Genomic DNA, 109,534 nt, shown 5'->3' on the forward strand with positions numbered 1-109,534 from the left:
AATATATATTAAAATTTGAGCTGGGCGCAGGAGCTCACGCCTGTAATCCCAGCACTTTGGGAGGCTGAGACGGGCTGACCACCTGAGATCAGGTGTTCAAGACCAGCCTGGCCAACATGGTGAAAGCCCGTCTGGTCTCTACTAAAAATACAATAAATTAGCTGGATGTGGTGGTGCGCACCTGTAATCCTACCCACTCGGGAGGTTGAAGCCAGGGAACAGCTTGAACCCGGGAGAGGGGAGGTTGCGGTGAGCTGAGATCGTGCCACTGCACTCCAGCCTGGGAGACAGAGTGAGACTCCATCTCAAAACAACAACAACAACAACAAAACACACACAAAAATATATATATTAAAGTTTGAGTCAGCAAAACTTTTAAAAAGTTTAATTTTTAGCCACTTTAAATTTGGAAAGGAAGTCTTAATGTAATTGCACATAAATTTCAGTGGGGGTAGAAAACACCCACCTACCATTCCCAGGCTAAGCTGCCTCTGATCTCTTCGCATAATATTCTACAACATGGTAGCTAAGCTATGAGGCTTTCTGTCCTTGGTACACAGCAGGTACACTTAAGACTTTCAGAGAAGCTGAGAGAAGTAGATGTTGGGGCCCAGGACATACCACCTCAAATATCACTCTGGGGGACCAGAATATGCCCTCCTAAAATATTCTTCTTTGGTGGCATATTTTGAGCTGGTTATTCTAAGAAACTGCAGACACAGGAGTAGCTCTGAAAAGCTGTCCTTTTGTAAAATAAGTTTATGTCTATAAAGGAAATCTACATTAGTAACGTATCTATATCAGAGAGAGGGCTGCCTCAAGATAACTTTTATTACCTGAGAGACTTTTTATCTGCATGGCAGGACAATCTTTCTTTACCATGCATTTCCCCTCTTGCCCTCCTGTAGCTTATCATTACCTCTCCCAAGGCCCCAAGCCCCAGTTTTGTTTTTTTTTTTGAGATGGAGTCTTGCTCTGTCACCTAGGCTGGAGTACAGTGGTGTGATCTCAGTTTACTGCAACCTCTACCTCCCGGGTTGAAGATATTCTCCTGCCTCAGCTACCTGAGTAGCTGGGATTACAGGTACCCGCCACCATGCCTGGCTAATTTTTTCAATTTTTTTTTTTTTTTTGAGATTGAGTCTCGCTCTGTTGCCCAGGCTGGAGTGCAGTGGCACAATCTCGGCTCACTGCAATCTCCACCTCCCAGGTTCAAGTGATTCTCCTGCCTCAGCCTCCCGAGCAGCTGGGATCACAGGTATGTGCCACCATGCCCAGCTGATTTTTGTATTTTTAGTAGAGACGGGTTTTCACCATATTGGTCAGGCTGGTCTTGAACTCCTCAAATGATCCACCCACCTTGGCCTCCCAAAGTGCTGGGATTACAGGCGTGAGCCACTGTGCCCGCCCAATTTTTTGTGTTTTTAGTAGAGACAGGGTTTCACCAGGTTGGCCAGGCTGGTCTCGAACTCTTGACCTCTAGTGATCCACCCACCTTGGCCTCTCAAAGAGCTGGGATCACAGCCGTAAGCCATAAGTCACCGCGCCCGGCACCAAGCCCTATTCTTTTTTTTTTTTTTTGAGATGGACTCTCGCTCTGTAGCCCAGGCTGGAGTGCAGTGGTGCCATCTCAGCTGACTGCAAGCTCCGCCTTCCGGGTTCACGCCATTCTTCTGCCTCAGCCTCCCGAGTAGCTGGGACTACAGGCACCCGCCACCACGCCCAGGTAATTTTGTTTTTGCATTTTTAGTAGAGACTGGGTTTCACCGTGTTAGCCAGGATGATCTTGATGTCCTGACCTCGTGATCCACCCGCCTTGGCCTCCCAAAGTGCTGGGATTAGAGGCGTGAGCTACTGCACCCGGCCACCAAGCCGTATTCTTTTCTGTAGCTCAGGATGCTTCAATCATCAGACCCTTCTTGGAGTCTCTTATTTTGAGGAACTCCCATGCATATGTACTTAATCAAATATGATTTTCTCCTGTTAATCTGTCTTAGGTTAATTTAGTTCATAAACCAGCCAAGGAACCTAGCAGGGTGGAGGGAAGTCATTTTTTTGCTCTCCTGCAGAGAAAAGTAATTAACATTTACCAAGGGTCCCAAAGCCATTGTACTATATGCTTTACATTCTGTTTATTCAATACTTACAACTATCCTGTCACTTAGATTAAAAGCTACTAGGAGGTAATTTTTTTTTTTTGGTGGTTGTTGTTGTTGAGACTGAGTCTCGCTCTGTTGCCAGGCTGGAGTGCAGTGGCGCAATCTTGGCTCACTACAACCTCTGACTCCCTGGTTCAAGCCATTCTCCTGTCTCAGCCTCCCGAGTAGCTGAGATTCTGTAATCTCACGTGCCACGCGCCACCACGCCCAGCTAATTTTTGTATTTTTAACAGAGACGGGGTTTCACCATGTTGGCCAGGATGGTCTCGATCTCTTGACCTCGTAATCTGCCCGCCTTGGCCTCCCAAAGTGTTGGGATTACAGGAGTGAGCCACTGCGCCCGGCAGGAGGTAATTCTTTGTTGGGAAAGAAAATAGTTAATTAAAGGAAGTTTGGGAGTATACTTCCCAGGGGAGGACAGATTGTATTTTTGGCTGAGGACGAGTTCTGGACAGTTTTCTGAGGGTTTTTTGGGTGTGTGTGTGTGTGTGTGTGCCTTTACTAGTGACTCAGGTCACAGTTTTCTGAGATTTTTTTCTCCCCTCAAGACAGAATCTTGCTCTGTCGCCCAGGCTGGAGTGCAGTGGCCTCTCGGCCCACTGTAGCCTCTGCCTCCCGGGTTCAAGCAATTTTCCTGCCTCAGCCTCCCGAGTAGCTGGGATTACAGGCACGTGCCACTATGCCTGGCTAATTTTTGTATTTTTAGTAGAGACAGTGTTTCACCATGTTGGCCAGGCTGGTCTTGAATTCCTGACCTCGTGATCTGTCCGTTTTGGCCTCTCAAATTCCTGAGGTTACAGGCATGAGCCACCGAGCCTGGCCAGTTTTCTGAGTTTTTATTTGAAATCAAAATAAGCTTTTTTTTTTTTTTAATGGGCTTTAGAGTCCAGGGTAACAAACACTTTTTGGTGCCTATTACTGAACCATTCAGGGTATTCCTGGGGTGGTGACCGTGTTCATTTCAGAAACCAACATGTGAAGAAACTCCGGTAACTTTTGGTAAGTTCATCAACTAAGGCCCATGGCAGAATTTGAGGGCTAAGGGGTGTAATTAGTGTATGGGTAGAAATAAGTGCCTTCTTTCTATATTTTGGCGTTGTAGGAATTTAAAGTGATTCTGCAGTAAGTCTCAGGAGACAATTTTCTTAGTTCTTAGAAGTTGGAAGATAAACTTTGGACAATGTATTACACTATGCCCTTTGTAATTAAATAACTCAAGATAATGTGTTAAAGTTTAGCGGAGATTTAAATTCCTGAGCTGATTAAAGAGAGCTGTTAAGGCCATAGGTTTTTTAAAAATGAGTTAATATTACTCCCAGAAATTGTAGGCACTATATAGTGATGAATTGCATATTTTTATTGCTTATTATTTTCCAGTCTTGCGGAATGGCTCAGGGTTAGTAGCAACTAAAAGATAATACATTACAATTCAACCTGAAGGCCGGGACGAAGGTAGGAATTGGATTTTAGGCTGGCTCTGGGCTGTGTTCCTCCCATCCATGGGATGTGGAGCCATTGAAGGTTGTGGGGTCACGATGCAGGTGCTGTCTCAGAAAGATACATCCGACTGTGTGTGCAAATGGGCTGGGGCAGAGAAGAGAGAGAGAGGTAGAGTCCATTTGGAGACTACTGCAATAGCCAGGCTGACGAGTTAAGAGCGGGGCACAGTAAGAATGGGAAGAAATCTAAGAAGAAAATGGTAGTGCGCGGGGCCAACAATGGACGATGACCGAACCCAGGTGGGGATGGGTGAGTGACGAGAAGAACCGCTCCGTGCCGTCCAGGGAGCCCCTTGACGTCCCTTCTGTTCTTAGAGCGGACGTCCTCCTACCAGCCCCCAACCAGCGCCACCAGGGTGGCGCAAGCCTCAAGCTGGTCAGGTCAGCAAAAGCCGCACCGGAGGCAGGAGCCGACACGCTTGTACCCCGGCCCCCTCCCCGCCCCCGCACCCCCGGCAGTCCCTCCGGTTTGACCACTCCCTCCGGTCCCTTGCCTCCCCCGACCCCCAGCCTCCGTCGGCCGCCGGCACCATCCTCCGCCCCTCTCCGCCCCTCTCCGCCCCCTCCCCCGTGGGGCGCTGACTCGCCCGGCTGCCACGTCTCACTGATGACATCACTAGGGCAGCTCGGCCTTAGCCAATCCGCCAGGGGGAGTCCGAGCGAAGTCCTAGCCAGCGAGTCAGAGGGGAGGGGAGCAGGGAGGGGCCGAGGGTGGGGAGGTGAGGGAGTGGGGAATGGGGCGGGCGACAACCCTTCAGGTACGCATGCCCCAGAGGCGCGGCGCTTGGCGGGAAGCTGAGTCCTGGCCTTGCGTCGCACTGTCTGTCCTCAGCTCGCGTAGCCGCGCTCGCGACTCCCTTTCCCGGCATGCCAGGCGGTACGGCCGCCCTCTGGGCCGTGTAAAGGCCCCTCGGTCTAAGGCTTCCCTATTTCCTGGTTCGCCGGCGGCCATTTTGGGTGGAAGCGATAGCTGAGTGGCGGCGGCTGCTGATTGTGTTCTAGGGGACGGAGTAGGGGAAGACGTTTGCTCTCCCGGAACAGCCTATCTCATTCCTTTCTTTCGATTACCCGTGGCGCGGAGAGTCAGGGCGGCGGCTGCGGCAGCAAGGGCGGCGGTGGCGGCGGCGGCAGCTGCAGTGACATGTCCAGCATGAATCCCGAATAGTGAGTTCAGGAGAGCACCGGTCGGCTGGGTCCGTGGGCCAGCTTGGGGGATCTTAAAGGGGTCGAGGAGGGTTGGGGCAGAAGTCGGGGCATCGGCTGGGGTGAGGCGAGGGTGATGGGTCAGGAGAGGCTGGCGGCCGGGAGTCGGGCCCCATTGTCTGACGCGGAGGGGCGGCCGCGCGGGGGAGGGGTCGGGCCGGAGGGGTGAGCCGCCCGGGCCTGGACCGGGTCAGGTTAGAGGGCCTGACTGCGGGGCGGGTGCTGAGGAAGCCTGCCGAGGGGCCTGGGGCGGTGTGAAGGGGTATCTTCTCTCAGAGGCAGTGACTTTTGAAGGAGGACTTGTTTCTAAGGGGAGGGGATGGGGTGGGAGAGCCCTTCTAGAGGGCACTGTCAGACCCTGCGCCCGCACTCTGCGGAGCTGTCAGGATCCTCGGGGTAGAAACCAGCTTTACTTGTAAATCCTGAGCTTGTTGGCTCTCTCTCCTTCCATCCTCCCCGCCAGGTTTCAGGTAATATGGATGTTTTTCGGGACTGCGTGGGATTGAGGGGAATGAGTAGATGGTGAGAAGCAACTGAACATTTATTAGTTCTCTTTTTGAGTTGTGTCTTGGAGGAGTTCTTTAAGAGCTCGCCGGGTCCATTGCCCTCCTATAAAAACCTGGGCATTTGTGAGAATTTTGTTTTTGTTTTTTTTTAAAGAGGACACCTAAGTCATTTTGTCTTCTGTGGGTCAAGGGGAAAAAAAAAAAACTAAAGCCAAGAAATGTCTTTTTGATACTCGCAGATTAAAGGAAGCTTGCTGTCAAGTTGAAAGAGAAACGAACGGGACCTATGATAGATCTGTATGTAGGTTTTGGATTACCTGCTTGGATGCTTGCAGATAGGGAATGAGGTTCCATGACGTGTCATGAAAAGTTAATGCATTTCTTTTTCTTGCTTACTCAAGAAGTCACCACAGCAGATGTGACACACCTGGCACCTTTCCTGGGAACTGGTGTTCACTTCCCTTGGGTAGAGTTTGTTGGGTTCTCCTCAATGGCCCTTTAAAAATTTCCTCTACAGTTTACATGCATGTAAAGTAATGAATAATTGGAAGAGACCGAATTGGTATTCCTTTTCAGTGTCAAAGGCCTTTGAGGGATGGGGGAAAATCAGTATTTGTTGTAAAAGTTGAGTTTATTTGCTGGTTTGGTCAATTACTGCTAGATATTTTCCCCTAAAAGGTCCACCCACCAGTTTAGCTGACTGTCATATGTGTGTCACATGGCTCTTGCAAAATGCTTACAAGTTTTGTAATAGTGTGGCTTGAAGCTGAAATCTTTTGCACTAAACAGAAACCATAGTATTTTATTAGAATTTCATGCTTTAGAAGTTGAGGATAGTGTTCTTGTAGTGACATTTGCTGTGTTGACAGTTTAAAAAAAATTTTTTTTCAAGGGCTCCAAGGACAAAGTTGGTTTTGCACAGTTGAACGGAGGTGAACTTGAGGTTCTTAATTTAGTAGTTTTCTTGGTAACAATAAAGAACATGGATTTACTGCTTTATCGAGGTTTATAGACCTCTACTGTTAAGGAAATTTTCTGAATTTGCTATATATATGTTTATTAGTGTAAATAAATCTTCAAGATTAGTTGAGAACTTTGACAAGTTACTCAGCCTCTGAATTTTTTTTCCCTTTTGTAAAATAGGATAATTGGAGTCATTATTCCTGTCAGGGTAGTGGTGAAATTCAAATGTATATAAAAGAATTTGAAAAACTGTGTGAGCATTCTTCAGGTGGTATGCATCATTTTCATGAAAGGCATTCTATTAGTACCAGGATTTAGGAATATAATCCTTGCGTTTAAGAAGTTTAGATATAGGCCAGGCGCGGTGGCTCACCTCAGTAATCCCAGCACTTTGGGAGGCCGAGGCGGGCGGATCCCGAGGTCAGGAGATCGAGACCATCCTCGGTAACACGGTGAAACCCCGTCTCTACTAAAAATGCAAAAAAATTAGCCGGGCGTGGTGGTGGACACCTGTAGTCCCAGCTACTCGAGAGGCTGAGGCAGGAGAATGGCGTGATCCCGGGAGGTGGAGCTTGCAGTGAACCAAGATCGGGCCACTGCACTCCAGCCTGGGCGACAGAGCAAGACTCCGTCTCAAAAAAAAAAAAAAAAAAATTATTTATTGTTTTGAGACGGAGTTTCAATCTTGTTGCCCAGGCTGGAGTGCAATGGCGCAAATCTCGTCTCACCGCCACATCCGCCTCCTGGGTTCAAGTGATTCTCCTGCCTCAGGTTCCCGAGAAGTTGGGATTACAGGCATGTGCCACCACTCCCGGCTAATTTTGTATTTTTAGTAGAGACGGGGTTTCTCCATGTTGGTCAGGCTGGTCTCAAACTCCCGAAGTGATCTGCCCGCCTCAGCTTCCCAAAGTGTTGGGATTACAGGCATGAGCCACCGCGCCCGGCAGAAATAGATTTTATACATGTCAAATACCAGTCGATATAGCAAATTCCAGATGTGTGGCATGGATGAGAGCAACAAGATTTCAGGGGGATGGTGGGTTGTGATTGGCTATCTGGGTTTTGGAAGACTTTATAGAAGAGAGACCTGAAAGGGAATTATCAGCAATTAGATTTGGAGAAACAGAGGGAGTGACGAGGAATTTTCAAGGGGGAGAAGAAGGAGGAATGGCTCATAAATGACAAGGACAGTAATTAATAAGTAAATACGGTGTCAAATCATCCTTTCTTTTGAAGACTAATGACCTCAAAGGGATCAAACCCAGAAACAGTTTTTATATTTTTTCTGGGATCAAATACATGGGTATCTGGCCTACTATATTTGTATTCTAGACTGTTTAGTAAAATAATACAGAAATTTGAGAAAACCTTTGCAAAAGTGTTAGTGAAAATTACTTAGGGTGAGAGGAAGTGAGGGATATTTTATTAGGGGAGGTCACAAGGGCAGTGAGCAATCAGATTTTTAGCAGTCTGACTTAAGCAGTTTCTTTTTGTTTTAATGAAGCTTGTTATCTTTATAAAAGTAATTAGAGAAAATTTGGAAAATAAAGAAAGAAAAGTTCTTTAGTGTTTTATCACGCAAATACAAGCTCATTCGTTTTTAACATCTTGTTCCAAACTCCAAAGTCTTTTGCTTTCTCTTCAATTAAAACTTTAATGGGTGGATGCTTTTCCTGCTTCCAGTATGTTATCTTAATAACTAACAATGGTATATTAGCTAATGTTTACAAATGTACTCCAGATGTTCCTTAAGTTACTTTGGTTTATCATTACCAATTTATATTGTTTCTTTTAGAAATTTATAATCTGTGTTATGGGTTCTGCTAAATTTGGTAGTGAAAATGGGATCTTGACAAAAAAGATTCTGAAGCAACAGAATTTTTAGATTTATATTGGTTTACATAAGAGTTGGTAGCTGTATTACTTTTTTTGTTTGTTTTGTTTTTTTTTTGAGACAGAATCTTGCTCTGTCGCCCAGGCCTTGGCCTCCCAAAGTGTTGGGATTACAGGTGTGAGCCACTGCGCCTGGCTGTTTGTGTTTTTGTTTTTGTTTTTGTTTTCTTTTCTTTTTCTTTTTTTCGAGATGGAGTCTCACTCTGTCACCCAGGCTGGAGTGCAGTGGTGCGATCTTGGCTCACTGCAATCTCTGCCTCCTGGGTTCAAGCGATTTTCCTGCCTTGGTCTCCCGAGTAGCTGGGATTACAGGCATTTGCCACCATAACCAGCTAATTTTTGTATAGAGTACCCAGCCATCTCTAATGTTGATCAGGCTGAAGCAGGTGGATCACCTGAGGTCAGGAGTTCAAGACCAGCCTGGCCAATATGGCAAAACCCTATCTCTACTAATACAGAAAATTATCTGGGTGTGGTGGCTGGCGCCTGTAATCCCAGCTACTCGGGAGGCTGAGGCAGGACAATCTCTTGAACCTCGGAGGTGGAGGTTGCAGTGAGCCGAGATCACACCATTGCACTCCAGCCTGGGCAACAGAGCAAGACTCGTCTCAAAAAAAAAAAAAAAAAAAAAAAAAGGCAATTGAAAGTGTAATCTGACTGAACAGTTAAAAAAGTAGATAGAAAGGGTTAAAGCTTTTTTTTTGAGGATCTGAAGAAAAATGTGGATTTTTTTTGAGCTACGTTTTGAAGCAGGCAGTGATTATTTCAGCACATTAAGAAATGCTTAACATGGCCAGGCCCAGTGGCTCACGCCTGTAATCTCAGCACTTTGGGAGGCCGAGGTGGGCCGATCATTTGAGGTCATGACCAGCCTGGCCAACATGGTGAGACACTGCCTCTACTAAAAATACAAAAATTAGCCGGGTGTGGTGGTGCATGCCTGTAATTCCAGCTACTCAGGAACCTGAGGCAGAAGAATCACTTGAACCTGGGAGGCGGAGGCTGCAGTGAGTCCAGATCATGTCACTGCACTCCAGCCTGGGGGACAGAGTGAGACTCCTCAAAAAAAAAAAAAAAAAAAGAAAGAAAGAAATACTTAACATTATTCTCGTGATTATTCTCATAACATTTTTCATAATCCACTGGCTTCTAGTGGATTTTTTTAGTGTCAAGAAAATAATTTTGATTGGTTCATCTTTAAGGAATGTGTTAAGTATAAAGCATGTCTACCTGTCTTCAGTATACCAGCTAACTATAGTAGGAAGAAATATAGTAGTCTACTTAGATCAACTATAATTCTTTAATGCAGAAAAAGTTTAAAGTAATTACCTTATTTTTAGCCCCCATCCCCTTAAGTATATCATGGCTCCAGAATCTCTGAAAATGTTATCAGTCTTTCAGACTTTGCTCTTCTTTCATGTTATACTCAAGAAACATTTGACCTTTTTTTTTTTTTTTTTGCTTGCATTGTGTTTCAAATAATTTTTAACAAAACTTACGTGTTTGAAAGTGAAAGCAGGTTGTCTTTGTGACTTTTGGTGGTGGTTTGAAAAACTCAGAAAAGTTTAAAGAAGAAAGATAACTAGTATTCTCATTGTCCAGAATATGATTTTTTAAATGTCTGTAGAATATCACCATCTGTAATTCTTCCGGTAATTTAAGTATTCAGTAGTTGTATAAAACCTTTAAAAAATATATATTGAGAATTTTGTGTGAATGAGATGATGAGATGATCTTGTAGGATCATTTAAAGATAAGAACTGAGGCCTGGCACAGTGGCTCATGCCTATAATCACAGCACTTTGGGAGGCCCAGGCGGTAGATCACCTGAGGTCAGGAGTTTGAGACCAGCCTGGCCAACATGGCAAAACCCTGTCTCTACTAAGCATAGAAAAATTAATTGGGTGTGGTCGTGCCTGCATGTAGTCCCAGCTGCTTGGGAAGCTGAGGCGGGAGAATCTCTTGAACCCTGGTGGTGGGCATTGCAGTGAGCTGAGATTGCGCCACTGCACTCCAGCCTGGGCGACAGAGCAAGACTCTGTCTCAAAATAAAGTAAAATAAAATGAAGATAACAACTGAAATTTCACATTAAAAATTTTTTTGTAGCGACTGTGCCTCCTGTGTTGTGCAGGCTGGTCTCAAACTCCTGGCCTCAAGCGATCCTTCCAAAGCACTGGGTGGGCCACCATGTCCAGCCTGAAATTTTGCATTAAAAAATTTCCCGCTTTTGGCTGGGCGAGGTGTCTCATGCCTCTAATAGCACTTTGGGAGGCCAAGGCAGGCAGATCACTTGAGGTCAGTTCTAGACCAGCCTGGCCAATGTGGCGAAACCCTGCCTCTACTAAAAACACCAAATTAGGTAGGCGTGGTGGTGTGCGCTTGTAGTCCCAAGCTACTCAGGAGGCTGAGACAAGAGAATCGCTTGAATCTGGGAAAAAGAGGTTGCCGTGAGCCAAGATTGGCCACTGCACTCCAGCCTGGGTGACAGAGTGAGATTCTGTCTCAAAAAAATAAAAAATAAAAATTTCCCCCTTTAATCAAATTAAGTTAAAATGAGGGATGTTAGACCGTTTTTAACCATCAAATATTTTAGTTTAGTTTTTTTTTTTTTAACGTTGTCTTAAAGATGGAAGTGCTTCAAAATCAAATCTTCCCTTGCCAGTTCTCTACTTGGCTTCTTTTTTTTTCTTTTTGAGACAGAGTCTCGCTTTGTCACTGGAGTGCGTTGGCGCGATCTCGGCTCACTGCAACCTCCGCCTTCCAGGTTTAAGTGATTCTTCTGCCTCAGCCTCTCAAGTAGCTGGGAGTACAAGTGTGTGCCACCACACCCGGCTAATTTTTGTAGTTTTAGTAGAGACAGGGTTTCACTATGTTGGCCAGGCTGGTCTCAAACTCCTGACCTCGTGATCCACCCATCTCAGCCAAAGTGCTGGGATTACTGGCGTGAGCCACGCGCCTGGCTTCTACTTGGCTTTTAAAGGGAATTTTGCTTTCTGAGTAATTTTATTTCTCAGATATCTTGGTCTTTTTAATTCTGGAAGCAATCTTAATAATTTGTGTATGTGCCCTGTAATCCCAGCACTTTGGGGGGCCAAGGGGGCGAATCACGAGGTCAGGAGATCGAGACCATCCTGGCTAACACGGTGAAACCCCATCTCTACTAAAAATACAAAAAATTAGCTGGGCGTGGTGGCAGGCGCCTATAGTCCCAGCTACTTGGGAGGCTGAGGCAGGAGAATCACTTGAACCCGGGAGGCGGAGCTTGCAGTGAGCCGAGATCGCGCCACTGCACTCCAGCCTGGGCGACAGAGCGAGACTCCATCTCAAAAAAAAAAAAAAAAAAAATTTACATATGTGCTAACATCCTGCTATATTCACCTTCCATAGCAATCTGTTGGCTGTGTGTTGTGTATGTGTGTGTGTTTTCTCTCCTGGGTAGTTTTGACTATACCTATGTGATGGTTTCACTGTTTGTAGTTTCAATAGTTAAGTTTTATTTTGGATAGTAAAGAAGAGCTTTCTTTTTTTTTTTTTTTTTTTTTCTGAGACAGAGTCTTGTTCTGTTGCCCAGGCTGGAGTGCAGTGGTGCGATCTGGGCTCACTACAAGCTCTGCCTCCTGGGTTCACACCATTCTCCTGCGTCAGCCTCCCGATTAGCTGGGACTACAGGTGCCCGCCGCCAGGCCCAGCTAAATTTTTGTATTTTTTAGTAGAGATGGGGTTTCACTGTGTTAGCCAGGATGATCTCCTGACCTTGTGATCCACCTGCCTCGGCCTCTCAAAGTGTTGAGATTACAGGCGTGAGCCACCACGTCTGGCCAGAATAGCTTTCTTTTGTGGCAAGCTATATACTTTCCTAATATATGAACATGTTTAGGGTAAAATAAGATGCTTTTTAAGGTTTTGAGATTTAAAAAAAATTTGCTAATCAACTTTGAGTGTCTGTTTTTTGAGATATAGGGTCTTACTCTGTCACGCAGGCTACAGTGCAGTGATGCAATCATAACTTACTATAGCCTCCAACTCCTAGCTGTGTTTCAGTGATCCTCCCACCTCAGCCTCCTGAGTAGCTGAGAATACAAGCGCGTGCCACCACACCTGGCTAATTTTTTTTTTTTTTGTATTTTTTGTAGGGATGGGATTTCAATATGTTGCCCCAGGCTAGTCTCAAATTCCTGGTCTCAAGAGATCCACCTGCCTCAGCTTCCCAAAGTGCTGGGATTATAGGCATGAGCCCCACGCTTGGCTGAGTGTCTTAAGATGAAGAAAAACTGAAAATGGGTGTAGTGTGCCAGTGCATGAGGTATTTTAAATGTGCAGCTTACCAGCTTTTTTTTTTTTTTGAGATAGAGTCTTGCTCTGTCACCCAGGCTGGAGTGCAGTGGCACAATCTTGGCTTACTGCAACCTCTGTCTCCCGGGTTCCAGCATTTCTTCTGCCTCAGCCTCCTGAGTAACCGGGACTACAGGCATCCACCACCACGGCCAGCTAATTTTTATATTAGTAGAGATGAGGTTTCACCATGTTGGCCAGGCTGGTCTCCAACTCCTGACCTCAGGTGATCTGCCTGCCTTGGTCTCCCAAAGTGCTAGGATTACAGGCGCGAGCCACTATGTTTGGCTGCTTATCAGCTTTTTACCACTTTGTCGCCACTGCATTTTGGAATTTTCCTTTGAGAATTAGGCAAAATGCCCAGACTCCCCCCCGGCCCCCGCTTTAGAGGGAGAGGGGAGCAATTAGACTATTCCTTTGTTTCCCTATAGAAGGTGGGGCTGAGATTACTGCTTTGATGTCTGGAATGTAATTTAGGGAAGAAAATTTAGGTCTTGGCCTTTCTTTGGAACCACCCTGGGAGTGCTGCAGATTATTAATAGGGTAATGGTGGAATGATATTCAGGGGAAAAATGGTTCTGAGGAGCCAGAGAACTAAGTGTTAGTTTGTTGGCTGACTGAAACATGTGAGAAATAGGGTACAGAAGAAGTAGGAAATAAAGTCTTCCTTGGTATTTCTGTGACAGGTTGGCTCAGTTGGCTGGAACACCCTACACTGCTTTATTAAATCCAAGGTTGTGATAGGTTCCAGTTAAGTTTACTGTGTTCTATGCTTGTAGATTTCCTAATTAGGACAAGTAGTGTTAAATATGCATGGCTTTATTCACAAGAGGGACCATTCTTTTGGAAACATCACTTTTTAATAATACTAGGTGCTATTTAGCACTTACTCGGTGCCAGCCACGTGGCTATGGTTTTTTTTTCGAGACATGATCTAGCTCTGTCTCCCAGGCTGGAGTGGTGGTAGCACAGTCATGGCTCACTGCAGTCTCAACCTCCTGTACTCTAGTGATCCTCCTGTCTCAGCCTCCTGAGTAGCTGGCACCATGCCTGGCTAATTTTTTTTTAAGAGATGAGATGTCGCTATGTTGCCTATGCTGGTCTCGAACACCTGGGCTCAAGTGATCCTCCCACCTGAGCCTCTCAAAGTGTTGGGATTACAGGTGTGACCCACCTCACTTGGCCATCTATGGTCTTTACATAGGGCATTTTGTACAGTCTGCACCTCAAACTAGTGATCTTCAACAGTGAAACTCAGTGAATTATGTAATTCATGTTTTCCAAGAACAATGATGGATTTAATTTCTCTGAATGTATTTCCTTTGTATAATAATAGTACTTAAGTGGAATTACTCTTTGTCCTTTCTACTCTGCTTATAGATATTTTCTAGTATCTTGATTTGGGACTGTTACATTTAACCCATTTATGGTCGTGTAGCCATACTCACGTTACATTTGATGCATCTGCTCCCTTTGTGTCTATATACTCATAACATTTTGCATAAAGTTATAGGCAGTTCACACCAAGGCTGTTCATGAACCTCAGATTAAGAATACTTGATTTAGGAGATTGAAAACAGAAAAGAGAATGTTAACTATCATTATCAATATTAAAATGTGAAAATCTGAGAGTGACAAAGCTTAGCTTTAAATCTGGTATCCCAAACTCATTTGAGTTTTTTTTTTTGTTTTGTTTTGTTTTTTTTTTTTTTTTTTTTTTTTTTTTGAGAGAAGGTGTCGCTTTGTCCCCCAGGCTGGAGTGTAGTGGTGCGATCTTGGCTCACTGCAACCTCCACCTCCCAGGTTCAAGTGATTCTCCTGCCTCAGCCTCTGAAGTTGCTGGGATTACAGGCTGCGCCACCACGCCCAGCTAATTTTTGTATTTATAGTAAAGACGGAGTTTCACCTTATTGGCCAGGCTGGTCTCAAACTCCTGATCTTGTGATCCTCCCGCCTCGGCCTCGAAAAGTGGAGGGATTACAGGTGTGAGCCACTGTTCCCGGCCTAATTTGAGTTTTAAAATGTGGAGTTTAAGATGTTAGTCTTAAAGTGGGTTAGATGAAATTTATAAAAATAGTCAAATAGCTAAATTTATAAAAGGCCATTTGAAACAATTTTGTGAAATATATAATGTGGATAATTATGTAGTGCTTTATGTGTAGATTGGTGGTTAGCATCTGCCTGATGAAGAGCAGTTGGATTTATTACTTACTAAAGCTAGTGAAATCTGAACTCCAAATTAGGCATCTTCACCAGGCTTTTTTGAGCTGAGCTAACTTACTCTTTTTTATTTTTATTTTTTAATTAATTAATTAATTTTTTTTTTTTGTAGAGACAGGATCTCCCCATGTTACCCAGGCTTGTCTCTGGCTCCTTGGCTCAAGCAGTCCTCCTACCTTAGCCTCCCAAAGTGCTGGGATTACAGCTGTGAGCCACTGCGCCAGGCTGAGCTTATTCTCTACTAACACAAGTGTTCTAATTTAATTTAAGCAGTGAATCACACTTTTCTTTGTATTTGGTCAGGTTCTGGGTGCTAGTTTATGTATGATTTGATTCATTCTGATAGGGTTTTTGTTTGTTTGTTTGTTTGTTTTTTTTTTTTTTTGAGACAGAGTCTAGCTCTGTCGCCCAGGCTGGAGTGTGGTGGCTCGATTTCGGGTCATTGCAACCTCTGCCTCCCAGGTTCAAGCGATTGTCCTGCCTCAGCCTCCTGAGTAGCTGGGATTACAAGCACCCACCACCATGCCCGGCTAATTTTGTGTATTTTTAGTAGAGACTGGGTTTCACCATGTTGACCACGCTGGTCTCGAACTCCTGACCTCAGGTGATCTGCCTGCCTTGGCCTCCCAAAGTGCTGGGATTACAGGTGTGAGCCACCACACCAGGCCTCAAGAACTTTTTATTTTTGAGACAGGGTCTCACTCTGTCACCCAGGCTGGAGTACAGTGGTGAGATCATGGCTTACTGCAGCCTGGACTTCCCAGGCTCTGGTGATCCTCCCATCTCAGCCTCTGGAGTAATTAGGAATATAGACACACACCCATGCCTGGCAGTTTTTGTATTTTTTTCTTTTTTCTTTTTTTCTGTAGAGACTGGGTTTCACATGTTGATCAGGCTGGTTTTGAACTCCTGAGCTCAAGCGATCCTCACTCTTTGACCTCCCAACGTGCTGGGATTACAGGCATGAGCCACTGTACCTGGCCTTTTCTACATTAAAAACTTTTTATTAAAAAACCCAAATCTTCCTTGTGGTTGTATATACATATATACATAGGTACACACATGGAGAATTTTACCTTGGAGGAAGGCTTGGTAAAGAAAATAGCCCTTTCGGCCGGGTGCGGGTGCTGACGCCTGTAGTCCTAGCACTTTGGGAGGCTGAGGTGGGCGGATTGCCTGAGCTCAGGAGTTCAAGACCAGCCTGGGCAACACAGTGAAACCCTGTCTCTACTAAAATACAAAAAATCAGCTGGGTGTGGCAGCATGTGCCTGTAGTCCCAGCTACTTGGGAGGCTGAGGCAGGAGAACTGCTTGAACCCGGGAGGCAGAGGTTGCAGTGAGCCGAGATTGTGCTACTGCACTTCAGCCTGCGCGACAGAGCAAAACTCTGTCTCAAAAAAAAAAAAAAAACAAAAAAAAACAAAAAAGGAAAATAGCCCTTCTCTATCATCAGAGTATATTAAGAGTTGAGTTTTTTTTTCTGTTTTTTAAAATTTTTGTTGTTTATTTTAAATTACAAAACATGGATTCTGCTTACAAATTAAGAAAATGACTCATGTTCAAACAAGCATAATCAATATAACAGTTAATACAAGTTAAATATTGTAATATGTTTACGGAATAGCATGGCAAAATAGTGCAAAAGATTTGGGGAAGGGGCCTATAATTTCTGTTAACAGAAAGTTTTAGTTATGTTGATTCAACTGGAGAGGAACAGAGCTCCCAGAAGGACTCCAGAACACTTGATGCTTGTCTGAGTGGGGTCAGCAGCACTGAGTTCCCACCAGCCAGAAAGTTTGTGTGTGTACATTATTTCCCTTAACTGCCACAATAATCCCGTGAAGAAAATGCCCTAGTTTTACAAACAAGGAAACAGAGGCAGAGAGGAGTTAAATGACTTGCCCAAGGGCATTCAAAGTAAGCAACTGAATTGGAATTTTAACTCAAAGGCTTGGATGTCCCAGTACAACAAATAGGCTGTTTCTGCTTTACTACATGTGCTTACTTCTAAGAATTTAACATTTTAGGCTGGTTGTGGTGGCTCACTCCTGTAATCTCAGCACTTTCGGAGGCTGAGGTGGGTAAATCACTTGAGCTCAGGAGTTTGAGACCAACCTGGGCAACATGGTAAAACCTCATCTCTACCAAAAAAAAAAAAAAAAAAAAAAACTAGCTGGACGTGGTGGCACGCGCCTGTGGTCCCAGCTACTCAGGAGGCTGAAGTGGGAGGATCGTTTGAGCCTGGGAGGTGGAGGTTGCATTGAGCCCATATTGCATCACTGCACTCTAGCTTAGGTGACAGAGTGAGAGCCTACCTCACAAAAAAAAAAAAAAAAAAAAAAGAATTTAAAATTTTAGTCAAGTAATTAGGCACTAACATTTTGTGGTCAGTTACTTTAAGAATTCATGGTTGGAGGCCTGATGTGGTGGCTCATGCCTGTAATCCCAGCACTTTGGGAGGCTGAGGCAGGAGGATTGCTTAAGGCCAGGAATTCAAATCAGCCTGAGCAACCTAGTAAGGTCCCCTTTCTACAAAAAATTAAAAAATTAGCTGGGCATGGTAGTGTGCACCTGTAGTCCCAACCACTGAGGCTGAGGTGGGAGGATTGCCTGAGGCCAGGAGTTTGAGACCTGGACAGCATATGAAGACCCTGTCTCTAAAAAACTAAAAATAAAAAATAGCCAGGTGTGGTTGGTGTGCTTGTGGTCCCAGCTACTCGAGAGGCTGAGGCAAGAGGGTTGCTTGAGCCCAGAAGTTGGAGGCTGCCGTGAACTGTGAGTGCACCACTGCACTTCAGCCTGGGTGACATAGCAAGACCCTGTCTCTGTGGTGGTGGTGGGTGGGGGTGGGGGAAGGATTTAAGAAGGGTTTGTGAGGTATGTATTATTTATAAATGGGCTTTTAACTTTACCCTTCACATCTTGGGTTGAAATTAATTGTATCCATTCTCAGTTTTTCTGTCTTGTTATATATTTAAACTTGGAGCCTTAGAGGTCATGGATGTCTTTCTATGAAAAGCAAATGAAGCAGAGGGCTGCCTTCTCTTGCTGTAGAGGGCACACTTGCTGCAGAGCATGTTACTGTTTTATGCATTGCTAGGCTTTGGGAGTTGTGACTTGTATGATCATAGTACTTATAACTATTAGTTGGCAATTTTTAAACTTTAACTTTAGATTATATATGTAAACTCCTGTGTTCCTTTGTCACCGATAATCTGAACAGAAGCCTTGGATAAATAGTTTCAAAGTTTTTGTCTGAACCTCTGAAATTTGTATTGTTACCTCATGGTTTTGCTGGGAGGAAGGAGAAATAACAATGGCCACTTACTGTGCTTCTGTATGTGCCAGACAGTATGTGCTAGATGTTTCAGAAACGTGATTTATAATCCTGACAAGAAGCCTAATTGGGTGGTAGTGGGTGCTAATTGAACCTTATAGATGAGGAAATTGAGGCTCATGGTGGTAAGTGAATAACTTGCACCAAGATCCTATGGCTGGTATGCAGTAGAGCCTGAATTCAAGTACGGGTCTTCCAGGTCCAAACCCATGCAGGCTTTGAGAGGTAAGGAGGTAGAGAACATTGACACCCCCTTCTTGGTGTGTTTTTCAGCAAATACTTGTATGCAGATTAAAGACTGTCTACCCTTTTGTCATCTTGTGTCACTTGCTGCTTCCTTTGGTACTACCAAAATTTCTTTCAGCATTTCAGCTTTGAATTTTTATTTTTATTTTATTTTATTTATTTATTTTTTTGAGATGGAGTCTCACTCTGTTGCCCAGGCTGGAATGCAGTGGCGTGATATCAGCTCACTGCAACCTCTGCCTCACAGGTTCAAGCAATTCTTCCTGCCTCAGCCTCCTTAGTAGCTGGGACTGGAGGTGCCCACCACCACGCCCAACTAATTTTTGTATTTTTAGTAGAGATAGGGTTTTACCTTGTTGGCCAGGCTGGTTTTGAACTCTTGGCCTCAAGTGATCCACCCACCTTGGCCTCCCAAAATGCTGGGATTACAGGCATGAGCCACTGCACCTGGCCAGCTTTGAATTTTTAGAATACTGTTCTAAACAGAACTATATTGGAACCTGGAAAATTAATCTATTGTCTCTAAATACCAAAGAAAAACATGTAATTTTAGTGGTTGATTATGGGAACAATTTTTTTTAAGATGGTTCATCTGAATGGAAGCATTTTTTTTTAATTGCTTGACTATTTCTTTAAATTTGGAGAAAAGACCATTGCCCTCTCAGATTTCTGGTAATTGGTCATATTGATCATTTATATTGACTGACAGGCTGCTTTGTCCACAGCTGAAGGTTTGTTTAATTTTTTTTAAATTATAAGAGTAATATGTGCTCACTGTAAAATTCACAGTACAGAAGCATATGAACTAACTAAAAGTTCTTACCTCTTGTCTCCAGCAAGGAGTAAGTGTTTCAACCTGAAGGTTGGTTTTGAATTGTGTTCTGTGGAGCGTACTTAAAGTGACTGAAGAAGAAAAATTTATGTCAATCATGATCATTGCAGCTGAAGTTTTTATTGTTTCACCCCCTAAAGGTTATTAAAATAGTATGTAGTTTAGTAGTCTTGATAATTTTCCCTTAAGCTTTATTTGGCCAGTGTATCAGGATTTTGTTTTAAATTTGATATGTGAGCTTAGTTTTATGCTATTTTCAAATAAGACATTTAGAAGAAGGTAAAATAACATTCCTGTCTTAGTCTGTTTTCTGCTGCTATAACAGAATAGCACAGACTGGGTAATTTATAAACAGTAGAAGTTTATTTGGCCTGTGGTTCTGGAGGCTGGGAACTTCAAGAGCATGGTTCTGCCCTTTGTGCTGTGTTATCATATGGTGGAAGGTGGAAAGGCAAGTGGGTATGTCAAGACAGAGAGCAAGAAGGGGCTTGAACTCACTTTTATAATAGAGTGACTCCAGAGATAGCTAACCCACTTTTGAGAGAATGCATTAATCCATTCATGAGGGCAGAGCCCTTGTGACCTAATCACCTCTCATTAGGCTCTGCATCCTTAAACTGTTGTATTGGGGATTAAGTATCTAACACAGGAACTTTGGAGGATACATTTAAACCATAAGAATTCCTGTCATGCAAATGAATCCATTCTAGATGAAAGAGAATGAATTTAGTTTCCATTGAACTTTATAAATAGGCCTTTTCTAAGGTACTTACAGCTGATATTATAAAATTTATATTTGTTTTTATAAATTTGTATTTGTATTTCTGTTTGTACAAATACAATTATACACTATAGTTCTCTGCTGTTAGATTTTTGGAAACATGTTAGCATGTTTCCAAAGGGTGGAATGTTGAAAGTTGGGTTAATGTCAATCAGCTTTCTTTTGTAAAGTGTTCATTGACATGTGAACCTTGTCTGAGAATCTGAATTTTATTTCATGAAAGAAGAAAACAGTATATTCTCATTTAACCCAAAATTTAACTTCATATACTTGTGGCTGTATTGGGAGTATGCCATTGCTGTCTGTTTACAACCTGACCTACTCTACCTACTTAGAAGTAATTTGTGTTATGATAGGTGTGCTGTGCTGACATATGCTGAACATATTTGTAAGGGTGTTAAGTCATTGAATAAAACGCTTTTCTCCTCCTTTCAAATAACATTTTTTATTTCTGGTTATAAAAGTCATACAAGCTTACTGCAGGTTGTTTAAAAAGGTATAAAGAAGAAACCATCAATCCATTATAATCCTACAGTTTAGACTTCCTGCTCCAGCCTCTCAGAGTGCTGAGATGAGCTAGCCATGCCCAGCCCCTCAAAAGATTTTTTAAAAAACAAAAATGAGGTTATACTTAAAAAAAATTCTATATTCCTTTCACATAACAGTGTTATTTTGGAGGTTTTAGAATTTCCAGTAGCATTTTAGATTCAGAAACAAGCTGATTCATCGTCTACTTTGTACTTTAGGCAAGAAAAGAATTTTACCTAAATAGAATTTTGAACTGAAAATCTGTTTTTCTAACTTTTTATTTAAAGAATATTGCTCCATGCTTTCACAGTAGTGACTTTTAATTTTTATATTTTTTATTTTATTTATTTAGAGATGGGGGTCTCACTCTTGTTGCCTAGGCTAGAGTGAGTGCAATGGTTCTGTTCCTAGCTCACTGCAACCTTGAACTCCTGGGCTCAAGTTACCCTCCTGCCTCAGCCTTCTAAGTAGCTGGGACTACAGGTGTGCACCACTGCACCAGGCTTTTTTTAAAGGCATAGAAAATGGTAGTGCTTGCATACAAAAATGGTGTAGGTACATACATCAGCGGACATCAAGACTATGTTCAGATCATAAATGTACATATATGTACCGATGCCATTTTTGCACGCAAACAAATAATGGAAATTGAACTCTAAACTGAAATTTGAAACAAGGGTTCTGGGGTGGGCCCTCTTGCTGATTTGTAATTGAATGTATAGTTCAATTTTTCCCCATCTGTTAAGCAAAAGACAATTCTAATGTTAGCAAAAATCCACATATCCTGTCATTGATCATTTTTTCCTTAATTTTTTTTAAGAGATGGGGCTTCTCTCTATGTTGCCCAGGCTGGTCTGGAACTCTTGGGCTCAAATGATCCTCCAGCCTCAGCCTCCCAAAGTGCTGGAATTAATAGGCACAAGCTGCCGTGCCTGGCCCTGTCATCAGTCATTTAACTTCATGCAAACTGAGTAGAATAAAACTCGTCCTTACTGTACCTTATTGCTTTTGTTTTATTGTTGGAACCTCCAATATTGCGAAAGTAGTCCAAAAGTTGACTTATAGGAAAAACTGATAGCAAAAATAATTTTTCTCTTGTTGCTGTATTTCATGCCCACCATCCAGTTGTTAAAGCCTACTGTTAATTTCTCTCAGCCTACTCCTTTCTGTCCAGGCTTAATCTATGCCATTCTTACCTTAACTGTTTTTAGCTTTCTCATAGAGTGAACTTTTTAAATTAAAATAAAATATCTGCTCGTAGTATTATAAAATTCAAGCAGTTCACCAGAATTTTTCACTAATAGAAATACTTGTACCTCAAAAGCAGCTTTATTTTACAAACCCAGCCCAATTTGTGATTAGATTTAACTTGAGAAAACATGAAATGTCTCTCATATTGTTTAAAAATATCATAAGTGGCTGGGCGCGGTGGCTTATGCCTATAATCCCAACACTTTGGGAGGCTGAGGCAGGTGGATCATTTGAGGTCAGGAGTTTGAGACCAGCCAGGCCAACATGGTGAAACCCCATCTCTACTAAAATACAAAAATTAGCTGGGCATGGTGGCACACACCTGTAATCCCAGCTACTCGGGAGGCTGAGGCAGGTGAATCACTTGAACCCGGGGGAGGTGGAGGTTGCAGTGAGCTGAGATAATGCCATTGCACTCCAGCCTAGGCAACAGAGCAAGACTCTGTCTCAAAAAAAAAAAAAAAAAAAAAAATCATGAGCTAGCATTTTTGAAGTGATTGTTTGTCATTTTTCGTTTTGTTTTGTTTTGTTTTTTGAGATGGAGTCTCGTTCTGTTGCCCAGGCTAAAGTGCAGTGGTGCGATATCAGCTTACTGCAACCTCTACCTCCCAGGTTCAAGCTATTCTCCTGCCTCAGCCTCCTGAGTAGCTGAGACTACAGGTGCGTGCCACCACGCCCGGCTAATTTTGTATTTTTAGTAGAGGCAGGGTTTCACCATGTTGGCCAGGCTGGTCTCAAACTCCTGACCTCAGGTGATCCACCTGCCTGGGCCTCCCAAAGTGCTGGGATTATAGGCTTGAGCCTCGCCCGGCCTCCTCATAATTTTTTAACCTTTGTAAAAACCTTTTCTAAAACCCTTTTTATTTTGAACTAAATTTAGATTTACTGAAATTGTGAAATCAATGTGGAGTTCTTGTATACCCTTCTTTCCGCTTTTCCTAATAGTAACATCTTACATACATGGTACATTTGTCCAAATTAAGAAATAAACATTGGTACAGTGTTAACTATAGACTTAATCTGGTTTCTCTAATTTTTTCACTAATGTTCTTTTTCTGTTCTAGGATCTAATTCAGTATACCATATTGTATTTAGTTGTAGGCCATGTTAGCCACCTTCAATCTGTGACAGTTTCTCAGTCTTTCCTTCTTTTTCATTATCTTGACAAGTTTGAAGAGTGCTGATAGGTATTTTATAGAATGTCCGTCAGTTGTCTGTCAGTTTGTATTTGTCTGATGTATTTTTTTTTTTTTGAGATGGTGTCTCGCTCTGTCGCCTAGGCTGGAGTGCAATGGCGTGATCTTGGCTCAGTGCAGCCTCCACCTCCCGGGTTCAAGTGACTGTCCTGCCTCAGTCTCCCAAGTAACTGAAACTACAGGCATGTGCCACCACGCCTGGCTAATTTTTTGTATTTTAGTAGAGAAGCAGTTTCACCATGTTGCCCAGGCTGGTCTCGTGCTCCTGAGCTCAGGCAATCCACCCGCGTTGGCCTCCCAAAGCGCTAGGATTACAGGTGTGAGCCACCATGCCTGGCCAATATTTTGAGGGATATACTTTGGTGAGGTCATGCAGATATCCTGTTTCTCCTTAGTTTTATCCATTAATTTAGCATTTATCCAGTAAATCTTCCTTGCAGCAATTATTTTTTCTTTTTCTTTTTTCCTTAAATTTTTTTTTAAGAGACAGGATCTCACTCTGTTGCCCAAGTTGGAATGCAGTAGTGAGTTCATAGCTCACTGCAGCCTCAAACTCCTGGGCTCAAGTGATCCTTCTGCCTCAGCCTCTCAAGTAGCTGGGACTACAGGCATAGACCACCACACCAGCTAATTAAAAAAAATATTTTTAGAGATGGGGGTTTTGCTATGTTGCTCAGGCTGGTCTTGAACTTCTGGCCTCATGTGATCCTTCTACCTCAGCCTTACAAGTAGGTGGGAATTACAGGTGTGAGCCACCACACCCAGCATTGCAGCAATTATTAATGTAGTGCTACTGGTCATTTTCTGTTTTTCTCATTTCTTCAGCATGTGTTATTGACTTATCTCTTCCCTCCCATTTATAATCATTTATACTGCTATGAATTCATGAGTATTTATTTTGTCAGTTATAATCTAATATGTACTTAATTTATTTTGTGCCTCAAATTGTTCTGGCTTGGCCATTTTTTTTTTTTTTTTTTTTTTTTTTTTTTGAGAAGGCGTCTCGCTTTGTCGCCCAGGCTGGAGTGGAGTGGCAGGATCTCAGCTCACTGCAAGCTCCGCCTCCCGGGTTCAGGCTATTCTCCTGCCTCAGCCTCCCGAGTAGCTGGGACTACAGGCGCCTGCAACCACGCCCCGCTAATTTTTTTGTATTTTTAGTAGAGACGGGGTTTCACCGTGTTAGCCAAGATGGTCTCGATCTCCTGACCTCGTGATCCTCCCGCCTTGGCCTCCCAAAGTGCTGGGATTACAGGCGTGAGCCACCGCGCCCGGCCTTTTTTTTTTTTTTTTTGAGACAGTCTCGCTCTGCTGCCGGGGCTGGAGTGCAGTAGCGCCATCTCTTCTCACTGCAACCTCCACCTCCCAGGTTCAAGCGATTCTCCTGCCTCAGCCTCCCGCGTAGCTGGGACTACAGGTGCGTGCCACCACACCCGTCTAATTTTTTGTATTTTTAGTAGAGACAGGGTTTCACCATGTTAGCCAGGATGGTCTCGATCTCCTGACCTCGTGATCTGCCCGCCTCAGCCTCCAAAAGTGCTGGGATTACAGGCGTGAGCCACCAAGCCCGGCCGGCTCCTGTATCCTTTTAACATGACGTGCTGTCATCATTTTTTCCCCCTAATATTTTGGCCAAAAATGTTAATCAAGGATGGCACAAATTTTCTGTAGCTGTATCTCACAATGAAAGAGGCCTGATTAAAAATGTAAGACTAAAATGTTCTCTGATCTCTTAGCACATGCTTTGTAAAAGGAACAGTGCTAGATCCTTGTATACGTAGATGAGTAAGTCAGCTTACCTTCCACACCCACAGATAGCTATGTCAAACGTAAGGGTGGAGAAACACAGACCCCAAACTTCTCGAGGGTAGAAAATATGAGGTTATAGTAGATTAGAACTACAAAAAGCTAGAGGAAGTTCTGAATTGGAAACAGTGGATAGGATTTACTAGAATAATTTACGAGGGTGACAATTGTAAATCTTCATAGGTTTCTTTTTTTTCCTTTTTCTTTTTTTTTTTTGAGATGGAGTCTTGCTCTGTTGCCCAGGCTGGAGTGCAATGGCGCAATCTCTCCTCACTGCAACCTCCGCCTCCTGGGTCCAAGTGATTCTCCTGCCTTAGCCACCCAAGTAGCTGGGATTACAGGCATCTGCCACCATGCTGAGCTAATTTTTGTATTTTTTTTTAGTAGAGACGGGGTTTCACCATGTTGGTCAGGCTGGTCTTGAACTCCTGACCTCAGGTAATCCACCCACCTTGGCCTCCCAAAGTGCTGGGATTAAAGGTGTGAGCCACCACGCCCAGCCAAATTTTTATAGGTTTCTAAACTAGCATAATTTAGTTTTTTTCACTTAAGTCAAAATTATATTATTGTAGGATAAAAACTTAGTGATCCAAATTCATGAGGAATGAAGAATAAATACATTTAAAGTCTTGCCATTTGCTAAATTAGTCTTGACTCTTTGTACCAAAATTCTGTCCTTGTGCTCTGTAATTTTATATTTGTATATTTTCTATCAACATTTTTACTGTGTGGTGTTTTGTAAATTATAGAAACGTTTTAAAGCAAACTCAGAACAATGAATTCTCACGAATATTCAGTATATTTACAGTTGAGAAATAAACTACTTCTGTAGTAGGTAATTTAAAATGTCCCAATGCAAGTTAACGTGTCACTGATCACGCTATTCAGGTGTGTGTCTTTGATAAGGGGAGGTGGGGAAGTTTGTGGGTTTGATTTTATTTGCCTTTCTCATGTGACTGTTGTCATGTTAGTAAACAAATGGTTTGCGAGAGAACCAGTAGTCTTTTGCGAAGATTGTCTTATACAGAGCACTCAACTCTTCATACTATTTATAATGGCTTTAATTTAAGCCTTAAATTATTAGAAACTCATAAATAATTTTTTTTTATTTGTTTTTTTGAGATGGAGTTTCGCCCTTATTGTCCAGGCTGGAGTACAATGATGTGATCTTGACTCACTGCAACCTCCGCCTCTCGGGTTCAAGCGATTCTCCTGCCTCTGCCTCCCGAGTAGCTGGGATTACAGGCATGCACTACCATGCCTGGCTAATTTTGTATTTTTAGTAAAGACAGGATTGCACCATGTTGGCCAGGCTGGTCTCGAACTCCCAACCTCAGGTGATCCACCTGCTTTGGCCTCCCAAAGTGCTGGGATTACAGGCTCACTGAGCCACTGTGCCCAGCCATAATGTGTTAAAATAAGAGTGTTATATTTGTAAAACTTAAAAAAATGTAGTGGTTGAAAAAGGTAATTAAAAAAAAGTTGACTATTAATTTCTTGAAACCATAATGTAACTTGTAATGCAATTAGGAAGCCTTCATGTTTCTTTCTTCCTTTTTTTTTTTTTTTTTTTTTTTTGAGATGGAGTTTTGCTCTTGTTGCCTAGGCTGGAGTGTATGATCTCAGCGCACTGCAACCTCTGCCTCCTGGGTTCAAGCAATTCTCTGCCTCAGCCTCCCGAGTAGCTGGGATTACAGGTGCCTGCCACCACACCCAGCTAATTTTTGTATTTTTAGTAGAGGCGGGGTTTCATCATGTTGGCCTGGCTGGTCTCAAACTCCTGACCTCAGGTGATCCACTGCACCTGGCCCGGTTCATGTTTTTTAAAGCTTTATGGTTGCTCTGAAATAGAGTTGTTGATTTTTTTTTTTTTTTTTTTTGAGACTCCTCTTTTGCCCGTGCTGGAGTGCAGTGGTGTGATCTGAGCTCACTGCAACCTCCACCTCCTGAGTTCAAGCAATTCTCATGGGTCAGCCTCTCAAGTAGCTGAGATTAAAGCTGCCCACCAGCATGCCTAGCTAATTTAATATTTTTAGTAGAGATGGGGTTTCACCATATTGGCCAGGGTGGTCTGGAACTTCTGACCTCAGGCATGAGCCACTACGCCTAGCCTGGGTTGTTGATCTTTAAGGTGATACTTCAGGCAACATCTGAGGCCCAGTACAGTCCTTTACTTCAACTGGGTCCAGTACAGCAAATTCAGGGAATGTTTTTGAGTGTTTACTGGATGCCTGGCGTGGAGTTCAGGGAGATTGGTACATTGAGTCCAGTTGTTGTGTTGAAACTTCTGTTTAAAAACCTCCCTACTAAGTCCCAGCTACTCAGGAGGCTGAGGCCTGAGAATCACTTGAACCCTGGAGGCAGAGGTTGCAGTGAGTCGAGATCGAGCCACTGCACTCCAGCGTGGGCGACAGAGTGAGATTCTCTAACAACAACAACACCACCCCCCAAAAACCAACCTACTATGGTAGTATCAATGCTGTGATAGTCTTGCTTTCTTCATACAGGTAAATTCTTAACATATACTCATTGTTAATGTTCAGTGTTCAGTATTCTTAAGAGTATTTGGGGCCAGGCACGGTGGCTCATGCCTGTACTCTCAGCACTTTGGGAGGCTGAGGTGGGCAGATTACCTGAGGTCAGGAGCTTGAGAACAGCCTGGCCAACATGGTGAAACTCCCGTCTTTACTAGAAATACAAAAATTAGCTGGGTGTGTTGGCACATGTCTGTAATCCCAGCTACTTCAGAGGCTGAGGCAGGAGAATTGCTTGAACCTGGGAGGTGGAGGCTGCAGTGACCTGAGATTGCTTCACTGCACTCCAGCCTGGGCAACAGAGCGAGACTCTTGTCTCAAAACAAACAAACAAAAAAAGAATATTTCGGGCCAGGCATGGTGGCTCACACCTGTAGTCCCAGCACTTTGGGAGGCCAAGGCGGGTGGATCACTTGAGATCAGGAGTTGGAGACCAGCCTGACCAACATGGCTAAACCCCGTCTCTACTAAAAGTACAAAAATTAGCTTGAGCAACAGAGCAAGACTCTGTCTCAAAAAAAGAAAGAAGAATATTTGGTTTAATTAAGAAGGAACCTTATCAATAGTAGTAAAGTCAGCCAGCTGAACTGCCAAATACAAATTGTTGGTATTAGGTATCAATCATTTATTAAGGATAATATTCTATAATAGCGATCTTTTAAAAAATTTTAAAATCTCAAGCTGGAAAGGATGTCTATCTAGTTCATGCTATGCTTCAGTCCCCTCTTCTGATTTACTTGTTTAAAAGATTTTTGTTTCCTTCTCTGACTTCTATTTTGCTGCTGACTGGCACTTGGGATTTTTAAAAAATTATTTTCCTCATATATAATTAAAGACAATAAATATAACAATAAGTATAATATGGTAATTTGCTAAAACCCAAACAATGTTTTAAGTAATGCATATCATTATGTAAACCTACGTAATAGTTGAATATTCACAAAGATAATCGCTTATAGAAGTTTTATATCCTCTCTTCTTTGGCAGTGCAATTAAAACGAAAAAAATAAGTTTTATGTCTTGTTTACATGTAAATAATTTTAATCTAAATTGTGACGTGGTTTTCACTTTAGCATATTTTTGAAAGTAAATCAAAAAGGACAAAATACAAAATCACGTATATCTTCTACAAAAACGATATATAAATTCTAAGGTTTTTGTCCTTTTGAAATTGCGTAAAAGAATGCATAGAACTGGTGTCTGAGTTGGGAAGGATCTATGAGGGATTTCCTTGGAGACCGTGGGTGAATAATAATGTTGTCTTAGTTCCATGAAGGAATCTCTGGGAATAGTTTTTGAGTTAGGCCTGGCAATGTTAGAGATACATAAAGAGAGCCTCGTTTTATCACTGGGTGCAGTGGCTCACACCTGTAATTCCAGCACTTTGGGAGGCTGAGGCGGGCAGATCATGAGGTCAGGAGATCGAGACCATCCTGGCCAACACGGTGAAACCCCGTGTCTACTAAAAATACAAAAATTAGCTGGGCGTGGTGGTGCATGCCTATAATCCCAGCTACTCGGGAGGCTGAGGCAGGAGAATCACTTGAACCAGGGAGTTGGAGGTTGCAGTGAGCCGAGATCGTGCCACTGCGCTCCAGCCTGGTGACAGAGCAAGACTCCGTCTCAAAAAAAAAAGCTTGGTTTTCAATGGTTCTGAAAAATGCTTTAATACAAGTGTAGAGTGTTAGTCAAGTTTTGCACTTGGATAAACAGCCTGTGATTTTACCACATTTCTAGTTTATAATATGGGCTTTCAGAAGTTATATGAACATTGTTTTGACGGGAGAATTCAAGCTGGATGCTAGAGAAGGATCGTGAAAACCCCCTCATTGGAAGAGTGCTATGAAATTATTTGATCTTGGAATTTTTTTTTTTTTTCTTTTTTTGAGACAGAGTTTCGTTCTTATTGCCCAGGCTGGAGCTGGAGTGCAGTGGCACGATCTTGGCTCACTGCAACCTCTGCCTCCTGGGTTCAAGCAATTCTTCTGCCTCAGCCTACCAGGTAGCTGGGATTACAGGCATGTGCAACCATGCCCAGATAATTTTTGTATTTTTAATGGAGACGGGGTTTCACCATGTTGGTCAGGCTGGTCTTGAACTCCTGACCTCAAGTGAACTGCCTGCCTCAGCCTCCCAAAGTGTTGGGATTACAGGTGTGAGCCACTGCGCCTGGCCTGATCTTAGAATTTGAAGGAGAGACTAATATTTCATGGGCAAAAACAATGAAAAGTTACCTTTCTGTATTCTAATACTATAGAGGAGTGGGATTTATTTAGAATGTTTTAAGTATCTTGGGCAGTCCAAGAGTGCATATCACTTATTTTTCTTTTCCTTCTTTCTTTTTAAGTGGAAGTTCACTGATGTTGGAGATCATAGGTGGCATTGCCTACTTTTTACATAATTTAATCATGTTTAGTGATCTGTCAGAAGGGCTGTGGCTGTTTGCAGTTTTGGCTTAAGCCATGCATGGGCTTTATAGGAGATGTAGTCTTCACAGTGAGTTGTTATTTGTAGCTGTGTTTTTGTTTTTGTATAGCTTATAGCAATGCAGTGTGCTTTTTATTAACATCATTTTCTTTTTCTTTTTGCAGTGATTATTTATTCAAGTTACTTCTGATTGGCGACTCAGGGGTTGGAAAGTCTTGCCTTCTTCTTAGGTTTGCAGTAAGTTGAAATTGAAATGTCTTTACAATTAATGGTACAATTAATGCTATGTATGTTTTCTAGGTAGATAAACAGTTTTATTCAGAATAAGTTAATTCTTCCAGAATTTATATATTTAAAGACTCCAAATATACATCCCCAGTGGTATCTTGGACTGTTAAATAGAAAAATATTGTTGCTCTTAAAAGAAATTCAGTGAAGTATGGTTATAAAGTCAGAATGTCTAATACTTTTGGTCAGAGTCAAACAGCAGTTCCAATATAGGCAGCAAGTTAAAGGGGTAGTTGGTGGCCTGTGTTGAAAGCGACTTGATGAAAATAAATCTTTAAGTTAAACTTTAGTAGAGTAAAAAGAAAAAGCAGAGCCAGGTGACGCAGTGGATCATGCCTGCAGTCTCAGCTACTCAGGGTGCTGAGGGTGGAAGGATCACTTGAGTCTAGGAGTTTTGAGACCAACCTGGGCAACATAGCACGACTCTGTCTCTGAAAAAAAAAAAAAAAAAAAAAGTTAATAAAAGAAAAAGTAGGGTCTTGGACAAACTTCGTTGGCCAATGGCATAGTTCTAAATGCTGAAGCTGACAGATAAAGGACTTTTGACTTAACAGAATCCACAGTGTCCTTCATAGTCTTTATCAACTACCTTTAAATTTAGCATGTTTCCTGGCCAGGTGCGGTGGCTCACGCCTGTAATCCCAGCACTTTGGGAGGCCGAGATGGGCGGATCACAAGGTCAAGAGATCGAGACCATCCTGGCTAACATGGTGAAACCCCGTCTCTATTAAAAATACAAAAAATTAGCTGGGTGTGGTGCCACACGCCTGTAGTCCCAGCTACTCGGGAGGCTGAGGCAGGAGAATTGCTTGAACCCAGGAGGCGGAGGTTGCAGTGAGCTAAGATGGCGCCACTGCACTCCAGCCTGGCAACAGAGCAAGACTGTCTCAAAAAAAAAAAAAAAGAAAAAAAATAAAAAGATAAATTAGCATGTTTCCCTTCTAGAGATCATTGTTTCTCAGAGCATGGACCAAAGACTCCTGGGGGTTACCAAGACCCTCTCAGGTAGCCCATGAGGTCAAAATATCCTAATAATACTAAGATGTTAGTATTTGTAAGGAAATATTTACTTGGTAATAATACTAATATAAAAGATGTTTGCGTTTTTCAGTGATGACATTGGCTCTGGTACAAAAGCATGTGGGTAAAATTGCTGCTGGCTTGGTACACATCAAGGCAGCGCTAAGCTCCAAGTTGTACTCAGGGTGATGGCATTCTTTACCTCTGTGCACTCACAGGAACAAAAACAAGCCCTGCCATTTTTATTGAAGATTGTCCTTGACAAAACAGTTAAAATGATTAATTTTTGAAAAATGTTGATCCATGAGTATTCCTTTAAAAATATTTGTGAAGAAATGGGAAGTTCACATAAAACAATGTTTTTTTTTTTTTTTTTGAGACAGATTCTGGCTCTGTTGCCACGGCTAGAGTGCAGTGGCGTCTGGATCCCAGGCTCAAGCTGTTCTCCCACTTCAGCCTCCCAAGTGGCTGGGACCTCCTAAGTGGATGCGCCATCATGCCTGGCTAATTTTTGTATTTTTTTGTAGTGACAAGGTCTCACTGTGTTGCACAGGCTGGTCTCGAACTCCTGAGCTCAAGCGATGCATGTGCCTCAGCCTCCCAAAGTGCTGGAGAAAGCACTTTTTACTGCATACTGGCTAGTGTGTTGGTTATTTTGGAGAAAAGAAAAGCATTTGTAGTTTTTTGAGTTGTAAGCTGAGCTAACTGCTTTATTTTTTTCTGTGGAACACCATTTCTTTTTTTTTTTTTTTGAGATGGAATATTGCTTTGTTGCCCAGGCTGGAGTGCAGTGGCACAGTCTCGGCTCACTGCAACCTCTGCTTCTCGGGTTCAAGCAATTCTTCTGCCTTAGCCTCCCAAGTAGCTGGGATTATAGGCACCTGCCACCAAGCCCAGCTAGTTTTTGTATTTTTAGTAGAGATGGGGTTTCACCATGTTGGCCAGGCTGGTCTCGAACTCCTGACTTCGTGATCCGCTTGTCTCAGCCTCCCAAAGTGCTGGGATTACAGGCATGAACTACTGCACCTGGACTTTTTTTTTTTTTTTTTTAACTTGAAAGAACAGCTAACAGACAGATTAGAACAGAATTGGCTATTTGACAGATTTTCTCAGATGAACTGTGATAGTCATTTCAAGGGAAGTAGCTGCAAGCATTTGTTGGCTGAAATAAAATTTAAGTTTACCATGGAAAATTAGAATTTGAAAAAACTTACAATTTACCACTTGACAGTATCCTAAATACATATGACTTTTCTGATGAGTGCTGATATTAATGAAGGTTATTTTAAAAATATTAAATAATGTATAATTCTTTTTATATAACAGTTAAAAATAAAACCATGAAGTACTAGAATAAAATATAGGTGGCTCTTTAATCTTGGTGTGTGAAGGTATTTTTTAAAATAAGAAAAAAGCAAGAAATCACTGCTAAATTTGACTATTAAAATTAATTTATCACAGGCACAAAAATGTTAGAAAACTAATGGCACTAGCAAATATATATATATATATGAGGATTGGTATTCTCAACATATAAAGCACATTTGCACATCAACAAGAAAAGAATATTTCTCCTAATGGAAATAGTGGCAAATGAGCAGTCAGTTGAAAAAAGAAGTAATACAAATTGCTGGCTGGGTGCGGTGGGTCACGCCTGTAATCCCAGCATTTAGAGGCTGAGGCTGGCGGATCATCTGAGGTCAGGAGACCAGCCTGACCAACATGGAGAAACCCTGTCTCTACTAAAAATACAAAATTAGCCGGATGTGGTGGCGCATGCCTGTAATCCCAGCTACTTGGGAGGCTGAGGCAGGAGAATTGCTTGAACCCAGGAAGCGGAGGTTGTGGTGAGCTGAGATCGCACCATTGCACTCCAGCCTGGGCAACAAGAGCGAAACTCCATCTCAAAAAAAAAAAAAAAAAAAAAAAGGAAGTAATACAAATTGCCAATAAATATGGAAAAAAAAAGGCTCAACTTTATTTGTAATTAAAGGCCTTTAAGTTAAACTTAGGTGTCATTTAATTTTTATTAAATTGGCAAATATTAAAATTAAGCATAATTCTTAAGCAACTCTCGGTAGGTGGGAAGAATCTAGCTGTAGCCTCAGGTGTTTGTGCCTCAAGGAAAACCCTCTCTGGGATGTCCATTGCTTGAAGTCAAAGGTTTTCCAATAATACCTGGAAAGTATTTTTAAAATGCTGATCCCCATACCCTCAAAATATTAATAGAGACAATCGTGAGGACTGTAATAAAGAAATGTGCAATAAGCTCTGGGGGCACAGAGGGAAGAATCTATTGGCTGAGGAGTTGAAGAAATTGTTTGGACACTCAGTATTGCCTGAGCTCAAAACTGAAGGATGAATAAATGCCACATGACCTTGAGGCTGGGGGGTAAGTAGGGTTATGCAGAGAGAGATAACTGAGGCTTTTGGGCAGAAGGAATAGTAACGGCTCAGGCATGGGAGTAAAGGTCATTTAGAGATTTACAAGAATTCAGCATTTCTTTCTTTTTCTTTTTTTTTTTTGAGATGGAGTCTAGCTCTGTCATCCAGGCTGGAGTACAGTGGCATGATCTCAGCTCACTGTAACTCCCACCTCCCGGGTTCAAGTGATTCTCATGCCTCAGCCTCCCAAGTAGCTGGTATTACAGGCATGTACTACTGTGCCTGGCTAATTTTTGTATTTTTAGTAGAGATGGGGTTTCACCATGTTGGTCAGGCTGGTCTCTAACTCCTGAGCTCAAGTGATATGTGCACCTCTGCTCCCCAAAGTGCTGGGATTACAGGCGTGAGCCATTGTACCCGGCCAAGAATTCAGTATTTCTATCCAAGTACCTGGGGGATAGATGTGCTACATGAATATTTATTGCATTCATTTTGTTCTCTGCATTTTTTTTTTTTGGTTTGAGATGGAGTCTCGATCTGTCGCCCAGGCTGGAGTGCAGTCGTGCAATCTCGGCTCACTGCATCCTCCACCTCATGGGTTCAAGCGATTCTCCATTTTGGTCTCCTGACTAGCTAGGTTTACAGGCGTGTGCCATCACACCCACTAATTTTTTGTATTTTTAGTAGAGACAGGGTTTCACCATGTTGGCCAGGCTGGTCTTGAACTCCTGATCTAAAGTGAGCCTCCCACCTTGGCCTCCCAAAGTGCTGGGATTACACATGTGAGCCACTGCGCCTGGCCTCTATATACTCCTATAGTACCTGATACTTATTAGGCACTCAATTACAACGTAACTTTTTTTTTTTTTTTTTTTTGAGACAGAGACATGCCTTGTCACCTGGGCTGGAGTGCAGTGGCACAATCTCGGCTCACTGCAACCTCCACCTCCCGGATTCAAGTGATTCTCCTTCCTCAGCCTCCCGGGTAGCTGGGATTACAGGCGCCCGCCACCACGTCCAGCTAATTTTTTGTATTTTTAATAGAGATGAGGTTTCACCATCTTGGCCAGGCTGATCTCGAACTCCTGACTTTGTGATCCACTCACCTTGCCCTCCCAAAGTGCTGGTATTACAGGCGTGAGCCATCATGCCCGGCCCATATTTCTAAAAACATTTTCTTATAAAATGACATTGCCATTATCAACCTGCAAAATACATCTTCCATTTGGTTGTTTTCTTGCTTAGTCTTTTAATCTAGAGTTTTATACCTTATCTTTTTTATTTATATATTTTTTATGTCATTGACTTTTTGCAGAAACTGGAGCACTTGTCCTGTAGATTGTCCAATATTCTAGATTTGTCATTTTGCTTCCTTGTGATGTCCTTATGCTTATTTGTTTGTCCCTCTTTCTGTAATTAGAAGACCTAGAACTGCACTATCCTTAGAGTAGCTACTAGCTCTATGTAGCTATTTAAATTTAAATTAATTAAAATTGAAAAAGTTTGGTGGCTCACACCTGTAATCCCAGCACTTTGGGAGGCCAAGGTGGGAGGATTGCTTGAGTGCAGGAGTTCAAGGCTTCAGTAAGCTACGATTGTACTCTAGCTTGGGAGACATCAAGACCCTGTCCCTTTAAGGGGGAAAAATAATTGAAAAAATCAAAAACTTAGTTTCTTGTTTCACAAGCTGCATAGGGCTAATGGCTACCATATTGGCTAGCACAGCTTATAGAACCTTTCCATTGTCACAGAAAGTGCTGTTTGGCAGTGCCGTTCTCATTAGACCTGATTCGATTAAGGTCCATCTTTGTTGACAGAGTACTTCTTAGGTGGTGCTTTGTGGTTCATATGATGATAGCCTGGTCTGTTCATTCATATGTCTTTTCACAGGAAATATTTTTATTCCATTCTGAATAAAATTTCATGGCAGGTACTTGCAAGAAGCAGTTATAATTTTAAAAGTTTAACATTAGGTTAAAAAATTGACAGGAAACATATTCACAGGAAAACTTGTACACAAATGTTCATGGCAGCATTATTCATAATAGTCAAAAAGTGGAAACAACCCAAATCAATTTATGAATGGATAAAATGTTGTATATTTGTACATGTAATATTATTCAGCCAATAAAATGGGCCAGGCATGGTGGCTCACACCTGTAATCCCAGCACTTTGAGAGGCTCAGGCAGGGGGATCACTAGAGGTCAGGAGTTTGAGACCAGCCTGACCATCATCACGAAACCCTGTCTCTACTAAACATACAAAAATTAGGCAGGCGTGGTGATGCACGCCTGTAGTCCCAACTACTCAGGTGGCTGAGTCATGAGGATTGCTTGGACCCCGGGAGACAGAGGTTGCAGTGAGCTGAGATCATGACACTGCACTCCAGCATGGGCAACAGAGCAACACCCTGCCTCAAAAAAAAAAAAAAAAAAAAAATGAAGTACTGTTACATGGTACAACATGGATGAACCTTGAAAACATTCTGCTAAATGAAGGAAGGCAGACACAGAGGGCCACATATTTTATGATTCCATTTATACGAAATGTCCAAAATTGGCAAATCTAAAGAGAAAGTAGATTAGTGGTTGCCAGGGAGTGAAGATGGGTTCTTTCTGGAGTGAAGAAAATGTCCTGGAATTCGTGGTTGTAGTTTGCAACCTTGTGAATGTATAAGGACCACTGAATTGCCCACTTCAAAAGGGTGACTTTTATGTTATGTGCATTATATCTAAAAAAAAAAAATCATAATTAGGAAGCAAGATTGACTTCTAAGAAAAAGCGGAGTGAAATTATTGTTGTTTTGTGGTGAATAAATTGGGTGGGTGGGTCGCAAGAGTTTTGCTGATTAGTGATTAGAAAAATTATTCATAATCATTGAAAATATAAAATATTTTTCTATATGATGTATGTAAAGAATTTGGCAAGAGATGATGTTTGGAAAAAATAAAGAATGGCTATTGTAGAGATCTTAAGGAAAGAAACTACAGTTAAGTAGTGCTTTGTAATCAGAATATGAAATAAGTACTGAAAGTGGATGGAGTGGCTGTTGTCAGCATGTTATACTTTATACATTTCATTCATAAATTTGGACTGTAGATAAAAGTAAACATTTTGTTTATTTACTCTTGAACAACAGTTTTTTTTTTCCCACTTAGACTTGCATCTGCTCCACTGAACAAAACATTTAATTGTTAATTATTTGCCCCTTCAGGATGATACATATACAGAAAGCTACATCAGCACAATTGGTGTGGATTTCAAAATAAGAACTATAGAGTTAGACGGGAAAACAATCAAGCTTCAAATAGTAAGTGACTTGGCTAGTAATTTTTTTGAAATTTATTTTGGTAAATTTGTAATGTATTGTTATTTTGTATATATTTACTATGCTAACAAAATTGAATGTAAAATGTCTTAAGATTCATGTACTTAAGATAGAATGGTAGAATAAGAATTACTTAGATTAAAAATAATGTTTTCAAGATTACTTAAGCCTCATTGAATTTTCTGTTCATGAAGCAGAGAAACTCATGTTTTAAGTCAAACTTGGTCCTCATCTTTTTCTTTTATCAGTGGAAATCTAAGTTCAAGTTTACCTTGTCCTACAGTGCAAATGTTATAGACCATTTTTGTTTGTCTTTTACTGTGCTAAGTGCATGGAACATTAAAGGAACCCTAGGAAGAGATTCTTCATATGTGGCTCAGTTGAAGAGAAGTACTTATGTAGTTCTAAGTATTTTTATTAGATAGTGTGCACCAACTCTGTAGAAACACAGAATTTTGTTGGAAAAAGGAACTTAGTTTTTGTAACATGTTCATTTTACTGCTCAAAAAAACGAATGCTGAAAGATTTAATGACTTGCCTACAGTTACTGGTAGAACCAGGTGACCGAAGCTCTGTCTTCAATATTTTGTGTCTCTGTGCCATCCTATCCCCCTTATCCATCTTTACACCCCCAGCCCCCAATTAAATATAGGCAATTATAATAGTTCAGTTGTGCCTCTTCAGTATGGGTCTGAGCCCTGTCAGTGTGGGCATATCTGTGGTCTTTTAAAAAATAAATCTCTCAGTATTTTTCAGAGTAAGCTATTAGCAAGAAGTAGGCTATAAACACAGGAAACCAGTGACTGCCCCTTTTCATGGAACTGATGACACATGGAATTGGAAGGAGTCCTGCATTAGGAGTCAGAAGACTTAGATTTGTTGTCTTGGTTCTAGTATTTACCTGTTAGAGAATCATGGGTTTGTGTCTCTGGGGAAAAGGCCGAAGTAACCCTGAGACCCAGTTTCCTTTCTAAAATGTGTGTGATGACACCTGATTTACTAATTTATAAGGTAGTTGTGAGAACCAACTGTAATAGCTTTGTGTATGTGACAATACGTGTGAAAGCCCTTTGTAAACTTTTGGGCAGCATATAGATACTACTTATGATATGACATGCCCAGATAAATGGGTGTTTGATAGGTTAAGTTGCTCCCTTTTCTTACATGATTCTGATGAGGAAAAGAAGGTATGTTAACAAAAGATAGGTGGCTGTGGATATTGATATAAGTAAACACACTTGATGTGTCAAATTAGGACTTGCAAGGATTTAGTTTTTAGAAATAGCTTGAAATACTTTCAATCAGTGAACAAATTACCCTCCATATTTTTTCCCACGATATAAGTACAGTCTCAACCTTTTATTTGGCACCATAAAGAGTACATAAAGATCTACCCAAAACTGTACTTTAAAGCACTGGTATGGAATAATTGTATTATGTGTGATCATTGGTGTTCATAAGATTTGGGTGTGTATTTGTGTGTGAAACATTCATATTTTGTTACTTTCCTGTGGCTGGAAGGGATCTTACAGGACACTGTCTTTCATCTTTGTCTGTCTTTCATCTTTAATAGGAATTTCTTTTCCATGCCTGAAGGCCTCATTTTGAACATTTTGTTTGTTTGTTTTTTTATTTTTTGAGATACAGTATTGCTCTGTCTCCCAGGCTGGAGTGCAGTGGCGTGATTTGAGCTCACTGCAACCTCCGCCTCCTGGGTTCAAGTGATTCTCCTGCCTCAGCCTCCCTAATAGCTGGGATTACATGTGTGTACCCCCATGCCCAGACAATTTTTTTTTTTTTTGAGTTGGAGCCTTGCTTTGTCGCCCAGGCTGGAGTGCAGTGGTGCAATCTCGGTTCGCTGCAACCTCCGCCTCCCAGGTTCAAGCAGTTCTCTTGCCTCAGCCTCCTGAGTAGCTGGGATTACAGGCATGCGCCACCACACCCTGCTAATTTTTTGTATTTTTAGTAGAGACAGAGTTTCACCATGTTGGTTAGGCTGGTCTCGAACTCCTGACCTCGTGATCTGCCCGACTCGGCTTCCCAAAGTGCTGGGATTACAGGCATGAGCCACTGCGCCCAGCCTTCCGATAATTTTTATATTTTTCGTAGAGATGGGATTTCGCCATGTTGGCCAGGCTGGTCTCAAACTCCTTACCTCAAGTGATCCACCCGTCTTGGCCTCCCAAAGTGCTGGGATTACAGGCGTGAGCCACCACGCCTGGGTTTTTGAACATTTTTAAGAAGCTTACCATTTTTTCGAAATAGCTAGTTCCATTTTACATATAACTTCGGCTAGGCATGTTGCCTCATGCACTTTGGGAGGTCGAGGTCAGAGAGTCACTTGAGGCCAGGAGTCAACATAGCTCCTGTGACCAGCCTGGTCAACATAGAGACTCCATTTCTACCAAAAAAAAAAAAAGTAACCAGGTGTGGTGGTCCATGCCTGTAGTCCTAGCTCCCCAGGAGACTGAGGTGGGAGGAATGTTTGAGCCCAGGACTTCAAGGCTGCAGTGAGGCAAGATTGCACCATTGCACCCCAGCTTTGGGGACAGAGTGAGAGACCCTGTCTCAAAAACAAAATAAGGCTGGGCGCAGTGGCTGTCCGGGCGTCATGGTTCACGCTTATAGTCCTAGCACTTTGGGAGGCCAAGGTGGGCAGATTGCCTGAGTTCAGGAGGTCTAAGACCAGCCTGAGCAACATGGCGAAACCTCATCTTTGCAAAACATACAGAAACAAAACAAAACAAAACAAAACAAAAAAAACCACAAAACCTCTAGTTGCCAGTTATTTTTTTTATTTATTCCTAGTGATTCTTTTTTTTTTCTTTTTTCTGAGACAAAAATTTCACTGTCTCCCACGCTAGAGTGCAGCGGTCAGCTCACTGCATGATTCTTTTAGAGACACGTTAATTCTTTATATTGAGCTGAAGCCTGTTTCCCTTTACTTCTGTCTCTTCTTATTCCTCCGCCTTGTAGAGCTGCCTGAATCAGATTAATTCCTCTTTTATTGGCAAGCCTGCCCTTCAGATTGATCTTATCACAACCTTTCTTCTACCTCTGAAGTCCTTATTCTTTCCTGTAATGATATTTTCAGAACCTTGTGCAATTTGGGTTATTCTTACATATTTTAAATGCCTTTTATTAAATTTGATTTCTTAAATCAAGTATGAGATATAATACATGATGTAAATCCTGTCTTGATTTGGAGCCTGAATGAATTTCTCTCTTGAACTTCAAGGGCTCATGGCCCTTTCTTATTATTAATCAAAGACAACCATTTGTTGTTTCAGTAGCCATATTATTTCTAGTTTGGGTCTTAAGGTTTTTGATTTGCTTGTTTTTTCTTTTTTCTTTTTTTTTTTTGAGACGGAGTTTCGCTCTTGTTGCCCAGACTGGAGTGCAATGGCGTGATCTCGGCTCACTGCAACCTCCGCCTCCCAGGTTCAAGCGATTCTTCTGCCTCAGCCTCCCTAGTAGCAGGGGATTACAGGCATGTGCCACCACGCCCGGCTAATTTTGTATTTTTAGTAGAGATGGGGTTTCTCCATGTTGGTCAGGCTGGTCTCGAACTCCCGACCTCAGGTGATCCACCTGCCTTGGCCTCCCAAAGTGCTGGGATTACAGTCGTGAGCCACCGCGCCTGGCCGATTTGCTTGTTTTTAATTAAAATAGGGGCCTTGGCCAGGTGCAGTTGTTCACCCCTGTAATCCCAGTACTTTGGGAGGCTGAGGCAGGCAGATCTCTTGAGTTCAGGAGTTCAAGACCAGTATGGGCAACATGGCGAAACCCTGTCTCTACCAAAAACACAAAATTCAGCCAGGCATGGTGGTGTGTCCCTGTAGTTCAAGGTACTCAGGAGGCTGAGGTGGGAGGATTGCTTGAGCCCGGAGATGGAGGTTGCAGTGAGCCAAGATTGTGCCATTTGCACTCTAGCCTGGGCAACAGAGTGAGACCTTGTTTCAAAAAAAAAAAAAGAAGAGGGTCTCACTTTACACTTCTGTGACTGGTGTTTTAAAAATCTAAACACAGGCCGGGCACGGTGGCTCACGCCTGTAATCCCAGCACTTTGGAAGGCAGAGGCACGCAGATCACAAGGTCAGGAGTTCGTGACCAGCCTGGCCAGCATGGTGAAGCCCATCTCTACTAAAAATACAAAAAAATTAGCTGGGCGTGGTGGTTCGTGCCTGTAATCCCAGCTACTTGGGAGGCTGAGGCAGGGGAATCACTTGAACCCGGGAGGCGGAGATTGCAGTGAGCCAAGATTGCGCCATTGCACTCCAGCCTGGTGACAGAGCGAGACTCCGTCTGAAAAAAAAAAAAAAATCTAAACACAAGATTTTACTTTTAATCCTATCATTTCCTCTTGCTTGGCTTCAGTAATCCTTCAAGTTTTCTAGGTCTTTTCAAAATCTTGATTCTGTTGATTTATATTTTAATTATCTTTTCCTTTCATCTTTTCCTGTTCAGGTGTGACATCTGGGTCTTTATCTGAGTTTTGTTAGATTATAAAACATTCAGCAAGATAGGGCAGGTACTGAGTCCAGTTGTACACCATGGAAGGCCTCTTTCTGTGATTGTTCATTCATGAGGCTTTATGAAAATGTCTACATTACACCAGGCACTTGGAGGTTACAGAGATGAATAAAACATAGCCCATTAGGAGGCAGACAATGGGAGAGACAAACATGGGAAAAAGTTACTCTGATTATGAGGAGTAATGAGAATTACATATGAAGGAAAGTATTGTTAGTACTGTTAGGATTTAGTGTCAGGAAAGTTTTCAGAGTAGCAAGGAAACATCAGAAATTTTACTCTTTCTGCCAGGCATGGTGCATGTATTATTCTGTTCTCACACTGCCACAAGGAACTGACCAAAACTGGGTGATTTATTAAAAAAAAGGTTTAATTGACTCATAGTTCTGCATGGCTGAGGAGGCCTCAGGAAACTTACTGTGGCAGAAAGGGAAGCAGGCACGTCTTACATGGCAGGAGGCGAGAGAGTGTGAAGGAAGTGAAGGGGGAAGAGCCCCTTATGAGACCATCAGATCTTGTGAGAATTCATTCACTATCACTCGAATGGGGGAAACCGTCGTCATAATCCAATCACTTCTCCATAATCCAATCACTTCCCCCAGTGATTACAACTTGAGATGAGATTTGGGTGGGGACACAGAGCCAAACCATATCAGTGCCTGTAGTCCCAGTTACTTGGAGGCTGAGGCAGGAGGAACACTTGAGCCCAGGAGTTCAAGATCTGCCTGGGCAACTTAGCAATACCTCCATTTTGGAAAAAAAGGAAATTTTACTTTTTGGGTGCCATTGCTTACTTTAATCAGCTGTAACTTCTTGTTGACTTTTAGTCAAAAAACAATTTTTCCTTCTATCTTTGTGAAAGAGGTTGGTGAGCAAGGAAGAAAAGGAAACTTACTTTATTGAGCAGCTTCTATAGTCAGGCACATTTTACAAACATTAGTTCATTTAAACCCCTTTAGCTGTTGTACAAGGTGAATGCTATCTAGCATTTACAGATGAAGAAACTGTTAGATGACTCTCCCTAATGTTAAATAACCAGGAACCTGGATTTGATGTTTTGAAGTCAGGGTAGCTTGATTCTTGAGTTCATGCTTCCTCCAAGGATACACTGAAAGACTTTGAGCCTCTTTTTTTTTTTTCTCTCTCTTTTTTTGAGACAGGATCTGGCTCTCTTGCCCAGAGTGCAGTGGTGTGATCTCAGCTAACTGCAACCTCTGCCTCCTGGGCTCAAGCGATTCTCCTGCCTCAGCCTCTCGAGTAGCTGGGACCACAGGCGCACGCCAGCATACTTGGCTAATTTTTGGATTTTTAGTAGAGATGGGGTTTCACCATGTTGGTCAGGCTGGTCTCGAACTCCTGAGCTCGTAATCCGCCCGTCTTGGCCCCACAAAGTGCTGGGATTACAGGCGTGAGCCACCGTGCCCAGTCCCAACAGTTTTTTAAAACCCAGAACTATAATGCAATAATGTTAGCATTTGTTTTTGGAGTTTGAGCCTAAATGGTTGAAGTGCAGTAAATTGTTCTTAAAATACGTTTTATGAAAGTATTTGGAGTCATCTTCCTTACATTTTTTTCTCTAGGATGAAGACAACACCTAGCCAGGCATGGTGGCTCATGCCAGTAATGCTAGCACTTTGGGAGAATGAGTTAGGATAATTGCTTGAGTCCAGGAATTTGAGACCAGCCTGGGCAATATAGCGAGACTCCGTCTCTACAAAAAAGAAAAAATTAGCCGAGTGTGGTGGCATGTGCCTGTAGTCCCGGCTACTCAGGAGGCTCAGGTGGAAGGATTGCTTGAGGTGGGAGGTTGAGGCTGCAGTGAGCCATGATCATGCCACTATACTCAGCCTGGATGACAGAATGAGATGCTGCTTGAGGGGGGGAAAAAAAGACACCTGCTTGGGATGATTAAAGTTCTGTCTTGACTGGTAGTTATTTGAATTAGGTCCCTCCAGTGCTTTTAATCATGGTAGAATGTGCAATGTGCTAGCAAGTGAGTTTGTCTTACATGGAAGAGTTCTGTGTTCAAGGGCTTTCGGCCAGTGGCATTCCTAAACACGGTGTTAAAGGCGGTAGGGAATGTGAAAAGTATGACATAGTTCCTGCTCTCAACAGCTTGTAATTTTAGTATTATTATCGTAAGCTCAATTGTAGGTACTACTTCTTTTCTGGACTTTCAGGTGCTTATTACCGTGCAATTTAGTGGTATGAGTTGAGGACTAATGTTTCTATATCACATCCTGATAATCTCCACAGTTATGAAAACTAAACTATTTCCCCTCCCTCCTACACTTTTCCCCAACTTTATTTTAATGGAATTGTTTGGATTTCTTGATTGTTTTGTAATAGTGGGACACAGCAGGCCAGGAAAGATTTCGAACAATCACCTCCAGTTATTACAGAGGAGCCCATGGCATCATAGTTGTGTATGATGTGACAGATCAGGTAAGTTCCAAGAGGAGATTGTGTTACAGTGACCAAGTAGGAAGCCATTATTTGATTAATGTCAGATTCATTTACTACTTCATATATAAGCCATCAGTATTAATTTTATGGCAGAAAACTTTGTCCACTCTCAAATGTAAATGTGAATCACTTAAAAGACATTTGTTTTCCTGTAATAAATAGAACATTAGTAATTAGTTTTACATTTGCTTTCAAGGGATTCTGGTTGTATTTATTGTCAACTAAATAACTTTGATCAAATAGCCAAGACTCTAACATATAGGCAAGAGTTTGTAGGGAATCGTGAGTTGCTTGGCTTATACTGTGTTCTTGGTGTTAAGTATTAACAGGAATATGGCCTGGTAATTAGAACTTGTCCATCAGAATTGCCAAAAGTGGGATTCGGGGGTCTCTGCCTATGGAGGATGAGGTTCAGAAATAAAGGATTTGAATAGGATAAGCTGTAGGAGGATCTTAGTATGAGAATGAGTATCTGAAGATTAGCTGTGAGAGAGGGCAGAGCGATGGAGGGAACAATGTGGGACAGTGTGAAGCATGTGATCCAGGGGCCATAACTTTTTTTGTTACTATTTTTTTAAATCAGAAACTTAGATTTCAGTGTCCTTTCTATCAAAGAAAAGGACAAAAGATAAACGTTCAAAATTGGAATTTATTTTTCTTTTGGCAAATGTTAAATCTCACCTCTAATGAGAAATCATAGCTAATTAGGAGATAACTTACATGTAAGCATTTAGATTCAGTGCTATTAGAAGTGCTGGGTGGGTGATATCTGCAGGAGAAAAAAATGATGCTAGTTTAAAAAATCTCTAGTATTACCGTGAAATATTTTTAAATGAAAACTTAACGTCCTCTAAATATGACTGTGGAAAAGAAAATGAGTATATTTAATAACATCTTTTGACATCTCTAGTAGTAACAGTAGGTCATCTTATTCATAAACCAAAATTTTACCAAATTACAGGCCAGGCGCAGTGGCTCACGCCTGTAATCCCAGAACTTTGGGAGGCCGAGGCGGGCAGATCACCTGAGGTCAGGAGTTAGAGACTAGCCTCGCCAACATGGCAAAACCCCATCTCTACTAAAAATACAAAAATTAGCCAGGCGTGGGGGCCCGTGCCTGTAATCCTAGCCATTTGGGAGGCTGAGACAGGAGAATCGCTTGAACCCAGCGGGCAGAGGTTGCAGTGAGCCGAGATCGCGCCATTGCACTCCAGCCTGGGTGACAGAACAAGACTTTGTCTCAAAAAAAAAAAAAAAAAAAAATTTAATCAAATTTCAAAACCAGGTTTTGTAGTACATTTAAATTGCATATTCCAAAGCAGTTGGGTTTGCCTGCATTGCAGTTTAATATTAAGCTATAATTCCCTTTCAAATAAGGTATTTTCATCGTTAAGCCTGTAAATTCTAGTTTGTCATTGTTTAGATATTTATAGTCATTTTAATATATCTGTTTACGGCCAGCTGCAGTGGCTAACACCTGTAAACTCAGCACTTTCTGAGGCCAAGGTGGGCCGATTGAGCTCAGGAGTTCGAGACCAGCCTGGGCAACATAGTGAAACTCCATCTATACAAAAAATCCAAAAAAAAAAAGACAGGTGTGGTGGCATGTGCCTGTAGTCCCAGCTATCCCGGAGGCGGAGGCGGGAGGATGGCTTGAGCTTGGGAGGTCGAGGGTGCAGTGAGCTGTGATTGTGCCACTGCACTCCGGCCTAGGTGACAGAGCAAGACCCTGTCTCAAAAAAAAAAATCTCTTCACTCCTTAGCAGTGGTTATTTTGTAGCTAGAGTTGTCTCACTAGCTCTTTGTTATTTGTCTGTTAGGTCAGGAACGATGTTTCTGTTTATTCCAGAACTATATTATCGAACTATATTATCAGTCTTTCAAATGTCTTTTTAGGAGTCCTTCAATAATGTTAAACAGTGGCTGCAGGAAATAGATCGTTATGCCAGTGAAAATGTCAACAAATTGTTGGTAGGGAACAAATGTGATCTGACCACAAAGAAAGTAGTAGACTACACAACAGCGAAGGTATGTTTAAAGTTTAATTTTCATACTGAATTTGAAGGTGTTGAATTATGTATGGGTTTTGCAGTAACAGTAAGGCCACAGCCTTTTAAAAATATGTGCACTAGAATACTGTGACAGTGACAATTTGTGTAGCATCTGTTTGGATCCAATGAACTTAGTTCCTCGCGCTCCATTATGGATGGTAGAAATGCACTAAGAATTAGTGAAAAAGATTTTTCAGTGTTAATTGTGCCTCATTATTCTCTTAGGAATTTGCTGATTCCCTTGGAATTCCGTTTTTGGAAACCAGTGCTAAGAATGCAACGAATGTAGAACAGTCTTTCATGACGATGGCAGCTGAGATTAAAAAGCGAATGGGTCCCGGAGCAACAGCTGGTGGTGCTGAGAAGTCCAATGTTAAAATTCAGAGCACTCCAGTCAAGCAGTCAGGTGGAGGTTGCTGCTAAAATTTGCCTCCATCCTTTTCTCACAGCAATGAATTTGCAATCTGAACCCAAGTGAAAAAACAAAATTGCCTGAATTGTACTGTATGTAGCTGCACTACAACAGATTCTTACCGTCTCCACAAAGGTCAGAGATTGTAAATGGTCAATACTGACTTTTTTTTTATTCCCTTGACTCAAGACAGCTAACTTCATTTTCAGAACTGTTTTAAACCTTTGTGTGCTGGTTTATAAAATAATGTGTGTAATCCTTGTTGCTTTCCTGATACCAGACTGTTTCCCGTGGTTGGTTAGAATATATTTTGTTTTGATGTTTATATTGGCATGTTTAGATGTCAGGTTTAGTCTTCTGAAGATGAAGTTCAGCCATTTTGTATCAAACAGCACAAGCAGTGTCTGTCACTTTCCATGCATAAAGTTTAGTGAGATGTTATATGTAAGATCTGATTTGCTAGTTCTTCCTTGTAGAGTTATAAATGGAAAGATTACACTATCTGATTAATAGTTTCTTCATACTCTGCATATAATTTGTGGCTGCAGAATATTGTAATTTGTTGCACACTATGTAACAAAACAACTGAAGATATGTTTAATAAATATTGTACTTATTGGAAGTAATATCAAACTGTATGGTGATAAGTATTGTTTTGATTCTTATGGTTAAAGGGAAATAGAGCCTTGCATTATATTCAACACAGCCATTTGTGTGTGCACAATGCAAACTAAGGTATTCTAGACCTATCTTAGAGCAGCATCCAGTATTTGCTTTCTAGATAATATGCCCAATAACATGACCTAGAGGGGCTTCTGTGCTGTGTAGGGATTTAACCAACTTCAGTGGTTCAGGGAGCTCAAACTATATGTAAAACAAGTTTAGAATGTATGCTATCTAGCCCGTTATCTCTGATCCTTCTCTAAAACCATTTGAAATAGCTTCATTGATCAACATTTCATAAATGCATCTGTGGTAGAGGTAGAAAGCAGCACCTTTCCTAATTGGCAAATGATCAGACTAATGTGTGCTAATGTTTTTCTTCCATGCTCTCAGTCAGATTCAACTATTTTATCCTCCACAGTTGCTTAACTTGGTGTTGGAGGAGGGTTTAAGCATTAAGATAGGAAGCAGGAAATTTGATTGCTCTAATTTTAGAAATTATATCCCTAAAAATTAAAACATGAATACTGGGTGGTAATGATAATTGAGGCAAATGTATTTATTTTGGTGACATTTTGCGTATATGAAGATTTTCTGAAATAGGACCTTCAAGATCCTAGGGGGTTTTGTTTGTTTTTTAATTGTGAGGAATAAAAAATCTTCTGCCCACACTGGCATTTTAAGGTGACTGAGGTCAAACGTTGTTTCCTTAGGTTGAAATAGCAGCCAAAACATTCTTCACGCAGGGGCTTGGGATATGGCTGCTGGCAACACATTTTGTTGTGGGCTCCTTAATTTAATGATAAAATTTAAGCTAAACACAAGCCAAAAATGAATAGTTTTAATTTTTATTTTTCACTAAACAGGCAATTGAAATACATGGTACAAAAATAAGTGGTAAGATAATTGTAAAATGAAATGGACAGAATATTCAATTTTCCATCTATGAAAATTTCACAATAAAAATCATAGTTTACTTTGTATTATAGGCGTGCTTGGTGGATCTATTCATCCTCACATAAGGCAACTGACAAATTCCTGAAGTTACCAATAGTTATTTTGGTGAAGATCTTTAATGCTTCAAAAGTTTTGTTTTTGCCTTAATACAGTATAAAGGGGGAAAGAGTTCAGAAACTATTTTCTAAAGTAGCTAAATGACACAAAACAAATGTCAAGATACTGTGATGCCATGCCATGCACTTCATTTTTACACAGTAAAAGTTGTTTAAATTGTCAGCTTATTCTTGGTGAGTTAGTGGAAACATTACATGAACTTAAGATGAGCATATTTACAGACTTAAGTTTGGAAAATTCCAGCGTTCTTTTCCCCATGGCAGTAAAGATTGGGATTTACAACAAATTTCAGCATGCCTTAAGATTTGCTTCTATGTATATGCCAATAAATGTGGTTCTGGAAAAAATATATACCCCTTTATACCCCCATTTTCAAGTACAAACGGTTCAAAGCTACTACGGGTTTTAATAATCTGTTCACTTAGTAAAGGGAATTACCACTTGTTCTAAATATAAGGTGCTGCCATAAATTAGTTTACATAGTGAAGAAGAGTGTTCTTAAATCTAAGCAGCTGCACACTCTGTAAAATCCTTTCAGAATGATAGTCATTGTGGTCTGAGCAGTAATTTCCTATTCTTCGACCTTGGATTGAATTTCCCTTAGCCTATATCTTGCCTTTCCAGCATATCTTACCTCAAACCTTGTGTTCCATTCCTACCTAAGCTTCAAAATAGCCCTGTGTTGACATTGTCTTCCATTCGCTGAGCTTACCTATGGATCTCCAAGAACCCAGATCTTGAAACTGCTGATCCAGCTTTGAGTATCATCACTTCCCTGTGGATTTAACTTCCATTAATTTTAAGGGACTACTAAGTTATTCCAGTGTGGCATCACAGTGTAGTTAGCAAGCTCAGCTACTTGACTCTAATTTGGCCATGTTTGCTCATAGAAATGCTGCTGGCAGCATCTTACTAGGCTGAAACAATTTCAGCTTGATTTTTTTTTTTTTTGAGACAAGAGTCTCACTCTGTTGCCCAGGCTGGAGTGCAGTGGTGCCATCTCAGCTCACTGCAAGCTCCGCCTCCCGGGTTCATGCCATTCGCATGCCTCAGCCTCCCAAGTAGCTGGGACTACAGGCGCCCATCACCACGCCTGGCTAATTTCTTTTTGTATTTTTAGTAGAGATGGGGTTTCACCGTGTTAGCCAGGATGGTCTCAATCTCCTGACCTTGTGATCCACCCGCCTCGGCCTCCCAAAGTGCTGGGATTACAGGCATGAGCCACCGTGCCCAGCCTTCAGCTTGAGTTTTAAGGTAAGTCTTAAACTTAAAGCACGGCGGTATAATTAACAGTTGTGTTGATACTCTTCAGTAGCATTCACAGCCAGGTCCAGGGAGTTAGCACCCTTTAGTCTCACCTTATTCAGAGGATGAACAAAAATATCTTGGATCATCTCTAGGTAAGGTAGTACTTTCTTGGGAAACAGGGTATTGTGTAACATTCTGTGCAAATTCCTGTCAGTTGAAGCTGATTATTAGTTGAATGGGAATAGAATGCCACATTCTGCATTCAATTAGTATAATATTGGCCAGTTTGTTTCTATAGGGTTTTCATCTTCAACTTTTATGCTAATTAATACACTTCTATGCCTGTCAAATATTAGTAAATAAATGGGTTTAATTTCCTAAGGGCTATTCAGTAACATACTCAGTGGAAGGACATGTTTCTACTTATAAATATACATCTAAGAGAAGGTGAAATATATCAATTTAAGAAGAGGCCGTCAGACATCTCTACCTTTTTAACCAACTCTAGGTTTTCAAGAATGTTTTACATACAGGTTTATAATTGACAATTATTTGCTAGAGTGGTTTTTCCCTTTTAAAGTCTCAGTGTGTATGGAACTAAGATGATTAATATGGCAAACTCATAAGCCATTTTAATTTTGATCATGCCCTTAAGCATTATGATAAAGCATACCATAGCAGCATCAGGCACTTGAAATACTGCATTTTATGTGTAGCTACTGTTGAAGAGCTAATCTTTAAAGAATTTAATGGCTATTTTCCAGTGACTATAAAGTCTCAGAAATTCTGAAGCAGAAAAGTCACATTAATAATAGGACTTTAGTTTCCATTGTTACTGTGCTTTCCTCCTTCCAGGTTCATTCATGGCCCAACAGAACTTTAAAAGTGCTTTTCTGTAGAATCTGCAGTTACCAGCAATAACTGATCATCTTGCTGCAAAAAGCTATAGAATTGATGCTTTGAATGGTTGATCCATAGTTTTTTTTTTTTTTTAATCAAAGTACTTATGTGTCAATGCCAAAGCAACAAAGAATTCCCCTTTTTCCTTCACTATTGACAGCTTCAGTTTCTGTACTTACTGTGTCATCCTATCCATTCCCTTCCCTGAGCCTGGACTGCTCTTCCAAGGGAGACTAGGAGTGAAGGGAGGAGTCCTCCCAAAGTTACCCTTTAAGCTTGATAATTAGCTCCATAGCCATGCTAAAGCATGACTGTAGATCCCCAAGTCCCTGACACATTTTCTTCTAAGAAACTGGTTAGCCAAGAAAGTAAAGACGTAAGCCCTGAAGATGGCAAAAGGTGTCATAATCTCCCAAAGTCATCTGTATAGGTGCTTCATTTAACCCTTTTTCTTTTGCAGACAAAGGGTTAAAAATCTCTTGTTTCTACCTATATCTTCAAAGAGGGATTGACAAGCCCAAATTTCCTTTTATGAAAAGACCCAAGGTTTCTGGCCAACAATTCACTTTTTTCAGTCTCTTAGGTCCTCTTGCATGCCTGAGAATATTGAGTATTTGGAATCTCCTACCAGCCCTTGGTAAATGACCCTACCAGGTGGAATAGTTTGAGCTTTATCTGCTCTTTTTTAATGGGATAGAGGGGAAGGCAACACGTCTTATTTTATCAAAAATTGCAAAGCTACACGCTCTTTGTGGAGAAGCACCAAAAGGAAAACCTTAGTTTGGAAGGATTCATTGTAAATAAAAATAATAACTCAGCCCTCCATTCAGGGAGGAGAAAGGCATTTTAAAGCTAGTATATTGAAGGTTTCCCCCTTGACTTCAGTGTTGAATGGCTCTTGCAAGGACTTCTTGAAGGTTTTTTTTCTCACTAGCCAGTGTTTGGCCGACAGGTTGCATCTCTGCCTGAGAAGATGCCTGAAAGAGAAAAGGCAGCATTTGTTACAGGCATAATGTTGTAGAGGAAGAAACGACAACAGCAGTCCCCTGCATTCATTTTAGAACCAAGATGACGTCTCACAGTTGCTCTGATAAAAACACAGGGACTCCCTGCTCTTAGCATACCTATAGTGCTCACCTAGAAAATCTACGAGTTAAGCACTACAAACATTTTGTTGTAGGAGCGACGTACGACAGTCCAATTGCGGAATTATGAAAAGCATTGGCAGTAGCAACTCTGTGGTGGACACACCCACCCTTGCTCTCCTAGCTCCTTTTCTGTCATTCTGTTTGACTTTCTCAAGGGAGCAAAAGAAAGTTGTACTACCTGTTAAGTCTCCAAGGTGTCTTTAACCCTTCCATCCCCCTAGCCTTTTTGGAAGGGAGTGGTGTGGGAGATATGTGGAGACCCTTTGTGCAGGGCAGGGGTGGTGGTGCAAAGTTATCAGTAACTCTGGGTTTCTCTAAGCACTTGGTGCTGTCAGAGATGCTTGGAGATGGAGTACCAAATGAGCTGGGGAGAAGATCCTGCAGAACAGGGGTGGCCAGGTCATGGCCCCATACTGGAAAAGTGTACCTGTGCAGAAACAGGTGTACAGATAAGTTGTGCTGCTCTTGTCTTGGGATGGCAGGGTTGGTGGTGAAGAAAGTGCCATAGAAATGGCAGCACAGAGGCACCCTCATCCTCAGCAGGCAGCAGGGGTGAACAGTAATGGAAAGCACCACAGTGAGCCTTCATCATCATAGGAAGACCAGCAACTCCTTTTTTAGTACCATTGGCTGTCTTCTTCCAGTATCTCATTTGTTTAAATAATAGTTCTTGCTCAACAAGCTTCTAAGTAGTGGCCAACTGTTACAGCAGGGTTGGTGGGCAAATTTTATTTTTGAGTTCCTCTACTTACCAGGTTAAACCCCTTCACATGGGTGCTCCATTGCCGCCATGGGCTTTTTGTCAGGGATAAGGGTGCAGCCAGCCAGCATGTCCAGAGAGGCCAAGATAGAGTCATACAGGCGATCTGCGTGGCTCTCCAGCTCACCAGACTGCTTCGCGATCCTCCCAAGGACATCCTCTAAAACTAACAATGAGGTTCAAAGAAATTAAACCAGAAATAAAACCCATGCAAGTGTTGTCCAGTAAGCATTTTCAAAATAACATACAAGGGTATAGTATTTTACACAAAGTAGGACCTGGCAGTAGCTTCTGAATGTCTGCCCTTTTTTAACAGTGATTCTCCAGGGACTTCTGTTGCACTGGAGAACCTATGTTGTTAACTTCTGATTAAAGCTAAGAAAAGAATTCACTGACTCCACTTTGAAATTACGTAATTCACAGAAGGGCACAGAGATATTATGGTTTTCTGATGGCTGGTATTACCTGACTTTAGAGGTAAGACAGGTATCTCTGTAAGGGCACATCCAGATCCTCTTGGGCATAAGGCTTAAATAAAACGACATGCCAAGGTTCAGATGCTTACCCCTGCTACCAGGTCTATCAGTTTCTATTGGCTGGGAAGAATGTTATTTCACATGGGTGGTCTGTAATAGATTTGGGAGTGCTTGAGACCCTTTGTTTTGTGGGCCTCGGTGAACAGACTGAAAAAGAAAATGACCTGGCCAGGCGCAGTGGCTCACGCCTGTAATCCCAGCACTTTGGGAGGCCAAGGCGGATGGATTGCCTGAGGTCAGGAGTTGGAGACCAGCTTGACCAACATGGAGAAACCCCGTCTCTACTAAAAATATAAAAAAATTAGCCAGGTGTGGTGGCGCATGCCTGTAATCCCAGCTACACGGGAGGCTGAGGCAGAATGGCTTGAACCCGGGAGGCAGAGGTTGTGGTGAGCCAAGATTGTGCCATTGCACTCCAGCCTGGGCAGCAAGAGTGCAACTCTGTCTCAAAAACAAAACAAAACAAAACAATGACCCGAAAGCAGTCTAAGGGAAGATTCACTCCTGCAGTGTCAGAATTGTTGTTCATGTGAGGAAGGGATGGGCTACAGTCAGAGTGCATCTCACACAGCAGGCTTTTTTCTCTTTTCAAAAATTTATTTTTGTTAAGCACAAAGGCTGTCTTAGTTTCCTGCACCTTTATCAGCTGTGCTTATACTCTCCCTAGTTTCCTGCCACAGCTGTAACATCTGTCAGTAGAGGAAGGGAAAGGGGAAGCTGCTTATCTGCAGACAATGCTGACTGGATGAGTGGAAGGAGAAGGAACACAGGCTGGCTGTATTGAGATCTCCTAGGGAAGCCACATCAGTGTGGTGTCATCAGGGCAAAGTGCTGTCCACAAAGAGAGTTGGCAAAGTGTGGCAGAGGATTGCAGTCAGGCGCACGGTAAAGCTTGGCTGTAAGGGTGGCTGGGCTGGGTTTTACCCTCCAGTTTCTTTTTTTTTTTTTTTGAGATGGAGTCTCACTCTGTCACCCAGGCTGGAGTGCAGCGGCACAAATCTCGGCTCACTACAACCTCCGCCTCCCAGGTTCAAGTGATTCTCCTGCCTTATCCTCCCCAGTAGCTGGAATTGCCGGCGCCCACCACCACGCCCGGCTAATATTTGTATTTTTAGTAGAGACAGGGTTTCGTCATATTGGCCAGGCTGGTCTCGAACTCCTGACCTCAGGTGATCCACCCGCCTTGGCCTCCCAAAGTGCTGGGATTACAGGCATGAGCCACCACAGCTGGCTAACCCCTCTGGTTTAATTAGACCTTTGCCCAGTCTTTTTGTGTGATGTCACAGAAACATTGGTTCAGGGACCTTTATGTTTTTTAACTTTTATTTATTTATTTATTTTGAGACGGAGTCTTACTCTTGTTGCCCAGGCTGGAGTACAGTGGCGTGATCTCGGCTCACTGCAACCTCTGCCTCCCGGGTTCAAGCGACTCTCCTGCCCCAGCCTCCTGAGTAGATGGGATTACAGGCGCCCACCACCATGCCCAGCTAATTTTTGTACTTTTAGTAGAGATGGGGTTTCGCCATGTTGGCCAGGCTGGTCTTGAACTCCTGCCCTCAGGTGATCTGCCCGCTTGGCCTCCCAAAGTGTTGAGATTACAGGCGTGAGCCACCGCGCACGGACGCGTTTGAACTTTTATTTAGACTGTCAGAATGTTTGGTTGGGGCCAAATAAAAGAAGTTGGGAAGGACTGGAACAAACATGTTTGTAGGCTGGCTCTATGGACTTTTGACAGCGTGCTCCTGGCGGAAGAAAAGTTAGTTAAGTTTTGCACCCGCTGGAGAGAGACACTGACGTCTCAAGGGATAAACAGCCACATTCCTGATTATTTCAAGCAGATGGATGGGGAAGGGCTGTGTGTCAATCTGAAAGAGCCTGGATACATATCTGAAAACCAAAGAAAACCCCAAAGCCAGTAAAAAAACCTCTTGATAGAGCAAAGTGGGACTAAGCACAGAAAAGTATTATTAAATTGATTTTAAAATGAAGGTCAAAAAACCTGAAGCTTTTAAGAGGCCTTTTTTTTTTTTTTTTTTTTTTTTGAGAAGGAATTTCGCTCTTGTTGCCCAGGTTGGAGTGCAATGGCGCAATCTCAGCTCACTGCAACCTCCACCTCCTGGGTTCAAGCGATTCACCTGCCTCAGCCTCCAGAGTGGCTGGGATTACAGGTGCTCCCCACCACGCCCGGCTAATTTTGTATTTTTAGCAGAGACGGGGTTTCTCCATGTTGGTCAGGCTGGTCTCGAACTCCCGATCTCAGGTGATCTGCCCGCCTTGGCCTCCCAAAGTGCTGGGATTACAGGCATGAACCACTGTGTCAGGACTAGAGGCCTACTTTTACACGTGGCCTCTGTGAAGAGAGGAGCTGCTCAGGCCTCTGCACCTCCAGACACTGGGAAGCTGCGGAAAGCCAGTGCCCAGGCGCTCTGCCAGGCTGCCACTTCTCCTGTGGCCTGTGGCAAATCCACAACTATCCATCTCACAGGGCTGTGATTAAATGGAGAACACTGATGTGCCAACTGCTTCAGTAAAATGCTGGTGTAAATTACATGCAGCAAAGGAGCTTGGCACATGGAATTTCTGCCCCAATAAAAAATCTAAGAACCCTAGTGAAAATGCCAGAAGAGCCAAAACAAAGGCCTTAAAAGGGCAGGGGATTGCAAAGAGCTCATATAATTCACACTAGAGAATCACTTACCTGCTGAAAACCATTCAGTGGTCCCTGTCCACTGATGCCTCTCAACCCTAGAGATTTTTCTTCCCAGGGTACACTTAGCAATGTGTAGAAACATTTTGGGTTGTCACAACTGTGGGGGAAGCAGGGATTTACTGGGGCCAGGGGTGCTGCTAAACATCCTGCAATGCATAGGACAATTCCCCACAAAATCATGCCGCCAATATGGCAAAAGCACCAAGGCTGAGAAATCCTGCTGTACACCCTTCATGGTATGCACCTGCCCACCATGCTGGTCAGGAAAGTGCCTCCTCACTGCCTCTCAAGCCCGTGGGACCTGCCCAGCTTTGCTTCGGCGGTTGTATTCCAGTATAAATCCCATCTCACTCAAAAATGTAAAATGAGGCATAATATAGGCAGGCTCTGTCAGCACTTGATTTACAGTCTTGCAGGAAATTAGGGGCTGCCATCAGTTCAAGGCTTTACCCTACCATTCTCTTAGCTCATCCTCCCTATCATATCCTCATCCCCCATGCCCTCGTCCTGTAAAGACAATGAAAACTGTAAATCCTTGGCACCCAGCATGCTTAAATACATGCCTGAGGTCTGTGATTTTCACTTTCCTAAATGGGGAACCCATCCTACAAAATGGGCTCAAGTGGCCGGGTGCAGTGGCTCATGCCTGTAATCCCAGCACTCTGGGAGGCTAAGGCAGGCGAATCACCTGAGATCAGGAGTTCAAGACAGGCCTGACCAACATGGAGAAACCCATCTCTACTAAAAACACACAAAAAATAGCCGGGCATGGTGGCGCATGCCTGTAATCCCAGCTACTCAGGAGGCTGAGGCAGAAGAATCACTTGAACCCGGGAGGCAGGTGAACTTGCGGTGAGCCAAGATGGCACCACTGCACTCCAGCCTTGGCAACAAGAGCGAAACTCCATCTCAAAAGCAAAACAAAACAAAAAGGGGCTTGAGCTTGGTTTGCACACTACTGCCACCCTGTCCCCTCTCATCAGTTCTTTATTCAGTCTGTTCCCTGAGGACAGACTGACTGTCCTCAGATACTTTTGAGCAATACAATCCTTTTCTGAAACAAATATTTCCCCAAAGCAGGACACAAGGCAGATAATCAGAGAGGAATTCAACCTGGGCTAGGTAAGGTGGGGAACCAAAGGGATACCCACTAAATACCCTAGCCACAAACTAAGGATGGTAGATTAATACTAGGATTCCTACCCAGACTACCACCAGAAAAATACAAAAGCAGAAGCAAAAGACAGCGTCATTCTTGCAGGCTCAAAGCCTAATTTGTAATGGGCTTGGTTTTATAACCATGACTGCCTCTAAGCAGGTGTGTAGGGGCAGTGATGGGCAGCGACGCGTGGAGCTGGCAGACGGGGCATGGGGCATCTCGGGCAGTGGGTGTGGGCAGGGGCTCTTGTGGTACCAGCTCCTTACCAGGGATAGTGCGGTCCCTGGGCCTGCTGCTGACAGGGATTAAGCTCTGGCTAAATCCAAAACCTTAAGCATCTCACCTGGGGTGTTCTCCAACAGGCACTGAAGAAGAATCTTCCCCTTCTGTAAGACACTCTCCGTCAGAGACTGATGTTCATCTATATCTTTCTTAAATTGCTTAAGGCGTATCAGAAAAAGAAAAGGAAGAAGCTTCGTTACTATTGTTTTGTAAACGTTATTTGAAAAGCACAGCATGCAGGGTAGCCTTATTCCCCTCTAATGTGTAAGATTCACCCCATCAGGTCTGCAGAATTCCCCAAGTAAACAGTGCAACAGTTTAACTTCAGCTTCTTTGAACCCAAGGTAAATAGAGTCAGTAGTTTTTCCTGTTTAGTTTGACATCAGGAGCATCTTCCCTGACAGAGGCTGGCTCACAAACAGCTTGGAGTTAGGGTCTCCTTCTAGCGCCCTGACCTCATGGGGTTCTCTTTTAATTCAGGGCTATGGGAGTCTCAGAATTTATTCCATTCTAATGGACCACAGGAGATCTGCCATTAAACTGACCGCAGGGAGCCACTGTCTCTACCTCTGCTCCTCCCTCCATGCCTTTGCTCTGTGCAGACTACAAGGGTAACTACCTCAACATCTGGGAAGCTGTGAGTTTCCCAAGCAACTCATTTGCTTTCCCCTCTTGGCTACCGAGCTGGTGTTCTTGATGTTCGTTTAGCAGTTAAGAAGTGTAAAGTCAGCCAGGCGCAGTGGCTCACACCTGTAATCCCAGCACTCTGGGAGGCCAAGGCGGGCGGATCACCTGAGGTCAGGAGTTTGAGACCAGCCTGACCAACATGGAGAAACCCCGTCTCTACTAAAAATACAAAAAAATTAGCCGGGTGTGGTGGCGCATGCCTGTAATCCCAGCTACTCGGGAGGGTGAGGCAGGAGAATCGCTTGAACCTGGGAGGCAGGGGTTGCAGTGAGCAGAGATCACACCATTGCACTCCAGCCTGGGCAGTAAGAGAGAGACTCCATCTCAAAAAAAAAAAAAAAAAAAAGGTAAAGTCAAATCCATGACCACCTTTTAGTACAGGGTGTAGAACTTGGTGACTGATTTTTATAAATTTTTAAATTTTTAACAGAAATAGAGACAGGGTCTCACTATTTTGCCCAGGCTGGTCTCAAACCCCTGAACTCAAGCGATCCACCTGCCTCAGCCTCCCAAAGTACTGGGATTACAGGTATGAGCCACGGTGCCCAGCCAGAACTTGGTGTTTTACCATTTTGAAGTGATAGTTTTACCCTTGGATTTACTGTTTTCCTGTCTTCAGTTTTCCTTTACCCTGATATCTATACTTATTATTTTATTCTCTAGTACTGTAGTGTGGTTTATGTGCTGCTGCAACCCCCCTGTGTTAAGACAAAATACAAGTATATAAGAAAATGAGTCACAGTTAAAATATGTGAACACACACACGCTCGCTTATACTAGGTCTTAATCCAAGCAGGAGTCAAGATAGCACACACATACGCATGAGCCATGCACAGTTCTGTGCGGGCAAGGGGCTAGCAGTACAGTCCCACTTTGTGACAGCTGTATGGGTGACACAAGAGGCCTATGCCTCACTGACCTGCACGAGTGACTCCCAGCTCAAATCTCAGCTCTACCTACAAAGCAAGCTGGTTGTTTCTGTCTAGCCTGGAAGCTGAGGTACAGAAGGCTGGCAGGAGGGATAAGACGGAGGGATGGAATTATTCTGTTTGCACCTGCTCTGACAAGCCAGGAAAGGCCACTAAGCTAGGTCTACCAGGGCAGCTTCCTCTCTCTGTAGTGGTACTGGTCCTGAGCCCTGCACAGCTGCGTGCATGCACGTGGAGTCTGCATACAGGACCCTTGGAGTCAGCCTTTCTCTCCTTCCTCAAGCTCACTCCACCCTAGTGGGAATGCTGTTTCCTGCAGTGTGGAGAGGAACTCATTGTGGAGTTCCTCAAAGTGAGGAACTCAAAGCAACCTCTCTCCACACTGCAGGAAACAGCATTCCCAGTAGGGTGGAGCAGCTGGCCCAGCCTGCCCAGGTCAAGCAAGGCTCCTCCCTACACTTTAGTTGGCCTCAAGTTGGAAAACAAAGCCCCTCCCTTCCTCTAGCTGGAGTACGGTCCCAGGAAGGCCCTCAGTCAGCTCAGCCCTGGCCCAAGCACATGTAAATTGTCTCCTCTGCTGCTGAAGATATGGTCAGGTTATAAGGTTGTAGGAATTCAAAGAATTGTTTTAGAAAACTCCTTCCAGACTAGTCTCAGGCTCAGACCATGGATATCCCTCTGCTTCTTCATGAAGAGATTAGAAAGGTGCAGCCAACCAGATATGCTAGAAGGCAGGAGTTCAGCCAAGGTTAACGTTAGACTTAGGGATGACAACTATATAATTTATCCTCCAATTCAGGACACTTCTGAGGCTGAAAGGGGACCTATTATCATGCCAGAACAACAGGCACAAACTGGGACGCAGTCATCCTAAATCTAGGACCAAGTTAACAAAAATCCACATTAGTATTTTCAAAATAACAACATCTTAATGAAAAAGAAACAAGAAAACTAAAACCAAACCCAAATACATACGCACACAAACTGACGTCAGAGTTTTTGTTTGTTTTTTGAGACGGTCTCGGTCTGTGGCCCAGGCTGGAGTGCAGTGGTGTGATTTTGGCTCACTGTAGCCTCTGCCTGCCGGGTTCCAGTGATCCTCCTGCTAGTGCATGCCACCACACTCAGCTAATTTTTTATGTTTTTTTTTTTTTTTTTTTTTTTCTGTAGAGATGAGGTCTCACTATATTGCCCAGGCTGGTCTGGAACTCCCGGGCTCAAGCGATCCTCCAGCCTCAGCATCCCAAAGTGCTGGGATTAATAGTGTGAGCCAAGGTGCCTGGCCTAGATTTCTATTTAAATACCATCAAAATGCCCTATTGTAGATTCTGGAGTCAGTACAATTTCAGCTCAGATCTTTAAATAGTGGTGCAGTCCAATAGGACTTTATGTGGTGATGGAAGTGTTCTACATCTGCACTGTTCTACGTGGTAGCCACTGGACAAATGTGATGGTTGAACACACAGAATGTGGCTAGTGCAAATAAAAAAATCTGAGTCTTTAATTTTACTTCAATAGCCATACATAACTAGAGGCGTCATAATAGTGCAAGTCTGTCTTTATAATCCCTGAGACATTTGGAAAATTATATTGCAAATCACCCTAAAGTATTTTTTGTTTTTAATTAAGAAAAAACTTTTTTTTGAGAGGGGGGTCTTGCTATGTTGCTCAGGCTGTACTCGAACTCCTGGGCTCAAGCAATCTTCCTGCCTCAGCTTCCAGAGTAGCTGGGATAAAAGACTTGTCCCACTGCACCTGCCAGCCCAAAACCTAAAGTATTTTTGATTTGAGATAAATATATTGTTTCTTCAAGCTCTATTTGGCCTGGGAAATAATTCATGCATTTTACAAAGTGTTCCGCTTTAAGAATGTGAAGCTCTAATTAGATTTCAGGTATAATAGTCAACTGAGCTATAACATACCAGACATTGGTTATTTGAGATTTTACTTTGTAATCGAGTAATTTAGCCACACTCTTGTGAGGGAACAAGCCAGAGCCAGGACCGCATATTACCCGGTAAAGCTGCAGAGAAGACTTGAGACTTGTAAGATTGGACCTGGCTGCAGTCCCATGGTCAGTAACATCTGCAACATTATACAGCCAGCAGATCAGCTCTTCCAGCTGACAGCAAAATGTCTGCAGAGACAAATAAAAGGACACATGGTGTTACTGATCGAACAGCTATTTATGTTATCAAAAGGATAAAAATATCAGGAGGACTTGGAGACAGACTGTGCACCTTCAGTCTCCTCTCTCCTCCTTGCTCACCTGTCCCGACTCCACGACTCTATACCTCCCTCTGCCAAAGCAATGAAAACCACAGCCTGGTGTGACATCAAAAATGATAGGCTGAGAAAACCCAGCCTTGCAGGTAGGAATGGAGCACCCCAGAAGAGGCGTGCCTGCCATGGAAACCAATTCTTGGATCAGCACCATTACTAACTAGAAACAGCATCTTGGAGCCAGATACGTCCATGTTTCTCTGGAAAAGTGAATGTAAAATAAATGACTAAAATCATGACTAACCTGAAGCTATAGCCAAGAACAACTTTACCTCATGGCATCTCAATCTTTTATCAGTAAAGAAGGGTCCATGATAACGTGTCCTACCTACCTCACAAGACAAAATAACCACGTCACCTCCTGGGAAGGTGAAAGCCCCCCGCAAGCGCTAGGACACGTTCCTGGACAGGCACATTCCTGAACCTTCAACATGTCTAGGAATGCACCGAAGCCCTCAACATGAATTATTTAATGCACACAACATCCTAAGAAGGCAGGGCTCCACATTTTACAAATGAGCAAACTCAAGAGGCTGAGCCAACATTCCAAAGACAGCAGTGCCATGTTTCAAATTCAGATGCCTGACACCGATAACCCTATTCCACGCAGTGTTCTTTATACCTCCAGATATTAAGTCATTTGGTTCACAAGATGGTCCGGTGGCCACAAAGTCTAGGAAACAGTACATCCAATGCCCCTAACTTTGCACTTAAACCACTGTGGCAAATGAAGCTCTGAGAAGTCCTGCAGTCAAGAAAGCCACTTACCTTCGTTTAGCCCAGTGTTTCCTAAAGGCATCTGTGCACAAAACCTTTTTTGTTCAGAATACCTCTGAGTTAGGAAGCAGCCAAGGGTAGTGGCTAAGAGCTCAGCCTCTGCAAATAGTCTACCTGGGTCTGATTCTTGGCTCAAGCCCTTGCTAATTGTAAGTGGGCACGTTACCTAACCTCTCTCTGCTCTTTCCTCCAAAAAGTAAAATGAGAACAGTGCTTACCTGGTAAAAGTTGTGAGGACTGAATAAGGTAAGGTACAGCACAATGCCTGGCACATAAAAAGTGCCTGGTGAATATGAACATGTTTTATTATGATGTCAGTGGATTGGGGGAAGAGACAAGACACCTGTACACAAAGCTTCCTAACGTTGAGTGTCATTACCTTCACACATTGCACCAGTGATTCTTTTCCCTGTTCTCCTTTCCTGGGAAGCTGCCCTTCAGCATCGGGGTCTGAGAATGGCCACCGGTCCAACCTAGCTGGCAAGGAGGGGCGTGTTTTCAGCAGTCCAGAGGAGACCCCGAGGGCCTGGCTGCTCCCCAGACTGCCTTCCCCTGCGGAGTCATGGGCACGGACGAAGGAGCGCAGGAAACAGGGATTCTGGCCCTCAGGATCCCCAGATCCTTGGAGGGCAGCTCCAGGGGGAAGCTGGCTTTGGCTGGAGCTTGAAGGGAGGGAAGCTGGCCCATCACTGTCTGACACTTCCAAGGGGCTCTGCCCTTTGATATCCCCAGTGGGCAGGGTAACCAAGGTAGAAATGGATCCTAGATACGAAACCAGGCTAGAAACCTGTGTCAGCCGAGCAGGGAGGGCAAGATACTCGTCATCACTTTCCACTTCCTCTTCTGATTTCCACCTAGACTCTGTGCAGGTAGGGCGCCGGGCGCTCTGGCTGGTCCTCTTCTCCCTCTCTGGCCTGGGCGAGGGCCACCCTCTGTCCCGTGTCCTTAGCTGGGGAGAGCCCATATCAAGGTGCTTGCCTATAGTCAGCCGGTCCTTCGCACCCCTCAGGGCTGGCTCTCTGCGCTCCCAACGAGCATCCCTACTGCCTGGGGCTCTGGGGGTAGATTCAAGTTGGCTCGAAGATGCCAAGCCCATGCCACCCTGTTTCTGGGGTACTCCGGAGGGCCACTGCTTAAGGCTTGGCTCTCTGGGCCCAGAAAATGGCAGGGCAGTGGCCTCTGCTGGTGGGCAGTTGGGGGAGACATTAGTAGGTGATTTGAGGGTGCTTGCTGGAGAGACAGAGAAGCTATCCAGGTCTACCCCGGAGTCCTGCAGGACAGGGTCAGCTGGCACACGGCTATCAAGGTGCTTTGGGAGCTGAGGCCTGGGCCTCAGTGGGTAAGTATAGTCAAGCAGATCTTCATACTCTTTATTTGGGTTCCAGAGAGGGGAGTGGCGGTCGGGTGATGGAGGCAGGGAATCTGGCAGCACACAGGCCCAGTACTCAGCCTGGAAGGAGAGGCGTCTCCTGCCTAGCCCAGAAGCATCACCCCCAGAGAACACAGGCTGTGGTGACCACTGGGGCCGAGGTCCTAGCCCCACCACAGAGGAGGGTTCCTGGGGGACGACCGGCTCCAGGGAGGAGGAGACCTTGGCCAGAGAACCACCATGAGGCTCCGCCCTCTCCTGGTGACTCTGGAGACTGCTGCCTGTGGAGGAAGCAGAGATGCTGCAGCTGGAAGGCTGAGCTGCGGAACCTGGGCTCAGCACGGACTTCCACTGTGACAGGCAAGAGAGACCTGAGCTGTGAGGCTGCTGGCTGAGGTCCAGTGCCTGGGGCAAATCCGCTAGGGATGGATCATCTTCGGTATCAGCATCATGTCCTGAGCAAATAGTTGTTGTTCTGGGAAGGCTCAGAGTCTGAGGGAGCTCCTCGGAGGAAGAAAGCTTGGTCTTCTCCACCTGCAATGATCAAAGGGACAAAAAGCACTTGGGTAAAAATCAAACCCAATTTCTTTCTTAGATGACAACCCAGGAGTTTCCTTGTGGGTCTAGACAGTATTTAGGAAAGACCTTAAAATGCAAAGTCTGCTGCCTGAGGCAAGAACCAGGCAATATGCACTGCCAGCAGCCTGTCTGGGAAGCAAGATGACTCCCATCTCCAGTCCTCTCCAAGGTTCTTCCTTCCTCCACAGGTATCCAGGGTGTGAGCAAGCAGAACTCAGACAGCTCTGTCATGCTGAAGCTGGAATACAGTCCCTTACCTCTGAGAAGCGTCTCCTGGCAGACGAAACCCTCAATCACTCTGTCGCTAACAGGACACGTCCAAACCCAGGAGGTCACCCCAGACCCCATCCTGCTCAGTTCACACGCCAGTGGTAACTGAACACTAGCAGAATGACTGGTTCATCTCAGCTTCTTCACTGAACTTTTTATCTGCTTGATGAAGAACTCACCCCCGAGGGAAGCAGGACAGCACAGTGTTGAAGGACATGGGTTTTGGAGCCAGACAAACCTGAGGCCAGCCCCTGACTTTGCCACCTTCCAGATGTATGACTTTGAGCCTCACTTTCCTCCCCTCATAGCACCAGCTCCTCAGAAGGTAAGGATTAAATACACCCATGTGTGCAAAGCACATGGTAAGAGCTTAACGAACAACAGGAATTCTAATAAGCACCGGACTCATCCCCGTGAAAGGCCATTTCTGTGTCTGTTTATGATTCGCTTCCTGCCTCACCGAATCTCTGACTCACAGGTGCCAGAGCCTCCCACTGCCCCTTGCTCCCAGGCAGGTGGGGCCCAGCCTCTGTTCTCTCCCAGTCCCGCTCAGAGCCTCCTCACAGGATGCAGCCCCACAAGGGGACCCTGCAGCAGCCAAGGCTACAATGACACCGAGAAGATCAAAGCCATTCCCAGGAAAGTCCTTGGCAAGCAGAACAGAAAAGAATGTAAGAGCTGGGCAGAACAGATCATTCCGGTCACCTCCCAATGATACTGAGGGCCTGAAAGATCTGGTGATTTGCCTGCAGTCACAGAACCTGGTAGGATTCCCTGCCCCATGTGACTCCCACTAGGAGAAGCTGCCTGGCAGTCAGAGAAGCCCAAGGAATTCTCCTTAACCAGGGACAGTGCTGCCTACTACAGGGCTCCAAGGTTTTCACATGTCCCTTGGGTCTGAAGAGGATTTAGGTTCAGAGCCCCCAGGAGCCCAAAGCCCTGGCCACTCCTTTCCCAAGTCTCTTCAGGGTACCCCTAAAGCCTTTAATCACCAAGTCAGAAACACGACAGGGCTCTCCTTGCCAGAATTTCCCTGGCCTAGACCTCTGGGCAGCAGCCTCTTGGCCTATAATCCCTGGTCCTTAAAAAGTCACCAGTCACTCTTGAGGAACAGGAGATAACCGTGGACAGTCCCCCTGGCCGGTCCTGAGGCCCAGCTCTCTAGCTGAACCCGCAAAACAGAAATCATCATACTCAGGCCCCTCCAATTCCTCACCCTGCACAGTAGCGAGGAAAGGATGCAAGATGGTGAGGAAATCCCAAACAAACTCCCAAAGGACAGCAATGGGTCCATCTACAGTCTTGCCTTAGTACCTACCTGGCTTTCCCCGGAGAGCAGAAGGTCTCCAGACCCCATGGTGGCAGGAGGCAGGCCACTGAGTGCAGGCTCAGACCTCTCAGCTACGGGCTCTCTGTTGGCATCACTGGCCTGTGGCTGGTAGGCTCTAGAGGGGCCGCCAGGGTCAGTCCCAATCCAGCAAGTAGGGGCAGGTATCCCTTCTGCCCCCCATACAGGGGAGATGAGCCCTCCCTCAGCTTCCAGGCGTGGGGGCTGCTCCCCACTCATGGGCCCTGGGGTGTCCAGCTCCCGCTCCCTGCAGCTCCCTCTCCCATAGGACTGGGCCTTTGTGTCTTCAGATGCTTCCGCTTCTGCCTTTTCTTCACCCAGGGCCATTGAGACTCCCTACCTAGGTCAGGGTTCTGCTGAAGACTTCAGCTTCCTACAAAACAGGGGAAGGGAGAGAAAAATATAAATCTTCTACATCTGTGTTCAGGAAGTCTTGCTCTTCAACAATTAAGGCAAACATATTTTTGGCCAAAGAAAAAAGGAAACAAATGGTGACTACTTCCTCAGAGGAGCACCGAGTTCCGGCTTTTCCCTGGCCCCAGACCTTTCCAAAGGGGACGCAGAAGCACACCATTTCCCCTCCGCTTTCATGGTGGATGGTGCCATCCCCACCAGCAGAAACCCAGGAGGGTCAACACAGGTCCAAAGTCCAATCAAGGCTGGGGTCCTGCCTAAGTCACCTTTTTGCCCTTTTAGCCCAACCCCACTGGGTAAGAGGCCTGGTGGGACCCTTCCTGTGCACAGGCCCATAGTGGTTCTGTTGTCGTAACGGTCCCCTCAGCAAGCAACTCAGGCCTGGCTCTGACTGTTCTATCCTAGAGAACAGCAAGTCAGGGCATGCCCAGGCCTCAGCTGGGCACTGGAAGAATGCCCTCCAAGATGCTTGGCTCTGCCTGGCAGAGGAGGCAGGACCCTCTCTTTTCTTTTTTTCTTTTTTCTGAGACAGGGTCTTACTCTGTCACCCAGGCTGGAGTGCAGTGGCATGATCTCAGCTCACTGCAGCCTCGACCTCCCTGGGCTCAGGTGATCCTCCCACCTCAGCCTCCTGAGTAGCTGGGACTACAGGCACATGCCACCACGCCTGGCTAATTTTTCTATTTTTAGTAGAGACAGGGTTTCACCATGTTGCCCAGGCTGGGACCCTCTCAAAGCACAGAAACCACATCCAGGCTGTGGAACAGGTGAGAGCTACTTGTTCCAAGGATGGCCAGTGACCAAAGAGAAAGAGATCAGCAACTCTCCTCAGGCTGGCCTGGGTTATGCTGCACCTGGTGATGGAGGGAAGCTGTGGAAAGCTGGTGGGTAACAGTGGTAGGGTAAGTGTAACCCAGCATGTGTGCACATGAGAGCGAGAGCCAGTCAGCAGGCAGGCAGGCGAGGGAGCACAGGCCGAACACTCAGGGAAGGATGATGATTTGGGAGCTGAATCTGCAAACAGGACCATTCCAACACAAAGAGGTTGAGGAACAACAGAGGGACATCACCCTCAGCCTAAGCATGCCAGCAAAAGTTGATGCTGAGAGCCCTGGTGGGATGGGGCAGGGGGCCAAAAAGCCAACAGGAGGAAGACCAATGCTGGGAGGACATGGAAGGGGAGGTAACGGAACCGTGAATGCCCAGGATGTCGGCAGCCACCCGGAGTGCACTGGGCCAACCTCAAAGCTTAAACGTGGGCAGAAATGGCCTTGTTTCCTTAGTCAGGAGGCAAAGAGATGGTAAGAGGAGATGCTGGTGGAGAGCCTGCAAAGGGGGAATGGCTGCGGGCTCATCTTACTCAGCTCACACGCTGGGAAATACCACCTAGATGGGCACTGCACACACTGAGGACGCCTTGCACTGGAATCCAAGAGGGCCCTTCCCTACCCTGCCTGATGGGGCATGCCAGCCTCCAGCCTGATTCAGAAGTGACCCTGGAGAAGAGCATGCCCTTCGCATGGACGCTCGTCTAGTTCCCACAACCACCAGGTGGGGCAGGAACTAATCAGAAAATTATTTTGTAAAATGCACAACAGATGTTAAGTCTCTCTCCGCCCTTGTCCCCCATTCCTTTGCTAAAATGAGCCAGGGCAGGCAGAACATCTATGACAGTGCCTGGCATGGTATGGACACTAAGTGTTGGCTGTTGTCATTAGTGTCATGGGGAGGCGTGGACAGAATCAGTGTTAACAGGTCACCTTACAAGGAAGGACAAAGGAGCCAAATGGGAGAAAAAGCAGCCCATTTTAAAATACAAATCAAACAAAATATTTACTACTAGATACTCCCACAAAATCAGGGAACCAGCCTTACTAGTTTTGTGTATGACCCTTGTTTCCTGATGCAAATATCTATTTTCATCCTTCCCCCCCTTTTTTCCCCCAGAAACTGAGTCTTGCTCCGTCACCCAGGCTAGATAGAGTTCAGCGGTGTGATCTCAGCTCACCGCAACCTCCACCTCCCGGGTTCAAGCGATTCTCCTACCTCAGCCTCCCGGGTAGCTGGGACTACAGGCGTGCGCCACCATGCCTGGCTAATTTTTTTATATTTTTAGTAGAGATGGGGTTTCACCATGTTAGCCAGGCTGGTCTTGAACTCCTGACCTCAGGCAATCCACCCACCTCCCAAAGTGCTGGGATTATAGGCATAAGCCACCGTACCAGGCTTATCCTTCCCTCCCTTTTTTTTTTTTTACATAAAAGTAGCAAACTGTATAGGTCATACTATTCAGAACCTTGGTTTTCTTTTCTCTACAAAAAATATCTAGGGGCTCATTCCTAAGCAATACAGCAGGTCCTTCAGTAACATCACTTGGTACGATATCTTTTTTTTTTTTGAGACAGAGTCTCACTCTGTTGCCCAGGCTGGAGTGCACTGGTGCGATCTCAGTTCACTGCAACCTCCGCCTCCCTGGTTCAAGCAATTCTCCTGCCTCAGCCTCCCAAGCAGCTGGGATTACAGGCATGTGCCACCATGCCCAGCTAATTTTTGTGTGTGTGTGTGTGTGTGTGTATATATATATATATATATATATATATATATTTTTTTTTTTTTTTTTTTTTTTTTTTTTTTTTTTTGAGACAGAGTCTCACTCTGTCTTCCAGGCAGAGTGATGTGCAGTGGTGTGCAGTGGTGTGATCTCGGCTCACTGCAACCTCTGCCTCCTGGGTTCAAGCAATTCTCTGCCTCAGCCTCCCGAGTAGCTGGGATTACAGGCACCCGCCACCACACCTGGCTAATTTTTCTATTTTTAGTAGAGATGGGGTTTCACCATCCTGGCCAGGCTGGTCTTGAAATTCTGACCTTATGATCCACCCGCCTCAGCCTCCCAAAGTGCTGGGATTACAGGCGTGAGCCACCGTGCCTGGCCAATTTTTGTATTTTTAATAGAGACGGAGTTTTGCCATCTTGGCCAGGCTGGTCTTGAACTTCTGACCTCGTGATCCACCCACCTCAGCCTCCCAAAGTGCTAGGATTACAGGTGTGAGCCACACCGCCCAGCCGGTCCAATGTCTTTTCATTATATCATTGATAAGAAACCCTGATTCCTGACTGAGGTCACTGTCTGTATGGAGTGTGCACATTCTCCCCATGTCTGCCTGGATGATATCCAGTTCATCTGGATACTCGGGTTTCCTCCCACATCCTGAAAACATATACTTAGGTGAATGGGGCTGACTACATGGTCCTGGTCTGAGTGTGGGTATATGAGTGAGCGTGCCCTGCCATGGGATGACGTCCTGCCCATGATTGGTTCCCTCCTTACACCCTCAGCTGCTGGGACAGGCTCCAGCTACCTGCGACCTTGAACCCATTTGAGTAAGCAGGTAAATCATAATCTTGTGTTTTTTTTTTTTTAAGATGAAGTCTTGGTTTGTCACCTAGGCTGGAGTGCAGTGGCGTGATCTTGGCTCACTGCAACCTCCGGCCCCTGGCTTCAAGCAATTCTCCTGCCTCAGCCTTCTGAGTAGCTGGGACTACAGACACTCACCACCACGCCTGACTAATTTTTGTATTTTTAGTAGAGACGGGGTTTCACCATGTTGGCCAGGCTGATCTGGAACTCCTGACCTCAAATGATCCGCCCTAGTTGGCCTCCCAAAGTGCTGGGATTACAGGCATGAGCCACCACGCCTGGCTCATCTTACTTGTTTTTATTCATCTTTCATAAATGTATGTACAGCTCACATTTATTTCAATATTTAATTTAGAAGTGTTTTCGTCTTTATTTAGAAGTTTGGTGATGCTTTCATGACCAGAAATATGCCATAGGAGCTTAACTCTTATTTATATCAATTAGACTATGGTAAAATTGGTTCCGTTATATGTCCTTTCAAGTGGCAGAGTCACGGTTTCCAAGAACTTACTGACGACATCAAGTGAGGACGTACCGTACAAAGACAGCTTCCTCTTTCTTTTTCATTACTGTCCAGTACTGTATTCTGGTGTAAGGACGCACCAGTTTATTTCACCAGTCCCTTATTAGTGGACATTTGGGTTATTTCTAGTCTTTTTTGCTAGTCCAAACAATGCTATGATGAGTCACTATGCACACACATTTGTGCTGGCACATCCTCAGCATAAATTGCAGAAGTAGAGCTGCTGAGGCGAAGGGTGCTTTTGGCACACACTGCCAAGTGGCCCTCTGCTGAGTGGTATCACTCTACACTCCACCAGCACATGTGAGGGCCAGTTCCCACAGGAGCCAGGGTCTTTAATCCTCACGTCACAGATGGGGAAACGAAGGCTCTGAGTGAGACAAGTCCAGGACTGCCCAACTCCAGAGCCCAAGCTGTTTATGAGCCAACTGGGGAATAAGTGATCAAACAGTTAAGCCACAAAGCAGAAGAGAGAGAAGACTGGTGGAGGGACAAAGAGAAGAGTGACAAGTCTTGCTGAGACAGAGATCTTGCGGAGCCACATCCTCACCTTGTGGCTCATTAAGAAACTGCACATGAAGACGTTTACAGGCAAGTTTTGTTTTCATAAGTAGGGGAACACGCTGCGCCCGTGAGCTAGAAAAACCAGGGTGAAGGCTGGGTATAGCCCATAATTCCCAATTGCTACTTCTTGCTCCATTTCTTTTCTTTTTTTTTTTTTTTGAGACGGAGTCTCGCTTTTTCGCCAAGGCTGGACTGCAGTGGCGCTATCTCAGCTCACTGCAAGCTCCACCTCCCGGGTTCACGCCATTCTCCTGCCTCAGCCTCCCGAGTAGCTGGGACTACAGGCGCCCACCACCGCACCCAGCTAATTTTTTGTATTTTTAGTAGAGACGGGGTTTCACCACGTTAGCCAGGATGGTCTCCATCTCCTGACATCGTGATCTGCCTGCCTCGGCCTCCCAAAGTGCTGGGATTACAGGTGTGAGCCACCACGCCTGGCCTCTTGCTCAATTTCTAAAAACTCTCTCAATGGCTAGAGATCCCCCACACCCCTCACTAAAGGGTGCGATCTTGAGACAAGGTGCTGGAATAAGATGATGATGGGGCAAGGGAGGGGTGCAAACAAATTATCCCTTTGTTTTGATCATGTATTTTTTATTTATCTTGTCTGGACCTCATTATTCAAAAAAGAAGGTATCTATTTAGCCTGGAGAGATAGGGAGTGGTGAGCTATTACAAACTATTCAGTTGACATCCCTAAGTAACTTACAAGGATACACAGAAACCTAAACTAGGTTAGTACTGTGGCCAAAGTCCCTTCAGCAACCAGGTAAGAAGATCTGAAATTCAATGATTTTCAAGGAAACTGTACATCTGTAAAGACGGAATGAAGGTAGTTACTTTCTTAGACTGGATAAACAGTCCCTTCATAATCTTATTAATCTGCCTGACAAATCATGCTTTTCCCCCCATTATACAAGTTTATTATGAGAACCAAGACAGACACATGTGAAAGAAAATAAAAACCAATCTATAATGCATTCAAAACTGTCTATGAAATGTTACCAAAATGCAACGAAAGGGAGAAATCAGTTGGGATAAAAATAATAGGGGAAAACTTCCTGGAGTAATGACTGAAGACAAACCTCTTTTAAAACAGCAATCATGCCGAAGAAAACATTGGCCCAGGCTATGATAAACGTACAAGTTTTGGATTCCTAGGACTCAACCCTGTCTGCATCTGTCAGGTGGCCATCTGTAACACTGCATGAAGGTCTGGTCTTCATTTCCATAGATCCGAGATTTTACATATCATTCCTCCTAACCCTCTGGGGTAGGGGTGGGGGCGACAGATTCAGGTTGCACCTTCTAAGAGACAGCTTATCCTTCTCAGACTGGTGAATAGCATTTGTTGCCTTGGACCCACACAGTCTCCCAGGTCATCAGCTCTAAACAATTTCCTAATGTGGGGCCTCCCGTTCTCGGATCACACATTTTACAGTGTTCCTGGAGGCTAGCAGCTCCATGATGGGGCACAGGCCCCCGTCTCCTCCCAAATGAAGGAAGTGCCAGGAGGTTGGACTGAATGACAGGAGACATCAGAACACAGACAGTGAACTCAACCTTACCCTCTGAGAAAGGTCTGTACACACCAGAACTGCCTTGTCCTTTGTCAAACCAAGAGACAAGCCACATAAGCTTCAGGATATTCTAGGGACCATCTGGACTTTGCTATTAAAATTCTGTTAGTTTCCAGAACCTGAAGAGGCTGTATGATCCACCAGATATAATTAGGAGTGATGTAGGCTTGGCTTACTCTTGCCCTACGGTAAAAATACGCCCACAAATCATGCATGTGGTAACACATACTCTAAGCCTGGACATCTGACCCTTCTTCGTATATGCTGCATCACCCTAGGACACTCCTGTCACAGCTGCTGGGCTTCCTCCCACTCACTTCTGTCCAAGATGGAGAGAGGAGGACTGGGAGCTGTGGGAGGGGTGAGGCTCTGCTCTTGCTCTTGACTAAACCCCTCAAACAGATGAATGATCAACTAGAGAGCAATCCTCCTTTCAACAAAAAAGGACCTCCCGTAGGACTATTTTTTTTTTGAGATAGAGTCTCGCTCTGTCGCCCAGGCTGGAGTGCAGTGGCACGATCTTGGCTCACTACAACCTCTGCCTCCCGGGTTCAAGGGATTCTTGTGCCTCAGCCTCCCAAATGGCTGGGATTACAGGCGTGCACCACCATGCGTGGCTCATTTTTTGTATTTTTAGTAGGGACAGGGTTTCGATATGTTGCCAGGGCTGGTCTCGAACTCCTGAGCTTAGGCAATCCACCCGCCTAGGCCTCCCAGAGTGCTGGGTTTACAGATATAAGCCACCACGCCCCGCCTCTTTTTTTTTTTTTTTTTTTTTTTTGAGATGGAGTCTCACTCTGTTGCCCAGGTTGGAGTACAGCAGCGAGATCTTGGCTCATTGCAACCTCTGCCTCCCGGGTTCAAGCAATTCTCCTGGCTTAGCCTCCAAAGCAGCTGGAACTCCAGATGCGTGCCACCATCCCCGCTAATTTTTCTATTTGTAGTAGATACGGGGTTTAACCATGTTGGCCAGGCTGCTATCGAACTCCTGGCCTCAAGTGATCTGCCTGCCTCGGCCTCCCAAAGTGTTGGGCTTACAGGCGGGAGTCACCGCGCCTGGCCAGGACTCTTTAAGTCGTGAGCTCCCTTTGAAACAATCTCATTTATACCAACTTTGCCCAGGGAGCTCTGTTCTGGCAAGGGCTCGTCTCTTACCTGAGTGCACAGTCACCTGTGCCAGCCAGAGGCCAGGTGTTGCTAGACTGAGCAAGCCCTATGAGTTCAGGGCCAAAACCTCCAAACTTGTTTTCACAGGAGGCCACAGGAATAAGTGATAATTGCCATGAACACACAGTGGCAGAACCTGCCCAGAGAACCAAAGAGGCTTTCCATGCTGCTCTTTCTCCAATAACATGAAACTGTCCACAGGGAAACAAGGCAGGACCCAGCAGAGCTTGCTGAAGAACTCTGGGGGAACTAGATTTATGGAATAAAGGAGCTTAAAGGCAGAGGCCAAGCAGGCGTGGGAGGTCACATAAAAGGAGGTAAAGACACGTAGGGGAAGCCAACAAAGGGGCCAGTCACAAAAGGTGACTGAGGCCTGCTTCAGGGTGGCGTGGGTGCCAGGAAAACTGTGGCTGGAGGCCTGAGACTGGGAGGCCAGCAGCAAAGAGCAACTGCTGCTCCACCTGCTCCCGCCCTGCTGGGAAGTCCCCCTGGAGCCCCACAGTCCCCCACACCAGCCCTGTCTTTCACTGTGGGATAGGTCACTCTGAGCACTTTGTCCCCATTCTCTGCAGGTAAAATCAAAGTAAAGTGAAAATGAATAAAAGACTCAAAGCTACGGAGGGTAGACTGTGCCTGCTGTGGCTTGGCCATGGGCCGAGGCCATCCCCAGGATCCTTGGGCACCGGGAGCCCCTTCTTTTCTCCCCAGGGCTGTTTCTGGAAGTTTTGCTTAAAGTCAAAAGAACAGAAGGAATCTCCCAGGGCCCTAGGAGGAGCCAGTGGGTCCCTGTAGATCAATGCGGTAGGCAGGGCTGTGGGCTAGGCTGCTTGGCTGTCTGTTCCCTCGCCTTCTCACTCACTTATCTGTTGGCTGACTGACCAGGGCTACCAGACAGCCTCCCAGCAAGGCCAATGTTCTCATTTACAAGGCAAGGTCTTTAGGTAGCCCTTTTTTTTCTTTTTTTTAATTTGAGATGGAGTCTTGCTGTGTTACCCAGGCTGGAGTGCAGTGGTGCTATCTCACTGCAACCTCCACCTCCCAGGTTCAAGCAATTCTCCTGCCTCAGTCTCCTGAGTAGTTGGGATTACAGGCACCCACCACCACGCCTGGCTAATTTTTGTATTTTTAGTAGAGACAGGGTTTCACCATGTTGGCCAGGCTGGTCTCGAACTCCTGACCTTATGTGATCCTCCTGCCTTGGCCTCCCAAAGTGCTGGGATTACAGGCGTGAGCCACTGCGCCCAACCTAGATAGCCTTTAAAGAGATGTAAGTCACATCTACAAGGAGCTTGACTGAGTCCCAGCTACTCCTCCCCTCAACCCCAAGCTCTCTGGCCTCCTCAGCAGTCAGCAGAGTGTCCATGTGTAACAAAGCTCAACGTACAAGGATGCTGAGGGCTGAATATGTCAATCAACAGCACCTTTTTTCTCACCAAAGAGCAAAGCAGAAAAACACCTTCCTTATAACAAAAATCACTGTCAGAAGAGGCTGTACCTGGACCACATGGGTGCATTTCCACAGACCACTGCTTTTACTATACTGACAGTTTTTATTTTTATTCATTTATTTTTTTTAAGAGACGAGGCCTCGCTATGTTGCCCGACGAGGCCTCGCTATGTTGCCCGGGCTGGTCTCAAACTCCTGAACTCAAGCAATCCTCCCTCCTTGGCCTCCCAAAATGCTGGGATTACAGGTATGGGCCACTGTGCCCGGCCCTGACACTTTTTTGTGAGGTCATCAGGCTACACGTATGAAGACTGAGAAGAATCTTACCGCTCTCAAGAGATACTATTAAGATTGCCACTCACTGTACCATAGCATTCTCTTTGGAGAAGCCAGGGGAGAATTCTCTGGCCTCAATAACAGAAACAGCTGTCTCCACTCAGCAGACATTTTCACTTTATAAGTACTGGCAAAACTGATAAAAAAAAATTTCCCTCTTTGCTTTGGCTGCTACAAAGCTCAGGGCCAAATACACAATCTCACCTGAGTAAAAGGCATAGGACAGAGAGGTACTTGCCTTTTTGTGCTAATTTCTTCCTTGACTTTCTCCTATTTTTTTTTTCACTCCATGTGCCTCAATTGCTGTTATTAAAAATCTTGTTACATCAAAGTATGTTGGAACAATTCCTCCAATAGTTTTTTTTTTAACAAGATAGAGAAATTGTTAAAACAAAAAATAGAAAAAAGCTCCTAAACCCAAGATTTTATTCCAATACCATAAGAAAATAAAACCCATTTACCCAATACTTCTAAAAAGCAAATGTAGATACTAGGGTTAGCACTTCACTATCAAAGTGTGATCCAGCACCAGCAGCATCTGCATCACCTCAGAGCTCGTTGGGAATGCAGATTCTCAGGTCCTGCCCCAGAACCTTGGAATGAGATCCTGCATTTTAGCAATATCTCCAGATGACTTGGTAAGCAAAATGTTTCAGAAGCACTGGGTTGGTAAGTAAGGCTGTTTCAGCATCCTGAGAAGGAACAACTAACATAGCTCTACAACCATTCCTTGGGTGCCTATATGCCAGCCACACACAAGAAGAAAATTTATGGCCCTTGTCTTCAAGGCCTTTGCAACAGGACATTAGAAAAGGCTTACACCTTGTGGCAGGTTTTTAATGGCTAATTATAGAATACCACAGCTGAAAGGGAGTCCCCAGAAATAATAGTATTCCCTAGAAAGAATTTGAGATTCATGATGGCTATGTTAAAAACAGAATCACAGACCTGAATTTCTCCTGTGCCAGTTACAAGTGAGGAGGGGAAAGGTATTTGTTTTGGAAACTGGAAATCATTCAAGAGAAACCAGTATGCCAAGGGAGCTTACAGCTACAAGGAAATGTGCAACTTAACCTGTTTCCTGTAACCAGAAAGCGGTGCAGGAAAACCTGGAAGTGACGCAGTGTCCCCCAGGAGTTGTATCTGACACTTCTAGCTGGCAGACAGGTCTAAAGCCAACAGGAACATTTCTTGGGCTTTTCACGATGTTGGTGAACAACATTAAAGATAGTAGACAGTTTCTTCATGAGAACAGATTTAAGTTATAAGGAGAGTCCACCTCCATAAGCTCTGCTTCTTTCTGGATGGATTAACCAGGTAAAGATTTTTTGTCAGCCACATGAGGCCCCCATCTATTTAGCTCCTCTGATTTTACATGACCATTTCAGATAACAGACCCCGTTAATAATGTATCAAGTACTACTGTAACTCTTGGCCAAATTGCTATTTGGCACCAAATCAATCTTTAGTTGGTGGTGAGACTCCAGACACATAAACAGATAATCTTCTACGGAATACTTTCACTGTGGAAAGAGAATCAGGAAAGGCTAAAGGGATGTTTAAAAATCAGACATCAGGCTCACGCCTGATGGCGTGGTGGCTCACGCCTGTAATCCCAGCACTTTGGGAGGCTGAAGTGGGCGGATCACCTGAGGTCAGGAGTTCAAGACCAGGCTGGACAACATGGCGAAACCCTGTCTCTACCAAAAATACAAAAATTAGCGGAACACGGTGGTGGGTGCCTGTAATCCTAGCTACTCGGAAGGCTGAGGTAGGAGAATTGCTTGAACCCGGGAGGAAGAGGTTGCAGTGAGCTGAGATTGTGCCATTGCACTCCAGCCTGGCCAACAAGAGTGAAACTCCCTCTCAAAAAAAAAAAAAAAAAAAAAAAAAAAAAAAGGAAAAAAATCAGCCATCGGATAAGGTGTCAGGCACCGCGGCTCATGCCTGTAATTGCTTGAGCCCAGGAGTTCAAGACCAGCCTGGGCAATATAGAGAGACGTCATCTCTACAACAAAATAGAAAATTAGCTGGGCCTGGTGATGTGCACCTGTGATCCCAGCTACTTGGGAGGCTGAGGTGAGAGGGACTCGACCCCAGGAGGTTGAGGCCACAGTGAGTTGAGATCATGCCACTGTACTCCAGCTTGGGTGATGGAGTGAGACCCTGTCTCAAAAAAAGGGATCGGATAAGGACCAAAAAGCAGAGAGATCCTGAAGGGTCAAGTACTATACAGATATTTCATATTGGTGAGTGTATTCAAGTATCCATTTATTTTTCTCCTAACGACTGCTAACAGCTAACAGCTACTGATCATTTTCTTTGTGCCAGGAACTATATTAGGCACTATACATCAATATCTTATTTAATCCTAATAACTCACCACACAGGTACTATTATTATTCCCATTTTTAAGGATGAGGAAACCAAGGCACAGAGAAGTTAAATAACTTAATGACACGCCTGTAATCCCAGCACTCTGGGAGGCAGAGGCAGGAGGATTGCTTGAGCCCAGGAGTTCAAGACCAGCCTGGACAACATGGCAAGACCCCCATCACCATTAAAAAAAAATTAATCAGAGTTAGTAACATGGCAGAGCTAAAGTCTGTTTGACTTAAGAGAGCCTGAGCTTAGCTGCCTTCCTAACCTGTAAGAATAACTCGCTCAAGAAGTTAAATAAATGTTTCTGTTGTGTCACCTTTAGACTACCACGCTGATTTTGTTTCCTTTTGGCTTCCTTCCATCATTGAGTGCCTTTTATGTTCCAAGCATTGTGCTAGGGGCTGGGGAAACCACAATACAGTGTGATGAGTAAAAACAGAGGCTGCAGAAGGTAGCCCAAAAAAGGGAGGAGTTATCAGTCGCAGGGTGGGGAAGTGCTTTAAAAAGCTTTGCGCAAAAGAGGTTAAACTGAATTCCTTGGGTTTTTTGTTGTTGTTCTGTTTTCTAAGTGGCCCAGAATTGACTCAACAGAGGGTGGGAAAGGGGAATGGGGGGAACAAAGTAAAAAGTGGTGACTTCTAGATCTTTCAACTAAACCCAAGGCAAACTGACCCAACACCCTTTGTCACACACTTTAACACAACACTCTTCATACCCTAGATCTGAGAACTGTTAGATTATTTACAAACGCTACCTCCCTTCGTGGTCCTGATGAATTCCCAGTGAGGTCCAATCTGCCCTGGCAGGTTTCCGCTCATTTTTGTTACAAACGATACACTAAACCCAACCTACTAATCATCAAGGGCCTGGAACAGGTTTTGGACATTCGTCCCCAGGCTGCTGAGAACTGTTCTAGTGATGACAGAAAGGGTAGCCCTCCGAGGCAAAAAAAAATGAGACATCTTGATTTTTTCTCTCCGCATCTGGGCGCTGCTGCATCCACGGCGATAAGAAGACATCACTGGTCTCCATCTTCCCAGGGGGAAAGGCCCGAGCTGCATTAGCCCCGACTGGGGAGCTGGGTAAACAGCCCACGCCCGGGAGAGGCCTAAGGGAAAGTGACCTCCCCCGGGGCCCAGGCCGACCAGCGGCGCAGCTGCTCGGCCGCCAGATGCGCGGACTCGCGCGCTCCCTCGCCGCGCCCGGGCATTCCCAAGCCCAGCCGCCCGCCTCGGCCCCGACCCCTCGGCCGCCACAGCACACGCCGTGCCGCTCGCAAGATGGAGGCGAAGGCATGAGGCGCCCCCGCCCCCAGAGAGCCTTTGTGCCCTTGCCGGCGGGGACGCGAGGCCAGACGGCCCGCACCGCAAGGGCCCCGCAGGCACCGAAGAGACGGGGGGGAGGGGGCCGGGCCGCGCGCGCGGATCTAGCCCGGGCCACCGCCCCCAGCGCCGCGGGCACCACCGACACCAGCACCCGCACGCGGGACACTGCCTACCTACCGCACCGCGAACGCTTCGCACGTCCGAAGCGGTCTCAGCAGCCCCATGCGCTGGCCCCGAGCTGGCGGACCCTGACTGCAACTGCGGCCCTCCAACCGCAGCCCAAAACGCGCAGGGCAGGACCGAGCGCCAACCACGCCCTTCGTCCGCGCTGGCCACGCCCTTCTTCCCGCCCCTTCTCCCTCCGCGGGAGGGCTTTCGGCAATTTCGCGCAGCAAATCTCAGCCCTAAGTCCGCGGCTTCACCAATACGTGGACGCTCCTGCAAGATGAGCCCGCCCCCTACTTCGTCCTGGCCTATGGGAAGCCGGGACTTCTTCAGCGGCTGTCCTCCCTCGCTTTTGGACCTCCGACCTCAGCTTCGCCTGCGAGCTGGGTTGTGTAAGGGCGGGTCATTTTGGGGCGCTTAAGGGTGGGTGCCGGGGGGCGCGCTTTCCCGCGTGAAGGTCGCTCCAGGAGTCATGCGTACATTCGTTCATTTTGCTCTGGACGCACTGATGTTCCCGGCGCGCCGCCGCGCCGCAGCCACGAGGCTCTCCGAACGCCTTTCACTGTGTTTCTGTTTACATTTGCGTCTGCAAGACCCGGCGGCACGACCGAGGCCCGAACAGGTGCTGCGAGGCGGGGCGGGGAGCCAGTGCTGAGGGGAGGTCCCCAGGCCGGGTGGTTGAAGACAGCTTCTGGGGGGAGGTGGAGCTCTGGCTCGTAGAGAATGGGAAGGGTGTGGAAAATGAACTGGTAGCTGCTTAGCGACTCTGAGCAGCCTGCTTTGATGGAAAATCGGTGATGGAGTCGGAGGGAAGTGGGAGGCAGCTTGTGGGAGGCCAGGGTGCTCACTCTCTCCCCTGCCAGCATGAGACCTAGTAACTTTCATACATCTCTATCTATCTATCTATTTTGCAAAGATGGGGTCTTGCTGTGTTGCTCAGGCTGGGCTTGAACTCCTGGACTCAGACGATCCTCCCGCCTCGGCCTCCCAAAGTGCTAGGCGTGAGCCACTGCATCCCATCCCCTAGGAGCTTAATGACACTGCCCTTTAGCTTTTACTGCTTAGCAGAATCCGGAGGCATAGAGGAACTACCACCAGGCTGGCGTGGGGAAGGGGCCCTCCCTTCTGATGATTTTCTCTCAGCAGCACTTTCAGCAATCTGGCTTCAACTGAATATCTCCCCAGTTCATAAAACAGGCATCTGTAAATGTCAACCCCAGCTGGGTGCAGGGTACAAATTTTTTCCTACAGAGCTCTTGAGTCCCAGGTAGTTTAGGAGACAAGGACTTGTTTGGTTTTCCCAGACCTGTCAGGACAGCTCAGAGGTTTTGTCTAACCCAGGGGCCACAAACTTCTGACAACAGCAGCAGCTAGCCCACAGATGGTTTTATTTGGGCATCGCATAGGTTTTCTTTGTTTGTTTGCTTTTGCTTTTTAATAAGAATTTGAATCCCACCAACACCACTGGTCCATTGAGTAACAGCCAGCCTTCACACATTTGCTGCCTACCTGAAGGCATTTGTGTTTGTGACCCTTGATCTTTTCTATACACAGAAGACCTCCAGTGGAGTCACCCAATCCCACAGCCAAGTCACCCCTGCTGGACAGAGAACTGTACAAAGTCCAAACAGGCGTACATATCCTGTATGGTTTCCTCATCTATAAAGAGAGGGGATAGGATGAAGGAGTCCCAAGGTTCCTTTTGGTTCTGATGTTCTGTAATTTTGTGTTGTGAGCAGCTTTTGTTTTTGCCTGACGGGAAAACTTTCCTTTGGGGAATCGTCTGCAGTCCGCTGGGTCAGATGGTTCTTTAGCACCACACTTCTCTGGTCTCCCAAGGCAGGATGGGTGTGGAGAAGGGGAGGTGTGGAACCCAGGCCTGGCCAGCTATAGTCTCCCTCCTCTTGTTTTCAGATTTCCCCAGGGATGCGCACATGACCAAACCTGAGATGATCTGAGCCCTTGTCGGGGATTTTAGAGAATGAGGCTGGGAGAAAGAGGCTCTTTCCTTTGGTGTTTGGAGCGTGGGAAAAGTAGGCCTAGAGCTGTCTGCAGTTATACTCCTTGTACCAGCAATGCTGGAGAACCGGGCCTGGAAATGTTAGGAACCAGCTAAGCCATCTTGCTTCGGTACTCTGATGAGGGTGCGTACCAGCTCCTTTGGTGGTGACATGAATTATTTTTCAACTCTTCTCACTCAAGATTCAAGTTTTGGGAAGGACCATTTACTTGGCCTAGTCTAGGTTATGTGCCTGTGTTCTAATTGCCAATAGGCAAAGAGAGTTCTGGTTTCTACTGTGGCTTCTAGTCTGGGAGGCCTAGCCTCATACCAAGACTCAGTGTGTGGGGGCCTCCCCTCAAATAAGAAGAATGAGACGCTGGGTTGCCAAAAGTTGCTTCACTATAGTCCGTCTCTTAGGCTGCCCAACATTCACAGAAGTGCTTTCAAAGGTAAATGAAAATGCTGCCATCCAACAAAATGCGAGCATCTCTCCTATAACAAAATTTACTTATCCCTTCCCCAAAGCAGGGCATCTTAAAATCTCCTCGTTTACTGTATTTGGCCCAAGTCCAACTTCTGTAGGTGATGTTCCATTCTTCCTTTCAGTTTCATCATCATCCCATCCCATCGTTGTAATGTGTAGACTAAATTGTAAAGTTAAGCATCACTGATAGACTTTAGATACAATTGTGAAGAGAAAGGAAATGAAAGAAAAGGACAATAGCTAAAAACTCCATTTATATATAATACAGCAAGAAGGGAAATACTGTTAGAAGTTGCGATCTTCATTTTTGTAGCTGGTAATGAAGCTTTATTGTCATTTACAATTTTCCTTCTCCGCTAACCATTCCAGGTCCCTCTTTCCTTCACGCAACCCCTCAGCTGGCCAGGATTCTTTGCCTGGTTGGGTTAAGCAAGCTTTTGTTCTTGAGGAGGTTGCCTGTAGGTAGGTTGTCTGTAGTTTGTCTGTAGGTGGTACAGTACATTGCCATCAACTTGTGCCCTGGCATGAGAGTGATGAGGTGCCTCAGGAGATCTCCTGTGTTCTATTACTGCTCCTCTTGCCTCCATGGTGTAACAGCAACCCCACTTCCTCCTGAGAGTCAAAATCAGTCACCAAACAACATGTGACCTGTGGCGTGAGGAGACCACATCAATTTCAGTTCTCAGTTAATAGGAACCGTTGTTGTAGGTTCTGGTGAAAGCATTGTACTAAAATATCTAAACCAGCTGGTTTGAGGAAAAGCAAAGTATAAATTTTGAGAAGAATCATTAGGTATGATTTGAGAAATGCCACACCCATTGTTACCAGCAATGATATTCTGCTGTGGAAGAAACTATTGGTCATTGGTTCAGAGTTTTGTCTCCCAGTGGGCACTTGAACTAATTTTTTTTTTTTTTTAATTAAAAATTTTGGTCAGCTGGTGGCTTCTTGCTTGGTGGCCAGGAGCCAGATTTCATTCTGGGCAGGAGCAAGGCTCAGCCAGTGGGAATGCAGGAGAGGCCAGGTGCATGTTTTGGGACTTTCGGAGCAGCAGCCTGGGAACCAGCAGAGAAGATTCCGTCTTCCAGAGGTTGCCACTGTCTGCCAACTCACTTGTCTCCATCCTCAGTCATCTTTTAAAAGTACATAGCGACACTCTAGCTGTCTGGTTCTTCATGGGGAATGTAATTGAAGTCTGACATTCCTACTGCCCTGAAGTCTGAAACTTAGTGTCATTCTCACTGAAAATTGCCCTGGAGTTTGACAAACTCTTTGCCCAGTGATATTGACAGGTTGTTTTGTTTCTGTTTTTGTTTTGTTTTTGAGACAGTGTCTCACTCTGTCACCCAGCTGGGGCTGGAGTGCAGTAGCGCGATCTTGGCCCACTGCAACCTCCACCTCCCAGGTTCAAGGGATTCTCCTGCTTCAGCCTCCCAAGTAGCTGGGATTAGAGTCACCCACCACCACGCCTGGCTAATTTTTGTATTTTTAGAAGAGATGGTTTCATCATGTTGGTAAGGCTGTTCTTGAACTCCTGACCTCAGTTGATCCACCTGCCTTGGTCTCCCAAATTGCTGGGATTACAGGTGTGAGCCACCACACCTGGTCAGATCCAAGGTATTTTGAACTAAACAGAACAGCAACCAACATCCATATAAAGTAACTACAAGAAAAAAATTAAAAACCGTTTTAACTAATGAAAATTCTTCCCACCAACCACAATTCCATCCAACAGCCAAAAAGCAGAGGAAAACTAACAGTACTCTTCATGTGAATTAAATATCATTTAGTAAGCAGCTGCAGCTATAAAGAATACCAAAAATCAGACATTAAAAAACTCAAAATAGAAATGGACACAAAGCAGAAAACTATAAAATGAGAACTGATGAAATTCAGGAAAGAAGTAGAAGAAAAAGCCAAAATAATCTTGAGATATGGAAACTAAATTACATTGTGTCCACGGGAAAATAGGTTAGCCTTAAAAGTCAAGAAGGAACATTGAAAATAAATTTAAAACAGCCAAGAGAACCCAAAACAAATTTGGAAAAGAAGGAAAAATATTAGAAAAAAAGTGAGAGATATAGAAGATAGACAGAAGTTAACATATGCATCATTGAAGTCTCCAAAGAAAAGAAACATAACAATGAAACAAAGCTATAACTGAAGATAGTTTTCTGGATATAAAATAAAACATGAATTTTTGGGACCAAAGGTACCTTGAGAAAAACTGACTCAGTATCATTAGCCTCAGTGAAATGCAAATCAAAACCACAATTGTAGCCACTAGGATGGCTATAATAAAAAAGGTAACGTGTTGATGAAGATGTGGAGAAATTGGAACTCTCATACATGGCTGGTAAGAATGTCAAATGGAGGCTGGGCACAGTGGCTCACACCTGTAATTCCAACTCTTTGGGAGGCTAACACGGTAGGATCGCTAGGGCCCAGCAGGTCAAGGTTGCAGTGAGCTGTGATCGTGCCACTGCACTCCAGCCTGAGCAACAGGGTGAGACCTTGTCTCAAAAGAAAGGGAAAAGAAAAAGTATGTCAAATAATACAGCCCCTTTGGAAAGCAGTCTGGAAGTTTCTCAAAAGATTAAGCATAAAGTTACCATATGACCCAGCAGTTCCACTCCTATATATGTATGCAAGATAAATTAAAACGTATGTTCATACAAAAACTTGTACATGATTGGTTATTGCAGCATTATTCACAAGAGCCAAAAAGTGGAAACAACCCAAATACCCATCAACTGATGAATGGGTAAGTAAAATACAGTATATCCATAATATGGAATGTTAAAATGGCAGTAAAATCAATGCTACAGAATGTAGACGGACATTTTTATACAATGTGGGTGAACCATGAAAACATGCCAAGTGAAAGAAGCCAGTCACAGAAGACCACATAGATGATTCCATTCGTATGACACATCCAGAATAGGCAGATCTATGGAGACGGTGGATTAGCAGTTACCTAGGGCTGCAAGAGTTGAGGGGAATAGGAAGTGACCACTAATGGGTAACAGTTTCTTTTAGGGGTAATGAACTAAATTTGATTGTTCTAAAATTGACTGTGATGATGCTTGCACAACTCTGTGAATAAACTAAAACCATAGAACTGTGTACTGTAAATGGGTGAACTGTATGGTAGGGAAATTAGATCTCAATAAAGCTGTTTTTTTTTTTTAAAAAAAAAAAGATATAGAAGTCAACTTGAAGGACTTTTTTTTTCTTTTCTTTTCTTTTTTTTTTGAAACAGAGTCTTGCTCTTTCTCCCAGGCTGGAGTGCAGTGGCATGATCTCAGCTGACTGCAACCTCTGCCTCCCAGGTTCAAGTGATTCTCCTGCCTCAGCCTGCTGAGTTATAGGTACTTGCCACCACACCCGGCTAATTTTTTTTTTTTTTTTTTTTTTTCCAGTACAGACAGGGTTTCACCATGTTGGCCAGGCTGGTCTCAAACTCTTGACCTCTGGTGATCCATCTGTCTCAGCCTCCCAAAATGCTGGGATTACAGGCATAAGCTACCACACCTGGCCTTGAAGGACTTTTTCATTGGCCAAATTTGGGACAATCTGCAAATAAAAAATAATGTTAATTACAATTTAATTACATTTTAAGTATAATTGTATTTAAGTATATTTGAGATAATTATATACTTAAATGTATAATTAACTTCAACATAATTAGGTATATAGTTAAGTATATATGCTTAATATATGATTATATTTAAAATATGTTTATATATTAAATATATTAACAAGTATATTAATATATAGTACTATATAATAAATATGTTTACCATAATATATAAATATATAATAAATGTATTAAATGTTAATGTAAAATAAATGTTTGTAATCTATAATTATAATTGATTATAATATAATAATTTTTTGAAAATCATGGTCCATAGTCAATCTCAAACAAAACATAAGAAAACAAAGAGAGAAAAAGAAAAGCTCATCTTTACAGAGTGATAACTGTAAGAGGAATGTTAGATTAGACAGTTACCCTTTTGGAAACTCAAATGTAATAATTAACCAATTAACCAAGATAAGGATTACTAATGAATGCTAAAACTATTGGGAAAAAAGTTTCTGGGAACAAGGTATTCACACAGACTCCCAAGTATTGCCCCACTGATTATTTACTAATTACAAAAGGGAAATTATGCATTTATAATGGAAAGATCAAGCAGTTACCACCATAACCAAGTGATCAAACATCACCAATAATGGGACTACCGGACATGTGCCTCCTAAGTAGAATTCTTTCCAAAAATATTTAACCTAACTTCCTGCTTACAGGAAATACAGTAGATACTGGTATAAGATGAACACCATTAGGAAGTAATCATCTCCAGAATATGGGATATTATGTAGCTGCACCAGACCAGTTTGGTTCAACTTTTATGTAACAAAAGTTATGAATTGTTTTTCAGTTGCTAATGGAGCCTCAGGTCATGTAACCTGAGCAGGCCCAGGTGAACCAAGTGTGTAGCCACTGGGGGGAACCTAAGTGCTCAGAGGAGCAGGGACTGAATTAGGAAGTTGACACTGCATGGCTGGATCTACGATGCAATCAGATTGAGCTCTGGCATCACTCATTAGCAGGATCCAGTGAGATCATGCCTCCTGGCATTACCTCATTGCAAGATCCAGTCAGATCATGCCTCATTACCCTATGCTTATAAAACCTGACACAGCCTGGAGCTCAGGGAGGCATTGCTTTGGGAGCTATCTATACCCAGTGTTCTTTTTACTAGTTGTAAGTAATAAAGTCCTCTTGTTAAATCCTCCTTGGTTGTGGCCATTGGTTGTCACTTACCAAGTGACCTAGCCCACCTGTTGTGTGGGCAACAGTTATACAAAACAATTGGCCTGAACTCTTCAAAAATGTCAACAGTATGGAAAAAAATACCCAGTAATAAATGGTATTGGAAGGAATGGTTCTAGATTAAAAGAGACTAAATAGATAATAACCAAAAACAATACAGGAAACTTGAGTGGATACTGGAGCAGGAAAAAAAAGAGCTATAAAAGGTATTTGGGGGATAACTGGAGAGAGTTGAATTTGGGCTGATACTAGATGATATTATAGCACAATTGTTAAATTTGAGGGGTGGTGATGGCATTGTGGTTATGTGGAAAAATATTTTTATTCTTAGGAGATACATGCTGAAGTAATTAGAGATGAAATGTTATAATATCTTTGTATTAGTCTGTTTTCACACTGCTGATAAAGACATACCTGAGACTGGGTAATTTACATAAGAAAGAAGTTTAATGGACTTACAGTTCCACGTGGCTGGGGAGGCCTCACAATCATGGTGGAAGGTGAAAGGCACATCTCACATGGCAGCAGACAAGAGGAGAGAACTTGTGCAGGGAAACTCCCCTCTTTAAAACCGTCAGATCTTGTGAGACGTATTCACTACCACAAGTACAGCATGGGAAAAACCTGCCCCCATGATTCAATTACCTCCCACAGGTTCTTCCCACAACATGTGGGAATTCAAGATGAGATTTGGGTGGGGACACAGCCAAACCATATCAATCTTTAACTTAATTTTGGTTGTTTAACAAACAAAACTGTATATCTGTATTTGTAGCTATCTATCTAAGGGGGAGCATGTGCAAATGTGATAAAATGTTAGTAACTGATGAATCTGTGGTTGGCAGACTCTAAGTTGGCACTCAGTGAATTCTGACCTTCCCTCCTGGAATTCACACCTTGTGTAATCCCTTTCCCTTGAGTAAGGGCTGGGTTTAGAGACTGGCTTCTAGCAAATAGCATGTGGGAGGTTCCTTCCGTAATTGAATTCTCTCTCCTTCAATTGCTCAGATGGAAATGGGCTGCCATGTTGTGAGCTGCCCCATGGGGAAGAGGCTCACATGTGAGGAACTGAGGGAGGCCTCCAGAAAACAGCCAGTGAAGAACTGAGACCCTCAGTCCAATAGCCTATGAGGAACTGAATCCTGCTGACAACCATATGAATGAGCTTGGAAGCAGGTCCTTCCCCAGTGAAGCCTTCATGTGAGACTGCAGCCACTTGACACTTTGATTTGTAGCTTGTGACAGACCCCAAGCCAGAAGAGTCAGGTAAGCAGTGCCTGCACTCCTGACCCATGGCAACTGGCATGATAAATGTTTTTTCCCATGAAGCTATGTTTTAGAGTAATTTGTTTTGCAGCAATAGATAACTAATTCACTAGGTAAAGGTTATATCCATTGTAATCTTTCAACTTTTCTGTAGATTTGCAGTTTTATGTGCTGACAGGTGAACACACTGCTGTTGGCACCATGGCCACTGCATACTACGTGCTGTCATGCTAACATTTGATGCTGCAGCAGTAAGTTATTTCTCAATTGATTCTGAGTCTCTCGTTCACTAGCAGGATCATGTGCCCAAGCTCCAGCTTCCAAGGTGTGAGGCCAGAAAGTACCTGACCCTCTCAGCTTCCATAGTGAGAATTGTGGCCCTGTCTCTCAAATAGGGAGGTATTCAGACACTGAGTAGATGAAAAAAAAAAGAAAAGAAAAAAAAAGGTGGGGGGGGGTGGCGGTGGATAAGAAAAGAAAAAGAAGGAAAAGAGGGGGAGAAAGTGCAAAGAAGAGAAACATCTGCTATACTTTGTTCTACTCCTCTACTCCCAACTGCCCAGAAAGCTCCCCTGCTTAGGAGAGAATCAGATCAGCAGAGTTCCTGATGACCTAGTTTACTTGCCTGGAGACTCATTAGGGTAGCTCAACTACTGACTCTTCCTGTCTCCGTTTTTACCCTCCTGCCAATAACAACCCCCTCTGTCTGTGTCTCTTTAAAGCCCCAAGAGAGATGATGTGATGGTTTGGCTGGTCACTGTTTAATAGAGGGTGTTCTTGTTGGTCTGGATTTTCACTCTAGGCTACTTCAGAAGGTCTGGATTGGCCAATAGCTTGGATGCCCTTGGGGCCAGGCTCCGTCCAATCTGTTTATTTACCTGCAGGGTGGTAACAAACAGAGAAACTTCCACAAAGGAGCCCCTAAGACCCCTAAGTCATGGACTTGTACAGGCATTTTGAGGGTTTTATAAGGGGGCAGTGTTAGAAACGCTTGTTCCCTGGTGCTGCAAAGAAATAGCTCTCGAGTTGGAGAGAAGTAAAAGCTCGAACCGGCCTGGGAAGGACCTTACCTAGTGATCCTAACTACTGAAACTGCAGTCTGGACAGCAGAAAAAGGATTGACCCATCACACCCAAGTCAGGAAAGTGCCACCCCCTCCAGAGTCATGGGCCACGGTCCCAGGGGAAAACCCTACCAAACTAAAGCTAAGAAAAATTTAACTCTCTTTCATCCATTTGATTATGACTTCTTTCCTCGCTCTATTGCTGACCACCTAGTTATTAATGTAACCAAGTCAATTTTGCCTCAAACTATTACATTTGATGCTTGCCTTGTTATACCCTATGGAGACTTGCCAAGTCAGAGGCAACTCTCCACTTCAGGAAAGTATCTTTATCCTTCTAGCGCTCTTCAGACTAAAAATCTGTTAACTGGGATAGATTAGTTTGAGAAGAGTTTGACGAAGATTCCAGTATAAACTGGAAATCTTGTCCTCCTAGAGCAGAGCTTCTCTGCCAAAGTTGGTCCAATGCCCTATAAAATATTAAAGAGCAAGGATCGGCTGCCCCAACTAGTACTTGCAGTTTCTTAAAACCATATATTCATTTTACTAAAGGAGTTACCCCTCCCCATTGTCAGCTAGACCAATGTAATTGAGGACAGATGACCATCCCTGCTCCCCAGAGTTCTTCTATGGCACAGGAGCAGAAGTCTCAGAATCCTTTGAAATGCACTTCATTGCCTTGTCACCTCCTGCACCCCCTTCTCCCTCTCCTAACTTCTCTGCTAACCAAACCTCTTGTTATCTACCCAATGATGAAACCAAAGTAGTTGTAGAGGTTAAAGATTTAAAACAAACTGTAGCAACTGAAACAGAGTATCAGGACACAAATGCTTGGCTGGAATGGATTAAATATTCTGTTCGCACGCTTAACAAAAGCGACTGTTAACCCTCATGCGACAGGCAGGCCAGAGACCCAGCTTGTCCGCTTTCCAGTTGGGTGGTCCTCTCGTGGACTGGGCGTGAGCTGTATGGTAGCTCTCTTCCACAACCCCACAGCCTGGGGCGATGAGTCATGCAAGACTCTTTCTCTGCGGTTTACTGAGGTTAAGAGCCCTGTGGGTCAGCCCCCGAGGGCCATGCTGCCACCAGCCCCTGATGTTAACTTCACCTCGTGCCTTTCTCTGCGGGGGGTGGGGGGGAGTTAGCATTCCTTGAAGACTTAACAGGGTGCAGTGAAACCAAGCCTTTTCAAGAGCTTACCAATCAGTCTGCCCTTGTTCATCTCCAAGCAGATGTGTGGTGGTATTGCAAGGAACTATTGCTGGGTACTCTGCTCTGCAAAGTAATTAGAGCAGCACTTGTGCCCTAGTCCAACTGGCCATCCCTTTTACCCTAGCATTCCGTCAACACGAAAAAAAAAAAAAGAGAAAAGCGTAAAAAAAAGAAGTGCCTCACATAGGTCCTTTGACTCCCATGTTTATATAAATGCTATTAGACCTCCACGAGGAGTACCAGATGAATTTAAAGCCCGAGATCAAATAGCTGCAGAATTTAAGTCAGTATTTTGATGGGTGACAATTAATAAGAACATAGATTAGGTAAATTACATTTATTACAACCAACAGCAGTTTATTAACTACATTAGAGATGCTGTTAAAGGAATAGGTGAGCAATTAGGGGCTACTAGCCAGATGGCTTGGGAAAATAGAAGAGACTTAGACATGGTATTAGCAGAAAGAGGAGTTTGCGTCATGATTGAAACTCAAGGTTGTACCTTCATCCCAAACACCACCGCCCCTGATGGAAGTATAACAAAGGCATTGCAAGGTCTAACCGCTCTGTCTAGTGAGTTAGCCAAAAACCCAGGGGTAAATGATCCCTTTACAAGGTGGCTAGAAAAATGGTTTGGTAAATGGAAAGGAATCATAGCCTCAATTCTTACTTCTCTCGCAGCCGTAGTAGGTGTACTCATTCTTGTTGGGTGTTGTGTCATACCATGCATCTGTGGGCTGGTGTACAAACTCATACAGGCAGCACTTACTAAAACCTCCCTTAATTCTCCTCCACCTTATTCAGAGAAGCTTTTTCTATTAGAGAATCAAACAGAACAGCTAAGCCAAGACATGTTAAGGAAGTTTGAAGAGAAAGAACTATAAAAATTCAAGAAGGGGGATTGTTAAATATAGTAAACCCCAAGTTTCTCTTCAAGGAATCAGTATGTCAGTATGTTCAGTTCTCTTATTCTTTGATTCTCCATTTTAAAGTTTAACTTCCTGGTTCTCTTCGCCCCTTTGCTTCTATTTCAGTAAACAACTTTCTTGCCAGTCCTAATCAGTAGTTCACATCTGTTCACCTGGTCACCTGCTCCATCCTGACTCATCCTGGTCACCTGCTGTGACCTAAGTCACCTTTACTTACCTGTTCCTAACCGTCCTTCCTGCCACACTACTCACCCTGCCACTCTGGCTCATACCTTTGCTCTCTTTAAAATAGCCAGTTGGAATTAGCTTAGACTGTGCGGTCCAACCCTAGCCAATAGGGAAACAACACAGCAGTAGGGGCTACCTGCCTCAGGAATAAGAACTCCTTCCCCTTCCCTGTCCAGGTGTGCTGTCGCGATTACTCCCATTTGCGAGTTACACTCTTCTATAGAAGTAAAAATTGCCTTGCTGAGAAAATTAAATTTATGTTTGAGTGCTGTTTCTTCGTGGCACTGGGGAACAAGCATTTCTAACAGCAGTGTAGAGGAAAGAACTTGGCTGGGACCTTACCCTTCTGCCTCATTGATGGAATGAGACATCTGCAGAGGAAGCTGACTTGGGGTAAAGACAATGAGTTGATTTGGGGCATGAAAGTGAAAGTGAGATTCCCAGATGGTGCTGCCTTTTGTCTTTTTTTAATTTTTTTATTTTTTTTATTTTTTTTATTTTTTATTTTTTGAGACGGAGTCTTGCTCTGTCACCGAGGCTGGAGAGCAGTGGCGTGTTCTCGGTTCACTGCAATTTCCACCTACAGGGTTTAAGTGATTCTCCTGCCTCAGCCTCCCGAGTAGCTGAGACTACAGATGAGCACCACTACACCCAGCTAATTTTTTGTATTTTTAGTAGAAGCTGGGTTTCACCATGTTAGCCAGGATGGTCTCAATCTCCTGACCTCGTGATCTGCCAGCCTCGGCCTCCCAAAGTGCTGGGATTACAGGCATGAGCACCGCGCCCGGCCCTGCCTTTTCTCTTGTTGGAGACATGGAGCTCAAGTTAGGAAGTCAGGGATGGAGATGAAGATGGGATGGTCGATCATATAGATGTAAAGCTTAAAGCTACAGACAGGGAAGAGATTTCCATAGGCATGGAAGTGTAAAGCTGGAAAAACCAAGGGCAGTTGCTGTAACACCATTCCTTCAACCGTTTTCACCAGAACTTTGGAAATTTGCATCTGGAATGAGTAGGTGAAGTGAATTAGATTTGCCAACTGTATGGTGCAGCCTGCATCAACATCTATGTGCAACCCACAGACTTCATGTCCAACATTCACATCTTATGACATTGTCTCATTGTTAAGCATCTTGAGGTAGGATAACTTTTTGAGCTACAAATGTGGAATTTCCTCTTGTATTTCCCCGCTTTTCCTCCTCAGGCAGGCTTCGTTTTACTTTCCTCAGGAGCTGGCAGGCTGAAGGCAGAAATTGCCTGCAAAACACTTCTTCTCCTGGCTTTGTTTTCAAAAGCCTAAGTCCCCTGATGTGTCTGAGTGTACAGTGTACTGGAGGGAGAGGAGACAGGAAGCAGCTCTGACGGAAACCCTAGCAGGCAGTGGTGGATTTCCCCCAGGGTAAAAGATTGCTCCAAGCCAGGGGAGGGGTCCAGGGTCCTGCAATAGCTGGGACCTGTGCCCTGCCCTCTGACAACACCCCAGGGGAGTGGTCAGATCTCAAAGAGGAACAGTTACAGGGCTCCCAGCCTCACCAAATATCCATATGTCCCAAGGGTGGCGTGAAAGCTAGTGGGCTGTTAGAACTGAGGGAAACAGATAAATTGGGCCCTGGTGGCCTTGACAGTGACCAGTAATGATCTGTAACTGCAGGGTCTTCCTAGGACCTTGAAGGATGGCCTGAAGTAGAAAATCCTGTTGGGTTTGGAGTAGAAATTAAGTTGGTTTAAATTTATTATTATTATTATTTGTTTTTCTTTTTTCCTTTTTTTTTGAGGCAGAGTCTCGGTCTGTTGCCCAGGCTGGAGTGCAGTGGTGCGATCTCTGCTCACTGCAGCCTCTGCCGCCTTGGTTCAAGCAATTCTCCTGCATCAGCCTTCTGAGTAGCTGGGATTACAGGTGCGCGCCACCACGCCTGGCTAATTTTTGTGTTTTTAGTAGAGACGGGGTTTCACCATGTTGGTCAGGCTGGTCTCAAACGCCTGATCTTGTGATCCACCCGCCTCGGCCTCCCAAAGTGCTGGGATTACAGGCATGAGCCACCACGCCCGGCCTTATGATTTGTTTTGTTTAGAGAGGGGGTCTTGCTCTGTCCCAGGCTGGAGTGCAGTGGCATGATGATAGCTCACTGCAGCTTCAAACTCCTGGGCTCAAGCGATCCTTCTGCCTTAGCTTAGGACTACAGGTGTATGCCACCATGCCTGGCTATTATAATTTAATTTAATTTAATTTAATTTTTTTTTTTTTTAGACATGGGGTCTTACTATGTTGCCCAGGTTGATCTTAGACTTCTGGCCTCAAGCAGTCCTCCCTCCTTGGCCTCCCACAGGCCTGGGATTACAGATGGGAGCTACCATTCCCAGCCTCGTAATGGAAATTTAAACATTTTGTAAGGAATAGCTATACTACATCAATAATACTGCCTGACCATCTTTGTACATATAACTTTTTTATATACAGGAATTTTTTTTTAAAAGATAGATTCACAGAAGTAGAACTACTGATTGAAAGGGTATAGACATTTTTAAGCATCTTGATACATGTGGCTTAAATGCTACATGTATGGCCTAAACTGATTGAGTCTTTTCAGGTTTGGATTTTAAAACTAGAACCCTCTCTTCAGTGGGGTGGGATGGGGGAAACACTGGAAACCTCATAGGAAGCAGTTGCAATATTTCATATGAAATGCGAGGAAGGGCCAGACTGAGATTATGGCCATGGGGAGAGAGAAAGGGATAAAATCCCGTATCATTCAGGAGGTGCTATCAATAACCCATCTCTGCATATGGGTGAAGAAGTGAAGGGGAGGCAACAATCAAGATCCCCTTACTAATTTCCAGTTGAAAATCGAGTAGATGAAAATCCTATCAACTAAGAGGCAATGTGGTTTGGTGGGAAATGCCTGTGTTTTGGATCTAACTGAACAAGTTCAAATTCCAACTGTCCCAACTAATTAGCTGCATGGCCTTGGGCAGGTTGTTAAAACTCTCTGAGCGCATATGCCTAGATTTCCTTATTTGTGAAATGAGGATAGTAGTGTTTATGCCTACCAAAGAACTGTAAGGATTAAATGTGAATTTTTTTTTTTTTTTGAGACAGAGTCTCGCTCTGTCGCCCAGGCTGCAGTGCAGTAGCATGATCTCGGCTCACTGCAGCCTCCACCTCCAGGATTCAAGCAGTTCCCCTGCCTCAGCCTCCCAAGTAGCTGGCACTACAGGAACGCACTACCACGCCCAGATGATTTCTGAATTTTTAGTAGAGACGGGGTTTCACCATGTTGGCCATGCTGGTCTTGAACTCCTGGCCTCAAGCGATCCTTCCCCCTTGGCCTCCCACAGTGCCCGGCCATAAGTGTGAAAATGTCTTTAACCGCCTGGCCCATTGGGACTTTGAAGAAATTAATGAAACGGATAATACTAATAGAAGAGGATGTACAGAGGGTTAAAGAATATATTTGGTTTGAGATCCATTTGTTTAAGATGCATGAAATCTCACGAAATGGACTTTATCTTGGTATGCTTTTATTTTTTAAATTTTAACTTTGAAATAATTTTTCCTTTATACTTCTTTCTGTACACTGCTGCTTTCATTTTTTTTTTTAAGAGACCTAAAGGTATGAGAGGGACAAGGAAAGAGAGGGTGGTGATCCTGTTGCCCTTGTGGGTAAGGACTGCAGAGGCAGTGGTGCAGTTCTCAAGCATGACCACAAGGTGGAGTCCGTAGTAAGTGGAAATGGTTTACCCTGGGTGGGAGGAGACTCGGCAGGATCGTGGAACAGATTCGGTGGCAGCCGCAGAGCCCTCCCTCCAGTTCTGCAGGCGAGTCCCATCTAGCCTCTTCTGCCTTTTGGTGACTGACTTTTCACTATGTAAAGTTAATCACAGTTACACATAACAGCCACCACACACTCCCAGGACCCCAAAGAAACCATGAAGAAAATAATTACAAGCACAACAGTTCACCTTTTGGTGGTTCTCCATTGCCAGTTGCATGAGCTCCCAACTCCTTGACTTTCAGTTCTGGGACTTCCAGTCTATGAGGCCCCACTTACCTTTCTGGAATCTTCTCCTAATACTTTTCTACTTGGCCCATAGGCTCCAGTCAACTGCCTACTCATGGATCCCCAAACATGCCCCTCATTTTCACCTTGGCCTTTGCTTGTTCTGTTCCCTGTTTCTGGAAAGTGATTTCTCCATTTCTGCTTATTGAAACCTCAGTAATACTCGAAGAACTCGTTACATCTGTGAGGGCTCTTTATGGTTCAAGTAACACCTGGACAATAAAGTTAATCTATTGGCTCCTATACTGAGAAATACCGAGGTATCTAGTTAGCTTCAGGTGACGTCTGTTCAGCAGCTTGGACAGCACCACAGGTGACTTGGTTTTACTCCATTTTTTGTCTTCTGCCTTTTGCTGTGTCAGCTTGCGTTCAGAACCCCTAGTGGCTCTTTCAGTCCTCCCCTAGCAGGTAGGTGTGCTCCGTATCTTCCTTCTGCTTCTTAATGTCTCTATTCTTCTCCTCCCTGCTCAGTGCCCTTGGAGGATGACCTGGCTTAGATTTGCGGGCTTTCTTGCCTTCTGTCTTCCACTTGGGTTTGGCCAGTGAGGAGCACCAGCATGGGCTCCGCGGATGGCTGGGCTATTAATTAAATCTCTGTCTTCCATGGTGCACAGCACAGGCTGCCTTCATCCCTCATCTATGAGGTGACAGTCTCCATATCTTTATCTCTGCATTCCAGCAACCACCCTCTGTAGGCCTAGGGTGGTAATGGCCCCAAGATACTTCATTATTCCTGAAGTTTTCCCTACACATGCTCACACTTTTGCAAACTGTCCATGTTTTTGTTTTTTTTTTAAAGTAGAGATAGGGTCTCACTCTGTCACCCAGGCTGGAGATCATAGTTCACTGTGGCCTCGAACTCCTGGGTTCAAGAGATCCTCCCGCCTCAGCCTCCTAAGTAGCTGGGATTACAGGTTTGCACCGCCAACAGTCCACTTACTAATTGCTCCTCAAATTGTCCAGTTTGAGTGTGCCATCTGCTTCCTGCTGGGACCTTGACTGATATAGCAATCCCGAATCACACATCTTCACACTACGCTGCTCAGCGGGAGAAAGGCGGCAGAAAGAGGTTCTCTTTTGGCCATTTTAACAGGAAAGAGAGTACGCTTCTTGCCCGGCAAACAACTTTTAAATTCTTTTTTATTTTATTTTATTTTTTTGAGGCGGAGCCTTGCTCTGTCATCCAGGCTGGAGTGCAGTGGTGTGATCTCAGCTCTCTGCAACCTCCCCCTCCGGGTTCAAGCCATTTTCCTGCCTCAGTCTCCTGAGTAGCTGGGATTACAGGTGCACGCCACCACGCCAAGCTGATTTTTTCTATTATTAGTAGAGACGGGGTTTCACCATGTTGGCCAGGCTGGTTTTGAACTCCTGACCTCAAGTGATCTGCCCGTCTCAGCCTCTCGAAGTGCCGGGATTACAGGCGTGAGCCACTGTGCCTGGCCCCAGCAAACATCTTGATTATTTTTGGCCTCAGTTGTAATCTGCCTAAACTAATAAGAGACTTTCTTGGTGCCAAGGGTGGGTCATTTCAAGCCAAACCCCATGACTGAAATAGGCAAAGGGTGGTTCCCCCAGAACAGAATCAAGATGCAGCAGTGCTAACTGGAAGAAGGAGAAAATTCAGCACCTTCTTCCCAAGTGCCATCTCTTTCTTTGAAGCTTGTCCTTATTCCCCCAAGAGGATACAACATGATGGCCAACAAGATGGTGTAGTTCCCAAGATGGAGATTATAGTGTAGTTGGGGAAACAATTATTTAATTTAACTTTTTCTTTTTTAGGGTCTCACTCTGACACCCAAGCTGGAGTTCAGTGGCACCATCTCAGCTTACTTTAGCGTCGACCTCCCAGGCTCAAGTGATCCTCCCGCCTTAGCCTCCTAAGTAACTGGGACTGCAGGTCTGCACCACCACACTTGGCTAATTTGTAATTTTTTTATAGAGACAGGATCTCACTATGTTGCCCAGGCTGGTCTCAAACTCCTGGACACAAGTAATCCTCCTGCCTCAGCCTCCCAAAGTACTGGGATTACAGGCATGAGCCACTGCACCCACCATGGGGAGACAATTAAATACACAGAGAATAATGATCTATTACATTAAGTACTGGGAAGGAAACAAATAAGGTGTTGAGGGAAGAAAAACATGGATGACCTATTAAAGGTCATGTGACCAGGGAAGGCTCCCCTGAGGAGGTGACATTTAAGCTGAGGCTGGAAAGATGAGAAAGAGACAACAAGTGATGGGAAAGGACAGGAATTCCAGGCATTCTTTTTATTTGTTTGTTTGTTTGTTTGAGACAGAATCTTGCTGTGTCACCCAGGCTGGAGTGCAGTGGCACAATCTTGGCTCACTGCAACCTCCACCTCCAGGTTCAAGCAATTCTCCTACCTCGGCCTCCAGAGTGGCTGGGATTACAGGCACGCACCACTATGCCCAACTAATTTTTGTATTTTCGGTAGAGATGGGGGTTCCCCATGTTGGTCAGGCTGGTCTCGAACTCCTGACCTCAAGTGATCCACCCACCTTGGCCTCGCAAAGTGCTGGAATTACAGGAATGGGCCACCGTGCCCAGCTGAATTCCAGGCATTCTGAGGTGCACTGGCTAGAGAATGAATAGATACCAAATGTGGAGGCACTTAGATGAGGCCACTGTGGCTGAAGCGAGGTGGGCAAAGGGTAGAGCCATTTGGATGAGGCAGGAGAGGCAGGCGGGGCTTCCTGGACCAGTGTTTGGATTCCAGCTGGATGCAGAGAAGAGATCCTGAAGGATATTCAGCAGGGGTGAAAATCTGATTTCTGTTTTAAGATCACCCTGGAAATAGGGGCACTCATTTGGAAGATGCTGTGTTGTCTAGGTGACAGATGGCAGAGACGTAGAGAGGGTGCCAGCTGTGGAGATGGAGAAAACCAAACAAATCGAGCTGTATTTTACAGGTAGAATCAGCATGATGACTAGCAGCTGGAACAGGGCGGTTGGGAGGTAAAGAAGAGTGTAGAGTAACTCCTCAGTTGCTGGTTTGATTATTGAGTTGTGGTGATGGGGGAGGGATGGCAATCAGGAGGTCAGCGGCCAGAGGCCACCCAGCATCTCTGGGTCTAAAAGGCAAATTCCAACAGAAGTTTAATTGGCTCCCTTTGAGTCAGACGCTTACCTGGTTCATTAGCTAGGCTGAGGCTGGGGGAGCACACAGGGATGGGTATGCTAGGGCCTGCCTAAACTTGCTAGCAGCCTACAAGAATGGAGAAAAGAAGCATGTGAATAACTAGAATCCAAAGAATTTTAAGGCCTGGGGCAGATGCCTTCTGGGGTGCCATCCCAGCCCCCCAGTCATTTCCCTTTCTCTAGAACCTGTTCCACCCACCCCAGGGTAGGGACCAGCCTCAGTAGATGGCAGGCAGAAAGAGATTCTGCTATAAAACATGATACACAGAAAAGAAAGAACAGCAACAAATGGACAAAGATGGAGTATGGTTTTGTGCCCAAAGAATTTACAACCCCAAAATGAGTTTCGTGATATGCCTGCTTTGATTTCTCATTTATTCCAAGTTATCATTTATATTGTTAATCTATACAGTTTTCTCCCCCCACATATTAGACAGCTTTTAAGAATGGTTTTCAAGGCCGGGTACTGTGGCTCTTGCCTGTAATCCCAGCATTTTGAGAGGCTGAGGCAGGTGGATCATTTGAGGTTAGGAGTTCAAGACCAGCCTGGCCAACATGGTGAAACCCCACCTCTACTAAAAATACAAAAATTAGCTGGGCGTGATGGCAGGTGCCTGTAATCCCAGCTACTCGGGAGGCTGAAGCAGGAGAATCGCTTGAACCCAGGAGATTAGAGTGAGCAGAGATTGCACCACTGCACTCCAGCCTGGGTGACAGAGAGAGACTCTGTCTCAAAAAAAAAAATGGTTTTCAAGTTACTTCATGTGTATTTAAGTTTTTTGCCTACTTGATATGCCCTCTGTTGGAAACTTCTCTGCAACCCTTGTTTATGAACCAGACAGGGCTGTGAGTATTCTGGTATACTGATGTCTACTCATTTACTGGTGTAAATTATTTCTCCGCCTCTATGCTAACTAGAGATATAGATATATATATATATATGAATAATGAATATATAAAAGTTATCAGTTTTCTCCCTCTATCTTAAAAGATTATTCACTGGACTGGGCACGGTGGCTCATGCCGGTAATTCCAGCACTTTGGGTGGCTGAGGCGGGCAGATCACTTAAAGTCAGGAGTTTGAGACCAGCCCGGCCAACATGGTGAAACCCCGTCTCTACTAAAAATACAAAAAATTAGCTGCGTGTGATGGTGAGTGCCTATAATCCCAGCTACTCGGGAGGCTGAGGTAGGAGAATCACTTGAACCCGGGAGGCAGAGGTTGCAGTGAGCTGAGACTGCAGCACTGCACTCCAGCCTGGGCGACAGAGTGAGACTCCATCTCAAAAAAAAAAAAAAAAAAGATTATTCACTGCTTCTCAGCTTGATGACCTTGGACAAATTACTTAACTTTCAATTTCTCATGTTTCAAATGAAATTGAGTTACATGTTGAATTTCAAGTGAAACTCAAATTTCATTTATAAAATGGCAATTATAACAGTGCCAACCTCATTGGATCATTCTGAGGCTTAAATGGGATAATCTGTATAAACCACTGATATAGCTTGGATATTTGTCTTCACTCAAATCTCATGTTGAAATGTAATCCCCAATGGTGGAGGTGGGGCATGGTGGGAGGGGTTTGGATCATGGGGGCGGATCCCTCATGGCTTGGTGCTGTCTTCATGATAGTGAGTCCTTGCAAGATTTGGTCATTTGAAAGTGTGTGGCACCTCTCCCCACCCCACCACCTTGCTCTTCCTTTCGTCATGTGAAGTGCCTGTTCCAGCTTCACCTTCCACTATGAGTAAAACCTTCCTGAGGCCTCTCCAGAGCAGATACTGGAGCCATGCTTCCCATCAGGCTGCAGCACTGTAAGCCAATTTAACCTCTTTCTTTCTTTTTTTTTTTTTTTTTGAGATGGAGTCTCGCTCTGTTGCCAGGCTGGAGTGCTGTGGCATGATCTTGGCTCACTGCCCTGGTTAAAGCGATTCTCCTGCCTCAGCCTCCCAAGTAACTGGGATTACAGACACACAGCACCATGCCCAGCTAATTTTTGTAGAGACGGGGTTTCGCCACGTTGGCCAGGATGGTCTGGATCTCCTGACCTCGTGATCTGCCTGCCTCGAACTCCCAAAGTGCTGGGATTACAGGTGTGAGCCCAACCTAAACCTCTTTTCTTTATAAATTACCCAGTCTCTCAGGTATTTATAGGAATACAAGAATGGTCTAATACAACCACTTAGCACAGTACATGGCACGTGGTAAACCAAGCATGAAAAGTATCTCTAAATACTACCAAGCAGTGATCTTCAAGATACAGTGTGAAGTGAAAAAAGCAAGGTAGGGCCAATTGCAGTTGTTCACCCCTGTAATCCCAGCACTTTCGGAGGCTGAGGCGAAGATTGCTTGAGCCCAGGAGTTTGAGACCAGCCTGGGAAACAAAGTGAGACCCCCATTCTCTAAAAAAATTAAAAAATTAGCCAGGCATGGTGGCAGGCACCTGTGGTCCCAGCTATTCGGGAGGCTAAGGTGGGAGGATCCCTTGAATTTAGGAGGTTGAGGCTGCAGTGAGCCATAATCACACCATTGTACTCCAGCCTGGACAACAGAGTGAGATCTTGTCTCAAAAAAAAACAAAAAACAAGGTAGAAAAAAGTATATAGAATATGGAACTATATTTTTAAAAGATATAAAAACACATACATACTTTAAAACATTAAATAATGATGTATCAAGCTGTTTACAGCAATCATATTTTTGCCAGCAGAATTGTTACTGTGTGATTGTTGAGTATTTATTGTGGTATGATAAAGCAGTACAATATGTGACCTTATAATTCTGTCATTCTCAGAGTCAGTGAGTACCAGAATTCTCAGTGTGGGAGAAAAGGCATGTAGATGTAAGACAGAAGGGGTTAAGTAAAAATGCTGTTATCCTGATTTTATTATTATTATTAACTTTTTTTCTTTACACGTGTACCAAAACTGAAACTGTCCTGATTTTGAATAGGAACCATCAGTATGAATTCAGAATGTATTTCGTGGCTCTCTCTATGGAAAAGACCTAGAAACAGTGAACAATCCTACAGTAATGAGCACCCCTAGCCTCTAGACTGTGGTCTCACAAGACCATTTCCCACTAAAAGGAACCAGGACTATTTGGAAAAATCACTGGGTCCAGGTCTTGGGCAGGAAACATCTGAGATGAACCTGGAAGAACTTGTTATACCAAAGCACTCTGAAGCTTTCAATGAAAATTGAGGTCATGCTAAAAGGATTCGGGAGCTGACTTGATTGGCCAAAGATAGGGTGATTTCAACATCAACATGGATAAAAACTGCAAGGGACTAAAACACATCAAATATATTTAAAGCTATGAGTTAATAATATTGCTAAAAAGAAATATGTTGTTTCTGTTGGAGGATGCTAGGAAAGCAACTCATTATTTTGAATACTCGTAAATAAAAAATTCAGTCATTTATCTTGTTCTTCTGTATGAACAGTACCACTGGGGAACAAAATAGAAGATGAAGGGTGTTTTCTCTTTAAGTATAGGGAACTTGCTATATTATATAAGGAAGTGTGGAATTAGTCTCTCATCGTTTGACTATCCTTAATGTAGTAAAGGCTGTAGCTATCAAGCATGAATCGTTGTCATCATAAAAAAAAAAAAAAGAGACAAACGGGCATGAGGAGCCTTCTGCTGGAGCACATCATTGCCCGTGAAGTAGTCTTGCAAAAACATGGAACCTGAATCTAAATGAGCCTCTCTTTCCAACAACCAATTTATAGGAACTCAAAGGAGAGGACAGAGGAACACATTCGATGATGCCACCACAGAGTTGTAATCAGCCAAAACCAGATTGTGGGAAACTCTCCAGGCCAAATGTCCTGCTGGACTCTAAAAATTAATTTCAATGAAAACATTTTGAATGGGGTTGGGGGAACATATAGGCTAAGAGACATATCAATCAGTTGCAGATCCTAATTCAAATAAACTCTTTAAAAGTTATCACTTCAGCTGAGTGTGGTGGTGTGCATCTGTAATCCCAGCTACTTGGGAGGCTGAGACAGGAGTATCACTTGAACCCAAGAGATGGAGACCAACCCGGGCAACATAGTGAGACCTTGTCTCTTAAAAAAAATATAATTTTATAAAGCAATTGGGAATTTGAACTTGGAGTAGATATTTATTAAATAATCACCATTGATGTTTTTGGTTAGGAGAATGGAATTTTGAGGATTTTAAAGAAAGACTCCTTGACTGTTAAGAGATACACAGTGAAATATTTATGGATAAAATTATATGATATCTAGGATTTGCTTCAAAATAATGCAGGAGGATGTGGATGGGTTTAGATGAAGTGGGATTCAGTAGTGGGTGATGAAGACTGTACGAAACGTTTTTTATGCTATTTGCTTACTTTTATATTTTTAAATTTCTCTAATAAAGGTTTTTAAAAAAGAAAAAAATTCTAGGGAACAAATCAAAGAAAATAAAATTAAAGTTAGCAATTTTTCCTTCTATTCCCAAACCCTCATCTCTAAGGTAGCCCATTAATGTAAAAATATCCAAAGACTAGCAGTCTATTTGGCCCATCAAGATTCCATTTTCAAATTCTTCCTTTATGGTAACCCTATTAATTCCTTTTTTTTTGTTGTTGTTTTTTTTTTGAGACGGAGTCTTGCTGTGTCACCAGGCTGGAGTGCAGTGGCGCGATCTCAGCTCACTGCAACCTTCGCCTCCTGGGTTCAAGCGATTCCCCTGCCTCAGCCTCCCAAGTAGCTGGGATTACAGGCATGCACCACCACACCCAGCTAACTTTTTGTATTTTTTTAGTAGAGGGGGGGGGTTTCACCATGTTGGCCAAGATGGTCTCAATCTCCTGACCTTGTGATCTGCCTCCCTCGGCCTCCCAAAGTGCTGGGATTAAGGCATGAGCCACTGCACCTGGCCTATCCTATTAATTCCTATAACATGAGATAGTCTGGGCTGGGCGCAGTGGCTCACGCCTGTAATCCCAGCACTTTGGCAGGCCGAGGCAGGCAGATCACCTGAGGTCAGGAGTTCGAGACCAGCCTGGCCAACATGGTGAAACCCCATTTCTACTTAAAATACAAAAAATTAGCTGGGCGTGGTGGTACACACCTGTAATCCCAGCTACTCGGGAGGCTGAGGCAGGAGAATCACTTGAACCCGGGAGGCAGAGGTTGCAGTGAGCCAAGATCGCGCCATTGCATTCCAGACTGGGGGACAAGAGCGAGACTTTGTCTCAAAAAGAAAAAAAAAAAGATAGTCTGGATGTAAGTAATTATTCAGGCAATTTAAAATGACCCCTTGAAATTAAATGCTAATTGTTTTGATTAGACTTTTTTCTAAAATGTCTGATATCATTCTGTGCCATAGGAAATTGAGTTAGTAACTTCTTAACTTTTTCTGTTCTTTTAATTTTCCGACTCAGTCATTGTTATGAAACCCCAGGCACTGTCGTGGCTGTACTCCAGCCTTGGGGGCTATTTGATTTTCTGGTGTTATTAGTGCTAATTCGAGAGCTCAGAGGCTTTTATTCTTTTCTAGCTGGCGATCATTCTGTTTCCTTCCATCTTGCTGCAGTCAGCATGTCTGCTTCCTCCCTTCCCATGGAATTATGATCTGTTCTCAGCTCTCCCTGTACCCCTCTCACAGCCTAACAGGGTGCCCTGTACAAGTAGGCACTCAATAACCATTTCTTCTATTGGATTAAACCCAGGAAGACTGGAAGTTTGCCAGAGGAAACAAAATAATTAAGCTTGTTAACTCATTAACTTTAATTTTAGACACATCCCTTAAGCTCCTGAGTATAGTTTGGGAAATCATACCTGAGTTCCAAATGGTTGAGGTTGTCAGGGATGTTGGCTGCTGAATTAAGCGGGGTGTATGGCTCTATTATACATGAAAATATGTATTTGCAGGCACACATAATTGCTGCTAATTTGTACCACAGGAAGAATAAAAGTAGCAAATTGATAAAGACCTATTTCTACTTCTATAATGAAGATTACTTACCCCCCATACATGTACAACTATTATATATCAATTTAAAAGACAATAGCCCTTGATTACCTTAAGTACAACCCCTACCTTCACTGTAGTATACCAGGATATAAAAGTATTGTCCAGGCCAGGCACAGTGGCTCACGCCTGTAATCCTAGCACTTTGGGAGGCTGAGGTGAGGGGTGTGAGTGGATCACCTGAGGTCAGGAGTTTGAGAGCAGCCTGGCCAACAATGGCAAACCCCGTCTCTACTAAAAATACAAAAAATAGCCAGGCATGGTGGTGCATGCCTGTAAACCCAGCTACTTGGGAGGCTGAGGCAGGAGAATTGCTTGAATCTGGGAGGCAGAGATTGCAGTGAGCCGAGATTATGCCACTGCACTCCAGCCTGGGTGACACAGCGAGACTCCATCTCAAAAAAAAAAAAGAAAAAAAAGGATTGTTTATGAAATTCAAAGCTATTTGCTGAAATACAAGCACATTTTTATAAACGAAGGTGACATATTTAAAACACAGAAACAGGGTAAATTGGGTGGAAGAAAAATTGACCCATAATCTTAATTTTATTGGTCTTTCCTACTGACACATTTTAACTATGTTACAAAAACTACTGAAGTTGAACTATGAGATACATCTTAAGTGCATCCTTAGTGGGCAGTTAATTATTTCTCACTAATTAGAGTTTTGCTCAGGCATAAAACCTTGGAGTCATCCTAGGTTCCTCTGGGCCTCATCTCACATCCTATCTGTCTGTAAATCCTGTTAGCTCTGCCTTCAAAATCTATCCAGAATCCAGCCATCTCAATACTTCCACTGCTACACCCCGATCCAAGTCACCACTCTCTTTTTATTAGCCTCTTAGCTGATCTCGTGCTTCCATCACTGTCTGTTCTGTATCCAGTAGCTGGAGCAACTGTTTATAAGAAGACGGTCTCATCACATCTCTTCCTGCTCAGTATCTTCCAGTGGCTCTTGTGATACACAAGTCCTCATCATGCCCTCTGGCCCTTCCTACCTCTCAGGACTTATTCCTGCATGCTCCCCTCAGCCACTCTACCCATCACATAAGCCTTCTTTCTGCTCTTTAAACACACAAGAAATATTTCTTGGCCGGGTGTGGTAGCTCACGCCTGTAATTCTAGCATTTTGGGAGGCTGAGGCAGGTGGATCACCTGAAGTCAGGAGTTCGAGACCAGCCTGGCCAACGTGGTGAAACCCTGTCTCTATTAAAAATACAAAAATTAGCTGGGCCTGGTGGCTGGTGCCTGTAATCCCAGTTACTCAGGAGGCTGAGGCAGGAGAATCGCTTGAATCTGAGAGGCAGAGGTTGCAGTGAGCCAAGATCGCACCATTGCACTCCAGCCTGGGCAACAAGAGTGAAACTCTGTCTCAAAAAATAAATAAATAAATAAATAAATAAATAAATAAATAAATAAATATTTCTTGTATGAATGGAATACAATGGTTGCTAAGTGAATGAATGAATTTTATGATAATTATAATCAATTACAGTTAGTACCAGCTATATGCTAGCCCTGCCCAGAGAGATGCTCTTTTACCAACTGGTGTAAACCCATGGTTCTCAGACTTTACCTGGTATCAGAATCATCTGCAGGGCTTGTTAAAACTCAGATGGCTGGGCCTTACCTCCAGAAAAATTTATATTTCTAACAGGTTTCTAGGTGATGCTGGTCAGGCATACACTTTGGCTTAATGATTCTAGGCCAACTGGCCATTCTGAGGAGAAATTTGACAGATTTTGGCCTGGTATTCCTTTCTGCCTCTCTGGGTGAAAAGATTAATTGCAGATGCGTTTGGGGAAAAAAACTCTGAACTTTAATTTTTGATACTTAGCCACAGGGTGGCCCCCTAGCTCCAATAATTACTCCATAGCCCCCACTCCCACCGCATTAAAACACCTTTTGTTATTTGGAGAACTTCCAAGCCATTTCTCTCTCTCTTTCTTTTTTTTTTTTTTTTTTTTTTGCTTGTTTGTTTGTTTGAGACAGAGTCTCACTCTGTTTCTCAGGCTGGAGTGCAGTGGTGCGATCTCAGCCTCACTGCAACCTCCTCCTCCCAGGTTCAAGTGATTCTCGTGCCTCAGCCTCCCAAGTAGCTGGGATTACAGGCGTGCACCACCATGCCTGGGTAATTTTTTTTTTTTTTTTTTTTTTGGTATTTTTAGTAGAGACGGGGTTTGCCATGTTGGCCAGGCTGGTTTTGAACTCCTGACCTCAAGCGATCTGCCCCCCTCAGCCTCCCAAAGTGTTGGGATTACAGGCGTGAACCACTGTGCCCGGCCTCTCTGTCTCTCTCTCTCCCCACTCCCCCCACCCCCCACCCCCCACCCTTTCTGTCTTTAAATGTAGCTCTAAGGCCACTAGTTTGTTATTCACAACAGGCCGGCCCTTTCATGCGTGGGATATGGTGGTGGTTTCCTCAGTAATGTAGGACTCTGGCTCTGTTAGAAGTGACTGTTGTCTTAGATAGAAATGGCACAGGAAAGTAGGTTTGTAAGTCGGAGATGACATGATATCAGAAGATGAAAGGAGATTTCATTTTAGCCCCCAGGAGGGACCCACACACAGGACAAACATCCACTCTTTTGTAGCCCATGCCACTCTGCACAGGAGGGTCACCCCCTAAGCCTCACCCAGAAGCTCCTCCAAACCTCTTGTCACTGTAGTGGAGAGGAGAGGACCTTTCCTCCCGCTTCCAGCTGCCCTTCGTCTCACTCCCAGACAGATAAGAGGGCTGAGGACTGGTAGGAGTGAATGACAAGGACAGAGGGCTGAGGGCTGTGGATGCCACCTTCCTGGGCTGTCACCCCTGGCCTGGTGTTGGTATCTGAAAAGGGGGGAGCGGGCTGGCAGTGACAGACAAAGTGGTGAGTGCAGGGGAATAGGCCCAATCTGCGACCCACGGTCCTCCCTCTCCTCCCCTCTACACCTGTCCTCCTGCTTCTCTTTCTCTGTAGAGTGAAACCCAATTCCAAACGTTAACAGAGTCTGGAAAAGGCATCCAAGTAAAAACGTGCAAAAGTTGAAAATAGCCTTCCACATTATAAGGGAGGTTCCACTCCCAGAAAAATAATGACGACTATAAAATTCCAAATGGCACTTTGCCCACTAGCCACATTCTTCAATAACACGGTCTTAGCAGTTTCACGTGTTATTTACAGGTGAAGAGGCAGTAGATCTTTTTTTCCCACTGAGGTCTCATTGAGGATATAGATAGGTTGCTTCGGATACTACTGGTAATTTTAATTGTTTCAGTTTCATAAAATGTATGAGACCTACACTTCTTATCACAAATATCGTTACTTCACTTCTTTCACTTAGAGAGACAGGAAGAGGGGTGGAATAAAAGAACAAAGGCAGTGCAATAAAATACTCAAAATAGCTGTAAGACGAATATTGCTCAACAAAGTTGGTGGCAGCACAGAAACAGACCCACTGGCTGGTAGGCAGCAGCACCATGAGAGGGTTTGATGTATTCGTTCATTCACAAAGCCTGCCTTTGTCATGTAATAGGCACTTAGGGGAATCCAGAGCTTGTCTGGAATAGGGGGATGCGTCCTGCAAACAGAAGCAGTTCCAGACCCTGCGGGTTGGCTAGCCAAAGCCCAGCTAACTCCCATCAGGTGTACCTTCCTGAGCTGCACAGACGGAAAACCACAAACTGCTTTTTCAGACTTCCTTGCAGGTCTGCCAAGCAGAGCACCTGTGTGAAACTCGGAAGCTGCAGCTGGGAAGGTGGGCATGGGCCGTATGGGGTAGAGCTTGCTGGGAGATCTGATTGGGGTAGCTCTGAGGGAGGCTCCACTGCCCGGTTCCTAATGTCACAGGTGTGGGCAAGCACCTGCTGCGGAAACTCAGAACTCTTAACTACATTGTTCCTGGCTATTAGCCACCCACCTGTTTCCCTATCCCTCCCAGAAATTCTGTACATTCTTTAATTCTTCCCTGTAATCAGTGCTTTTCTGCTTTGTTGTCTGTACTTGGAACACTTACCAAGAAATTAACCAAATCAGAGATACTCAGCATGGGCTTGAGGAAGATGTGTTTTGACATCATTTTCTCCGAATCTCTCGAAGTTTGTGACAAGTCTTTTTCTGCTACACTTTCTTCTAGTTCCTGTTCACAGTTTTGACCTCTTCCTCCATTTTCTCTGATGTTTAGCTGATTTTTACCATCTGTTCCATCATCCAGTTCTCCAAGGTGTTCATTTTGACATCCAGCCTGACACTTCCTTCGCACTTTTGTGGCACCTCTAGCACTGCCACTTGCTTGGTTTTTGACAGCTGGTACCATCAACAAACAAATGCCGTGGGGAAGAAAACATGTCAATTCGCATGGCTTGAAATGCAGGAACAAAACAGAAGTGCACACCGACCTGGAGCTTATAATACAGCGTGCCATGAGAGCTTGCATTGGCCAAAAGCATGCAACAATACTCACTGTAGCTGATGCATGTTGTAAAAATCTGCATGAACTCTGTTCTTCAGTGCTGCAATTTCTGATGTGAACAGCACCATCAGCTTTACACAGAACAATACTCAGTGTGGTATATGTACTTTTATTATGCAAAACAGCAGATGGCAGGACGTTTGAATATAGGGAAGTTGAAAGTCACCTGGAAATGCTTCATGTAAATAGCACTAACTAGGAAGAGAAGGCACCTGTGCTAAGAAAGGGACGTGAAGCGGCCAGTCCAGGGTTTGCAGCCTTGTTTGTGTGTTACTATAGAATCGCCTGGGCTCTTTTAAAAAATATTTATTTATTTATTTATTTAGAGACAGAGTCTCTCTCTTGCCCAGGCTGGAGTGCAGTGGCTCAATCTCAGCTCACTGCAACCTCTGCCTCCAGGGTTCAAGCGATTCTCCTGCCTCAGCCTCCTGAGTAGCTGGGATTACAGGTGAGTGCCACCATGCCTGGCTAATTTTTTTTAATCTTTAGTAGAGGTGGGGCTTCACCATGTTGGCCAGGCTGGTCTTGAACTCCTGACCTCAGGTGATCCGCCTGCCTCAGCCTCTCAAAGTGTTGGGGTTACAGGTGTGAGCCACTGCACACGGCCTGGGCTCTTTTTAAAAATGCCAATATATGGCAAAAAACAAAACAAAAATAAAGAGGAAAGTGGGGAGAAGGCCAGGGAAGTTTGGAGGACCCCAGGATTCCACTCACCTTACTGACCCTAGTGGTGTATTGGCTTTTTTAAGACAAGGTCTCACTGTTTCCTAGGCTGAAGTGCAGCAGCATGAACATGGGTCATTGCAGCCTTAACCTCCTGGGTTCAAATGATCATCCCACCTCAGCCTCCCGAGTAGCTGAGACCACAGGCACGTGCTACCACACCTGGCTAATTTTAAAAATTTTTTTGTAGAGACAGAGTCTCACTATGTTACCCAGGCTAGTCTCGAACGCCTGGGCTCAAGTGATTCTACTGCCTTGGCCTCCCAAAGTTCTGGGATTACAGGAGCGAGCCACCATACCAGGCCACTTTCCCCTTTATAAAAATTTAAAAAGAAAAGAAAATCCCAGTATTCAGGCACAAACCCAAACCAGTTTAATCAGAATCTTTGTGGGTGGAGTGCTGGTGGGTTTTTTTTTTTTTTTTTTTTTTTTTTTTAGCGTGGATGAATCTAATGAGGCTTCAACATTGAGAACCAGTGGATAGGGTTTCTACTCTGCCCTATTTATCCTTGTGAATGTGGCTTTTCTTCCTCTTTCCACAGGCATTGTCTGAGGCTTTCAAATAAGTAACCTCGTGGGTTTTTGTAGTAAGTAGCATTTGTGGCTGGAGGCCAGCTTCCCATTCAAAGACTGTCTCTTCTTAAAGAATTCTTGATTCTTGGCCAGGCTTGGTGGCTCACACGTGTAATCCCAGCACTTTGGGAGGCCAAGGCGGGTGTATCATGAGGTCTGGAGTTTGAGACCAGCCTGGCCAATATGGTGAAACCTCTTCTCTACTAAAAATAGAAAAATTAGCTGGGCGTGGTGGCACACGCCTGTTGTTACAGCTACTCAGGAGGCTGAGGCAAAAGAATTGCTTGAACCTGGGAGGCGGAGGTTGC

The 109,534-nt window shown here is 44.2% G+C and overlaps 2 protein-coding genes and 1 long non-coding RNA gene across 8 annotated transcripts; 1 reads left to right on the plus strand and 2 right to left on the minus strand.

The window, feature by feature from the left end:
• Positions 1-3,495: 3,495 nt before the first annotated feature.
• On the minus strand, positions 3,496-4,431 carry LOC109025729 (uncharacterized). The gene is made up of 2 exons (XR_008676923.1): positions 4,264-4,431; positions 3,496-3,743 (listed from the first exon to the last, which is right to left on the minus strand). It is a non-coding gene; the product is annotated as an uncharacterized lncRNA (long non-coding RNA).
• On the plus strand, positions 4,239-47,841 carry RAB1A (RAB1A, member RAS oncogene family). 3 transcript variants are annotated; one of them, XM_019020981.3, is made up of 6 exons: positions 4,239-4,822; positions 29,876-29,948; positions 36,620-36,715; positions 43,616-43,711; positions 45,629-45,760; positions 46,009-47,841. In XM_019020981.3, exons 1-6 carry the CDS (start codon positions 4,800-4,802, stop codon positions 46,204-46,206), a joined length of 618 nt encoding a protein of 205 aa, XP_018876526.1. In that variant the 5' UTR covers positions 4,239-4,799; the 3' UTR covers positions 46,207-47,841. The 3 variants fall into 3 exon arrangements, with proteins under 3 accessions (XP_018876526.1, XP_055234003.1, XP_055234002.1); XM_055378027.2 differs by lacking the exon at positions 4,239-4,822 and adding an exon at positions 5,425-5,664; XM_055378028.2 differs by lacking the exon at positions 43,616-43,711 and having other exon boundaries at positions 4,549-4,822.
• Positions 47,691-78,453, minus strand: CEP68 (centrosomal protein 68). Of its 4 annotated transcripts, none has more exons than XM_004029324.5 (7): positions 78,251-78,453; positions 64,888-65,290; positions 61,731-63,254; positions 60,306-60,428; positions 56,737-56,833; positions 51,981-52,154; positions 47,691-51,057 (listed from the first exon to the last, which is right to left on the minus strand). In XM_004029324.5, the coding sequence occupies exons 2-6, from the start codon at positions 65,242-65,244 to the stop codon at positions 51,985-51,987; spliced, it is 2,271 nt and encodes a 756-aa protein (XP_004029373.3). In that variant the 5' UTR covers positions 65,245-65,290; positions 78,251-78,453; the 3' UTR covers positions 47,691-51,057; positions 51,981-51,984. The 4 variants fall into 4 exon arrangements, with proteins under 4 accessions (XP_004029373.3, XP_018876525.2, XP_055234000.1 ...); XM_019020980.4 differs by having other exon boundaries at positions 78,247-78,453; XM_055378025.2 differs by lacking the exons at positions 47,691-51,057; positions 51,981-52,154 and adding an exon at positions 53,841-54,411 and having other exon boundaries at positions 78,247-78,400.
• Positions 78,454-109,534: the final 31,081 nt, after the last annotated feature.

This window comes from Gorilla gorilla, chromosome 12, assembly GCF_029281585.2.
Source record: "Gorilla gorilla gorilla isolate KB3781 chromosome 12, NHGRI_mGorGor1-v2.1_pri, whole genome shotgun sequence".
Lineage (NCBI taxonomy): Eukaryota > Metazoa > Chordata > Mammalia > Primates > Hominidae > Gorilla > Gorilla gorilla.

Coding starts and splice junctions, on each gene's coding strand:
- CEP68 (XM_004029324.5), bottom strand. CDS start 65,244: ATGGCCCTGGGTGAAGAAAAGGCAGAAGCGGAAGCATCTGAAGACACA. Junction 56,834..60,305: donor CTTCTCTGCAGCTTTACCGG/GTAATATGCGGT, acceptor ATACGCCTTAAG/CAATTTAAGAAAGATATAGA. Junction 52,155..56,736: donor CCTGTTGGAGAACACCCCAG/GTGAGATGCTTA, acceptor CCTCATTGTTAG/TTTTAGAGGATGTCCTTGGG.
- RAB1A (XM_019020981.3), top strand. CDS start 4,800: ATGTCCAGCATGAATCCCGAATA. Junction 29,949..36,619: donor GCCTTCTTCTTAGGTTTGCA/GTAAGTTGAAAT, acceptor TTGCCCCTTCAG/GATGATACATATACAGAAAG. Junction 45,761..46,008: donor TAGACTACACAACAGCGAAG/GTATGTTTAAAG, acceptor TTATTCTCTTAG/GAATTTGCTGATTCCCTTGG.